We start from the raw sequence: 139,987 nt of genomic DNA on the forward strand, positions 1-139,987 counted from the left end.
TAAACTGAGGCCTTATCATCGCACCCTAGGTACTCTGGAATGAATGAGGCGCAGTCAGGAACACAGAACTTGGCTGGAGGCTGGGGCTGCTGTGGTCCTGAGCCAGGGGAATGCCTGCTACCCGCCACAGGTCCCAGGTGTTTGGGAAAGTCTTCCTCAACCGTCCTCGAGACGTCCGACCGACCGGCTCTCCCGGGGTGGTCCAAGCCCAGCACTGCGCCGCCCCTTCCAGCCCTACGGATCCCGCACTCTCTCGGGGTCCTCCGCGGGACAGACCTTCGCAGCTCGGGGAGACCCCCTCCTCTACGGCCCGACCTCGTCCTCGGGGGGTGGGGGGGGAGCTCTGCTGGCGGGGAGGGGCGGCTTGCCACCGCGCTGCCACCGATCCTCCCCCCCCCCGCCCCCCTCCCCCGACGGCCGCTCCCGCCACTCGCGCCCCGCCCGCCCGCCCGCCCGCCCCGCGGCCCCGCCCGCGCTGCCCCCGCCCCCGCAGCGCTCGCTCGGCCTCCGCCGCCCAAACTTTTCTCCGGGCGCGTCTCCAGCGGCGGCCGCCCCCGCGCATGGGCGCCGCGCCGCAGGGGGCCTGACCCCCGCCGCTGGCACCGCGCGCCCCCCCCCCCCCAGCCCCGCGCCATGGCGGCCCGCGCGCCCCCCGCCGCACCTGCGGCCGAGGAGCCTGGCAGCCCCGGCGGCCCCCCGCGCAGGAAGAAGTCCCGCTCCGGCCTCCGCCGCGCCTTCAGCTGGCTGCGGGGCAAACGGCGCAAGAAGAAGGCGGCCGGGGCCGAGGGCGCCGAGTCGGCCGCCCCCCGGGCCAAGAAGGCGGACGACAAGGCCAAGCGGGCCAAGGGCAAAGGCAGGGGTAAGGTGGCTGGGCACCTGGGTTGAGCGCTCCGAGGAGGGTGTGGCAGGGTGGGTCCCCTGGGGGGGGGGGTCGGCAGTATGGGGAAGGGTTGTCTCCTAGGCAGTGGTGTTGGAGGAAGTGGAGAGCCTAGGGCACCCCAAGAGAGGACCTGCGCCGCTCCAGGGACACAGGCTATCCAACTTTGAGGGGTCGAGACCCCCATCTGGGGCAGGGATTCCCTGGCTGAAGCAGGAAGTGCTGGGCTGGCTGGCCCTCCTGGTGGAGAGAACTTCCCCCTCGCTCTCCCAGGTTCTGCCCTCTGCTGAGTCAGGGGGTCAGAGACTTGACTCTGGCCTGGGGCCAATGGGAGAGGCAGGTGGCCTTGGGTCTTGGGGTGGCGGTCTCTTTGGGTCTTTAAGGTCAACCTACTCAAACGGGAGTTTTTGCCCTCCGGGTAGATCCTGGTTCCCAGTTCCACAAAAGACTCAGCTTGAAGTCCCTTGCCTTAGGTTGTTCCCGGTGTTAGCGTTTCTCACCCCCACCCCCTCCTTACCTGGGCCAAACCACAAACATCCACCTCCTGGGGTGGTGAGATCACCTTCCAGAACCTAGGGCCTCTCCTCATCACTTACTCCTTTCCCTAGTCCAGGTAGGGACCTGCTGGTGTTGAGAAAGGGGGAAACTGAGGTACACGTTAAATGGAGAGGCTGTGCCTGGGCTGGGTGAGTGAAATCCAGCAGCTGTTTCCTAGTCTGTGGAGTTTTGAGTCCATGGCTCTTCCTGGAACCTAAGGGATGGGCAGCCTGAGAAACGGGGAAGGACCTGACCTGTCCGTCCCTGTTAGGGTCACTGTACTTTTGGCCACTTGTCTGGTTTCTCTCATGCTTCTGTCTCCAGTTTGGTAGGGAGTGTGAGTCTCTGCTGGGGGCAGCTGCGCCTGGAAGTCTGTCTCTCCTGTTCTGCCCAGTGACTGTGATGATGGTGAGGAAATGGCAGAGGTCAGGGCCCGACCCATCTAGCTGTGTTTTCCTTTGCAGTGTCCTTTAACCACCTCTGGAGAGTTGGAAGGAACTTGAGGGGTCAGGAAGAGGGTGGAAAACCTTGTGCGATTGCATCCGCCCTGATCTTCCTTTTGGATAAGGGCCCTGCTTCCCTGCAGTCTAGCCACAAATAGAAGTTAGGGTGCTGGGACTGAGATGAATGGGCCAAACCCTGAGGGAAGGTTTGGATGAGGGGTGTTTCCAAGTGTTCTGCAGCCCCTACCTGGAGGAGAGTCTGTCCCAGGCTTCCCCACGGGGATGGAGGGTGAAGTCGCTCCAACCTCCCGTAAGAGGGCTTGGGTCAGAACTGCAGCAGTATGGGCTGTGGTCAGGTTGTCAGGCGGGATAGTGACCTAGTGGTATACCCCAAGGGGCGTGCATTCTCTTCTTCCAGGCGACCAGCCTGGAGGCAGAGGGCTGCAGTGACTGAGTTGTGGGTTAGTACTCCAGCCTCCTGAGGTCATCAGTGCAGTGGCCTAGCCTCCTCCTGCCTTGTGTTTGGTATTGAGTAGCACTGGGCTTTTTCTGGGCAGCAGGTCGGCCTCACCGAGTCCACGTGCGTGGGTGACACCCTCTGCTCTGAGCTGTTGTCTTCCCAGGTCTGGAGGTGGCTCCGGGTCCTTCTGAGGGCAGTCCTGTTCCTTTTCGCTCCAGCCTTCGATTGTTCCCATTGTTTCCTTGTCACCTGCCTGGCCCAGCTTCTTTTCTGTTTATTAAGAGAAATAAATCCGATCTCTCTAATCTCCACTGGCCAGGAAGCCAAGGCTGGAGGCTTAACTCTTTCAGGGGACATGATCATCAGGATGGAGCTTGGGGAAGGAGGGATACGCTAGGCTAGGGGCATTTCTGGAAGGACAGAAGGCCTCTGTGGGGAGCTCCTTAGGTCCATCACATTCTCAGAGCCAGAGATCTGAGAGACACAGGTCCCTCCCTGCTCCCCTCACTGCTATGTGGGAGACACAGCTTGCAGTGGGACCCAAGCTTCACATCTTCCCCCAGGACTCTTGTGCTTCCCCTTTCAGACTTAGAAAAGGAGAAATCTGACGTTGATGGATGACTCTGAATGTGTCAGGAGACCTAGATCCATTTCCTCACTAGATCCCATTTGCAGAGCCCTGCATGATGGCAACACACTTAGAACCCCAGCACTGGAGCTGCTGAGGCAGGAGAATAAATCTGAGGTCAGCCCAGGCTACATATCAACACTTGTCTGGGGGAGGGGGGGTCCCATTTGCAGATGGAAAAAACCCCAAAGGCTTAGTGACAGTGAATGATTAATTTGACCAGACTGAGATTTAAATTGAAAATTGGATGTCTCTCAAACTAACATGGTTCTCCATAAGACACAGGGTGAGGCTTGGAGATCTCAGGCAGCTCACTCTACAGATAGGAGTCAGCCCAGAGAGAGGTAAGGGAACTTGATAGTGTGGGGACAGTATCGGAGTCAGGCAAATGAGTTTAATTCTGATACAGCTCCTAAGTAAGACCCATGGCACTGGACAAGCAGCTTCTCTGTGGGAAAGGGAAGGAACCTTTCCCTGGATGCAGCCTTGATGGTCCAAGGTTCTGACAAGAGATGACATAACACAGGAAGGAGAAGTCAGTGTGGAAGGCAAGGGGCGCTAGATTCCGTTCAAAAGTTTAGTCAAGAGGAACGTGGCAGGGGTGGGTTGGGAGGCCAACAAGAACAAGCCTCTTGAGTGACGAGACACAGGCTGCCCGTTCACCCTTCCGTGCCTGCCCTTCCTTATCTGTAAAACCAGGGTGTTCAAGAATCCAGTTAGATAACAGACTTGAAAACTCTTTAAACTGTGGAGTATGGTCCAGTGGTGGCAGGCTTCCGATGTGGGATGCTGAGGACTCGGGTATTAGTTTAGTTCATTTTAGCCCATGTTTTACATCTCAGACACACACGTTGATTATTACTGATGCGAAGTCACAGGAGATGGAGGCTTACCTTGTCTCACAGGAGGAGGCAGACATAAGAGGAAGTTGAAAAAGCAAAAGCAAACAGGAATCCATATTTTCCAGAAAGATCACCTGAACAAGTGTGTCCGGATGGAGTGTTCTGGGATTGCTGCCAGGATAGGTCCAGTGGCTAACAGGGAAGGCTTTCTGGAGGTATCGAGCAGGAAGGAGGGCCAGTTTGAAGGGGGAAGAGAATTAACAGGAAGGCTGGGCTGCTCAAACTCTGGCCAGGCTGTTCTCTGTTTGGAGGTAAGCAGTTTTCACTAGTACAGGTGAAAAAATCCTTAGCGCGGAAGCAGCATATTGCCCAAGGTCAGTTGGTCTCATGCATTTGAAAGAGTCTTTAGTACACAGTCCGGCATTGCTCAAAGTGATGGGAATACCTGAAGCCAAGACTGACAGCTTGGGGGCTGGAAAGGTGGCTCAGTGGTTAAGAGCATTGGCTGCTCTTCCTGAGGTCCTGAGTTCAATTCCCAGCACCCACATGGTGTTTCACAACCATCTGTAATGAGATCTGGTGCCCAGAAAGATGGAGAACTCATATATATATATAGAATAAATAAGTAGCTTTCTTCTTCTTCTTCTTCTTCTTCTTTTCTTTTTTTTTTTTTTAAGAAACTGGCAGCTTGGGGCTAGGGACATAGTCCAGTTGGTATAGTGTTCAACTGGCTTTGAGCTCTGTATCCATAGTACAGAATGAACTGGGTGTGGTGGTACACACCTATAAGCCTAGGACTTGGGAGGTGGCAGCGGGAGGTGTCAGGAGTTCAAGGTCATTTCAGCTACATAGGGAGTGTAGGCCTGCCTGGGATACTTGAGACCCTCCCCTGTTGGTGGAAATAATAGATGATGTCCGTCACAGCACTGCGTGCCAATCTTCTGGAGAGAGTCTGGCAGAGAGCTTTCAACAGGGCTAGCTTTGGGGAAGGGGGGAGGGTCCAAGGGCGGCCCTCCTGTTTGCTTTGGGCGGGATAGAATTCAGGAACTCCTTCCTACGGTCAGGCCCAGCAGAGGTCACCCTAGGAACTCCTTCCCTTCCATTTGGCGTCCTTGGTGTAGGGCTGTAGAGCATCTGGGGTGGCGTTTTTGTTTGTTTTTAAAGTAAATCCTTCACTCTAGTGGAGTCACTCTATATTAAATCCTTAAATTTTTAATTTTTTTTGTTTTGTTTTGGTGGTGCAAACCTTTGATCCCAGCACTCGGGAGGCAGAGGCAGGTGGATCTCTGAGTTTGAGGCCAGCCTGGGCTACCTGCACAGAGAAAACCCTGCCTCGAAAAACAAACAACTAGGGCTGGAGAGATGGCTCAGGACCGGGTTCAGTTCCCAGCACCCACAAGGCAGCTCCCTGTCTGTAACTCCAGTTCCAGAGGACCTGACACCCTCATCCAGACATAGATATAGTCAAAACACTGATGCACATAAACAAACAATTCTTGAAAATTTTACTTTTTAGATTTATTTATTTTATGTGTATGAATATTTTGCCGCATGTATGTATGTATGTGCATGTTGTGTGTGCCTGGTGCCCACAGAGGTCAGGAGAGTGTGTTAGGATGTTGGTTGGATTCCTGGAACTGGAGTTACCAACAATCGTGACCCACCATGTGGGTGCTAGGAATTGAACTGGAGACCTCTGTAAGAGCTACAAATACTCTAAACTACTGGGTCATCTCTCTCACCCTCCCTTCTTTTTTTTTTTGAGACAGAATTTTACTATATCGTCCTGAATGGCTGGGAACTCATTATGTAGACCAGACTGGTCTCAAACTCAGATCTGCCAGCCTCCACCTCCCTTGTGCTGGGGTTAAAGGCGTATACATACCACCATGCCTGGCTTGAGTCTGGGTCTGGAGCTCTGCTATACTGAATGACCCTAACTAAGCTACCTTCAACCTGTCTAGGTGTGCTCTGGCTTAACACATAGGAAGTCCAGTGGTTTCTGACTCTGAGTCTCTGGATTTGAGAGTGGGTTGTGTAGGGCAGGAACCGTGTCCAGGAAAGGGGACCCAGTAGCCTGGCAATGCCACCTCTCTATGCTGGACCATGTGTTCATTTATTTTATATGTATGGGTGTTTTGCCTGCATGTACGTCTGTGCAGAACTTAATGCACTGCCTATGTAGCAGGAAGATGTGTCAGATCACCTGGGACTGGAGTAAGAGATGGTTGTGAGCCACCATATGGGTGCTGGGGATGGAACCTGGGTCCTCTGGAAGAGCAGCCAGTGCTCTTAACTGCTGAGCCATCTCTCCAGCCCCAAAGCTAATTTTTTTTTTTTTTTTTTTGAGACAGGGTCTCACTGTGTCACTCTGGCTATCCTGGAACTTGCCATGTAGATTAGGTTGGCCTTGAACTCACAGAGACCTGCCTGCCTTTACCTTTCAATAGCTGGGATTAAAGGCACATGTTATCATGCTCAACAGCTAATAGTCTATATCATTCTGTTTTGTTTGTTTGCTTTGTTTTTTGAGACAGGGTTTCTCTGTGTAGCCCTGGCTGTTCTGGAACTCATCTGGCCTTGAACTCAGAGATTCGCCTGCCTCTGCCTCCTGAGTTCTGGAATTAAAGACATGTACCATAATGGCCTAGCTGTTGATAATCATTCTAAAAGTGATGACCCAAAGTCTCCTTGGGCACATTTTGCTTGAGACTGGATCTGTTTGCCTTTCAGTAGCTTCTCGTGCATCTTCAGATGTTGTCATTTTATGTGCATTTCCTCTGCCTGGGATGTGTTGGCTCTCATTTTTCTATCCAGCAAGTTCCTAGTCCTCCTTTAAGATGCCACCGCCCTCATCTCTGATACTCTTGGGGACCGTTATTGCCCCTTAGCCTTTAAAGGACCCTGCTTAAGAGGTTAAAGGTTAGGAGAATTTGTTTTTGTGATTCCCTTCCCTTTGGGTGGGTGTCTACGCAGGTTTTTAGCTTGGGGCCTAGGCCATGGTTGTGGAGGCAGGGTTCCCTCCGCTACAGTGAGACGTGTGGCTGTGTCCATCTTCTAGTCCGTGTGCTGGGATGGGTGTTGCCTGCCTTGGGCCTGGACAGCCAAGGGAGACAGCTAATTTTGCAAATGCTCAGTACCTACTGTGTGCCAGGCACTGCGCTGGGGACGGACAAGCGGTGAAGTCTCACTTCTCTTGAACCTCCGGATCTGTGAGCGCTAGCTGGGAAGGATGAGTCCTTGAACAAATAATGAGGGGCCAGAGCTAGGTGTGGGGGCTCAGGACTACGGCAATCCGGCAAGCCCAGCACTGGGTTGGTAGAGGCAGGAGGATCAGGAATTTAAAGTCAGCTACACTACAAGTTGGGGGCCAGCCTAAAACTAAAGCAAAACAATAAAGAAAAGGCACCGAAGAGATCCTTTGGGGAGATCAGGGACAGCTTCCCTGGGATGAGATGTGTAGTAGAACTGAGGGGTGAGAGGAAGCTGGGGTGAAGGCATTTGTGGCACTGGGGCCAGGTGGTCACTGGCTGGCTCTCTGGGGTTCTGTGGGGGAACCTGGATCACCACACCTTACTATCCAGGTACCCTGAGGACAGGAGCTGGGTTGAATGACTCTTGCCTTGGTCCTGCCCAGCACAGGGCCTGGCACCAAGTGACTTTGGGTCATAGATGACCCGAGATGGTCAAGGATCTCCTAAGGAACCTCCATGGTACTTAACAGATAGGCCCAGAGGAAGGGGTGACTTGCTCCAGGACCTGCCTCCTTGGGGAGGCTGACCTGAACTGGCTGGGTCTTAGTGTGGGTCTGGAGCCCACCCCAGCCGTGGCAGGGGTGGGGTGGGTGGTGGCAGGCTGACTTTGGCTTCCCCCACTCCTTTGTTCAGACTTCAAAGAGAAAAGCCCTTCCCAGAGAGGTGCCTCTACCAGGGTGGGAAGAGCAGCAGGAAGGAAGCCAGGAGGAGCTCGGGGCACCTCCCCTTCCCTCTCCCTCAGACACCTTCAGGCCTTGTTCCACTTCTCTTGCCTCATGCATCCAGCCATCTGCTTGAACCTCCCTCGGGCCTGGGAAGAACCTGCAGTCTATGGGCTCTCCCCAACTGCCACCCGTCCCCCCAAGTCCTGGAAGTGCATTGGCCACAGGGTCTGCTGAACTGGGGGGTAGCCTGACACTGTGACCAGGAAAACCCACCCCGGATGATGTCAGCAGGGGGCAGAGCAGGACACCCTCCCTCCCACACTCCTGGAAATCCCCTCTCCCTCTCCTGAACCCTCCAAGTCCTCTCAGCTGCTCCTGGCCTGTCACATGCCGGAGAACCGGAATGAGAGGAGGCATTGTATAGTGTTTGGCCTGAGCATGATGGGGTGGGAGCGTGGGTCCACAGCCCCCAGGGCCACCTCCAGCTGCTGGGCTGGATGCAGAAGGAAGGAGGTGAAGGCAGCTGCCTTGGGCAGGAGGGATGAAATCTTCCACCTTGCCCAGTGTCCCAGCCCTCTCTGTCCTTGTGCGCCACTGTTCTCAGGGCTGGTTCTGCAAAAGACTGTTGCTCCACTCACAGCTGGCTGCACAACTGCTGTAGGGACAGCTTGGCCTGCACCGGCCTTGAACCTGAATCTTGTGGCAGAGTGTATGATATCTACTGGGTTCCTGGGGCGGGAGGAGATAACCATGTCAGGCCTCCTGTCTGCTTGGCATGGTCTCTCCTGCAAGTCTCTAGCCAGGTGAAGCCTTCACCACCATTCTGCAAGTGGGGGTGGTGTCACAAGGTACCCAACGTTAATCATACAGTTCCTGGGGTCTTGGTCCACATGCTTGCCATACTGGTCCCTCCTAACCCCAGCTCACCCTGCCTCTCCCATATTTGGCAGCCAGGGGTGCCAAATCCTCTTCCCCAGGATCCCGCAGCAGGTACTGTCTTTGAAACAAAAAGCACTGATGTGCCATTACCACTACCCCATCACTACCACCACCAGACAGACACGAGAGCTTCACTGTTGCTTCTATACAGAGTAAGCAGGCCTTGCCATCTCCATCTTCAGTGGACTCAGCATCACATAGGGCACACCTACCGTGTGCAGAGCTTGGTTTGCTAAGGGTGACACACACAGTTCCTACCCTTGTGGATATTTTTGTGGTTGGTAAAACAGATACCTAAATAATTTGATGTCTTAAAGTAAGTGCTGGGGTAGGGTGCTGGGAAGCCCTCAGGTGTGGTCGGTGTATCTCAGGGCAGCACCTGGGAAATACAGAAAGTTGGGCCAGAGAGAAGGGCACATGGAGGAGCAGAGGGTCAAGCAAGGCTTTGAAGATGAAGAGGAGACTTGCAGGCAAAGAGAGGAGTCGGCAGATGTGAAGTCTGGAGTGTACACTAGAGAGGGGAAGTCCTTTTGTGTAGTTAGAGCTCTGGGAAGGAAGACATAGCTGGAGAGAAGGCTCCTATGATAGGCAGGGACAGTGTCCGCAGTGCCTCTGGTGGCTCCGGCACCCTCCATTCCAGATATCCTCCCGGGCTCCTTGCTTACCTGTCCACACTCAATTCATGCCAAAAGACGGATGTGCGCTTACTTTGTTAGTGTCCTCTGCTCCCACACATCACCTGTCCCCGCTATGTACTTAGTGTCCTCATCTGTGAATGGAGTTGAGGCGGTAGATCTGTAAGGCCCCTCCCATCTTTCTCCCCTATATTTTTTTTAACGTGTTCATTTATTTATATATGTATTTCTTGTGTGTGCATGCCATAGCATGTGTATGGAGGTCAGAGACAACTAATGGGGGTCGTGTCCTCCCATGTGAGCCTGGGAAACAGGTGCTTTGACCTGCCAGCCCCCTAGTCCTCTCCTAGCTTTGGTACAGGATTCTGTTCTCTCTGCAGAGTGGTGAGGTTGGTGTATACTGCTTGGTACACAGAGCATGCCATTTTCTACACATGAGTAAAAGGCCAGCTCTTCAGGGACTTCACTGTTGTTAACCTCAGGGTCTTAGTAAGAGGAGGGCCTCAGGGAAGGCTGGGATCAGCTTTGACCCTTCCATTTTGCAAGAAGGGAGCCAAGTGTCCTGGAATCCCTGGGCATTCCAGCAGTGTGGTATAGTAGAAAGGCTTGCTCAGCTGGCAGAAAGAGAAGCCATACCATACAGAACCTAGAACCAAGGGCTCTGAACTCCTAGCCCAGTTTGGGAGGTGAGGTAAAGTGATGGTGACCGAGAGTTGCTGTAGGGCAATGTGGTATAGGGTATGTGGTGCATTGTTCAAGGGCAGCTGTGAGGACACAGAGGTAAGGAAGACCCTTCGGTAGCCTAGGAGACTTTGAGAAGTGGTAAGGCTTAGTGTGGGTTTTGAAAAAAGAGACTTCTGTGAGGGGTACACAGCCCTGCAGTGTGATACATAGGTGGCTTCAGATGTTTATACCTACATGCACACACAGACAGCAGATAAAATTGCAGTCATACTGATACACAAAGCATAGTCTTATTGACAAACATTATGCACATGTACACACAAACAGATGGTTACAAACTCAAATACAAACAAATCAGTGAGATTCAGCTACCCTGAGCAATACAATCACAACGCTAAGCAGACATACAAAAGTACACATTCAGACATGAAAACAGACTCGGTTACAGGGACACACGTGCACCATACATGATTATAATAGTCAGAGACAACCCTAATGTTTAGGGTAGAGGATATAGCTTCACTTACACAAATACATAGCTATGTTAATTAATGCCTGCAGTTACACATAGCTGTCCAGATACTCATCCTTCAAGGTCAAAGACAGATACACAGAAAGGCATGGAAAGCTGTAGGTACGGGTGAGTTTGGATGTGGCTCCTAGCTCTATAGCTTAATGAATGCTCTTGGAATATGGGTCAATCAGCTGACTTCAAGGAACCCTAGTTTCCCCGTCGGTAAAATGGATACGACAAAAGTACCTACCTTGTGGAATTATTTTGAGATGAAGTGAAACACCGCATGAAAGCAGGTAGCACAGTGCTTCGCACACATTGAGCACGAAGTAAAAAGATGCTACTATTATTTTCAACACCCCAAGTACAGAGATACAGTTAGTTCGATACATGTGCAGGAACACAAACACGTGACACTCACGGGGTGGTGGCCGGTGGTGGGCCCAGCAGTAGTAGGGGTCCGGCCCCCGTTTGCCTGGAGGCCAGCCCCTAGTTCTTCCAGTTCTACTGCAGTCCTCCCCAAGAGGCAGGCCGCGCTGGGCTGGGAGATCCCGCGACCCGCCTACCCAACCTGGACAGTCACAGCCCTTTCCCGAGCGCTCAGGGCGGGGCGGCTCAGCAGGTCTCCCAGGTCCTTTGGAGGGGTGGAGCGGAAGGGCTGCGCGCCAGGCCCCGCCTCCCCTCTGGCCCCGCCCTCGGCGTGACCATTGGCCGCAGCACTAGGGGGCGTGGCCGGGCTGGGGCTGGGGGCGCCTGCGGTGGCCGCCCGCGCGTCTCGCTGCCTCCCTCCCGGGGCTGCGGGCCCGGCGGCCGGGCTGGCTGGGCCGCGCTTGGGTGCCTACGCCAGCTCCCGCACTCGCCATGGGCAACTCACACCACAAGAGGAAGGCCCCCAGCGGCCCCCGGACCCGCAGCTTCTGGCGCTTCGGGCGATCGGCGAAGCGGCCCGCAGGTAGGGGTGGGGGCGGGGCAGGCGGGGAGGAGGGTCCCTGCAGTCGCCGCCGCCGCCGTGCTGTCCCCTCCCGGGCCTGGTGGGCGTGAGAGTGGGGGGCCGGGAATCCGCTCAGATCCCACCCCTCACATGCGCACGGACACACACGTACCCACTCATGCCCACGGGCGGGCACGCTTACATTTTTACATTTTGCACACAACACCCATTCTCATGTATGTCGTTGCAGTGACCAAAACCGCATACACAGTCACACCCACACACTGGCACTCGGATACAGATCCTGAGGCACAGGTACATATACCTGTGCACACGGTTTACATGGCCACATGAGCTACACCCACGCTCAGGTTGACACACAGGCACATACACATGAGTCATGTAGGTACAGTTGTCCAGTGTCTTAAGCACCCAGCTGTATACACAGGTTCACGGGCAGATCCTAAGACGCTGTGTACAACACACATGGACGTGCACACACAACACACACTTGTTCTTCAAACCTTTACCCCCAACAGTCCGAAAGTTTGCAGGAGGGAGGGGAGACAAGGCCGGGAGGGAGAAGCAGGAAACTAGGGCTGAAGGCTAGGGACCTCCTCCATCTGGCGCGATCGGGAGTCCAACTGGTTCTCTGAACCCACCCCCACCGCGCCACTGCATCCTCTCTCCAGCCCCCCGCAGTTACCGAGGTCGCCGCCCCATCTCCCCCCCTTTCAATGCAGCCACCGGGCTGGAACGCTGTTGCAGCCCTTCCCAGCGTGCTGCGGGATCCCTCCGCGGGTCACATTCCAGTCTCCGAGGGTGGGGGCTAGGGAATGAGGAAGGCCTCCAGTCCCAAGGCTGAGAGGTGGCATTCCTGGTCTTCCCTTGTCAGAGCGACAGTTCTGGATATCCCAGGGAGTCCCAGGGGTTCTGGAGGGGGTGCCCGGGTTTTCTCACCTTGTAAATGCAGAGACTGGGGAGGGGCAAGGTGATGGATTTAAAATCACACCCCCTCAAAAAAGGAGGTCTTCAACAGAGGCAGGTGTTCTAAGTATGGAACCTGCTGGTCTGGGGTAAAGTGGGATGGGGGCCCCTTGTAGTGGGAAAATACACCTCTGTTCCCAGGATGGCCCACATTCCTAGAGGACAGCATGAAGTCTGATGATCTCATTCTTCCATCAGCTCTCCAGTGAGGGTGATGGGAAGCCTAGATGGGGAGAAGAGGGGGGTCTGTTCTCACTGTGACTGCCAGAGGCGCTGGTGACCTTGGTCAGATTCTTTTGGTTTCCTGGACCTCCTTGACTCCTACACTGTTCCTGTCTGAAAGGAGGGAACCTCAGCATTGGTGACCTGGGACCCTTACAGTTCTGGCTGGCCATTTCCAGAATGAAGAGATTGGGGTCTAGAGAAAAGGGCCTTCCTTGTTCAAGGTCATTTGCATTTGATGGTTTTGAGTTATTGTAATGATAATCAGACAGTAGGAAAGGGTTAATATTGTTCAGGTGGACTCTGACAATTTCTCAGAAGGTGGGTGTTGATGAGAAATTCCAGTAGTTTCCCTGCTCTGTCAACTGTGAAGTTCCTGGCTGTGGCTCTCCCTCCCTCGCTCTAGAAGCCACACTGAGCCAGCCTGGCTGGACTTGGGCAGGGCTCATCATTTGCTTTCTGATGGTTGGTCTGATGTGCTTGTTTCCTGAGAACCAAGTGTTGGCACAAACGTGTGGCTGAAGGGAAGCCTAAGAAGGCAGTGGTAGAGCTGGTCGTGAGCGAGTGCCTGAATGAAGGGTGGAGTGTTCACGGCCTTCTGTTTGTCTCTATAAGATAGGGTCTCACCTTGCTGAGGCTGGCCTCATCCTCGTACCACAGCCTCCAAATTCTGGGATTATAGATAGGCACGAGCCGCTCGGCCTGGCCTAGACATCCTGCTTCTCTCTTGTGCTCTACTGACCTGCCGCAGCTCCACAGCTAATGGGCTCCAAGGTGTTGCTAAGAAGCCAGAAGCATTGTCAAGGCAACCCAAGTGCCAGGGCTGGGAACCATCCCAGGCTGTACATCACATCTGTTGTGCTGGGGTCAGCCGGAGAAGGCGAAGGCAATGTTCCGAACTCAGGCTTTGGAGTAGCTACAGGCTTGAGATTAGCTCTGGATTGTTGATGAAGCTAGAGGGCACAGCTGGGCCTTTTTGGCACCTGTGAAGTATGGCCTGGCGAAGAATTGGGCCTGGGCATGGAGGTTAGGGAGAAGTAGCTGAGGCTACTTCTTTGTGCCTGGGCGAAGAGGTTCCATTGTTAAGTTTCAGTGCCTTTTGTTGTTTTTTTGAGATAAGGTCTCACTATGTAGTCCTGGCTGTCCTGGAACTCACTCTGTAGCCCAAGCTGGCCTCAACACACAGAGATCCATCTGCCTCTGCCTCCCAAGTGCTGGGATTAAAAGCATGGGTCACTAGACCCAGCTAAGTTTTAGTCCCTTTATCCTGAAGATTCAGGATCTGTCTCTCAGTCCCATGGGCCCAGGTGTAGGGCTGGAGTTTGAAGGCTTGCACATTTTATTTGTCTGTGAAAAGGGGATTGAGGAAGTGCAAGGTGGCCAGAGAGGACTGAAGAATCCAGGTCATCAGGAACCAGTGAAGGTGTTTGAGAGACTGGAGGAGCCCACAAAACTGGTGTGTTAGGAAGATGGCCCCAGGGCCAAGGCAGGTGCAGGTAAGGCAGGTTAGGTGGGGGTGGGGTTGTGAGCTGGAACCTATTGCAATCATCCAGGGGAGAGGTGATGAGGTGAGGGCTGGGGCAGGGTGGGGGCTGTGGGAGTGGAGGGGAGGAGGCAGCAGAATTGGGATTAGTCGGACGTCGGGAGTCAGGCCTAGAGAGGACTGCTTGGCTCTGGGTTGGTATCACAAGTGTTACTGTAGAGAAAAGTAAGGCCAGTGCTAGCTCTCTTCATTGACTCCTTTCTCTCGAAACAGTTAACAAGAGAGAAACTTCTTCGCTCCACTTTCCATATGGGTAAGGTGGAGCTCAGACAAGTGAAATCACCTGCACGGTGCTACAGAATGAGGAGATAGCGAGGACATGATTCAAACCCGAGTCTGTCAGTTCATGGGTGGATGAGTTTCACATTATAACTGTGTGGTCCTCAGGCCTGAGACAGAAAACCTGAGCCTGGGAGATTTGGACGATACGGAGCGCACAAGCATAGGAAGCGCTGTGGGAGAGGGGCAGGAGTTAGGTATTAGAGGCCCCTAGGGCTTAGAGAGTGAACAGGGAGAAAGGGAAGCCCAGATCTAAGGAAGGTGACTTGATCAAATGCCCTTGGAGGGTGGGAAAGGACCTGGGTGGGTAAGGCAAAGCCTCCCCTGGGCTGAAAAGACATTGCATCCTGCTTCTTAGGTGTCCTCCCAGGCCAGCAGCGTGCCTGGTCCTGGGCAGGTTGGGGATGAGTACTGCAAACTGGGAGTGCAGGAGAGCCGCTGCCTTACCTCCCTCTCTTCCAGTTTCTGCACGGTCCTGTCAGGCACACCAGGCCTGCTGGGGTTACCGACCAAGGGAAGGCGCCGGTGGGTCAGACTGTCTGGACTTCCTGTGTCCTCTCCTTGCTTCTCGAGCTGGAGAGCCTCAGGTCTTCCAAGTTCCCAGACTGGGAGGAGACAGAGGCCACTCCCTCTGTCCCCCTTCCTCTTTTGGGGGAGACTTGTGACCACCTATCTGATATCTGAACAGCCTGTGGAAGCGCTGGGCTTTCAGATAAGGGAGTTACCAGCCCTCATTTATCTGAGGTGTCTGTGATAAGCTGAATCACGTTCCTTTTTTTATGATTTATTATTTTTATTTTACGTGCACTGGTGTTTTGCTTGCATGTATGTCCCTGTGAGGGTGTTAGATCCCCTGGAGCTGGAGTTCCAGACAGTTCGAGCCACCATGGGGGTGCTGGGAATTGAACCTGGGTCATCTAGGAGAGCAATCAGAGCTCTTAACTGCTGAGCCATCTCTCCAGCCCCTGGACCACCTTTATATTCCATGTGTGATCCTAAATGGGGGACCACTGCCCCCCTTGTAGGGGCAGAGTTATACATGCAAAAGGGTCTTTTAGAGATTACCTCTCCCACACTACAATTAGAGAAACTGAGTCCTACAAATAGTGATTAAGCTGCAGTTCAAGGGCCAGCCAGAGTGCAGGCTAGTTCTGACACCCAGGGTTAGAGTCTGCCTGTTCTTAGGTCTGGACTGCCAGATAGGGCGAGGTCACTGGGGAGAGATAGGAGCTGATGTTAAGTATGCTTTATCAGACTTTATCTTAATGGTCATTAACTCCACTTGAGATTGGAGGAGAGCTCCAGAAGTGGGCAGGGGCAGGAAATGGGCAGGGGCAGGAAGTGGGCAGGAGCAGTGAGCAGCTGGTTGCATGGGAAGAACCTGGTTTCGCAGCTGGTCAGAGCTGGTTCACAGCGTGACTCTCCTGTCTTTACTGGCCGTGTAACCTTGGGCATGTCACTGACGCTTGAGGTGTGCCTCAGTCGAAAGAGAACTTAGAGTCTCCTCAGCTGGTCTTCAGGAATACTGGTTGCTACAGTGTTGTGAGTGGAAAGGCCTTTTCTGTACGGCCCACACCCTGGATGGGCCGAGGCCAGCTCTGATTCAATACTGTGTGTTTATGCTGGGTTGCGGAGCTTTCTCTTTTCAGACAGGGTTTCACATAGCCCAGGCTAGCCTCAAATCCTGAGTGCAGGTATTACAGACATAGGCCACTGTGCTCCATTTTATGCAGTCCTGGGAATCAAGCCTGGGGCTTCCTGTAAGCACTCTACCAATGGAGTTACATCTCCACTCCGATCAACTAGTTTTTAAAAACTTTTTATGGGCAGTGTTGGATATCAGACCCAGAGCCTCTCATGCGCGCTGGGCAAGTACTCTACCACTGAGCCCTAGCTCCAGTGGAGCTGGCGCTCTCTCAAATTATTAATCTACTCATCTTATATGTAGGGGTGTCGTGACTGCCTGTAGGTGTGGAGTGCTTGTAGGTCTGTTCACTAGATGTGTGCTGGCCCCCAGAAGATCAAGGGAACTGGAGTTACAGATGGGTGTGAGCCTCTGTGTGGGTGCTGGGAATTGAACCCCAGTTCTCTGGAAGAGCAGTCAGTGCTCTTAACCGCTGAGCCTCTCTGCAGACCCCTCTTTGAGACAGACTGTCTCAAACACATGGTAGTCCTCCTGTTTGTCTCAAGTGCTGAGATTATAGGCCTCATTAGCACAGCAGCTGGTGGGTGACTTTCTTTAGTGTCCCCAGGCACTCTGAGATGAGGTGGACATCAGCCCTACTTTGGAGAAGAGCAGACAGAGGCGGAGAGACCTGATTTACTTGTCTAAAGCCCGGAAGCCAGTTTTTCTGACTCTCAGGCTTTCCCCCACTGGCTCACGCTGACTGCTTCTGTGGCATCCATAAAATGGGGATAATCATGCTTCGAGGGAGGAAAGAAAGGGCTTGGGAATTGAGAATTCCCTGGCCGAAAGGGGTTATTATGTCATTGTTGGGGCAAATGCTGCCCTGGACACTCATTATGACATTTGTTACATTATTGCAGCTAATCCCTCCCTTCACTACTACCTGTCCCCCAGGGCACCCTGTGGGACGGGATCCTCCCCTTCTGCTCCAGGCACTTCCTGCCCCCCCAATATTTACATTAGAACCGGCCTGGCTTGTCAGCTCTGCCCCTGCTGAGGTGCGGCTGGACACTGGGAGAAGGGAAGTAGATTTCTCATCTTCAGAGGTGAGGTACACCTTTTTTGGCCAGGGAGGGGCTGAGGCTCTGGCTGTTCTTTACCCATTAACAGACTTGGGACTGCCATGGCATTTGGTGCAATTTAAATGTGGGATCCGCAACTTCCTGGTTGGGTGACCTTCAGCAGGTGAAGTCTCTTCCCCTGGAGTCTCCTTGTGCCCTTTGTGAAAAGGCAGACTTCACCGTGCTGGCTGGTGGAGAGTGCGAACATCAAGCTTCCTCCACCCGACCAGCGACTGCCGCTTTTGCGTTAGAGGTGTGTCTGGAAGAAGCCTTCCTCTCTCCCCCTCCTAGCTTGTCCACCTGAATATAGAGAGGGGTTGAGACCAGGCGCCTCTAAACATCCTGAATCCTGGCCGGAGAGGTGGCCAAGGGCAGAAAAGAGGAGAGTGGACTGTTGGCCGGAGGGTGCCAGCTCCTGAGCAAGGCCACCTGGCCAGCTGTGCCCTCCTCCCTCATTCTTCTGCCCTGAGTCAGGCCTGTGGGTGCGCCACCCCCGCCCCTTGTTCTGGAATGGGGCAGGTTGAGGCCTCACCCTATAGAGGATGTTGCCAAGAGACTATGTGCACATGCGCACAAGTGAGTGTGGCTCTGGAGGGAGACAGGCGCTTGTCCCTATCCCCAGGCTCAGGAAAGCCCCTGGGTAGTTAGTACACACACCTGCCTTCCTGTACATGCAGCCACTTGGCAGGCCCTGTGTGGGTCTGCAGTCCTGCCAGGAGGTGAGGAGGTGTAGGCTGGGGGAGCCTGTTTAAGCCTTGCTGGTGTAGTCCTGGATGTATCCATCTGTGGAGGTGGCCACAGTGGGACATTCTCAGGGCACATGGCAGGCCACGGGCTGTGTCTGAGTTCAAGAGCTTGCCGTGTACTTCCTGGAGTGCCACGCTTGATGGGACATCTTCTTAGATCCAGATCCGAAGGTGGCCTCCCTTAGGCAGGTAGGGGTGGTGGCAGCTGTGTTCGAGCCTTTTACCTCAAGGTCTCTGCCCTCGGCTGCACCTCTGGCCTGTGAAATAAGCCAGAACTGGGACTCTTGAAGTGTGGCCTTGGAAAGCCCCTCCCCCCTCCTGTTATCAGCTCTTTGTGAGGCTGTTCCTCCCTTTCAGAGACTCAGGTTGCAGAGCCCCTCTCCAAGCCAGCCACTGGTTCCTAGATCTCTGCCTGGGGTGGCTCAGAGCAGGCTCTGGGTAGGGGGAGGTGTTGGGGGCACCAGATATGTTACCAGGTGTTAGCACCTTGGCTTTGGCTGGGCATTTTTTTTTCAGCTGTGACCTTGAATGCCAGCTGTGGGTCCAGGACCTCTGGGCTAAAGTCATCCTACCCCCAATTTAGTAGGAGCCCAGCCCCTTTGTCCCTGCATGGTGGAAGATGCAGGAAGTCTCCTAGCTCCCAAGCCTCCTGGGTCCTTGACTAGTTAGTTACTAGGAGAGTCCCTGTCTCCAGGACTGTGTGATCCACAGGCTTTGCCTTCCACCAATACCTGGTAGGCAGTAGTCACCATCCAGATGTCTAGATCTCACTCTCCTGTCTGTGTGGGATATAGGAGTGGCTGATGGGTCATGCCTATGAGGCAGAGGGCAAGGGCAACATATGCTTTAAAAACCTCCAGTTTGCTCGGTGGCGGTAGCACACGCCTTTAATCCCAGCACTCTGGGAGGCAGAGGCAGAGGCAGGGGGATCTCTGTGAGTTTGGAGCCAACTTGGTCTACAGAGTGAGTTCCAGGACAGCCAGGGCTACACAGAGAAAACCCTGTCTTAAAAAACCAAAACAACAGCAAAAAACACACAAACACGAAACCCCTCCAGTTTATAGCGATGATGGAGTCCCACCCAACCCCCCCCCCCCAAGCAGGGAGATAAAAGGTTTGTAGCTGACACGGTAAATAGAACATGACTTGGATTCAGACTGTCCTCGGTGAAAAAGCCCCTGCCACTTACTCAGTGGAGGCCAGAGTGGGCAGCTGTGTGTGTAGCATTTACCCCCACTGCCTCATTCCTCATCTGTAAAATGGGACGAAAGTGCCCACTCTGGGCAAAAGGTGTGGCTCAGTTGGTGGAGTGTGTACCTAGCTTAGCATGCAGGAGTCTCTGGGTTTGCTTTCCAGCAGCCCAGACACTGGGTGTGGTGCAAGTCTGTAATCCCAGCACTCTCGGGAGGCGGAGGCAGGGGAGTCAGAGACGTGTGTCAGTGAGTGGGCGGAGTGCTTGTTGCCAAGCCCAGCCACCTGTGTTCAGTTCCTGGGGTCCACGTGGTGAAAGGATAGAACCCACCCTGACTGTTTGGACCTCCAAAGGCGTGTAGTGGTGTGTGCACTCCAAATTATGTAATAATTAAAATTAGTTCAAGGTCATCCTTGGCTGTCTAACAAGTTTGAGGCCAGTCTGAGCTACAAAGACCCTGTCTCAAAAGAAAAAAAAAAGTGCCTATTTCTACTAAGTGTGATGGTACATACCTGCAGTCCTACTACTTGAGAGGCTGATGCAGGAGGATTGCCACAAGTTTGAGGCCAACCCAAGCTAACATGTATCAGGTCAGCCAGGTCTACTTTGTTCAAAAACAGAACAATAAAAACCACCTACTTTGTTGGGCGGTGGTGATGCGCACCTTTAATCCCAGCACTTGGGAGGTAGAGGCAGGAGCATCTCTGTGAGTTCGAGGCCAGTCTGGTCTACAGAGTGAGATCCGGGGCAGTCAGAGCTGTTTCACGGAGAAACAAAACTAAAGCAAAACCCTCACTTCTTGAGATTGTTGTGTAGATGTTTGTTGCTGCGTGCCCTGCCCCATAATGCCCCCCCCCCACTTTTTTTTTTCTTTCTTTTTTTTTGGTTTTTGAGACAGGGTTTCTCTGTGTATGTAGCCCAGGCTGTCCTGGAACTCTATAGACCAGGCTGGCCTCTGCCTCCCAAGTGGTGGGACTGAAGACGTGTACCACCGTTGTCTGGCTAAATGTTTATCTTCTAGAATGAGGTTCTGGTCAGTGTTTGATTAGTCTCTGAGAGGCCAGAGCTCAGTGGAGAAGGAGGTGCTGAGTGGTCTTGGAACTTTGGAGCCACTGAACTCTTAGCTCCTGAGGGAGGGTTGCAGTAAGGGACAGGTCGATTCACGCTTGGGTTGCAGCAGAACAGTTCACAGACCCTTTAGCCTCAGCTACTGTGGACTTTCTGGAGGATCTCATAGTGACTGTCACTGCCCACCTGAAACCTTCATTGATGTCCCAGGGTAAGGGCTAGAGGTCACCTGACCTGGGTCCTGCCAGGCCTCCCCCAGCTCACTGTATTTATTCCAGCTGTGCTTTACCTCCGGGCTTCTGCATTAGGCAGTGCCTGTCCTGGCCAGCGCCTCATGGCTCAGGGCTCTGCTCTTGTGCCCTTTCTTTTTCTTTCTTTACATTCGTTTAAATTCTCTTTTCATTTTTTATGTAACTGGATGTTTTGCTTGTGTGTATGTATGTGCATATGTGTGTCTGGTGTTCAGAGGCCAGGAGACAGTCAGATCCCTTGGAACTGGAGTTCCAGATGGTTGTGAGCCACCCTGTGGGTGCTGGGAATGAAACCTTGGCTGCAGCAGCCAGTGCTCTTAAAGTGCTCGGCCACCTCTTCAGCTCCTTTTGTTTTTTGCTTTTGAGACAGGGTTTCATTTTGTAGACCAGGCAGTCTAAAACTTGTGACTTTTTTTTTTTTTTTTCAAGACAGGGTTTCTCTGTAGCTTTGGAGCCTGTCCTGGAACTCTCTCTGTAGACCAGGCTGGCCTTGAACTCACAGAGATCCACCTGCCTCTGCCTCCCTAGAGCTGGGATTAAAGGCATGCGCCTCCGCTGCCTGGTGTGACCATATTCTGAAGAAACAGGTATGCATTGCTACACATGGCTTGCTTCTTTAACTTTTTTTTTCTTTTTTTGAGATAGGATTTTCTCTGTGTAGTTTTGCCTCTCCTTCCCAAGAGCTGGGATTAAAGGCGTGCGCCACCACCGCCCTTCTTCATCAGTTTTTATGTATGTATATGTATCGGCTCTTCATGTGTTGGTGCCTGAGGAGTCTAGAAGAGGGTGTCCAGTCCTGGAGGGAGTTACAAGCAGCCTGTTAGGAGCTACCCAATATGAGCTCTGGAAACCAACTCCTCAGGAGTAGCAGGCACTTGGAATCACTGAACCATCTTTTCAGACCTCCCCTCCCCTTTTTTTTGGAGATAAGTTCTTGCCATGTAGCCCAGACTAGCCTTGAATTTTCCACCCTCCTGGCTTAGCCTCCTGAGTGCTGGGATTACAGGTATGTGCCACCAAGCCATGCCAGATATTGACCTTGCTTTTATGAAAGGTCACCGCTTGTGTGGTAGATTTGAATCTGCACCCGAACCTGACGTTCTTCCTAACTCCTCTACTCTCTCCCCTCCCCTAGCCCTTCCCTCCTCTCCCCTCCCCTGCACCTCTGGCTTTTTTTCTAAACTCCACCTCCGGGTTGCTTCTGGACTAATTCTTTATTCCAGTGCCTGGTGAGCACTTCTAGGATGGCATCTGGGAAGACCCTAGCTGAAGGAACAGGTGTGTGCTCTGCAGTTCCTCAGCCTCTCTAATCACATGCCGAAGTGGGAAGAAAGTTCTTCAGCGAGTGTGTGAGCGGAGTGGCTGTTGCCATCAGTCACTCTGCTTCTCGGGGCATCTCACTGGCCTCACATTATGTGTTGTATTCTGAAGCCACCTCTGTCCCTGCCATCCTCACAGGCAGCTCTGGGCTCCTGTCTGGTTTTCCATGGGCTGATCTCTTTCCTCAGAAAATTACCATATCAGCCAGGATGGCAGGGTTTTGGGCATGAGCACCATGCCGAGTGAGTCTGGTCTGGTGGCTCTTCCACCTACCATCTGGCAGCTGGGGCCCTTCCCTTAGTTCTGGCACCCACATGTTTGGACAAGAACTTGGGGGCAGAGTCAGTGACCCCCAGCTAGAATTGTGTGTTTTCTCTCTACTGCCTTCAGTCATACTCAGGAGCAAAGCACCCAGTCTCTGGGCCTCAGTTTCCCTGTGTCCTGCTTGGGTTAGCGGTTGGGCGGGTTCTGTGGCAGAGGTAGGAGGAGAACCTGGAGCAGCCCCTCCCCCTGCTGCTCCAACTGTGCTCAGCTGCGCTGTGCAGCTGGCTGGGAGCTGGCTTTGCATCCCTGCGTCTCCCGAGTCCCCTTGGGGCTGGGCTGGAGTGGAAGTGCAGTCTGGTGCTCTGGGGACCATCTGCTGCAGACATGGTAGTGTTCCTGGGCCGGCACCTCCCAGTCCTTCTTGAGGTGTTTAAGAAGGGTGAGTGGGTGTGGCTGTGGGGGTAGGGTAGGGAAGGGGTGACAGCTCCCTTTGCCAGACCCTGAGGTTAGTGGGGACCAAGGCTAGGAGGAACGGTGCGCTCAGGGTGCTGGTTACCAGGCTGGCCGCAGTCTGAGGTGCGGCCATGCTTTTGTCCAGCGGCTTTGTGACTGCCTTTGTCTGAGTGCTGCTTGGGATCCGGGAGGATGGACCAGGTGCCTCTGACCTTGGAGTCTGCTGCCCTAGGGCCAGACTGCCTTCCTGCTGGGATGCCCACTCCTTACTGGGTATAGCTCAATATCCCAGTTTAGAGAGAGGGCAGCCCCCTCGGGAGTCATCTGGGGTGGGGAGGGTGTTTGGGAGCAACAAGGAAAGCGTGCCCTGGGAACCAGACTTGGAGGAGGGCCTGGGAGCCTGGCTTTCAGACCTGGCTCCTGTCTGGAGGAGCTCTAGTGTTTTGTGTCTTTGGAGGGAAGGGTGCCTTCTGGGGATGCAGACTTGCGAGTCACACTCCACTTGAGCCTCTTTCTCCACTTGTAAAACCATGGGATTTTCGGGGAGGGCGGGACACCCAAGACCTCCTGGGGGCACCTCTTAGCTCTGCCTTGGTAGGTAGGATTCCTGTGGCTTCTGGGGGCAGGCAGGTCCTCTGGTGCTGATGAACACTGACTGGGATGGCAGGTGTCCGAGCATTCCCGGGGTGGGGCCCCGTTAAAGGGCTTGTTTTGTTTCTGCCCCTCTTCAGGGTACTGCCAGGGTCACATGACCCTCCGAGCGCTTTTGCTTATGTTGTGGGTTTCATTTAAAGATGGGCTGGGACTGCAAAGTGCTGACGCAGCCCCCATCCTCAGGATTAGATGACTAGCCCCTCTGTGGGCAGGGCCTGTAACAGGAGCCTTTGTAATGGAGCCCTGGCTCCTCTGTACCTGGGGCCAGGCCAGGGCCTCCAGGAGAGGCCATACCTGGCCTGTTCCCCCAAGAGAGGCTGAGTTCCCAGTGGGAGTTGAGGGGCCTGTTTCCTCTTCTCCCCTCCCCTGCCCATCCTTCCAGAGGGCAGCCATATGGGTAAGTAGGTGTCCCTGGCCTATCCTTCCCTCAGGGTTTTCTGGGAACCTGATTATGACTGACAGCTCCCTGGTTTTCCATGGCATCTTCTCCTTGGACTTGGGCCAAGGGGCAGTTTGAAGAAGGTGGTTTGTTTTCCTTTAAAGTGAAGCTTCAGGTCTCAGAGACAAATGTATTTGCTGTGGGCTCTGTGTGTATTAGGGGTGTCTGTGTGGAACCCTGAGTGACCCATGGATGCAGTTTTGTGTATACTTAGATGCTGTTTGTGTGTATGCAGAATGGTGTCATGTGGGTCTGTGGAAGCTGGTGTAGGTACATTCATGCGTTTATGCTTGGATACTGTTTGTATGTATACATCGATGAAGCCTGTGAATGTTGTGTGGATGTAGTTTGCCTGTGTGTTCTGAGTGTTGACTTTGTGTGGTCCCATTTATTATGTGATGTGATTACTCCGATAAATGCACTCTAGGGTGTAGTTAGTGTGTGTACATGGGGTCTGTGTGTCGTAGGGGTAGACATTGAATGTATGTGTGCTACGTGCCTGTGTTACCACACTTAAGAATCTCCAGGACCCATATGTCTTTGGGCCTCACTTCCTCTTCTCATCCCGTCAGGCTCTGCCAAAGCTGAGAGTGATAATCGCCAGAGTGCTGGGCCCAGCCAGGGGCCAGGATCTGTAGTAGATGAGCACCAGGACAATGTCTTCTTCCCCAGCGGGAGACCACCTCACCTGGAGGAGCTGCACACACAGGCCCAGGAGGGGCTCCGCTCCTTACAGCACCAAGGTAACTCTCCCTGCCCTGTCCAGTGCTGCTCTCAGCTCCTGGGGGTCAGGGGCCTAGGCCAACACACCGTTCTGGTATCTTCTAGAAAGACAGAAACTGAGCAAGGGTGGCTGGGACCATGGAGACACCCAGAGCATCCAGGTGAGCCCTGTGCCCAGCTCTGCCCTGCTCTTCCCTTCTGGCTTAGCTTCTGGCATGCATGGCTTTGGGCCTCTCTGGACTGGTTTCTTCTGTATGTTGAAGAGCATAAATTAAATGACCTCTGACAGCTAGTCCAGGCTTGCTCCATCTGGTACCTGCTCAGTGCTGGGTGATGCTGGGAAAATCTGTGAGTGAAAGTTCTAGTGAGAGGCCTAAGGCAGCCTGTCCAAGCTGATCTTATCCCAACAGTCCTCCCGGACGGGGCCGGATGAAGACACAATTTCCTTCTGCAGTCAAAAGTCCTACATGACCGAGAGCTCCACGGCGGAGGATGCCCTCTCCGTCCGCTCAGAGATGATCCAACGCAGAGGTGTGTTGTCACTTGCTGGGATTCCTAGGCAGGGGAAAGAGGCAATGGGCATAGCATGTCCTAGAACCTTCGGCTTCCCTTTTGGTCCGGACCCAGGCTTAGTGATTCAGCCAATTTAGAAGACTACCTTTTATCCTTGGAGGGTCGTGGTGGACACTGACCCAAAACAAGATAGTTAAGGGTTGGGAAACCCGGATTTGTGGAAGATAAACGCTTCACTCCTCTGAGAGTCTGACTGAAGTTCTGTGGAAGATAACGGATTGGCTTGGTATGATATAGCTCAGTTGGTATTGTGCTTACTCTTGTATGCAGGAAGTTGTGATCAGTCCCTGGTATTATATAAAATAGAGAGTGGTAGTGCACACCTGTAATTCCAGCATGTGGGAAGTAGAAGTATGAGGGTCAGACATTCAAGGTCATCTCAGCCATGTAGTGAGTCAGAGGCTGGCCTGGACTGTATGAGACCCCCACCTCAAAGCAAAAGCCGAAGGACTGGCTAGGGACTGCCTCAGAGGACATGTGTAAGGCTCTGGCCTCAATCTCTAGTAGCACCCCTTCTCCAGAAAATCAGGATATTAAGAGCATTTACCTTATTGGAATGAATATCAAGCTTTTAATACGATGACATAATATGTTCACTAAGTAATAAGAACTGTTCGCCAAACGGAAAGATCATTGTTGAATTAGTAAGGGGATTTCCAGAAGTCTTAAAGAAACCTAGCCTTGCCAGAATGTTCCTAGTACTTTATTAGTACAGAGCATTGCTTTGTGGAGTGTCCTGCTCTAATGATTTTCTCCCCCTGGACTGGCCCTTAGGCTCCACCTTCAGACCCCATGACTCATTTCCCAAATCTGGAAAGTCAGGGCGGCGACGGAGGGAGCGGAGGAGCACGGTGCTGGGGCTGCCTCAGCATGTGCAGAAGGAACTTGGTGAGCTTTGTTAGGTGGACAGTGGTGGTGGACGGAGAGCCTGGCCAGCCCTCTGCTGACTCCATCTCCTTGTCCATTTCAGGCCTGCGGAACAGTCGCGAGGCCCCAGGAACCCCACAGCCTCCTGGTCCGCGGGATGCTGTCCGTATTCCCACAGTGGATGGTCGCCCCCCGGGCCTGGCCTTAGGGACGGGGGTCCGGGTGTCCCTGCAGGCTCTGGAGGCAGAAGCAGAGGCTGGCACTGATACAGAGGCCATGCTCCAGCGCCACATCGACCGTGTTTACCATGATGACACACTTGTCGGTCGCTCCACGGGAGCCCGGCCACCACCATTGACGCGGCCTGTGTCTCTCGCGGTGCCCGGACTGACAGGAGGGGCAGGGCCTCCGGAGCCCCTGAGTCCAGCCATGTCTATCTCGCCGCAAGCCACCTACTTGTCGAAACTGATCCCACATGCGGTGCTGCCCCCCACCGTGGATGTGGTGGCCCTGGGCCGCAGCAGCCTGCGCACTCTGAGCCGCTGCAGCCTGCTGTCCGCTAGTCCGGCTTCTGTGCGCTCACTGGGCCGCTTCTCCTCAGCCTCAAGTCCCCGGCCCCGCAGCCGCCATGCTTCCTCGTCCAGTGACACCTGGAGCCATTCTCAATCCTCCGAGACCATTGTGTCCGATGGGTCCACTCTCTCCTCCAAGGGGGGCTCCGAGGGCCGGCCAGAGGGCTCTGTAGCTAGCAGTAACGTGGCAGCCCCTCCTCCAGGGGGCAGCGGGAGGGGGTCCCCTAGTGGGGGTAGCACTGCTGAGGTCTCGGACACGGCCAGCATCCGCAGCAGTGGGCAGCTGTCTGGCAGGAGTGTGTCCCTGCGGAAGATGAAACGGCCTCCCCCGCCTCCCCGCCGGACCTACTCCCTCCATCAGCGGGGCTCAGCAGCACCCGATGGGCCCTTAGGGCTGCCGCCCAAACCCGAGCGGAAGCAGCAGCCACAGCTGCCCCGGCCACCCCCCACAGGTGGGTCTGCAGGGGTGGGGGCCGTGCCTTGTCCCCCCAGCTCAGCAGGCGGCTGGGGCTCTGGCTCGTCTCCAGGTGGCTCCAGGCGCCCCCCACGTTCCCCAGAACGGACACTTTCACCTTCCAGTGGATACTCAAGCCAGAGCGGTACCCCAACTCTCCCTCACAAGGGTCTGGCAGGTGCCCCTGCTTCCCCAGGCAGGGCTCAGCCCCCTAAACCAGATCGAGTGACATCCCTTCGATCTCCTGGGGCCTCTGTGTCCTCTTCCCTCACATCCCTGTGTTCCTCTTCCTCAGACCCTACTCCCTCTGATCGCTCTGGTCCACAGATGTCCACCCCCTTGGGTGACAGGTTTGTCATACCTCCTCATCCTAAGGTGCCTGCTCCTTTCTCTCCACCACCTTCCAAGACCAAGAGCTCTAGCCAGGCTGCCCCTGCTCTGGCTGCCCCTGCTGTGGCTCCTGCGCCAGTTTCTACGATAGACACCAGTCCTGCATCTCCTTCCATGCCTCAGACAAGCCTGACTCCACCCCAGGAGTCTCCCATTGCCTCCAAAGACCAGTCACCCCCACCGTCCCCACCCCCATCTTACCACCCACCCCCCGCCGCCTAGTAAGAAGCCCGAAGTGGTTGAGGAGGTCCCACCTGCTCCAGAGACTGCTGAAGAGTCCCCCCCAGATTCCAGCTGGCCACCACCACCACCACCTACATCTGAGGAACAGGACCTGTCCATGGCTGACTTTCCCCCACCTGAGGAGGTCTTCTTCTCTGCAGGCCTGGAGCCTGGCCCTCTGGATCCCTGCAGCAACCTGGCTGCCACCGCTTCCGCTGCTAGCTCATCCCAAACCTCACCCCAGCATATCCAAACCCCTCCACCAGCTCCACCAGCTCCACCAGCTCCACCTCCAGCTAGTTCTGTTTCAGAGCCTCTGGCCAAGCTCCCTCAGAAAGACTCTGTGGGCAAGAACAGTGGGGCTCCCAGGGAGGATGCTGGCGCACCTCTGGTCACACCCTCACTCCTGCAGATGGTACGGCTTCGATCTGTGGGTGCTTCCACAGGGGTTCCAAATTCATCTCCAGGGCCATCGGCCCCCCAGAAACCACTACGAAGAGCCCTGTCAGGGCGGGCCAGCCCAGTGCCTGCCCCCTCCTCTGGGCTCCATGCTGCCGTCCGACTCAAGGCCTCCAGTTTGGCTGCCACTGAGAACCCTGGAAGTGCTCTGCCCATTGGACCACCAGAGGCAGAACCACGGTCTCCACAATCTCCTGCCTCCAAGGCCAGCTTCATCTTTTCCAAGGGCACCAAAAAACTGCAGCTCGAGCGGACTGTGTCCCCTGAGGCCCAGGCTGACCTCCAGCGGAATCTGGTGGCTGAACTTCGGAGCATTTCAGAGCAGCGGCCATCCCAGGCCCAGAAGAAGCCTTCCAAGGCTCCCCCACCCGTGGCCCGCAAGCCCTCTGTAGGAGTCCCTCCTCCCTCCCCCAGTTTTCCTAGGGCTGAATCTCTTACTGCTCCATCCACCAACGGGCTCCCTCACGCTGAGGACAGGACTAACGGGGAGCTGGCAGAGAATGGAGGTGTGCAACTGGCTGGTACGGAGAAGATGGGCCCCCCTGGTTCAGGTACTGTAGGCACTGGTGCAGAATCAGTTCTCTGGGGGTCCATAGGGGAATGTTCTCGGATCAGGTTTTGAGATATGTGGGATAGGTGGACTTCATCTTCAAACTAGTGATAGGAATCAGAGGGAGGAGGGGTAGACGGGACACAGACACTGGCAGCTGACGTGAGTGTAGTCCAGTTTTGTCCCATCATTTCCCATCTCTGTTATGTTGTAAAACGGGGCAGAGACACCCATGTTACAGTCTGTTGAAGGTGTCTCTCCCAGTTCAGTGAAGTGAGGGCATACAGAAAGGTTGGGTGAGCACATCTTAGGTTTATTGTCGGAGCCAAGCTGAGAGGCTTGCTCAATGTCCCCTTCCTCACAGATCCATAGAGGAGACTGGTCTGACCATCATCAACGGGCACTGCTGACCCATCCCAGGAATACAATCTCTCAGGGACCTGAGCAGCTCCAAGGAAGAGAGGACATGGCACACAGCCTAAGAAAGGATGCCTGCAGCCTTAATCTCCACAGCCTTCCATGTTTATGCAAGCCTGATGTTGCCCATCCTCCAAGTTCCCCTTCCCTCATGCCTTTTCCTGAAAGGATTCCCCTCCATAAGCCCTGCAGCCTTGGCCTTAGCCTCCTCTTGAAGAAGGTAGCTGGTGGGAGTGGGTGGCTGTGCCTCCACCTCCATCCCAAGGCCACAGAGGTGGGAGCAGAACATGTGTTTATTTTGTTTCATGTTGGGAATCATGTGTATTGTAGTCCAGAATCAAAGCACTTTGCAAAGTGGCTGCATGTCCATCTTCTCGGGCTCATGAAACCACATTCGAAGAGCCTGTTTACACGGTGGCAGCATCAGTCTCTTGGTAGCCAGCCCCCAGCTGGGACCAGTCTGTCCATTCTGCCAGTCCAGTCCACTCCTTTCCTAAGTTCTTGGAGATGGGCAAGTCATCCCCACAGGCTTCCCAGGCTGGCAGCAGGAGTGGGGCTGTGGAATTCCAAAGCACAAAAGGTACAGAGGGGGCTAGCCTTTCTGTGCCTCAACCTACCACCAACCACTCTCCTGCCTCCCAGTTCTGACAGGTGCTCCTCCTCATAGGGGACTCATGGACGAGGGGAGGAAGAACCAGAGGTCTGTGGGCACTGTGCACTAAGAAACCAAAAACCAGACCAGAGTAGGAAGCCATCTGGGATCTTGGCATGCTGGGCACCTGTCCTGTGACACTTGATTGGGTTTGGGTGGATGGGCACAGCTTCAGAGCCAGGAGCTCATGGGATGTGTCCATTTCATCTTGGCAGGAGAGCCTGGCAGGGACTTCCTTGGCCAGTGGCCCAGGCCTGGCCCTCATTCTTTCTCTGACCTGTCTCTACTCTTTGGTGCATGTCCTTTCTGCAGCTGCCTTTCAGCCAGGAGGAGGCAGCAGAGGCTGAGTGGCAAGGATGGGAAGCCAAAGGGGTACCTTGGGCCAGATTCTTCCCTAGTCCAAGAGGGGACACCCAGTGATCCCAAGTGGGCAGGCTGGTGGCTGTCCCCAGATAGCAGCCTCTGCTACTAATCTCTCTTCCTGGAATTCAATGACTTATTTTCAGCCTGTCCCTATCAGCTCCAATGGCTGTGCCTCCTTTCGGGCCACCTCCTGAGTCTTTTTCAGTGGGGGCTTGAGCCTGGCAAGGTCTTGCCTTTAGCATCTCCACCACCAAGAAGAGAGTGACCCACTGCCCCTTGCTGCTGACTTTCCTGTCGAAAACTGGGGACTGGAGGAGAGTCCAGGCTCCTCAGCCCTGCTGCTAGGATGCTTGTCACGGTCTTTCCCTTGCCCAGTGTGTGATGGAGGCTGCTGCTGGGGGGATGGCACTGTCCCATGGGGTGTGGGGGGAGGACAATCAATCAGTAAGCACTGTTCTGCCCCAGGATCCAGGCCCTGGGAATCTGGGAGCTGCTGGGGGTGGGGAAGCAGCGCTTTTCCCCCTCCAGTGTTACTGGAGCTCTTGTCCTGACTTGGGATCTCTGCTTGTTTCTGCACTGGGTCCGTCAGAGTACAAAGAAGAAAGGAGAATCTTAAGAGGGGCAACCTTTCTTTGTCCTCTGGGGTAAATAAGCTTGACCTTGTGCAAACGGAGAGACCAAAAGCCTCTGATTTTTAATTTGCATAAAGATGTTAGAAGAGAGAAATATATATATATATATATTTCCTTAACTTTTTGAGTCTTTGATATATCTATATAAACAGCCCTCCCCATTCCCCTGAAGCTTGAGTGGGACACATGACAAAGCTGTGTTTCATTAAAAGGTATTAATTAAATGATTGAAACTTGGCTGTGACTACTCTTTTCCAGACATTACAACAGGGGATGCTGGGTAATATATGTAACGAGGTTTGAGGAACACATACCTCACAGCAGCATGAACCTAGTTGCGGGCTAATGAACCACAGAAGACCTGGCTGTGCTAGGACAGGGCAGTGTGCTCCGGGCTTGCTGTCAGAAGAGGTGGTGTCTGCCTGCTGTGAGCACTGGCCCAGGAGTGGACCTCCCGCTTAGTAATGACAGAGGGAAACTCAGGGTGTCCGTCATCGATCCCTGTCTGCCCCATCGCATTATAGGGCTGAAGCCAGCGGTCCCAGGTTAGGTGACAGAGCTGCTGCTGTACGCTCATGCCATCTCCAACATGGTGTGGTGCAGACGAATCCACCCAGACACCGTGTTCAGACACTTTATTTGAATTTGACAGTGGCGGTTAGTGACCTGATTGAGATGCCTTATGAAGTACCCCACGTTGTGTCAGTCCATTCCTGTCCTGCTGCTGACACACATCTGGTTTTGGGAGTGTCCCAACCTAGCCAGATCAAGGGAAGCCCCAGGAGAGCTGGGGCAGACCCTGCCACTGGTGCCAAGCCTCAGGGTAGGCGGGCCTTGGGGTGCTGCCAGCCCTGGGAAGCTTGATAGACCTCTAGGCTCTGTTTCCCTTCTTTTCAAATCCCACAATTTCCTGTGGGGAGAAACTGTAATTAGCCCAGACCAGGCACTAGATCCCGGCTAGAGGTACAGCTGTGGGGACAACCCTCGGAAACTTGGGAACCAGTGTTTTTCCAATTTCAAGGACAGTGGAATAAACTTTTTCTACTGGTTCTATTGAAACCAGATTTCTCAAGTCAGCTGCCAAGGGAGGAGGCGCAGCTCTGCTGCTGGGCAGCCGTCCTTACCCCACGCTGACGGCCAGTTCCCTTGCAGCCAGGTGGGATGATCCCAGCCGGTAGGAAGGTGAGCTGTCCCTTACCAAGTCTTCTGTCTATCAACAGTTCCAGACCTGCAGCTCAGTGTCCTGAGATGGGGACGGGTGATGATGCAATAAGCTGAGACCGCAGATGGCATGGTGCGAGGAGGAGGCTGAGCCGGCTAGCTAATGTTCCCCCCTTTGAGTGATTTACAGGAGATGGACCCCAGCTTGGTCATCAAGTTGGTTTGTTTCCATTGTGCAATGCACTCCTCAGAAATCTTAAAATCGGCCTGGACAAGACAGATAGAAAACAAAGTTACGGTAGCGGGACACAAACTTCTCACATTATTAGCATGAACTGGCCCAACTTTTTCATTTTGGTTTTTGAGACAGGGTCTCCTTGAGTAGTCCTGGCTGTCCTGGAACTATGTAGTTCAGGCTGGCCTCAAAACTCACAGTGATCCTCCTGCCTTTGCTCCTGAGTGCTGGGATTGAAGGTGCACCACCACCTGGGCCCCTGATCCAGTGTTTCTGAGTACAGCTCCCCAAAGGCTTCCATGTTCTGATCTTTTGGTAAGCACATTCATTTCTATGAATAAATATAAAGACTTCTAGACTGCTAATATCACAGCACTGTGTGTGTGTGTGTGTGTGTGTGTGTGTGTGTGTGTGTGTGTGTGTGTGTGTGTGTGTGTGTGTGTGTATGATGACAAAGGTGTCAGGGATCAAACCTAGGGTCTTGTTTGATACGCTGAGTGAGTGCTCTGCCACTCAGCACACCCACGCTGGTCATAGCAGCTGATAGGCCATGATACGCTATACACATGATCCCTCTGGATACTTAATATGAGGAAACACTCAGGGATAAAAAGCAGACTAACCTGAATGCCCCTCTGTCCAGCAAAAGATCAGAAAGAAGCAATCAAGGCCTATTTAAGTAGCTTTGACAGGACTGGAAATACATGTCCACATTTTTTTTTTTTTGTCTTGAGAAGAGTCTTACTGTATAGCCCTTGCTGGTCTGGACCTTTTTAATTAATTAATTAGCTCCCCCCCACTTCCCCCAGACAGGGTTTCCTCTGTAACAGCCCTGGCTGTCCTGGAACTTGATTTGTAGACCAGGCTGGCCTTGAATTCAGAGATCCATCTGCCTCTGCCTCCTGAGTGCTGGGATTAAAGGCGTGCACCACCACTGCCCAGCTTTGGACCTACTTTGTTAAACAGATTGGCATGAATTTGGGGCAGTCCTCCTACCTCTGCCTCTTAAGTATTTGATTACATACAGGCACCAAAACACCCAGCAGGACTAGGGATATTCTCTTCATTCTGGCCTTCTATTTAAGACAGCATCTATAAAGTTTGTTCCACAAAGAGAGCTAATTTGTTACACTGGTGTAGTCCAGGCACTTAGAACAGTGCCTGACACATATTCTGGACTTGATATTACTGAAAAAAAAAAAAAAAAATGAGCTAGTGAGCGAGCGAGCGAGTCCAGGACAGCTGGAGCAGGCCGTATTCAGCTTAGTGGATGCTCTAACTGCTCCTGGGTAGGAGGGGATCTACTTCTTCCTTTTACTCATTTATTTGCTGTGGTATGGAGGGTCACAGCCTGAGGTAAAATGGGGATGACCTCCCATCTGCTGCCTTCTCAGACTATGATCAAATGGACAAGGAAGTGTCTGAAAGTCCCTCACTTGCTTCATGTCACTACTTGGCATATGCAGAGTCCTTCTGAGACTCTCAGCCCCTCATATTCAGAGCTGAATGAAGATGAAGGGACTCAGTGCAGGAAGTGTCAGCTGGGAAAGAGGCAACTGCTGACTCAGGAACAGCACACTGGGGCAGCCTGGGCAAGGGAGGACAGTAGCATCTCACCTGCAGCTTCTCAAAGACTTTCTTCTTGGGCTTGAGCTCCTCGTCTGGCTGACCCTTCTCATAGCCCTTCACAAATACTCGCTCACCAGGAGCCGAGCCTGCAGGAGGGTCCAGAGGTTCAACCTGGCGGCTCAGCCCTTCTCTGGAAAGACAGGACAAAAGGCAAGATGATGGACTTCCCAACAGCTGTGGGTGTTAAAGTGACCCGGGTCCTTAGTGCCATAACCCAGGAGGTCCTGGTCACTTTTCCCTCTCTGAACACTTAACTCAGGACTATATTCAGTATCTCTTTTTCTGGAAAGAGGAACACCTGGGTCTCCAGCAGTGATTCTGTACCCAATCACAACAGGTTGGTATCCTGGCCCCACCTCTTATTAGTAGTGTGACACCCGCATTTCTGTTTATCTGGAGAGTCTCATGTAGCCCAGGCTGTTCCTGAACTGATTCTCCAGCAGCCACTTCCCCAGTGCTGGGTCATGGGTGTGGGTTACCACACTCACTTCTATGAGGTGCTGGAGATCAAACCCCGAGCTTCAAGCCAGCTAGGCAAGAACTCGAACTGAGCTGTATCCAACCTCCAGCCTTCCTTTTGGTGAGACAGGATCTCACTGTGTAGCCGTGCTGGTCAGGAACTTGAGAAGTAAACCAGGCTTAGAGACCCTTCCCTGCAAGTGCCAGGATTAAAGGTAGGTGCCACTGTGTCCAGCATCCATCCATTTTTATTTTATATTTTTTGTATCCCCCCGCCCCCCGGAGCTGAGGACCAAACCCAGGGCCTTGAGCTTGCGCGCTTGCCTCAAGCGCTCTACCACTGAGCTAAATCCCCAACCCCTTTATTTTATTTTTTAATTAAAAAAATTTTTTTTTCCAAGGCAGAGTTTCACTGTGTAGCTCTGGAACTCACTATGTAGACCAGGATGGCCTTGAACTCTTGGTGATCTGCCTGTCTCCGCCTCCCAAGTGCTGGAATTAAAGGCATGTGCCACTATGCCCTCCAATCTGGTTTTCTCTCAACAATTTATCTTTCATGCAAGGTGTTTAATTCACAGTACTTGAACAGCCATCCTTTCATGCCTTATCTTTTGGCATCAATGTGGAAGGGGGCATTTTCTTAGGGCTTATACATGGTGTATGGGAGGGTGTCATCCTGTGCAATTCCTCACTTGCCCTCCCCAGGCCCTGGCCCACAAACCCTCACTCACATGGAAGCACACAGCAGCATGCCCTGGGAGTCGACTCCTCTCATCTTCTGGGGTTTCAGATTGCACAGCACCACCACCAGCCTGTCCTGGAGTTCTTCCTTGGGCACAAACTGTACGAGGCCGCTCACCACAGTCCTGGGTTCAGCTTCCCCCACATCAATCTTCTCCACATACAGGCTATCTGCATCTGGGTGCTGCCAGCAAGAAATTCTTGTCAGAGGGCCAGAGAGATGGCTCAGTGGGTAAAGGTGCTTGCCTCCAATCCTGATCGCCTGAGTTAGATCCCCAGGTACCACATGGTAGAAGGAGAGAAATGAGTCCTCAAACCTCCACACATGTGGCAGGCATATTCTCCTCAACCCCCAGTACACAAATAAATTAGTGGGAGATGGTCACAGTGGAGGTCATCACAAAGGGACATCTGCTCTTTCCAAAGCTCCCCTGCATTTGTCTTTTTCTTTTTTTCATTTTTGGGACAAGGTCTCACTATGTAGCCAAGGCTGGCCTTTAACTTGCAGTGATCCTCCTGCCTCAGCTTCCCAAATCCTAGGATTACAGGCATGTGCTATCATGCCTGGCTTTGAGAACATGCCTTGAAGGAACATTTACTCCTCAAGGGACTAGATTTGAGAAAATGAACCTAATGGCTAGTGGAAAAATCTCTTAACGGAGATTAGGTAGCCTGGACTGTTTAGTGAGTGCCATTATGACCCAAGTACTACACCAAGGGTCCCAGGTGTCTAGGAGCTGGGAGTGGATGAATGGTGGCCTCACCATCTGAGGTGGGAGCACCAACAACCATATCAAGTAGTCTATCCAGGGGTTGGGAGGCTTAGGGCCAGAGTGTCAAGCAAATCAACGCCAGGGGAAAAAGGCCTAGAACAATGGTTCCCAGCCAATGATTGATCACATGACCTACAAAAAAGGAAGTCCGCTTCCCCCCAGCCACCTTCTAAGGGGCAAATGGCCAACCTAAGTAAGACCAGAAGCTAGTCCAGGCAAGCTGGTACGTTCTAGGTGAGTACATCGGGCCATTTGATGGCTAAGTTCTCTGACCACTGTTCCTCTCTCCTGGTTCCTGGCTGTGTTGTATAAGGTTCAGAGACTGCCTGCAATTGGACACCTGGGCTCTGACATGCAATATGACCCCATGGGTGCTGCCTCCCCTCCCTAGGTTTCCTCCAGATGGAAACACACCGACCCAACCCTTCTCTGCCTCTTTGGGATGTAGGTGAAAACGAGTACCTTCTCCACACTGATGATTTTGCCTACACGGATATCCAGCCGGGAGGGGATGATCTCCTCTGGTTCTGAATTCTTGGCAGGGCCTTTGGCAGTGGGCTCTGGAAATGAGAAGAACTCCGTGGGGTCGGGACTCTCCTCCTCTCCCACCCCAATGGCAGGCCAGGTCTGCCTGCCCCAGATGAGGATACTGAAACCAGGCAGGATTTAGGAGAGAATCACTGAGCCCATCCACTGAGTTACACTTTAACACAGGCCCTGCAGCCTTGGAGAAGGGACACAAGATTTTCCTCCTCAGCTTTTCTCTATTACTAAGATGGAGGGCAAGGCCTGCACTAGTCTGGCCACCTTTGGGTATTTCTACTCATAAATTCCATGCAGAATTTGCTCAGTCTCTTCTGGATGGGTCGCACAAAGGTATCTACAGCAGCACCTCAGCATCATGGGTAACTGGATGACCAACTCACGAGACAGAAGCAGAGAGATGGGAGCAAGGAGGCTGTTAAAATGCGTGTTTTCAAGAAGCCTGAGCAGCTGTCAACAGACTGCCACTGCGAACACCACCTAGGGACAAGCTCACTAAGGCAGGTTTAGCAAACTTATACTAGAAGGTTTGAAGTGGTCTCAATCCCAGGCTTCTTCCCAGCTGGCCTTACTCTGCTTTGAAGGCTCTGGGTAGGCAGCACTGGCCAGCTTCTTCAGGGCTGGGGTATTGAACTTTTCTCGAATGGGGTCCAGCAACTTGTTCAGGGCAACTTCAACAGAATTCTTTAGGTCTCCAGGGTGTACAACCTACAGAAGTAAACAAGGCCCAGTGAGATGAGAGGTGACATGGCAGACAGAAGAATGTTCCCTGCAGTCTGGAGCCTTACAACACTCAGGAAACCAGGTAGAACAGAGAGTGAGTGCTCTCAAAGCCAGGTGGCTGCTTGTCTCAGACAGGTCTTACTATGTAGCCCAGGTTACCCTCAAACCCACAGTCTTCCTGCCCTCAGCCTAGCATCTAGACCTTTGGACTTTGAATTCTGTTCTAGTTTAAGGCTTTTATAGGCTGAATATGCTCATTATTCTTTTTTTTTTTTGTTTTTTCCAGACAGGGTTTCTCTGGGTAGCCTTGGTTCTCCTGGAACTCACTCTGTAGCCCAGGCTGGCCTTGAACTCTCAGAGATCCACCTGCCTCTGTCTCCCAAGTGCTGGGATTAAAGGCCTGCAGCACAACCACCTGGCACTCATTATTCTAATTCTGCTAGTCTTTCCATTTATACTTTGAGCCATAAACCAAATGTTACCTACAGGAAAATGTTCACACAGGTAACCCTAGGCCTAAAGACTGAGTTAGACATATAAGGATTAAAGCTCTGGTTAACGGTGTAATTGGACACTTAACCCCTTTTAAGTTTTGATGATGATGACTTTCACTACTTTTTCTTTTTTTTTTGAGGTGCTGGGGGTTGAACCCAGTGTCTTATACATGCTGGGCAAGCTGTCTACCACTGAGCCACATCCTCAGCCCAGTCTTGGTTTACTTAAACAATAAACAAACAAGCAATAAAAATGAGGATGCTAGCGGGGGTATATCTGAGTCAGACTGAGGACTGAGGTACACAATATGGTGGCAATGGTGAGTGGTGCTGCCACATGGAGGTACAACTGAGCAGTCCTCACCTGCAGGGCAGATCCGTGATGCTCCCAGGTCTAAGCATCAGTATGACAACACAAGAAAAATCCACATATGACCTCACATGAAATGCTACAGCCTGCACACAGGCTCATTGCCCGGTGTGGCCGAGACACACACCTTTAATCCCAACACTCAGGAGGCAGAGGCAGGTGGCCAACTTGGTCTACAAAGTGAGTCCCAGGACAGTGTTGGGATTAAAGGCATGTGCTACCACCTCCTGGCTGAAATTCAGTATTTTGTCTGTATCCTGGAGTTACCTTTTGTACCTAAGTATAGTCTGGAAGTACTTAGCTATTCTGAAGGGACATCCTTAGGTATGATTGCTGTAATACATTAGTGACAACATTTCTGTTTCTGATGCTACTTCTTCATTTCCTTGGGAATAGTTAACTTTGAGTGAAAGCTTTAGGCCTGCAGCTATCCAGATGTCAATTAAAATTCAGTTTGCTGGTTGCAGTATCCACACCGTAAGTGCTCCACAGCCACATGTCACCAGTGAGTGGCTTCTGTCTCAGGCAGTGAAAATCAAAACTACATAGCCGCACCAGACTTGAAATTCCACCATGGCAAGTACTGTGGGAATATGTGGCTGCAGAATTTTCCAGAAGCATTCCTTCTAATTCTGCTCAGCATTCCCACAAAGAACTGCTTGCAGGGATGTGGGTTCTGTGGCCTGCCTCAGACAATAGAGAAGGGTTTCACAGTAATGTCTGCAACACATCCCCAAACGGGCCACACAAGCTTCCAGACCTCAGAGATCAGAGTCCCCTCCAGCTGCCACTCAGACCCGCTTACATCTAGCATTGCCTCCAAGTGGTTCCCCAGCTGCTGCCCCCCACCTCTAAGGGAAGGGGACGCAAAGTCAAGTGAGTCAGCCCACTTTACCAACTCCCGAGGCTGGGGGAGTTTCTCTTAGTTGGGGCATGTTGGTACCCACTCTTAACCCCAGCACTGGGGAGGCAGAAGCAGGTGGATCTCTATGAGTTCCAGGATAGTCAGGGCTACATAGAACATATTTTAAAAATCCAATATAACACTTTTCTCAAAAAAACCAAAAACCAAAACCAAAAACAACAACAACAACAGCAAAAAAAAACCCCTCAAACCAAACCAAATCCCATATATGCATGTCAGCCTTTTTCATCTTTAAGTTACACGTCTGTGTGTGCCTGTACACACATATACTACTGTAGCCTTTGGAAGCAGAAGAGGGCAGCAGAGTCTCTGGAGCTAGAGTCCCAGGTGGTTGTGAGCTGCCTGATGTGGGTCCTCTGCAAGAGCAGAAAGTGCTCTTAACCACTGAGGTCTTCAACCCTCCTCCCACCCAAGTCTTGCATTGACTCTGGAGTGACATGAAAACCTAGTCCCTCCCCCGGGGAAGCTCTTCTTATAGCTGATGACAGAATATATACTTGCTTTCTGGCTAAGCATGCCTACTTCTTCTTTTTTAAATTATGTGTATAAATGTGTCTGGTGTGGGTATGTGCCCACCGTGCAGGCGTGGAGAAAGGTTCTTTACTGCAATGCATCTGGCCCCTTGGAGAATGATGAAAATCAGCATTTTAAGTATCTGCTATTCGCCCATCTACTTCATAAACTACTTGAATCCAAATCCAAGTCACTAATAAAACAGCCTTGGAGGGCATCAAGGCAGAGCTGTGTGGCTCGTCCAGGAGGGAGAGACTGTTAGACTCAGTGCACATTCATTCTCCTCTAGTGTTACCTCAGCGGCAAAGTCCTTCTCCAGCTCCAGGTAAACGGTGTAGGTCTTGTTTCCACCCCACTTCTCATCTCTCAGGATCACAAACTCTACAACAGACACCCACAAGTCAGTAACCGCAGGCACAGTAGTCCTCCACCAAATATGCATGACCATTTGTAGTTTGCTATTTGTGTGTGTGTGTGTGTGTGTGTGTGTGTGTGTGTGTGTGTGTGTGTGCGCGTGTGCACACACATATATTTAAAGCATTTTACTTTTACCAACTAAGTTATCTCACCAGCCCCGGCATTGACTTTTTCAGTTTTTGCTGCTGGGATTAAATCTAGGATATGAGGCATGTTAGACATGCTCTGTACAATGCGCCTTCCTATTCTTTAATTGGATAAGCAGCCACAACTGTGTATTCAACAAACATCATGGCTTAGAATTCTTTTTTATTCAGCTGGGTGGTGGTGGCACATGCCTTTAATCCTAGCACTGGGGAGGCAGAGGCAGGCAGATCTCTGTGAGTTTGAGGCCAGCCTGGTCTACAGAGTGAGTTCCAGGACAGCTAGGGCTACACAGAGAAACCTGGTCTCCAAAGACAAACAAAACAACAAAGAATTCTTTTGTATTCCAGTTCAAACTGTCTGTCTGCACTCTCATTTCCGACACCCCTCTGCAGCCTGACGATCTCTCAGATCTTGCCTGATAACAGACACACACAGACACTGCCTGGTAATAGACACACAGATAACTGAGGGACAGCCCAGCCTCACAATGCACAGCATATATATGAAATCAGGGCAGAGATTCAGGGCAGCCAGTCCCTGCAGGAAGATTCTGTGACAATTTTAAGAATAGTCCCAGCAGGAACTTGGATCTTCCAGCATGGCCCCTGAGAAACAAGCAGGGAGACTCTTACCAGACTTGAGGGGAAAGAGGACATGCTTGATGAAGGACAGAACCCCGTTGTTCTCCACGTTGCCTGGCTCACAGAAGGCCTTCTTCAGCTTTTTCTTCACGTCCTCCTTCCGATCAAGGAGGTCGATTTTGGACTCCTGGAAGTCATGAGGGAAGAGACCTCTTGTGGTTGAAAATGAGAACACACTCAACTAACTTTAACATACATTATATAATTTAAAAACAAAGTTTATTTTAATGAAGTCAAATCTATCCATTTTTTCCCATGATGGATTACACACTCTTTTGTCTTCTTTTGAGCTAAGGTCTCTGTAACTCAAGCTAGCCTCAAACTTGCTATGTAGCTAAGGATGTTCTTGAACTGAACTTTCTGCCTTTATATCCCTAGTGCTAGAAGCATAGATATGTACTACGAGGCCTGCTTTATGTAGTGTTCAAACCCAGAGCTGCATTTATGCTAGGTGAGGACTCTATCAACTAAGCTATATCCCAAGCCCTAACTATTTATTTATCCATTGATTTAAAAAAAACATGTGTATGTATGTATGCCTGAGTATATGTACCACATGCATGCAGGAGCCTACAGGGTCAGAAGAGGATGTTGGATGCCCTGGAATTGGAGTCACAAGTGGTTGTGAGCCACCTAGTGTGGGTGCTGGAAACTGAACCTCGGTCATCTTCAAGAACAGTGAGTGTGCACCGGGCGGTGGTGGCACATGCCTTTAATTCCAGCACTTGGGAGGTGGAGGCAGGCAGATCTCTGTGAGTTCGAGGCTAGTCTGGGCTACAGAGTGAAAGGCTCCACAGCTTCACAAAGAAACTGTCTCAAAAAAGAAAAAAAGAAAAAAAAGAACATCAAGTATTGGAGCTGGAGCGATGGCTCAGCAGTTAAGAGCACTGGCTGCTCTTCCAGAGGACCAGAGTTCGAGTCCCAGCAACCACATCATGGCTCACAGCCATCTATGGTGGGATCTGATGTCCTCTTCTGGCATAAAGATATACATACATGCAGATAGAGCACTCATACACATAAAATAAATAAATAAGTCTTAAAAAAACAAAAACAAAACAAAACAGTGAGTGCTCTTAACCACTGAGTCATCTCTCTAGTCCTATAAACATTCCTTACTCCTTTTTTTTTGAGACAGGGTTTCTGAGTAGCCCTGGCTGTCCTGGCTCCCAAGGGCTGGGATTAAAGGTGGTGTGCCACTACAGCCAGGCCCATAGACATTCTTTTTTTTTTCCCCCTGAGACAGGGTTTCTCTGTGTAACTGTTCTAGCTGTCCTGGAACTCCCTCTGTAGACCAAGTTGGCCTCAAAGTCAGAGGTCTGCCTGCCTCTGCCTCCCAAGTGCTATAATTAAAGGCGTGTGCCACCATGCTCGGCTATTAAAATTAAAAATTTTAAATGGAGATTTTAGTTATGTGAGGTGGCATATCACTCATTAACAGTTTGAAGCTAGGGCTGGTGAGATGGCTCGGCAGGTAAAGGTGTCTGCCACCAAGGTTGACTTGTACTTTCCATCCTCCTGCCTCAGCCTCCAGGGTGCTACCATTACAAGTAGATGGCCGACGGGCTGGAGGGATAGCTCAGCCGTTAAAGGCTAGGCTCACAAGTAGATGGCCGAAGGAAGACATGTAATCCCATCATTCTGGTCATCAGCAGCAGTTAACCAGACAGACCCTGTCAGGACCGCTCTGGCTGGTATTTATTGGATGACATACTGTGCCTCATAGCACAGACATTCACACTCTACTTAGCTAGGGGACTGCTCGTTGGAGTCTTCAATCTATCTTTTGCTGGAGTTTTCTAGATTCAAGAAATGGTTGTGGGGGGGCTGGCAAGATGGCTCAGTGGGTGAAAGTGCGTGTTTATCGAGCCTGATGACTGGGGTTCCATCCCTGGTCCCCACATGGTAGAAGGAACCAACTTCCCCAAGTAGTCCTCTGACCTAGATACCAGGGCCATTGCAGGTGTGGACCCACACATATACACACAAACAAACAAATCAATGTGTAAACAAATGAAAGTGGTTGTGGCCTGGGGATGTAGCTGTGGAACATTGCTTGTACAACATGAGATAGGCCTTAGGTTCAAGCCTCAACACTAAATAAAATCGAAGGGCAGTGGTGGCACACACCTTTAACTCCAGCACTCAGGAGGCAGAGGCAGGTGGATCTCCAGAGCTAGTTCCAGGTCTGCTAGGCTAGAGAAACCCTGTCTTGAACCCCATGCCCCTCCCACAAACAAACAAACAAACAAACCAAAAACACAAAGAGAAAGGAGAAGCATAATCTTTGGGCTGGTGATGTGTCTGTCTCATTGGGTAAAGGCACATGGACCCCCCCCCCCCCCAATAGATAAATAAATGTAAAGAAGCGGTTAGTAATTTACCTCTTCTGACGAGCTCATTTTGCTCCCAGTCAATCCTGGGACCATGGGATTCATCAGATGGACCCGTTTTGAGTAGCCAAGTGCAGGGAGGTACTGGAATGAAAACACGGCAATAGCAGATATAAATATAAATTCCTCCTCAGCGCTCTGTTCTCATTGGGTCTGACCAGCAACTTCAGGGCACTATGTACTACAGTCTTCCTTGTCTTTTTAATGAACATATACAGTTTTCCTTTCTTTTCCTTTCTCTTTTTTTTGAGATAGGGTTTCTTTGGTAGCTTTGGTGCCTGTCCTGGATCTCGCTCTGTAGACCAGGCTGGCCTCAAACTCACAGAGATCCTCCTGGCTCTGCCTCCCGAGTGCTGGGATTAAAGGCGTGCGCCACCACTGCCTGGCAGAACATATATAGTTTTCAACAGTCATCATTATGTTAGCAGACTTTTAAATATATATATTTAAATATATATTACTTATATATATATATTAAATATATATATATATTCTTTTTGTTTTACGTGCATGGGTGTTTTGCCTGCACGTACGATTGTGCATCCCATGCATGCCTGGTACAGAAGAGGGCACTAGATCACCTGGAACTGCAGTTCCAGACGGTTGTGAGCCACCAGGTGGCTGCTGAGAGTGCACTCCACCCACTACACATTCTTCCCCTGAAGCATTTTTCTGTAACCAGGTGCTAAGAAAAAGACTCAGCAGACAAGAAAGCAACAGTGACCGGAGTTCAGGCTGTGTAATATGTGGTCTTCATTGTTAACTAGACTTTAGGATCAACAGAGATCTACACATAAGACAGAAACTGGGTTGGAATGTGGTACATAGACATATATGCAGACAAAACACCCATTTACATAAAATAAAAAAATTAAGCAGGATACAAAGAAAATTACAGAAGCCAGGCTTGGCAGTACACACTTGTAATCCTAGCACTTGGGAGGGAAGAAGCAGGAGGATCAGAGTTCAAAGTCATCCTTGGCTACATGGGAAACTAAATGCCAGCCTGGGCTATGCATCATCATACCTAGCTTACAACTATTAGCTTCCAAAGTCATTAAAAAACACACTAGAGAGATGGGCTAGAGAGATGGTTCAGTGGTCAAGAGCACTTGGATCTGGGCTTGGTTCCTAGCACCCACATGGTAGCTCACAACCATCCCACAGGCATGCACATGGTGCACATACATACACGCAGACAGGACAATGAGACACATTAAAAAATAAAAATAAAACACTATGAGTATAGCTAGCCAGGGCTACATAGTGAGATCCTGTCTCAATGATAAAAATACAAGGGCTGGGTTTAAGGCTCAGTTGGTTACACTAGATGCTGGGTTTGATCCCTAGGACCCCATGAATTGGGCATGGGGGAACACACCCATAATCCCAGCATTTGGGAGGTAGAAGCAATAAGACTAGGTGCTCAAGGTCATCCTTGACTACACAGCAAGTCAGAAGCCAGACTAGGCTGTAAGAGGTCCTGTATCACCAACCTGCTATACCAGCTATAGTGACGTATACCTTTAATCCTAGCACCCTGGAGGTGCAGGCAGAGGCAGAAGGATCTCTATGATGGTAAGGCCAACCTGGTCTACATAGGGAGTTCCAGCTAACTCCCTATCTAAAGTACATAGTAACACCCTGCCTCAACTCCTTCCCTGACCCAAAAAACCAAAACTGTGCTACCCTTCCCAAGAACACACTGTACGAGTTTCCCAACCATTAATAAATCTGAAAACTATTTTAGTATAGGGTGTGTGTGTGCGCGCGCGCGCGCGCACGCGCCGTGCGAGCACACATACATGTACATGCAAGTATGAGGGTGCACTCACCTGTGTGGATACATATAAAGGCCAGAGGTTGACACTGGGATGTCTTCTTCAATTGCTTTCCCACTATATTTTTGTTTTTGTTTTTCAAGACAGGGTTTCCTCTGTGTAACAGCCTTGGCTGCTCTGGAACTCACGCTGGTTGGCCTTGAACTCACAGAGATCCACCTGCCTCTGCCTCCCGAGTGCTGGGATTAAAGGTGTGGGCCACCACGCCCGGCTCCACTCTATTTTATTACAGGTTTCTCACTGACCCTGAAGCTTCTTGTTTTGACTCGGCTGGCTGGCTGGTGAGGCCCAGGACCCAGGGCCTTTGCCTTTCCCAGACTGTGACTATAGACACATGTCACAACAGCAGGCATCTAAACCATCTCTTCATCCTTCACTACATTTTTATCTAATTCTTTGCCACTGGATATGTTTATTTCTAAATATTTCCTTTAAATTAATAATGTGGTAAGTTCTCTCATACACAACTCAAGGTTTGTTTGTTTGTTCTTATTTCCTGAGGTCAGGTTTCCAGGAGCAGACTTTATTAGGTCAAAGGATAGGAACGTTTTAGAGTTGTCAAAGTATTCTCAGAATTTATATTTCTGCTTGAGTTGTTTTCTTTACACCTTGCCAAGATCAGGTTTTGAGAAGCTTTGAAAAATTACCAACTACAGAGGCAAGCAAGATTGCTGTGGGATGTTCTGTATGGCAAATGTGTTGCTGATTGGTCAATAAATAAAACACTGATTGGCCATTGGAAGTATAGGCGGGACAAGGAGGAGAATAAAGCTGGGAAGTGGAAGGCTGAGTCAGAGACACTGCCAGCCGCCCGATGAGAAACAGCATGTGAAGATGCCGGTAAGCCACGAGCCATGTGGCAAGGTATAGATTAATGGAAATGGATTAATTTAAGCTGTAAGAACAGTTAGCAAGAAGCCTGCCACGGCCATACAGTTTGTAACCAATATAAAACTCTGTGTTTACTTGGTCGGGTTTGAGCGGCTGTGGGACTGGCAGGTGAGAGAGATTTGTCCTGACTGTGGGCCAGGCAGGAAAACTCTAGCTACATAAGATGGCTCAGTGGTTAACAGCACTGGATGCTTTTCTAGAAGACCTGGGTCCAGTTCCCAGCACTCACATGGTGGCCTATGGTATCTGACATCCTCTTCTGGCTTCTGCTGCATAGACATGTATGCAGACGAAATACCCATAAACATTAAGAAAACAACAACAACCCCCCCCAAAAAAAACCCAAACTAAAACCACAACAACTTCTTCATTGTATTCAAGCTCTTTCCAAGAAAAGAACTGTGTTTGTGCTGATTTCCCTCCGAACCTTGGTAAACGTCATCTCTGAGATCCGTGGTTTCTCTAAAACTCAGGGTAGCGCAAACCCAATGCTCTAGGAGAGAATGACACTCCTGACTGGTAGCAGCAGGAAGGAACAAAACCAGCAAGTCCAGAAATCCAGCAAGTCCTGGGGCAGCTTTCTGGGAGTAGGTACCAAGACAGTGTGGGCTGCTGAGGCAGACAGACCTAGCTCATTCACACCAGTGCTGTCCTGGACACTGCTTTCTGGTCCACAGAACAAGGATAGCCATCAGCCAGTGTATGTCTGGTGTGTGACTGTGTGACTGTGCCTCATAACTGAGTCAGCTTCAGCTGTGTATCTCAGAGGCATGGGAGAGAGAAGTGGCTACTCACCTTCTCTGCAAAGGTAAAAATCTTCCTCTGGTCAATACCACCAAACTGGGCATCTACTTTTAAGTACTCTTCATCCAAAGCCTGTGGAAAGAAACATGAACATAAACACCCGCTGTATTTGTCCCCTATGGGCCTGACACAGAGAAGTTCGAATCACATGATTTTCTTTACAGGGTAGAGCCAGGAGGGAATAAATAACACAGAGCCTCCCTGGTGGCTCAGAAACAGCTGCTGAGTACCTGTGTGAACATTAGTGCAGATGCACAGGCCCTGCTCTCCGGATGCTCCTAGTCTATCTAATGCAGTGGGGAGGGAGTGATGCCAAAGGTCCCCCACTGAATAAGGCAGCCTATGTCACATCAAAGAACTGGCATAAAGCAGTGACTCCTGTCTGCTTGCCATGACATCTACTTGGGAGGTAGAAGCAAGAGGTTATCCTGAGGTCATGAGTTCAAGACCAGCCTGAACAATATAGTAAGATGCTGTTTGGGGAAAAAAAGGGTGTGAGAGTCAGTGGTAAGAGCAACTGCTTAACTTGTCTGTGGTCCTGGGTTCAGGCCCTAGCTCCAAACCTCCAACAAAACAAAAGGCTTATGATAACTTAGATAATCAGAGGTAAAACAGGTTCTTCACTCATGAGGCCCAATGCTCTCTCACAGCTTGTAGGAGTTGAGTCTCTCCTTTCACCCTGTGGGTCTTAGGAGCTCCAAGTCAGGACATCAGGCCGGCTAGCAAGTGCCTTAACTTTCTGGGCAATCTCACTGGCCCAGTGTTCAGATCCTTTCTATGGCTTTGCTTTTGAGTAAAGTTTCCTTGATACTCTTTAGGCATGGGGAGGGTAATCCTGAACTGGGTATAGTGGTTCATGACTATAAGAGGCTGAGACACAGAAATTGCTATGCGTTTTAGATCAGTTTATGCTATAAAGTGAACTGTAGGTCAATTGTCCCACTCTTTCCCAATACCAACCAAAAACAAAACAAAAAAACCCCAAACCCCCAAAAGAGCAAACCAGGACTACTAACTGTACACTGACTATCACTCATTAGTTGTCAGGCCTGGTGCCAGCCTTGGGCATTCAGGGATGAATCAGACCCACATCCTCCCTGCAAGCAGCTCAATGACCCCCTTGGGGAGAGACACACATCATTTCAGCACAGTGTGTACAGGCTAACTACACGCTCATGGTAGGAACAGGGCCAATACCAAGGAAGAAGCGATTCCTGTGGGGAAGTCTTCCTAGAATGAAACTGTGGGTTGGACTTGGTTTAAGAATATCTAGAGCTGGGCATGGTGGCACAGGCCTTTAATCCTAGCACTCAGGTGAATATGATAAGATAAAAAGGCCAATTATTAAATCTACTTCTAAAAAGGAACTACTTGTTTTAAATAGGATAAGTAATGAAAATTTTTGTCTGAATTTGTCAAATGTTACTGGACTGGACATTGTTATATATTAATGGAGTTTTTATCTGAATCTGTCAAATGTTAATGGACTAGACATCATTAATGTAATTCTTGACTGTATATATTATATATACTTATTGGATATAGTTTTTCTTGTATTAGTTACAAGCTTTTTTTAAAATTTTAGACAAAAAAAGGGGAAATGTGGTGGTATTATGTTCCCCGAAATATTGTGCATGCTAATTAACTTATCTGGGGTCAGAGTACAGAACAGCCACAGTATTAAACATAGAGGATAGGCAGTGGTAGTACATGTCTTTAATCCTAGCATTCCAGAGGCAGAGATCTACCTGGATCTCTTGTGTGTTCAAGGATACAGCCAAACATGGTGACACATGCCTTTAATCCCAGAAAGTGAGCCTTTAATCCCAGGGAGTGATGGCAGAAAGCAGAAAGGTATATAAGGCATGAAGACCAGAAACTAGAAGCATTTGGCTGGATAAGCCTTTAGGCTTTGAGCAGCAGTTCAGCTGAGACACATTTGGATGAGGACTCAGAAGCTTCCAGTCTGAGGAAACAGGATCAGCTGAGGAACTGGCGAGGTGAGGTAGCTGTGGCTTGTTCTGCTTCTCTGACCTTCCAGCATTCAACCAAAATAACTGGCCCCAAGTTTGATTTTATTAATAAGACTTTCTAAGATTCCGCTACACTCAGGAGGCAGGGGCAAGTGGATCTCTGTGAGTTTGAAGTCAATGTGGACTACAGATCCAGCGCCAGGGCTGTTGCACAGAGAAACCTTGTCTCGAAAAACACAAAACAAAACAAAATACACCAAAACTGGAGGGTGGTTCTCAACCTGTGGGTTGAAACCCCTGGGGTTGTCGACCAACCCCTTCACAGGGGTCGCCTGAGACCATTGGATATTTACATTATGAATCATAACAGCAGTACACTTACAGTTATGAAGTAGTAATGAAAGTAATTTTCTGGTCGGGGGTCATCACAACACAAGGAACTTTATTAAAGGATCTCAGCATTAGGAACGCTGAGAACCACTGACAGAGAAGCTTTCTACTACAAGAGGAAACAGAGTGTGAGAAGTGTTTGGGAAAATAGTGAATGGTCCAGTCTTTGAAAGCAAACTTCAAGAGATGTAGGGCATGGTGAGTGCAGAGGTTAGACAAGGAGGTGAGGGCAAGGTATGGTGCCTTGTGACTTAATCTCAGGACTGGAGAGGCAGAGCAGATCCATCCAGGTCTACATAGTGAGTTCTAAGCCAGCTTGAGCTACAAAGACTTTATCTCAAAATTAAAATAGCTGGTCAGGTGGGGCACACCTTTAGTCCTAGCACCAGGGAAGAAGGGATAGGTGGATCTCTGTGAGTTCAAGCCCCCCCCCCCCCCCCCCCCCCCCGCTTCACATAGTGAGTTCCAGACCAGCCGAAGGTACAAAGAGAGAACCTGTCTCAAAAATAGTAATAATAGTAAAAAGAAAAGTAGGTAAGACCATGAATGCCATACTAGGGTACCTTGGTAATGTCCTGCCAGTGAACAGTTTTAAGGAGAAATGTGACCAACACTGAAGAAGGACACCAGTTGCAGACAGGACATGGACCAGAGTCCTATGCAGGCTGGAGACAGACAGCATCACTAGCAGGCCGTTGTATGGCTCTGAAAAACACCCATGATCCAAAGCAGTGGAGATGTGGAGCAAGAACAAGTTTAAGAGCTGATATGTGTGTGTAAGTGTGTGTGCATACATGAATGTGGAGGCCAGAGATGGGTGGGGGGGGGGTGTCTTCCTCCATTGCTCCCCACCTGAGACTGCAGCTCTTGTTGAACTTGGAGCTCACTAACTTGGCTAGTCTTGCTAGTTAGTAACGGACCGGCCTGATTAGAAGCTAAGGTCAGAATAAGTTCACTCCTGCTTGATCATGTCTTGTCCCATTTTCTGAAATTTGACATTCCATACCCTCATACCCTGACCTCCACCCTGAGAAGATAAAATGTCCTGCTAGGTTCCTACCTAACCCAAACCCTTGGAAACACCCTAGCCTTGTAGTTTTGGAGCTATAAAACCCCTATTCTCTCAAACACAGCTTTAGGGAGATAGTCCTGTGTGACAGAAAATAAAGCTTGCTTAATTTGACCAAACGTTTTGGGTTGGTGACCTTTACTGTCATCCAGTAGGATTAATAGTTAGCTTGTCTGGGGATTCCCTGTCTCTGCTTCCCAAGTGCTGGGATTATAGGCAGGTTCCCACACTTGCCTGACTTTTTTTTCCTTCTTTTTCGAGACAGGGTTTTTCTGTGTAGCCCTGGCTATCCTGGAACTTGCTCTGTAGACCAGGCTGGCTTTGAGCTCACCACTGCCTGGCCTTTTTTTTTTTTTTTAATGTGGGTGCTGGGGGTCTGAAGCAGCAAGCACCTTACCCACTGAATCATCTCCACAGACCTGAGTTTAAGAGTTTTAAAAAGCAAAATTGGTAAAATTTAGTTCACAATTAGTTGGGATTAGGAGAGAGAAAGAAAGAGAGAGGACATAGAGGAAGGTTGCGTAAGGAACTGCCTAGAACAGCACTATCTAACAGAACTTTCTGTAATGACGAGTACGTTCTGTATCTGTGCTGTCTGAACTAGTAGCTACTAGTAATAACCACACATGGTTACCATGGACTAGAAATCTAAACCATTTGACTGAAGAAGTAAAAAAAAGGTTGGGCATGGTGGTGCACACCTATAATCTTAGCACTCTGAAGTCAGAGCTAGGAAACTTCCTGCAAATTTTTAGCCAGGCAGAAGTACATACATAGTGTGACCAAAACTGAGGCTGGAGACATGGCTCAGAGGTTAAGAACATTCATTGGCTGTTCTTCCAGACGACCTGAGTTCAATTCCCAGCAATCACATGGTGGCTCACAACCATCTCTAATGGGATCTGATTACCTCTTCTGGTGTGTATGAAGACAGGTCACTCACACACATAAAATAAATAAGAAAAAAGAAAAAAAAGAACCAAAACCAACACTTCTCAGCAATTAGGAGAGTAGATGGAGCTTAAATTAAAACAAAAAACCAGAACATTGGGTGGAATAATTTCCTCATGTAGCCCAGACAGGCCTCATCATTGAACTCATGATCCTTCTGCCTTTACTTTTTCAGTGCTCAGATCATGTGGTACTGGGGATCAAACTCATAGTCTTGTGCACTCTAGGCAAGCACTCAATCAACTGAGCTTCATACTTTAAAATTGTGCTGGGTGGTCATGGCGCATGCCTTTAATCCCAGCACTGGGAGGCAGAGGCAGGCGTATCTCTCTGAGTTTGAGGCCAGCCTGGGCTACAGAGTGAGTTCCAGGACAGCCAGAGCTACAGAGAGAAACCCTGTCTCAAAACACACACACACACACACACACACACACACACACACACACACACACACACACACACACACACACCCAAAGATCAAAACCAGAAAGGAAATGGGAGATAGGGACTACAATAAAGAAGTATCCAGGATGGAGAAGAGCCAGGAAAGAAGGTATAGTGCAACCTGAAGAGTGAGTACAGGGTACAGCCAGTGCCCCGAGAGGCTTGTGTCCACTCCTTAGAAACAGTGCAGAGGGCTGGAGCCATGGCTCAGTGGTTAAGAGCACTGGCTGCTCTTCCAGAGGACCCGGGTTCAATTCCCAGCACACACACACACAATGGCAGCTCACAACTGTCTCTAACTCCAGTTCTAGGGGATCTGACACCATCACACAGATATACACGTAGGCAAAACAGCAATACACATTTAAAAAAAATCCTCACAAAGGAAAGCAAGAACGAGTGCAGAAAGGTAACGGGTGCCCCGCCCTCGTGTGCACCTGCAGTCCAGGGTACAGCAGGCCGCTCAGTAAAGGGTGCTCCACCTGCTTCACGACCTCAGCCCCGGCTTTCTTGGCATCATGTTGTGTGACCATGGAGGACAGTCGGTACACATCCAGCGTGTACTCTCTGAAGGAGAAAGGCAGAAGAGATGTCGATAAGGCTGGGCCCAGGCCTGTGTCCCAGGACAGGCCTGACGTTAGGACATTCTAAAGACAGCACTGCCTCGGCTTCTACAACATGACATCCATTCATGCATCCAAACTGTTACTTTTTCTTTCTCCTTTTTTTAATTAAGAGATTTTCTATTTATTTTACATATCAACCCCAGATTCCCCTGTCCTCCCTCCTCCCACCCCCCAGCCTGTTACTTTAAATTTCTAGTTTTCCTTTGGTTCTGGAAAATGTTCTGCTATTACCTTGTGACATACTGTATCATTGCCATCCCCTTTTCTCTTCTGGAATCCCTTAATCAATAAATACTACAATTTTCCAATCTTTCTTCTCTACCTTTAAAAAAAAGTTTTAAAGCTGGGCAGTGGCAGTGCACGCCTTTAATCCCAGAACTTGGGAGGCAGAGCCAAGTGAATCTTTGTAAGTTCCAGGCCAGCCTGGTCTACAAAGTGAGTTCCAGGACAAGCTCCAAAAGCTACACAGAGAAACCCTGTCTTGAAAACCCAAAAAGAAGTTTTAAGTATATGGTATATGTAAGGGCTGGAGAAGTGGCTCAGTGGTTAAGAGCACTTGTTCTTGCAAAGGACATGGGTTTGGTTCCCAGCACCCACACGGTAGCTCACAACCATACATAAGTCCAGTTCCAGGGGCACTGACGTCCTCTTCTGACTTCTGTGGGCACAGGCATACAAGGGGTGTGAATATATGCATACAGACAAAACACTCATATACATAAAATAAATAAATCTAAAAAAGAACAGAGTAATAACACAAAGAACAGCACCTATCATGCAAAATTGAAGAAAACCTCTGCAGTTCCCAGTGCCCTCGCCTAATTCTACCACTTCTGTCCTCTTTAGAGGAACCTTATCTTGAGCCTATTGCTGCTTCTCAGCTTTGCATTTGTGCCTGGAAGCAGTGTCCTGTAAACATGTGTCTACACTGGTATACACAGGCACATTTCCCTCTATGTGGCCTGATTCCCAGGATCAGAGGGGATCTGCATCTCAAATTGCAGTGGATAATGCCAAATCATTTCCCAAAGTGATTTTTGTCAATTAAAAATTTTTCTTTTGTTTACTTTTATTTTATGTGCATTGGTGTTTTGCCTGCATGTATGTCTGTGTGAGGGTGTTAGATCCCCTGGAACTGGAGTTATGGACAGTTATGAGCTGTCATGTGGGTGCTGGGAATTGAACCCAGGTCCTCGGAAAAGTAGCCAGTGCTCTTAACTGCTGAGCCATCTCTTCAGCCAGATTTTTGTAAATTTTATTATCTGTTTTGGCTCTTAAAATTTTTTCCCACTTATTGACTACACTGTGATTTTTCACTATGATTTTAATCTCCATTTTTTTTCCATACGATTACTAGTCACTTGAGAATTCTAAGAAAAACTCAATTGAATCTTTTTTTTTTAACTGGATGAGGTTAATTAAAATAATTGACTGTAATTTTTATTTATTTTTTGAGGCAGGATTTTTCAATAGGTATCCCTGGTTGGCCTAGAACTATGTAGATCAGACTAATCTTGAACTCATGGAGATTTGCTTGTGTCTGCTTCCTAAGTGCTGGGATTAAAGGCATATACCACTATGCCTCCCTGATTCTGTAATTCTTTTTTTCCCCCAAGATAGGGTTTCACTGTGTAGTTTTGGAGCTGTCCTGGATCTCGCTCTGTAGACCACAGATCTGCCTAGCTCTGCCTCCCGAGCACTGGGATTAAAGGCGTGTGCCACCACCATCCAGTGGTTATATAATTTTTGAAATATTGGATATTAATCTTTGGCCAATTGTATATGTCATAGGGATTTTGGCCATTTGTGGGTTGCATTTGTGTGTGTGTTTGAAACCAAGAATGTATGTGTGCAAAGTATTCACTTTACCACAGAATTACACTCCAGCTTGTGGCTTGCTATTTTTTTCATTTGACTTTTGATGTAGTGGAAGAGGCCTTAATTTGCTGTGGGGGGCTGCTGGGAATTCCACACAGGACTTCATGAACAGCAAGTATACGCTCCACCACCATTCTTTGAATCTCAGAGTTTTGATTATTTATTTCATAGTTTATACCTTTCATTTTATTTATTTATTTATTTATTTTTGAGGCTGGGTCTCACTAAGTAGCTCTGGCTGACTTGGAACTTGCTCTGTAGACCAGGCTGATCTTAAACTCACAGAGGTCTACCTGCGTCTGCTTCCTGAGCACTGAGATTACAGGTGTGCACCAACGCCAGCCTTAGAAAGCCTCCACTTTTCAGTCTTTCCCTGTGGTTTGTGTTTGGTGTACTTTGTCTCACTGCACCTACTCTGAGATTCTAACTCTCCCAGGGTCAAGCAGTCATCTGTGCTCCACTTCTAAGACACTATTCCACACATCCTAAGAGCATATGCTTTAACATCTTTCAAATTGACCCTCACAAGCAATGGTGTGTCCATGACTTAGCAGTTATTTTAAGGTATAGACACCCCTTGGTATCTCAGGATGCCCCACCTCTAACGAGAGCCACAAATGCCCAAATCTGTCCCTGACATAAGATGGTATAGCATCTCCATGCAACATCACAATAAAAACTGTTGGAAGAAGCTAGGTGGTAGTGGCACATGCCTTTAATCCCAGCACTCAGGAGGCAGAGGCAGGTGGACCTCTTTGAGTTTGAGGCCAGCCTGGTCTACGGAGTGAGTTCTAGAAAAGGATCCAAACCTACAGAGAAACCCTGTCTCAAACAAACAAACAAACAAACAAACAAACAAACACTGTTGGAAGAAGCATGACAACCTCCTCTCACATTTCTTTCATCATTATTTGCTGAGGCCGAAAGAGAAAGGAGGCTGGATGTTTCCCATCCCTTCCCACAGGCTATGGGCTCCAAGGCTGAGGCTTGGTTAGGGTTAGGTTTACATTTATATCTGTAGCAAACAGGGTAGAACCTAGGCGTTTCCAAGCCGGTACATTTTTGATGGGTGAATTAAACCAACAAAAGGCATAAACTGTTTAATGGTTCTTAACAGGTAGTATCAAGTAGCTTCCAACCCCAATGTAAAGAGTGCCTGGACTCCCAGCCCTGTAATTATCGAGGAACGCCAGGTCTCCAAGGAGCCATTGAGTGCTTACTTGCTGAGCTGGTAGTCAGTGCCTTTGATAAACCGGAGCTTCTCCAAGGGTACACCAATGCTCTCCAGCATTGCCTTGATCACATTCTCATAGAAACTGGTTCGAAGTTCTAGAAGTTCCCAGGGAGCTTTCATGTTGTCCAGGTAAGCATGAAGGTCCGCGAACAGAATCGTTACCTTGACAGAAACATTAAGAGGCCACCAAAATGTAAATCTGCCACAGCACCTTCCATCCACTTCCCGTCCCCAGCCTTGTTAAGTATCTCTTTTGGTCATTTACCAATTACAACTGCTTGGTTCATAGCATGGGTTCTTACCTCACATCCTGCCTTCAAGAAGTCAGCAATCTTGGACATGGGCACAAAGTAAGCCACATGTGGCTTCCCTGTGGTGGCCGTGCCCCAGTAAATTTTAAGTTCCCGCTCCTTCAGTATCTCCTTCAGCTTCTCTTCCCCCAGAACCTCCTGTTGCGGAAGCAGAAGAGCTGGTTTAATGCTGATCCCCACCTTCCTCATCCTCTATCTGGCAAACAAAGCCTGTGTCACTGGTTCAGGGTTCAGGCTCAGAGCCTGCAGGCAATGTCACTGGAGTCAAAACATGTTCTCAGTGCTGACTGTCAACCTAAGCCATTCCTGTGGCTGCTGTGCCTCTTCCAGGAAATGACGTTGACGCTAGGGTATGAAGGCACAAATCTCTCCCTCTTTCCCCTCCCGACCCTCAGGTGCCTCTTACCTCCTTCCTTCTGTAATCACCCCAAGAAGCATTGTGCTTTTCTTTTAAGTTTCATGTATATGGGTGTTTTGCCTGCAGGTATGTCTGTGCACCACGCGTGTGCAATGACCCAGAAGGCCTGCAGGGTGTCAGATCCCCTGGGACTAGAATTACAGATGGTTGTAAGCCTCCATCTAGGAGCTAGGAATCAGGCTGGCAGTGGTGACACACTTTTAATCCCAGCACTTGGGAGGCAGAGACAGGCAGATCTCTGTGAGTTTGAGGCCAGCCTGGTCTACAGAGTGAGTTCTAGTATAGCTAGAGCTACACAGATAAACCCTGTCTTGAAAAGCAAAACCAAACAAGAAAAGGAGCCAGGAACCAAAGCCAAACCCAGGTTCTCAGGAAGAGCAGCCAGTGTTTTTAACTGCTGAATCATTCATCAGACCCTGGAGCCACTGTCTTAATTTAGCCATCTCTTCCGCTCTCATTTGCTTAAGTATCATTTCAGTGAGCTCCATCGTCCTGCCTCTGCCTCCCGTGTGCCACACCCCCTGCACTCCACACTCGTTTGAGGTTCACAGATGACACTGAGGCAGCTAACTGCAATGGACACTGTTTAGTCCTCCTCCTCCTGGAAACACGTGCTTCCTCTGGCTTCCTTGTTCTCCAGTTTCCCACCTCTCTTTCTGCTCAGATGTCTTTGATACTGCTCTTTCAATCATTAGATAGCAGCAATTCTCTGATCCTACATTCTCTTTTGTTTTGAGTCAAGGTATCATGTAACCTAGGCTAGCCTCAAACTTCTGATCCTCCTGCCTCTGCCTCCTGAGTGCAGAGATTCCAGGTGTGTGCTGCCATGCCATACCTAGTCAGGCATCAAACCTAGGCCTTTGTGTATGCTACGGTGAGTGAAACTGTTTTTGTGTAACCTGGAAACTATGTTGAAAACATGTCATATTGTTTTAAACTGAGAATTTGTTTTGACAAAATGAATATAACATGTTTTGACTTAAAGGATGTTGCTGTAAAAGGAGAAAAATATTTACAAACAATGTGAACATAAAGTTCTGACTGTTAATAGAAAAATAGTATGTTAAAATGGTGAGCCTGATAAAGCCATGCGCTGACACACCCAAAGAGTTTAAGAACTGAAAATAGGGGCTGGAGAGACGGCTCAGTGGTTCTGAGTACTGGCTGCTCTTCCAGAGGTCCTGCGTTCTGTTCCCACATAGAGGCTCACAACTGTCAGTAACTGTAGTCCCATGAGAGCCAATGTCCTCTTCTGGCGTGCAGACGTACATGCAGATAAAACACTCACCCACATACATACATATATAAATAAATAAATCTTAACAACAACAACAACAAAAATCCTGAAACCAGACAGTGGACCCCCAGATTATACCACCATGTTCCCAAGACACCTATGCTGATCACCGTAGGCAAGGTAGCTTTGAGACTGGCCACTGTGACTCTGTGACTCTGTCTCCAGGGACCACTGAGTTTCTGGCATTATTGATGACTTCACACCTGCCCGACTGTCAGCCTAGCTGATGGCTGACGCTGTAAAGGACCTTATGGAACTTTCAACAGTGCCATCCTCCCAGCTTGCCACAGCTGAAGGACTCAGATCAAGCTTGCTCCTAATGTACCCTCACAGGAGCTCCAGTAGAAGCCTCAGCATTTCCTGCCCTACTGTCCTTGAGGGTGACAGGTCTGTGTGCATGAAACTATTGTAATCTTTGTAACAGCATGGCATTGTAAGGAAATGTTTATGTGAATACATCAAGCATATCTGAAAGGCAAATCTCATGTGGACATCCCAATTACTGAGTGCCTCACAGCCCACCGGCCCTGCTTGTCACACTAGGCAAGCACTTTAAAAAAAAAAAATTATATATATATATATATATATATATATATATATATATATATATATATATAATTTATTTATTATGTATTCAGTGTTCTGTCTGCATGTGTGCCTGCATACCAGATCTCATTATCGATGGTTGTGAGCCACCATGTAGGTGCTGGGAATTGAACTCAGGACCTCTGGAAGAGCAGCCAGTGCTCTTAACTTCTGAGCCATCTCTCCAGCCCACTAGGCAAACACTTTATCAACACAGCTACACATCTTGTCTAGTTCCTAATTTCACATTCCACCTAAATTACTCCCTTTGGTTGCTTCAAAGCATTACAGTATAATCACTGTATGGCTTCTGTAAGTTTTAAACATAGTTGGAGATATGGCTCAGGTAGTAGAGTGTTTGCCTGATGTGAAGAAAACACTGGGTTTGATCCTCAGCACTGAATAAAACCAGGTGGGATGGTAAGGCACACATCTGTAATGCCTGAAGGCCATCCTGGATTATATAAGAAACTATCTCAAAATCCAAAAGTTAGAAAAACAAAGATTTAGTACAATTATTAATTCAATCATTCCTAGTATTTGGGAAATGGTAAATGAGCATCAGCTTCATTGTTTTCAATGATTTATTTTGTTTTTTTTTTTGTTTTTTTTTGTTTTTTTTTGGTTTTTCGAGACAGGGTTTCTCTGTGTAGCTTTGCGCCTTTCCTGGAACTCACTTTGTAGACCAGGCTGGCCTCGAACTCACAGAGATCCACCTGCCTCTGCCTCCCGAGTGCTGGGATTAAAGGCGTGCGCCACCACCGCCCGGCCGTTTTCAATGATTTATGACTTTAAGTTATATGTATGTATAGATGTCTGTTGGTGTGTACAAGTGCCTTTGAAGCCCATTCAGCTTCCTTGGGGCTGGAGTTACAGGCAGTTATAAGCTACCTGATGTGAGTGCTGGGAACTGAACTTAGGTCCTATGCAAGAGCAGTACACGCTCTTAATTGCTGAGCTGCCTGTTTAGCACCCCAAAGTAAGTTTCAAGTGAAGCCAGGTACCTTGAACTACGTAGAGACCATGTGGTAATATCTGTTTCTGAAAATACCTCCTGCTTTCAAAGGACTTTCCCCAGACCTAGCTGCAGAGTTAATATGCCTTGAGACCACTGAAGGCTGTGCATTAAGTCTGCTATCCTATTGTGTACTCAATCTGCTGTCCTACTGTGTACTCAGTCTATGCAACCTGCCTTTAAGAGAGCAATGCAACCAACCTTGCTTGCCTTTAATTCCCCATGCAGTCAGCTTTTACAACCCGTGCTAAATGCAGAGCTGTTTTACTCTTAAGTTATATACTTTCTGGGGGCTGGAGAGATGGCTCAACAGTTAAGGGCACTGGCTGCTCTTCCAGAGGTCCTGAGTTCAATTCCCAGCAACCACATGGTGGCTCACAACCATCTGTAATGAGATCTGGTGCCCTCTTCTGGCCTGCAGGCGTACACGCAGGCAGAACATTGTATACATAATTGATAAATAAATCTTAAAAAAAAAAAAAGTTATATACTTTCCCATGTCCTGACTCAGAATGTGTGTGTGTGTGTGTGTGTGTGTGTGTGTGTGTGTGTGTGTGTGCATGTATGTGTGTGTGCCATTTACTGAAATCAGCCACCACCTGGGTGAGGTTCTGAGTGCTGTTCTGCGTCAATGAAATAACTTCTTCCTCTGTAGAACTCTGCTAAAGATCTCTGTAGAAAAGTGTCCCTCATTCCCTTCCTATGCCATATTTCTGCATTGGTCAGTGAATTCAGAGCAAACCCTTTGTTAGAGACAAGCAACAGGAACCAGACAACAGATACACACAACCAGACAACAGACAAGCCACAGACCACAAATTACAGACAGATAGAAGACACAGGGAGAGAAATAGAGAGTTCAAATTTTGGCTTTTCTTTTGTTCTAAACTATTCTAAGAGGAAGTATCATTCTTTAATTCCTCAATTCTACCATTGATGTAAGCTCTGTCTCAAAAAAAAAAAAAAAAAAAAAAGACCAACAAGTTGTGAGTAAAATAATTCCAATGTCCACCAGTTAATGAATGGATAAATACAATGTGGTATGTGCATAGAGTGGAGTATTAGCCTCAGAAAAGGAGTGAGGAAGGCAGACTGTGTGTGTGGGTCTACTCTGAAGGTAGATCAGACCCAATTACTGTTAACCTGGCTCAAGTGAGAGGAGACAAGGGGCTCCCAGGTCCCAGATGTCCGACCTGAGCCTTGATAGCTGGGAGTAGGTATCATTTCCTTTTCTCTCCTTTCCTTTCCTTTTTTTTTTGGTTTTTCGAGACAGGGTTTCTCTGTGTAGTTTTGAGCCTTTCCTGGAACTTACTTTGTAGACCAGGCTGGCCTCGAACTCACAGAGATCCACCTGCCTCTTCCTCCCGAGTGCTGGGATTAAAGGCGTGTGCCACCACCGCCCGGCCAAGAAAGGAGATTTTTTTTTTTAAAGATTTATTTATTTATTGTGTATACAGAAGCGGTGCCAGATCTCATTACAGATGGTTGTGAGCCACCATGTGGGTGCTGAGAATTGAACTCAGGACCTCTGGAAGAGCAGTCGGTGCTCTTAACCTCTGAGCCATCTCTCCAGCCCTTCCTTTTCTTTTTAAAGACTTACTCTATTTTTAATTATGTGTATCTGTGTATGGGTGTCTGTATATGAGTACAGGTGCCTATAGAAGCCAGAGGCATCAGATCCCTTGGAACTGGAGTTTTAGGTGGTTGCAGGACACCTGGTGTAGGTGTTGGGAATTGAACTTGGGTTCTCTGCAAGAATGGCAAGTGTTCTTAACCATGGAACCATCTCTCCAGCCCCCCATTTTCTTTTTCAAATAAGATTTACTTTGTCTCAAAAGCCAAAGCACAATAAATAAAGAGCAGAGGCATCTGCTTCTTGTCTCCGTGTCCATGTTTCGGTTTCTGTAAATGTCTGGGCACTGTTTGCTCTCACTCTCTGCCTTCAGGGTTTCTTTGGCTCTGGGTTTCTATTTCCCCCTCCTAACTCTCTCCTACATACCAGAGCCCTTTCCCACAAGGGAAGCAGTTTCCTGGAAGAGACCAAAGGTCAGAATAAGCCAGTGAGATGAGGAAAGGGACATGGGAGACCTGGGGAGCGGAGAGAATGTGGAAGGGAAGAAGAGGGTGGGAGAGGCTGTGTTGGGAAAGGAGGGGAGCTAGAGCAGAGAATGAGTGGCAGGCAAGTGAGAAGGCTTGAAGGAAAAGGGGGAGGATGGGAAAGGGGAGGAGCTAGGGGCAGAAAAACAGGAGGCAAAAAGGTAAGGGGCTGAAAAAGAAAATACGAGGAATGAAAATCCACTAGGAACAAAAACACAGATGTGTCTGTACAACACTAGTCTGTGAACGAAGCAGATACCAATGGGCACGTGTTATATTATTCTAGTCATTGGAACTGCCCAGGAGAGGTATATACTTAGAGACAGAAAGTCGATATTACTTCCTTAGGGCTGGGGGGCAGGGGTGGGTAATGGTAGTGATAGCTAATGGTACAAGTTTTTCTTTTTCTTTGAGACAGGGTCTCACGGAGCCCAAGCTGACCTGAAATTCCTGATCTTGCTTCCACCTCCTAAGTGCTGGGATTACAGGCATGTGCCACCACGCTCAGGCTGGTTCACATCTTCTGGGGGAAATAAAAGTGTTCTCGAACCCCGACCTTGTGTGTATAGAAAAATTGACTAAATTGTACCCTTTAAAGGGGTGAATGTTCTTAGAGACAGCATCTCCGAATGCAGCCCCAGCTAGCTATGTAAACTAGGCTGGCCTCCAGGTTGAAGTGATCCCCCTGTCTCTGCCTCTCAGGTGCTGAAATTACAGGTAGCATGTACCACCACACCCAGGAACAGTGCATTACAGCTTAAAAAAAAAAATAAAGGTCAGAAAGACGCTTTGGTGGTGCAACTGCCCTTAGCGTAAGTCTAATCCAGTCTTTATCTGGCTTGTAAAAGAATTTACAGGGCCCTCATGACTTGGCTCCCACCTGCCTCTCCTAAACGAACAAGTCAAACAACAGTGATAAGTGCTGTGGAGGAACATGAGAGGCAAGGGTCTTAAGAGCAAGGATGGAGACAGTTCTGCGGGCAAGGGTCTGTCTGAACGGCGCGTTGCTTGCTTCACTCCAGATAAATCAGTCTTCTTGGAGCAAGGGAATGTGAGGGCCCCGAAGACTGAGTCCAGACCCTCAGAGTTGCTCTACCAAGTGAGCTGCACCCCCAGCCTTCTCTCTGAAGCACAATTTTCTTGCTCCCCTTGGGTCTTCCCTCTGCCTGAAATTGCTTCTCGGGATTTTTCTGGTTAGCCCCTACACTTGTAGCTGCTGACAACAAAAGCAGCACCTAGGCAGGGCAGGGAAGATGCACATGTTGGGCGCAGTGTGGAGGACACTTCCTCAGAGTAAGCCTTCTCTATTTCTTAAGGGTGTATGTATCCATGGAGGCTAGAAGAGGATGTCAGATCCTCTGAAGCTTCAGGCCGTGTTGAGCTGCCTGACACAGGTGCTGGGAACCAAACCCGGGTCCTCTGCAAGAGCTTTTAACCTCTGAGCCATCTCTTCAGCCCACCCTCCCGCATTTCTATTCAGAACTCCAGTCTCAGGAACTTTCAGTACCGGCTTTACCTTTAGTGTTTTGAGTTCTGAGTCGTTCTAAATTTCTAGTTCTCTCCACAAGAGCCCTGGGAGGATACGGCCCTGACTCCCTAGAGACTAGCACTGTGCCGGCAGGCTTATCATAGGACGGGTGGAATGGGGTTCTTAGCTCCAGAATGGCTACAGCACAAGATAGGTGCACACAAAAGGTGAGTCCGCTGTGGTTTCTTCTGCACCCTGGGAATGGGCTGCCTGACTAACTTACTGATCGGCTGACTGGTAGAGATGGCCTTAGAACCGCCCGGGCGCGGAGACCGAGGCCCTACACACTTAGGACCCAGGGTTGGGCTCGGGATCACTGGACTTAAGAGTGCCCAGGACCCAACGGCGCATTCTAACCCCAAGGCCCGACCTGCAGGTTCCGGGTGATAAGGTGCAGCTTCTCTTCAGGGCTAGGAGCATCCCCCATGGCTCCGCTTTCTCCGCTTCCCGCGCTCAGCCGGCACCCGCGCCCTTTCCTCGTTCGCCGCCGTCGCCGCGTGCCGGGAACTGTCACGCTAGTCCCTTCAGGTTGCATCAGCTGAGCTCGTAGCTCCGCTTGCTAGGCCTAGATTCTCTTCCGCCCTGGAGTAGCACGCAGTCAGGAGCAGCAGAGTGTCGAACGGATCGATGAAACAGGAAGGGGCGGAGCCATCAGGCAGGGTAGGCGGGGCGGAAGGCGGGGTTGGGCAGGCTGCCCGGGGACGCAACCCTCTCAGGGGCGGGGCGGTTTCCTGCCAATCACTGTGTGCTTGCCCTCCCCCCTGGTGTTGGCCTTGCTGCCTCGGGGTGGGGGAGGTCGAGAAGGGGGCGATAAAATGGCGCAGGGGGCGGAGTGAGGTGCAGCCGTTCGCCCAGGCTTTGGCCCGGCTTCCGGAGGTGAAAAGCGGGAGGGACGTAAGGGTCGGCTTTCGTCGTCGGGGCGGAGGGCCGGGGTCGCCTGTTGCTTCTCCACGGGGCCGCGAACATCGTCTGCCCCCGCGAGGAGTAGGGAGGCCCTCGTCTCGCTGAGGGAAGGGCTGGTTCTCGCTCCTGAGGTGATGGCGGGCGGGGAGGTGGTCCCTGTCCCCCACCTCCACATCCGTGGGCGAGTGACGCCCCCCGTCCCGATGAGGGAGATTGCTGTCAGGTCCTCGGGCCGCGAGCCAGGTCGCCGGCCGGCCCTGCCAGTGGGGGAAGGGCCCGGCTGGCCCGGTGCTCGCGCCGCGGTGGGTGTTGCTAGGGAGAGCCGAGGGTGGCGGGCTCCCCGCGGCGCGTCGGGGCGGGAGCGGACGACCCCACTCCCGGCGACCGCGGGCCGCCGCCCGCTGAGGTGTGGCTGTGGGCGTCTGTCCCCGGAGGTTGGGTGCACCGCCCGCCCGAGGCGCCGGGGACCTGGGTCGCCCCCGGGGGGGAGGGGCGCGGGGAAAACCCGCGCTTCTCCCGCCCTCCGCGGGGAGGCGAGTACTCGCTCGCACAAGTGGGAGGAGGGAAGTGCAAAGGCCCTGGGCGCGGGGGGCAGCGTCCCTCCAGGGGAGGCCAGGCGGGATCCTTGGAAAGGCATCCCTGGGCCACCCTTGCTCTGTGTCATCCAGGGCCGGCCTTAGGGAACGCTCCAGACATCTCAGGATGAGCCCGGAAGAGGGCCACCAAGAGAGGACGCAGTTCACTGGCTGCTCTCATTTCTGTGTTTTTTTTTTTTTTTTTTTTCCGTGGTTGTTAGGGGCCCCAAGCTTTAACAGACCATTTTTATAAAAAGAAACCTGTTGCTTCAGTTCAGAAAAATCCTGCTGCCTGGGCCGATGTGGGACTCTTGGCACCCTACTCCCGGGAGTTGTTAACCTAAAGCAGAGATTTCCAAAGGAGTTGTCTTGCCATTTTTACAGTGTTTGCAGTTACCACAGAGGGAGTTGCACAATTCTTTCTGATAATTTCAGTTCACTTTGTTTTTGTTTTTTTAATTGGGTCCATTTTAGTGATAAAGCTTTCCTGTGTGTGTGCTGTGTGCTTCACATGCATTGTGTTTCGGAGAGATTGGAACTTGAAGGGCCAGTGAGAAGTCCCCTCCTTTGCAAAATGATCCTTGCTTTTGGCCCTGCATATCAGACCCAGTTTGGTGATGGTTTTGGTTTTAGAACCTTGAAAGAGGATGTGTAGTATATACCTCTGGCACTGGAGTTTTACTGTCCTAAATAGAATGAGGCTTTGTGCTCTAAGGCAATAGGTTTTTTGAGGTAAGATAAAAATAGGTAGGGAACCAGTTTCTGAGGTTGCAACCAGGAGGTTAGAGAACAGAGAGGGGGTGGTACACTAAAGTGTGAAGAAGGGGGTGGACAGGTGAGAGACGTGGAAGGACAGAATAGGGTCACACAGAGATGTGGAGCAGAAGAATTGAGAGAATTTGGAAATAGGAAAATATTCTTCCCTTAAAAATAGAGAAGCCTCCATATTTAAAGGATTTACCAGGCAAGTGCCAAGTGCCGGTGATGGTAGCATGGGAGAGAAGTAATTGTGGGACCTAGAGACAGGGTCTCCCTATGTACCTCTGGCTAGCCTGGAACTCAGAGATCCGCCTGCCTCTGTCTTCCAAATGCTGAGATTAAGGGTGTGTACCACCATGCCTTGCCAGAACTTCAGTTTTATTGAAGGGTTTCCTCCCTTGAAGATTCAAATTGACCTTATCTCAAACACTGCCCCTCCCCACAGTTCTTGTGTGTAGCCCTTACTGGTTTGGAATTGGAAATGGAGCCTCAGGTAGCCTTGAACTCGCCCTCCTAAGTGATAGGAATACAGACATTGGGCTCATTTATATTGATGTTCAGAGACTTCAAATGAATGAGGTCTTTGAATTTTTGCCCAGTGCCTCTAATACAAAGATACTTGGGGGCTATTAATTTGAAGACTTTACCTGATACTTCAGTTATCCATCCAGTCTGGTTTAGTGACAACATGGTTAAATGCTTCACTAAGTAGATTATACTGAATACTTTCTGAAATAGATCTGGGGGAAGTTTCTTACCAGTTTAGCCTTTTTCCTACCATTCCTGTGCTTCAGATTCTTCATTTGAGATGCAGATTGTGGGCTGAAATAATAACCGTAGCCACCACTTCTTAATTGTATCTGTAGTGTACTAAGTGCCTTATGTTCATCGTCTTCCTTGATTCTTGTTAAAAACCTTGTGAGACTGATATACTGTGAAGTTTCCTATTTTGTAGGGGGAAAATATTTGAGACTTGGGGAGTATTTGGTGTATTTTTTACACTGGCTTTATAACTTAATTTTTGTTGTGTTTTTGTTTTTGTTTTTTGTTTTTTTCCTTTTGCGACAGGGTCTCTGTTGCCCTGGCTGGCCCAGAACTGTAGACCAGGCTGACATTGAACTCACAGAGATCCACCACACCCACCTATAATTTTAAGGCCAGCCTGGTCTACATAGTGAGTACCAAGCCAACCAGGGATACCACATAGTAAGACCTTGTCTCACGTAAAAAGATCAAAATCAAAATTTTTTTTTTGGTTGTTCAAGACAGGGTTTCTCTGTACAGCTGGCTGTCTTGGAACTTGGTCTGTAGACCAGGCTGGCCTTGAACTCAGAGATCTGCCTGCCTCTGTCTCCCGAGTGCTGGGATTAAAGGCATGAACCACCACCACCTGGCTCCAATTTTTTTTTTAATTGATTTCTATAGTGTATGGTGTGTGAGTTTCTGTGCATGTGCATGGTGTGGGAGTAGAGGTCCAAAAAACCTAGTCAGTTCTTTTCTTCCATCTTTACCTGGGTACTGGAGATTGAGTTCAGATTGCCAGGCCTGGGGGCAAGTACCTTTACTCACTGAGCTAGCTAGGTATTCCCTAAAAATATTTTTTAAATTACATATTCCAAACATATAAAAACTTAAGCAAGGTAGCATAGTAATGTTTATACTTACTGTCCAAGTTTATTTTCCATCTCCATATTTGTTGGATTTTTTTGTTACTGATTAAAAAACAAATAAAACTCTTGGTATAGTTCCCATAGTTCTAGGACTTGGGAGGCAGAGGAAGAAAGGAGAATCAGGAATTCAGGTCATCCTTTGCTACATCCTTGGCAAGTTTCAGGATAGCCTGGGCTACATGAAACCTTGTCTCAAAAACAAAACAAAACAAAAAGTAACAAAGTCTGATCCATGTCTCCTTGCCATTCTTGTTTCCATGCTACGACCAGAAGTTCTTGCTCTCCTGAATTTGGTGGTTTTTATTGTTGTGAATATTTTTATAATTTCATGATATGTGTATATATTCATAGAAACTTTTCTTTAACAGATCATTGCAGTGGGGGGAAAAGGTAGGAAATCTTTAGAAGACATATCAGCCTGTTGCAGTTTTAGACCTGATTGAGATGCTGCTTGGTTTGCTTTTCCTTAAGCCTGAAAAATATGAATAAGATAATTAGAAATTTGAACAAGAGTTTAAAGTTTTTATTAATTTATGTGTATAGATTTTTACCTGTATATATGTCTGTGCATCATGTATGTCTGGTGCCTGCAGAGATCAGAAGAGGATATAGGATCCCTTGGAACCAGAGTTACAGACAGTTGTGGGTGCTGGGAATGGTACTCAGGTCCCCTAGAAAAGCAGTCAGTGCTTTTAACCATTGAGCCACTTCTCCAGTTCCTGAGCAGGATATTTTAGGATACAGAATTCTTATTTATAAATAAAATGATGTAATACCTGAGCTTTGTTTCAAAATAATCCAGTAAAGGAGAGAAATGAATGGAGTGAGAGATCAGCAATGGGTTGGTAGTTTGGGTGGTGAGTGGTGACTATGGAGGTCCATTATGTTACAAGTTTTTGTTGTTGTGTTTTGTTTTGTTTTGAGACAGGGTCTCTATGTATCTCTGGCTGTCCTGGAATTCTCCATGTAGACCAGGCTGGCCTCAAATTCAAAGAGATCCTATCTCTGCTTCCCAAGTGCTGGGATTAAAGGCATGCACTACCATGCCAGGCCTACTTACTTGTTTTACATTATAATAAAAAGAATTTTCGAAGTTCAGGAGAGTTTACAGAGAGAATGATTTGTGTGAGTTAAAATTTATTCCTGTCTCTCTGTTTGTATGTATATAATATTGTTTGGATGCTTTTGCCTTTTGGGACACTATGAGATAAGCTCAAAAGAGTCACTTTTGAGTCTTTGGATGATGGGCGACACCTGGGAGATCAAGGGCAGCTTCTGATGCATTTTAAGGTAGATCCACCTGTCTTTGCCTCTCAAATTTTGGGATCAAAGGTGTGAGCCACCACTGCCCAAGGCACAAGGTTTCTTAAACTTAAAAAACAATACTTTCACTTTTCTAAAAATAAGCACTGTTACTGCTGTCAAAAAAGATGATTTTAATCAATAAAATAGCTTAGTCAGTGGGCCAAAAATTTATTTTCTTTTTTTGATACAGGATATGTTTTGAGGCTGTAGCTTTGGCTTGCTCACTATGTAGATCAGGCTGACCTTGAACTCAGAGTTTGCCTGCTTCTCTGCTAGGATTAAAGGCTTGCACCACCATGCTTGGCCCATCACTCTGAGATAACTAGGTTCTTTCTAGTTATAAAATGCTGTATTTTCTCCCCTTTTCTCTTTAGTGCTTTATTGTCTATACCATTTTATATTATCTCATATTAGAACTTAATTTTTGGTGTTCTTGCTAATAAGATTATATGTTGCCAGGCATGATGGTGCATATACCTTTAATCCCAGCACTTAGGATGCAGAGGCATGTGGATCTCTGAGTCTGAGGTCAGCCTGGTCTACACATTGAGTTCCAGAAGAGCCAGGACTACACAGAGAAACCCTGTCTTGAAAAACAAACCAAAAAACCAAACCAAAAAACCAAGCAAAATTAATGTTCTGGGAGGTTAGGAATCATATATTTATTTCTTAAAAATCGTAGAGACATACTATGTAGTTCAGAAAATTATTGCTGAAGGGATACATGAATTAAAGCTGAAAGTGAAGGTCTGATATAGAGAGGGCAGTAAAGTGAAGGAAATTTCACAATGTAAAAAGCTAGAAAGGAAGCCAGTGTAGAGGTAATTCCTTTAATCCTAGCACTTGGGAGGTGGAGGGAGGAGGATCAGTTCAAGGCCATCATCCTCCACTACATAGTGATTTGGATGCCAGCCTGACCTATCTGAGGCTCTCAGAAAACAAGCACTTGCCTAGTATGAGCAAAGCTTTCTTCTGGATCCCCAGTATCACTTAAAGTAAGTGTGGTGGTGTGTGCCTCTAATCTCAGCCCCCTTATGTATGCTAAGTAAGCACTAAACTATTCAGCCATATCCCTTACCCCCACACTAGGTTTCAATTATACAAGTAAACATTCAAGTAGAAAAAGAATAGAACAATGTTGATGCTTGACCCTGTGGTTGGTAATAATCAATAATTTTTGTGTTTATATCTTTGTTGACTTTTTGTTGTTTTGGTTTTTTGTTTTGTTTTGTTTTTTGTTTTTGCTTTTTCAAGACAGGGTTTCTTTGTTTAATGGTCCTGACTGTCCTGGGACTTGCTCTGTAGACTAGGCTGGCCTCGAACTCACAGAGGTCCACTTGCCTCTACCTCCCGAGTTCTGGAACCACCACCACCAACTTTTCTTTGTATTTTATATATATTAAAAATGAGGAAGAGAGTTGGTTGGCTTTTGGTATAGTTATAATTTTTAGAATTTGGTAGTGTCTTTGACATGGCCTAGTCCTCCTTCTCCAACCCTTTTCCATTTTACAGGAAACAAATCCAGATGGCTAAGTGACTTAATGGATAGGGCTTGTTAGTGACAGAGCCAGGTCTTAGGACTCCCAGGCCTTATTTACCCCACTAAAGCAGACAGTAGTCTTAGGAAAGTGCCAGTTGTTGGGAGGAACTAAACCAGTTCTTAGTTGCATAATTTTTTCTTCTAAAGATTTTTCTTTGGTGTTCTTCACTGAAAATAATCCAGCTTGCTGGTATTTAAAAAAAAAAAAATCAAGATCAAAATTAATAGATGGAACACCTTGAAGCATAATGCAGTTGACTTTGTAATTAGCAGAGTTGAAAGTGATGAGAAGATCCTTTAATTTTCTTTGTGCCTGCAGGAAGGTGGGAGTCAATCACTTTGACAAGTCTCCTGAAAGGAACAGCCAGCAGGAGCTGACACCTCTTTCCATTTGATCTCGTGGCAAAGGCAGAGATTGCTCCAGCAGCTCCGCACAGTATGGAAGACATTTTAATTTTTGTTTTTTGAAACAGGGTCTCACTGTATAGCTCTGGCTGACCTGTAACATTCACCTGCTTTTACCTCCTGAGTGCTGGGATTAAAGGCATGTACTACTATACCCAGCAACATTTGTCTACCTCCCTCTCTCCTAATTTTTTTTTTTAAATTTAATTTCATTTAAAAAAATAATACATATTTCAGTTGGTCACAGGCCTGGAATTCCAGCTTCTGTGGAGGCTGAGGCAGGAGGATTGTGCTACAGAGCAAGTTAGGTACAGTCTGGGCCTCTTAATAAGACACTATCTGCAATTAAAAAGTAAAAAATAGTCTGGAGATGTAATTCGGTGTGGAGAACTGGAATTGCATGCATGAGGCTCCAGGTTCAGTCACCAGAACAGCAAAGTAATATGTGTTTGCTTTTTTTAAGAGTGTAAACTCTGGGCCGGGCGGTGGTGGCGCACGCCTTTAATCCCAGCACTTGGGAGGCAGAGCCAGGCGGATCTCTGTGAGTTCGAGGCCAGCCTGGACTACCAAGTGAGTTCCAGGAAAGGCGCAAAGCTACACAGAGAAACCCTGTCTCGAAAACCCAAAAAAAAAAAAAAAAGAGTGTAAACTCTGTGTCTAAACATTTTAAAGAAACATTTAAAACATTTTGCTTGTATATTATAGTCATCCATGGCAGTACATATAAAGCTACGTTAATGTGCTTTTAAATAGTTGAAAGTTTTTGACACGAATGTCTCATGATGTTATTAAACATTTCTCTTAGAAGTAGACATTTTAGGTTGCCTCATGAATAATACTGCTTTGGAGATCCTTGTGTGTTTTTGTGTATATTTGTAGTAGGTAGTTCTATATGATAAATTTCTAGAAGTGAGATTGCTAGATCAGATGATATTGCCAAGTTACTCTTCACAAAATAGTATATTAACTTATGCTCCTAGCTAGTAGTGAGTGCTTGTCTTTACAGCCTCACCAACTCTGATTATTATTCATCTTAATTTTTGTCATTATGTTCAGAAAAAAATGTATCTTATTCAAACATTTATTTCCATAATGCTGGTAAGGATAATATCTTAATTATTTCTCAAGTTACAAATCACAGTGCAGGCACAGGATTTGGGATACTAGGATGCTTCTCTCTATTTATATAGTAGATTGGAGTTGGTTTAAGGTATTTCTTGTTCTTCAGCAAAACTTCCTCATATTTTTCCAGATATGACGTGCTCACTATTGCCCTCTGAACAGTCTTCTGGTACCTCTCTTTTGCCTAAAGACAATGCCTCATTTTCTTGGGGTTCCTCGGATGAAGATGAATTGGATGACTCCTTGTTGGAGTTTTCTGATGGGGAAGAAGATGATGGCCACTTCAGTTTCACAGAGGAAGAGATTGAGATGCTCTTGAAGGATGATGATGAGTATGGACAGAGAAAGTGTCAAATTCTACCTGTTACTCCTCAAGAAAATTCTTTGTACAGCTTGGGACCAGCAGCTGAGACCCCTGGCTTCTTCAAACTACCTCAACTAAGTACATCAGTTGGTCATGGACCAACTCCTAGTAAATCATTAAACAGACACTTTGTACTTGAAAAGAATCTTATAAAAGTAACTGTTGTTGCACCATTTAATCCAACAGTTTGTGATCCTGTGCTTGATAAGGACAAGATCGATTCCTCCAAAGAAAAACCTGCCTCCCTTGGGGAACAGCCGAGAGAAGATGATCTTCATCCTAGTGAGAATAAACGTTGCACTGAAGTGGAAGGGGTCAGTCCCAGTAACTCTGCTTGGGATGGGCCCCTGCTTTCTTCTCCTTCAAACAATAACACCGAACAAACTGCCTCTGATAAAAATATACCTGAAAGTAAGAAACCTACTCCTGTGTTCTCTCAGATCTCCAACCATTCAGAGGTACCTAACAGGGGATCGTCCTGGAAAAATAGTGGATCACATAAATCAGGTTGTGAAGTGAGGACTCCAGTTGTGTCCAGTTCATCAAACAGAGTAAGTACATTTTTTTCAAGACACAGTAGAAATGAAATTATTTTCATTCAGAAAGAGTTCCTATGTACTTAACTATGCAGTAGGGTATATGACTAGCCTGTACTAGCTTCAATCCCTAATCCCAAAAAAAGGAATGAAGTTTGCTGGGGGCAGTAGTGGTGCATGCTTTTAATCTCAGCACTCGGGAGGCAGAGGCAGGCAGATGTCTGTGAGTTCAAGGCCAGCCTGGTCTACAGAGTGAGTTCCAGGACAGCCAGGACTATTTCACAGAGAAACCCTGTCTTGAAAAACAAAACAACAAAGAAATTATATTCTCAGCTATATGATACAGCTGAAGTTTATAAAAATTACTTATAACTAGTAATTATCTTTCCTACTGTATTCCTTCTTTCTGCTGTGGAAAACGACAACAAATCAGCATGCTTTTGACAAGGATTCTGGGGAGGTGAAAGGCGAGAGAAGACTAGGCAAAGTCATTCCTGTTCTCCAAACCAGAACCAGGTAATGTAACATATAACCATTCTAGTTTCTGGTGGTTCTCTTTTCTTTCTTTCTTCCCTTCCCAATATCTTAAAGTGTGTGTGTGTTGGGGGGGGGGGGGGGGGCAGGAAATCCTGCAGGAAGAATAAGCAAACTTGAAATTCCTAAGCTACCTATTTGTGTTACCTTGAGCAACTCAAATAATCTCTCACTTCAGTTTCTGTGTCAGTAAAATGAAGCTAATGATGCCTTCTCTACAGCCTCACAAGGTTATTTTGAAAGTAAAAAAGACATATTAGTAAAACACTATATAAGTACAAAATGTCTTCCATGTATGAGGAGGCCTGATCACATATTTGATAAGAAGTCAGAATATTAACCAAAAAAGGTTAAAATTACTTAGAAAATCATTTAGTCTTACTTCTCTTTTCTTGCATACAATTGGGGACAAATATTAGTTAGGGATGCAGATTTGAGGCATCTTTTTAGTTTACTTTTTTGTTGCCAGGAGATGGCAGTATCTGTACATGGGCATTTTCAATCGAATGTACTGGAAAAGCTACTTTATAGGTTGAATCCAATTGCTTTACTTACAATAAAATTGTGAAAAGGTTTTATTTATTTTTATTATGTATTTATGGCATATTTATTCTGCTTTCAACATTTTAAAAATGACAAATAAGATTATTTGCCACTAAATTTTTGTTTTGTCGGTTCTATCTTATGTCTTTTTTCACATAATTGAGGAAGGTCTGTCAGTTTTTTCCTTTTTTTTTTTTTTGAGATTTTATCTTTATTTTTTGTATATACTGTTTTACCTATGTAGGTTTGTATACCATATGTATACAGTGCCCACAGAAGCCAGAAGAGGGTGTCAGATCCTCTGGAACTGGAGTTACAGTTGTGAGCTGCTATGTGGGTAGTAACAGGAATTGAACCACAGGTCCTCTAGAAGAGCAGCCAGCATTGTTGACTGCTGAGCCATCTCTCCAGCCCCACTTTGTGAATTTCTTAAGAGTGAAATTAAACCAAGACACACAAATCAGTCTACTTGGAATACTAGTAAACTTACATTGTCAATATTTTCATCCACTGACTCCATACAGAGCTATCAATATGAGTGAGGACCAGAAATTGCTCTTGCCAAGATCATAATTGCCTTAATCTCGTCCAACTTTTTCTATGTGGCTCAGTGAAGTTGCCTAAACTTGAATTACTCAATAAATGCTTGCTCTTTATGAGCTACTTTATTTTTACCTTCTGATATTCTATGTTATCAGGAATTACATTTCTTTTCTTCCTTTACTTCTAAATTCTATACTTGATTTTGGTTTGTACTAACATTGCCTTCTCTGTCACTGGATCTTTTTTTTTTTTTGGTTTTTTGAGACAGGGTTTCTCTGTGTAGTTTTGGTGCCTGTGCTAGATCTTGCTCTGTAGATCAGGCTGGCTTCGAACTTACAGAGATTCTCCTGCCTCTGCCTCCCAAGTGCTGGGATTAAAGGCGTGCGCCGCCACTGCCTGGCTTGTCATTGGATCTTAAGAGAGAATTTGCCTCTGAAAGTTCGTTGTTTTAACTTCCATCAATATGTGACTTTTCTCCAAAGCACTGTATTCATGGTTCTAATGGACTATTTTTCCTCTTTGTTTGCTTTCTTCAAGGATGTTTTCACAATCAGATCTAGAAAAACAGAAGGACATTTATCTCAACAAAGTCATTGCTCATATAGAAGACCCAGAGGACTCTAACCAAGGTAACATGGTGACCAAAGAGTGGCTTATGAAACATGGATTGAGGTTCCATGGTAATGAGCTTACACTGGGGGGTTGTTTTGAATTCTCTTAAATTGAAGAAGAAGAAAACTTCCTTATCCTTCAAAGGCTTTTTTAAGCAGATAATTGTGGAAAGTGGTTTGGCTAACAAGTATTAGAGAAGGGACTCAGGCCATTGATTTTCTCTCCTATAGTTAAGGACTATAACCCGGATCTTAATTTTTTTTTTTTTTTAAACTGAAGATTGTCATTATTATTACTTTTTTTTTTTTTTTTTTTTTTGGTTTTTCGAGACAGGGTTTCTCTGTGTACCTTTGTGCCTTTTCCTGGAACTCACTTGGTAGTCCAGGCTGGCCTCGAACTCACAGAGATCCGCCTGGCTCTGCCTCCCGAGTGCTGGGATTAAAGGCATGCACCACCAACGCCCAGCTGATTGTCATTATTTTTATTTTGTCTATTAAATAGAAGTAAATTAAGTGATGTTCCTTACTAATCATTGTTTTGGGACGTTTAAAATGTGGAATAATTTTCCTTGTTGCCTTTTACTTTTAAATGCAAAATGTAAGCATTTCAAGCTTCGTCCTGTGTCTTGGTTTCTCAATACAAGCTCTTGAAGTTCTACACTATGTTCTAGATCCTTCAAGCTAAATCTCCACGTACTTCATTAGAAGTTGTTGTAAACCAAAGTGGAGAAATTCTTTCTCCACCTCTCAGGATACTGTACTGTTTTATTCAGTTTGACCTAGTGGCTGATGGTAAATTCCTAAAGAGAAAGGAGCAGAGTTGAAGGCATAGGATGTTAGGAGGTTTTATACTGATAAAAGAATTCTTCCGCTGAGTGGCAGTGGCGCAGGCACATGCCTTTAATCCCAGCACTTGGGAGGCAGAGCCAGGGGGATCTCTGTCAGTTCAAGGCCAGCCTGGTCTACAGAGTGAGATCCAGGATAGCCCTGTCTTTAAAAAATAATAATAATAATAATTCTTCCCATAAAGGTCACTCTGTCTTTTGAAATGCTTAGGTCTTTCTTTGTTCAGCAGACTTATGTGGAATACTTCTACAAGTGTTAAGTTTGAAAATTAGGAAGAGTAGCTGTGGGTCTTGCTTGGCCTCCTGGGAATTCCTTAGTCTAGAGAAAAATCATTACACTAAAATAATAATTAGTTTTCTAAAGAAATACACTTAAAAGTCATGTAGAAATGAGGAGGGACCTCTTCAGTTTGGTTTGGGGAGAATGGACATGATTGAGAAAGATGACCTATTCCATAGAAAAGGCATGAGCTATTGGACTCCAGATCTGTTCTGGGGAAGGTTTTTGGGACATTGTTCTGCAGAGAAGAGTCTCTCTTTCTCTTGAAAAGTCCTGGGTTAGTTTCTGTTTTTAAGGCTAAAGATGAAAGATAAAATGCTGACACCCATCCGGAGAAATTCTTAAAAATAAGTCCCTTTCTTTTTTTACTCAAGGTTTTATAAGGCAGTTAGATATCACTGGTGTTCATTTCTTAGCCCTCTGCTTGTGAAATCTTTTTGCTTGGACTGTTAGGTCTGTTGGAAGTAAAGATATTTTTCCCACCCATATCATTGGAGGGCAGGCTTTAAAGAGATTTGTGCATCTTCAAGCTTGCTAAAAACAAAAAACCCTAGTTGTTATTTTTCTCCTTATGAGATGACTTTTATAGGCTAGGAGTTGGTATTGCTATCTAGTTATATTTTCCTTTTTCATTGAGGTGTTCAATGAAAATTTCCCGTGCAAAGCAAGGTGCAATTGCTTGCACTTCAGCGTCTCTCCATCTGCTTTCTCATTCAGCAATTTCTCTCTCAAAATTACTACAGTTTATATCCTATTTTTAAAGAATAGCTAGAAGCACAGTGGGAAAGCAACAGACTTTAGTGGTTGAAAAAAATAAAAGTGTAGAGTTAACTTCTAGGTTTATTTTTTTAATTATATTTTATTTCTAATGCGTGTGTGGAGAACAACTTGTAGGAGTCTATTTTCTCCACCATGTTGGCACAAATACTGAACTTAGGTCTTAGGTGTAGCAGTAAGTGCCTGATGAGCCATCCCACTGGCACAACTTCTAGGTTATATCCTGGCACTACTGTTGGCTAAATGGGACCTTGAGCCACTCAAAACTTGTTTGCAAAGTGAGAATAATGTAGTTTAGCTTGTGTGAAACATAATTACCTATGCAAATATAATGTATAAGGACAGTATTTAGCTCAAGCTAATACAATTTCAGCTAATAGAATTTATTTTAAATACAATTATTGACAAAATTTGGGGCTGGTGTAATGGCTTAGTGGTTAAAAACACTTCCTGCTTTTGCAGAGGTCCCAGATTTGTTTCCCAGAGCCCACATGACAGTGCAAACTGTAATGTATAGAAAAAAACAAAACAAAACTCTCTAACTCCAGTTCCAGGGAATCTGATGCCCTTTTCTGGCCCCTGCTAGGATTGAGCTCGTATTTGGTACACATACATGTGTTCAGGTAAACTCTCATACACATACAATAAAACTAAAAAGTCTTTAAAAAAGAAAGTTCATCCTTTTTTGTTTGTTTGTTTGTTTGTTTTGTTTTTGTTACTTTGGTTTTTCAAGACAGAGTTTCTCTGTATAGTTTTGGAGCCTGTCCTGGGACTTGCTTTGTAGACCATGCTGGCCTCGAACTCACAGAGATCCTCCTGCCTCTGTCTCCAAGTGCTGGGATTAAAGGCATGCACCACCACTGCCCAGATTTTTTTTTTTTTTCCAGAGGTAGATCTTTCTATGTAGTCCTGGCTGTCCTATAACTTGATATGTAGACCAGGTTGGCCTCAAACTCAGATCCTCCTGCCTCTACCTCCTAACTGCTGGGATTAAAGGTATGTGCCACATGCCTGGGTCATGATAGAGTTTTTTTTTTTGTTTTTTTTTTTTGGTTTTTCGAGACAGGGTTTCTCTGTGTAGCTTTGCGCCTTTCCTGGTACTCGCTTTGGAGACCAGGCTGGCCTCAAACTCACAGAGATCCGCCTGCCTCTGCCTCCCGAGTGCTGGGATTAAAGGCGTGCGCCACCACCGCCCGGCCATGATAGAGTTTTTATAGGTAAGATTGTGTGATATATTTTAAGTCTCAACAAATGACATAAAACAAAAATCTTGTAAAATAAAATGAAAGAGCTTTGACAAAAATATTGATAAATGAAGCTGAGTTGCTGGTAGACTGAGTCATTCAGGAGAACTGAAGAATGCCACTCAAGGATGCAATGAAGCCTTGAAAGAGCAGGGGGACAGCCTCAAGGGATTGAACCCCAGCAACCTTTCAAGGCTTCACCCACATCCTTGAGTGTCTCTCTTTCCTCAGTCATCCTGCATGACTCAGTTTACCAGCATTTGGTGCCCAGGACTGGAGGTAAGTACTCTCATGTTTAAGTGAGGACTCCAGGATTTTGGCAGGGACATGGGGAATTCCCTATCTCAGGAGCAGCAATATGTGCAGTTGTTAAAATGTTTACTACAAGGAAGTGGAGGGAAAGTGAAAGAAAAAGAGATTACTGAGCTTTTTGTATTAATTAAATGACATTGTTACTGGTTTCAGGCAACTCCTCATGTTGAGCTTTGAGGCAAGCTCATCAGAGAGTGGAGTTTTATACCGTTAAAGACTTGGTCTTTATGTAATGTAATTCCCAATGCTCTGGAGCTGCTGCAGAATGAAGAGTCAGAAAAGGCTGGGTCAGATGTAGAAAATGCAAGTAGGAAGGAGGACATTCTGGCTAGCAGCTGTCAGTCATCGGAGGAGAATGTTTCTCCAGAGGAAGATGACAGTGAGGAGAGCCAGGATGAAGGAGAATCTCCTCCTTCTCCTCCTCCTTCAGACAAGACAGACTCACACAAAGGGGAAGTTGAAGAATTGACTGCACAATTGCAAAAATTACAGATACAAATAGAATAGCTCCAGAGACAAAATAATAAAGGAAGAAAAAAGGTTCCTCCCAGTAGAAAAAAAGGGGAAATGTTTAATAAAAGACTTTCGGCCGGGCGGCGGTGGCGCACGCCTTTAATCCCAGCACTCGGGAGGCAGAGGCAGGCGGATCTCTGTGAGTTCGAGGCCAGCCTGGTATACAGAGCGAGATCCAGGAAAGGCGTAAAGCTACACAGAGAAACCCTGTCTCGAAAAACCAAAAAAAAAAAAAAAAAGACTTTCTTATGAAGGCGTTGAGGAATGGTTGCCTAAGGTCATAAAGATACCACTTCAGGTGTTTCCAGTTACTATGCAGCAAGTGCCCACAAATAATCAATATTCTCAGGGTTATATTGAGATTGATTGGAGATCTGCAAAAATGACAGATTTGAGGCAGTTTAAGGAAGCAGTGGCATATGGAATGCATTCACCCTGTGTAAGGCAGATTATAAATAAATAACCGGGCTACTCAGAATAGAATTACTCTGAAAGAGTCAAAGGAATTAATGGCAGCTGGACTCCAAGCTTTCTGGCTGCTAGCTGCCTGTCAGCCCTTTCTGACCAGGGCCCACCAGAGGCAACATCTGAATTCCAAGGAATGGTGGGCGGGGCTCCAGTGCTAGAGCATGCTGCAGCTGGCCCAGAACTTAGAATTTTCTGGTTGTTTGCTTGGTTTTTGTTTAAAAGTTTTTTGTTTTCCCCTCATAGTGGGAATAACTAAATATTAAAGGTACCTTTATGGGAAATGTTTTTTTTTTCTCTTATATTGAGAATAACTCAATGTCAGTGGTCCCTTCATGGGAGAAAAAATTCAAACAAACCCAACTTCTACTACAGAAACAAACACAGCCATGACATAAAGTGCTAAGCCAATGCTGTTTAAATTTCCTGGAGTATTGGTTAATCATTATATGGAGGATGTTCTCTTCTCCTGATCATCTAATTAATGCTTAAATGAATGCTTAATTTTCATAGTAAGTAAACTGAAAGAGCAAAATGCATAATTTTGAACTATATCATTGGATATGCTCTTATCTGTTTATCACTACTGAGGATTGGCTATGCTCTTTAAGTTGTTTTCTGGAAACTCTTGGTTAAATTCTATAAAAGTGTACACCTGAAACAGAGCAGGTTATTAGCTTATTAAGTAATGTGACTGCTAAGGTGGAAACTCATAGAAATAATCTCTTACTGATAAAGAACCTACAAAAATTATTTTTCCACTAAATAAAATACAGGTAAATTGTTCTACACTATTAATAATTGGCAGGTCACATTAGCATGTTATTTGATATCTATAAAAACTCTTTTTTAAGATTTTATAAAAACAATGGGTATTGCTAAAGTTATATCTTAACATCCTATAGAGATTGCTTTTAATGCTTTTATAGATGGCTCTTGCAAAGGACTAAGAGCATCCCAAATGTTTCCTTTTTTTTTTTTTTTTTTTTTTTTTTTTTTTTTTTTTTTTTTTTGGTTTTTCGAGACAGGGTTTCTCTGTGTAGCTTTGCGCCTTTTCCTGGAACTCACTTGGTAGCCCAGGCTGGCCTTGAACTCACAGAGATCCGCCTGGCTCTGCCTCCCGAGTGCTGGGATTAAAGGCGTGCGCCACCACCGCCCGGCTTAAATGTTTCCTTTTTTGTTGTTGTTGTTTTTGTTTTTTCAAGACAGAGTTTCTCTGTGTAGTTTTGGTGCCTATCCTGGATCTCGCTCTGTAGACCAGGGTGGCCTCCTTCAGCTCAGTTTCCTTGCTTTAATAATAATAATAATAATAATAATAATAATAATAATAATAATAGCAGCCGGGCGGTGGTGGCGCACGCCTTTAATCCCAGCACTAGGGAGGCAGAGCCAGGCGGATCTCTGTGAGTTCGAGGCCAGCCTGGGCTGCAGAGTGAGTTCCAGGAAAGGCGCAAAGCTACACAGAGAAACCCTGTCTCGAAAAACCAAAAAAAAAAATAAAATAAAATAAAATAAGATCCAATCTTATTGAAACATGACAGTAATACTGAACTGCTGGTCTCTAGAAAACACTAGCAGGAAAAACCTGCCTAGGAGGAAAGCCAGGAGCAGCGGTAGCTGTTACTGGTAAAAAGGCAGCATCTTCTTAGTCCTAATGAACCCTCTGCTTATTATTATATCTTCTTTTTAGACTAAGGAGACAACAGCAAGTTTCCAAGATCTTTTAGATTAGAATGGATTTTTGTATGATGATAAATTCCTAAGGTTGTAAAGGTATATTCAGGTTAACAAAAAAATAACTTAAAGATGTATGTCTAAAACTGTAAAATCCTCTTATAAAAGTTGCTTTCTATAAACTGTTAAAGAAAATTAGGATATACACGTTAATGGTCAGTTACCTTAAATGACCAATTTTTTTTTAATGTGCTCAGAACTAACTTTGTAGTTATGCTAAATATAAATTTTTAAGGACAAGCTTTGGCCTTCTGTATATGTTTTCAAGGTTAAGCCTAAAGCAAGTAACTACAAACAAGTCAAGTTTGTTAAAAATCAGGTATGCTTAATAGATGGTCCTCAAACTCCTCAGAGATCTGCTAAATATGGCATTTAAAATGTTTAATAAAAGGCTTCCTATGCCATTTGGATTATACTTCCTACTCTAAACTGTAACTTCATCTGAAGCATATTTATTCACTGTTACGTAAAGTCTATTTTTAGAGCAATCCAAGTTTCTCATACCAGAGCCCCTGATCTAATCTATGTGTTTCTTGAAGGAATCCATCACCTGTACAACCTCAGTCTTTATCATGTACTGTTTGCAGTACTTGGTAATCTAAGACTTCCTGGTTTGCCAAGAGGCGTCTTGTGACTAAGATCATGCAAAGGCGTAAATCAAAAAAACACCTCTATAAATCACAGAATACAATCACTATTTTTCACAATGACTTCTTCAAAGCCTAAGTACATATAAAAACAATTGCTTTGTTCTGATGTTAAACCAGATACAATGACGCTACTAAATTTTTCACTACACTGAGTTATGAGTACATAGGAGTATATAAGGTATCCCCTCCCCCCTTTTTTAAACTTTGTATATATTGGAAACATTCTGTATGAGATTTTAAAAACTTGACTTTTAGAAAATTCTTCTTTGACATCTAATAATTTTTTCCTGTCTAGTTATTCTAAAAATTTCTTGTGTCTCTGACATTTTTATCTTTTCAATAATCCAGTTATGGTATTATGTTTGTTGCTGTTGTTATTGCTTTTAAATTGTATTTATTACTGTTGTATGGTTGTGTATGATACATGGGTGTATATACCATGGCTTGAATGTGTTGGGCAAATGGCAGCTTTTTGGAGTCAGTTCTCTCCTCCCACCTTTGTGCAGGTTCAAGTAAACTGGATTTATATATAAATATATAAGTCTTTATATAAATAACAAGTAAGTGCCTTTACCCACCAAGCCATTCACCAGCTCTTCATTTTTCCCCCTCTGTGTGTGTGTGTGTGTGTGTGTGTGTGTGTGTGTGTGTATGCTCACACACATATGCACTTGAGCATACACACGTATGTGGAGGCCTGGGATTGATAATCTGATGTCTTCCTTTTCATTTTGCACCCTACTTTTTGAGACAGGCTCTTTCACTGAACATGGAGCTGACTGCCATTTTAGCTAGACTGGCTGTCCAGCAAACCCTTGGGATTCCCTTTTGTATCTTGCCACTTCTGGAGTTACAGACATTTACTGTGTTGCTCTGCTCTTTTTTTTTTTTTGGTTTTTCGAGACAGGGTTTCTCTGTGTAGCTTTGCGCCTTTCCTGGAACTCGCTTTGGAGACCAGGCTGGCCTCGAACTCACAGAGATCCGCCTGGCTCTGCCTCCCGAGTGCTGGGATTAAAGGCGTGCGCCACCACCGCCCGGCTGCTCTGCTCTTTTTACATGGGTGTTGGGGATCCAAATTCAGGTCCTTATGTTGCATAAGTGAACTGTCTCCCTAGCCCCGTACTAAGTTTTTGTGTCGCTTTCCCTATACAATATTCACAGTGTACATATGCACAGTCTTAAGTTTTTGGGAGATTCTTTGAGATGGAGTTTCATATATGCCAGGCTAGCCTCTTACAACTGTGTAGCCAAGGATGAGCTTGAACTTTTTAGACAAGAGTTTATTGTTTGTCTCTGGCTGGCCTGGAACTTGATATATAAGAACAGGCTAGCCTTGAACTCACAGACAGCTTCCTGCCTCTGTTTCCTGAGTACTAAGATAAAGGAATTTCTTAACCACCTGCCTTTACCCTCTGAGTGCTGGAATTAGAGGTACACACCATGCAAGGTTTATAAGTGCTAGGGTTGGAGTTCAGTGCTTTGTGCTTGGTCAGCTGTCTTCCAATTGAGCTACACTCCAATGTCTTTGTTACTTTTTTATTGCTATGAAGAGACACCATGACCAACATAACTCTTAGAAAAGAAAGCTTTTAATGGGGGGCTGCTTACAGTTTCAGAAGGTTGGTCCACGATCATTATGGTGGGAAGCAGACAGGCATGACACTGGAGCAGTAGCTGAGAGCTTTACGTCCTTGTCTACAGACAACAGGCAGAGAGAGAGAGAGACACTGGGCATAGGGAAGGCTTTTGAAAACTAAAAGCATACCTGCAGTGACACACCTCTTGCAAGGCCACACCTCCTTATCTTACCCTAAACAGTTCCACTAACTGGGGACCAAACATTCAAACCTAAGACTCTAGGGGTATTCTCATTCAAACCACCACACCCAGCCACTCAAGTTTTTAGATTTTTTTAATCCATATTTCAGATGAGGAAAGCACTGATACAGTCTTCATCCTTCCTTATTTTGTTTTGTTTATTTGTTTCTTTTTGAGATGGGGCTTCACAGTGCATCCTAGACTGTCCTTGAACTCACAGCAATCTTTTCAACCTCTCAATCCATCAATTCTGCCACCTAGAAACATCAAAATTAATGTTTTGATGTTGTTTTTTCTGTAAAGTAGAGCCTAAAGAGGGAATATCTTAATTTGTAAATTGCTTTTTTTGTGTGTGTGAGGGTGGTTTGGGTTTTGAGTTTTGGTTTTTTTGTGTAGTCCTGGAACTCACTCTGTAGACCAGGCTGTCCTCAAACTAAGAGATCCACCTGCCTCTGCTGCCTTAATGCTGGAATTAAAGGTGTGTGCCACCACTATCCGGCTATACACCTTAAATACACCACTATGTATTTAAGGACTCTTCCATGTTAACTAGTCTACATTTAAATGTTTTTTTGTTTTTGAGACAAGATCTTGCTGTATGTCCCACGCTGTCCTCAATCTTCCAATTTATAATCCTCCTTAGTGCTGGGATTACTTGGATACATCACTATGCCTTATTTACACATTAATATTTTTAGTCAAGGGCCAGTTATATAGCTCAGAGAGTAAGGGTGCTTGCTGCATTAGCCTGGTGTTGTGAGTTAAATCCCCAGAATCATGTCAAAGTGGAAGGAGAGAACTAACTCCACAAAAGCCTAACCTCCACAGATGTGCCATGAGTCATGCACCTATACATATCATCATACACACATCCAGTAATTTAAAAACAAGGGTCTTGCCAGGCAACGGTGCTACACACCCTTAATCCCAGCACTCAGGAGACAGAGGCAGGTAGATCTCTCAATTTGAGGCCAGACTGGTCTACAGAGTGAGTACCAGGACAGCCAGGACTACATACAGAAATCCTGTCTTGAAAAACCAAAACAAATAAAATAAACAAGGGTCTTAGAGATGGCTCAATGGTTGAGCATACTTAACTGCTTTTGCAGAAGACCAGGTTTAGTTCCCAGCACCCACATGGCAGCTTACAATCTTTTGTTACTCCAGTTCAGGGGTCCAGTGCCCTCTGCTGGCCTTTGCTAGCACCAGGCATGCATCTAGTGTACATACATGTTGGCCCGTGGTTCTCAACCTCCTACTGCTGCGACCCTTAGTACAGTTCCTTATAGAGCAATAACAAATGTTTTAACTTCTCCTGGAAAACACCTATAATCCCAGTACTTAGGAAGATTAGAAACCCGAGACCAACCTCAGTTAAAGTGAGTTTGGGACCAGTGCAGCGGCTCAATGAGGAAAGGCTGTGTCAGCCAAACTGGATGACTTGAGTTTGGTTTTCAGAATCCACATGGTGGAAGAAGAAAGCTGGACTTTGTGTTTGAGTACTCACCCCTCCCCCTTAAATACATAAATACAAAGTTTTTTTTTAAAAAAAAATAGTGTTTGAGGGCAGCCTGTATTACATAAAATCCTGTCTCAAAATACCCAGTAAATTCTGTATTAATTACAAAGTATTCTGTCTCAGAGTATTAGATTGTATACATTTTCATTAGTAATGTTGTAGTGAACATTTTGGTCAATAAATGTTTTTGTACAACTCTTATTTCTATAGGATGAATGCCTAGAAGTGGAATTACTAGGTAAAGTATATAAACATTTAAAAAACTCTTGTTATATGTTACCAGTTGTCCTGATCAAACACTGAAGTTAATTTTTATTGTCATTGAGAGATAAATTTAATGTTTTATTTTAATTACTAAGGTTAAATTTTTATGTTCATTGATTATTTATTTTTGTTTTTTGAGACAAGGTTTCTCTGTGTAGTCCTGGCTGTCCTGGAACTCAAAGAGATCTGCCTGGTTCTCCCTCTTGAGTGTTAGGATTAAAGGCGGGCACCACCACTGCCTGACTTAACTATTACTTAAGATCATCTAATATCTAGTCCATATTCCAATTTTCACAAGTGTTCCAAATGTAACTTGAGGCAGAATCTGATGAAAGTTCAAATCTTTATTGTCTCAGTCTCTTTTAATGTAAGTCACTTCTTTCAGAGGTAGCGCCACATTCTAAATTTTTTCTTGATTGTTTCTTTCTTTTTTTTTTTTTTTTAATGAGTTTAGTGTTTTGCCTGCATGTATGTCTGTGTCAGGTACCTTGAAACTGGAGTTACAGACAGTTGTGAGCTGCCATGTGGCTGCTAGAAATTGAACATGGTTCCTCTGGAAGAGCAGTCAGTGCTCCTAACCACTGAGCCATCTCTCCAGCTCCCTGATTGTTCTTTTTTGTTGTTGTTGTTGTTTTTTTTAATTGAAGATTTATTATGTATACAGTATTCTGCCTGCATGTGTCCCTGCAGGCCAGAAGAGGGCACCAGATCTCATTACAAGTGGTTGTGAGCCACCATGTGGTTGCTGGGAATTGAACTCAGGACCACTAGAAGAGCAGTCAGTGGAGCCATCTCTCCAGCCCCCCTGATTGTTTCTTTAGTGCCATTTAGTTTGATTTTCATTTCCTGTATTTCTGTAAATTAGATTCAGATTAAGCATTCTGGGCACAGCTAGTTTAGAGGGCTGTTAGGAGCGTTTGTGTTCTGTAAACCTTGGAGGCGTATGTGACTCACTGACAGGCCGTTAAACTAATGTTGTTACCAAGTTTGTAAGATGTGAATGGACATAACTTTCCATTGTAAGGTACATTTTTACCATCTAATTACTGTAATTTATGGGGTGATGCCTTTGTACCATATGAATATCATATTCCCCAGCAACTAACTTTACCTAGTGGTTTGTGCATTCATTGATGCTCTTCATCTGAAATAATCTGTTAGACTAGGATGTAGAAAGTGCCCCCTCCACCTCTATATTATCTTTATTTTTTTTAAGAATATTTTAAATTTATTGATGGTTTTATACATGTATGCAATCATATCCACCTACAACTCCCTCCTTAGTGCCTTGCGTGTTAAATACTTCTTCTCCAAGTGAGCTATATTCCAGCCTTAATGGATTTTTAAAGTTATAATTATAGTTCTTATTTTTTAAAAAAAATTAATTATATGTATAATTGCTTTGCTTGTGTGTATGTTTGTACATTGTATGTGTGCCTGGTACACTTGGAAGCCAGAAGAGGATGTTGGATGCCTTGGAACTGGAGTTACAGATGGTTGTGAGCTACCATATGGTTGCTGGGAATTGAACCCAGGTCCTCTACATGAGCAGCAATTGCTCTTAACTGCAGAGTCATCTTGCCAGCCTCAGCTCCTATTCTTTTTGATGTTCAGTTTATCTCAATAATTGGACCGTTAGGATTTCCTTCAAGCTGGCTTATAGTCTCATACCACCATTAACTTTTGTTTTTTAATTACTGTTTTAAAGCATGAAATTTACTATGTTAGCCCACTATATTAACCCACTTAGAAGTGTCATCTGACTTGTTTAGTCATGTGAGTCTTCATTTCCTTTTTTTTTTTTTTTTTTTAAGATTTTATTTAATTTTTTGTATATGAGTACTCTAGGTACACTTTTATGCCAGAAGAGGGCATCAGATCCCACTATGTATGATTTCGAGCTACCATGTGGTTGCTGGGAATTGAACTCAGAACTGGAAGAGCAGCCAGTGCTCTTAACCTCTGAGCCATCTCTCCAGCCCCTCTCTAGAACTTTTTCATAATCCAAATCCCGAAACTCTGTACCTGTCAATAAACAACTCCCCTTCCCTTCATACCCCAGTCTCTGGTCACTGTCATTCTGTTTTCTGTTAGGAATTTGACTACTTTAGATGCTTCATACTGATGAAAACACAGACTTTGTTTTCTTAGGAGTGGCTTTTTTCACTTAATATAGCCGAGACTCATTCATATTATGACATGTGACAGACAAGACACCCTTTTTAAACCTGTTCTGTTGTGTACATGTACAACTAGTTGGCCTGGTTGATGTGAATAGTGCTGCTGTGAACATGGGGCCTGTAAGTATCTCCTTTTGAGAATTTGTGATTAATTGTTTTCGTAGTCTGTTTGTTTGTTTGTTTGTTTGTTTAAAGATGGGTTCTCCATGGGTGGTGGTGGTGTAGACCTTTAATCCGAGCACTTGGAGGCAGAGAGAGGTAGGCAGATCTCTGAGTTTGAGCCCAGCCTGATCTACAGAGCAAGTTCCAGGACAGCCAGGGCTATACAAAGAAGCCTTGTTTGGGTGGGGGGTGGGGGCACAGGGGAAGGAGATGGGGGTCTCACTCTGTAATCAAGACTGGCTTGAAACTCACTATTTAGTCTAGGCCAACCTCAAATTTGTGGTTATCCTCCTGAATGATGGATTACAAATATAAGCCACCGTGCTTAGCTCTTGTGATACATATCTAAAGGTAGATCATGTGGTAGTTTTATTTTTAGATATTTTGAAGAATCTCCATACCATTTATTTAATTTTTGTTGTTGTTTCTGGCTTTTAATTTTATGAATTCTTTATATTTTTGTGTGCTAAGAAATCTTTGCCTGACTCAAATATGTTTTACAGCTTTAGCTGTTAGAGTCAGATCTGTTATCTGTCTGATACTCTGTACATAGTACAAGATATAAGCCAAAGTTGTTTCTTGTTGCTTTTTCCTTTTTTTTCATGTTTGAAGATGACATTTATTATATTATATATTTATATATTTATTTATATATAAATTTATATATAATATTTATTATATATTATAATATATTATATATATTATATTATTATAATATTATATATTATAGTGTCTGTGTGCCTCAGCGTGAATACAAAGGTCAGAGGACACTTGCAGGAGTCAGTTCTTCCCTCACCATGTGTGTATCTGAGATTGAACTCAGGTGTCAGCCCTGTGGGAAAGCACCCTAACTCCGAGCCCTCTTGTCAGCTTGTCCCGCTCCGTTTTTATTTTTATTATTATTATTCGTTTTTTAAAGATTTATTTATTTATTATGTATATAGTGTTCTGTCTGCTTGCAGGCCAGAAGAGGGCACCAGATCTTATTACAGATGGTTGTGAGCCACCATGTGGTTGCTGGGAATTGAACTCAGGACCTCTGGAAGAGCAGTCGGTGCTCTTAACCTCTGAGCCATCTCTCCAGCCCTATTTTTATTATTTTTATAGATGGAATTTTAGTTGTTTCTTTACTGTTTATTGTGAGGACTACTCATTTTTTACTGATTTACCTTTTGCACCTTTGTTGAAAAACAGTTAATCAAAATCTACAGAGGAAAAAAAAATCTAGTATGTTCCATTAGTTTTATTTTGTAGTTATTTTGGCTATTATATTTTCTTTGTATTGATGCATAAATTTTAGTTTTAATTTTTATTTTATTATGTGTAGGAGTGTTTTGCCTGAATATATGTCTGTACACCATGTGTGGGTAGTATCCTAGGAGCCAGAAGAGGGCATTGGATACGCTGAGACTGAAATTACAGATGGTTGTGAGCTGCCATTGGAGTACTGGGAATTGAGCCACTGAGCCATCATTCCAGCCCCCAGATGCATAAATTTTAGAATCAGCTTATCAATTTATTTAAAACACCTCCTGGGATTTTATTAAAATTGCATTGGATTTATAGACATTGGGTAAAATTTAGCAAGAATGAATATCTTGAGTATTTTGATCCTTATTCAAATCTTTAATTTCTTTCAGCAGTATTTTGTAACCCTCAATGTCTTCAAGCTTTTATGTAGCCCAGACTGATCTTGAACTTTTTTGTTTGTTTTGGAGACAGGGTTTCTTTGTGTATCCCTGGCTGTCCTGGAACTCACTCTGTAGACCAGGCTGGCCTTGAACTCACAGAGATCCACCTGCCTTTGCCTCCTGGGTGCTGGAATTAAAGTTGTGCACCACCAGCTGGCCTTGAACTTCCTGTTCTCCTGCTTTAGCCTTCTAAGTGTTGGTATTACAGGCTTGAGCCTCCATGGATAGCTGTTTTATAGCTTTTGATGTATACTCTTGAAAGCTGTTTTATAGCTTTTGATGTACACTCTTGTACATCTTTGGAATCCCTGAGTATTTTATATGGTGATGCTTTTGTCAAAGATACATTTTAGAATTGCGGTATCTGGCTAGGAATGGTAGTACACAAGTGTCATCCCAGCATTCAGAAGTTTGAGACCAGCCTGAATTACATAAGATCCTGTCTCAGAAACACCCCCTACATATAATACACACAAATAAATCTGTTCTGTGGTAGTATAAAAAAAATTCAGTTGATTCTTATATATTAATCAAAACACACTTGCTAGGTTTTTAGATAGATTACAACAAGGAGCTGTGTGTGGTAGCACACACTTAATCCCAGCACTTGGGAGGCAGCAGCAGGTGGATCGCTGTAAAATGAGGCTAGCCTGGTCTACACAATGAGTTCCCAGATAGCCAAGGAGATGTAAAAAAGACCCTGTCTCAAAAATAATAATAATAATAGGGAACTGGAAAGATAGCTCAGCAGTTAAGAGCACTGACTGCTCTTCCTGTAGACCTGGGTTCAATTCCAAGTACCCACATGGCAGCTCACAACTGCTGTAACTCCAGTTTCAGTGGATCCAACACCCTCATACAGACATGTGCAAGCAAAACATCAATGCACATAAAATAAAAAATAATAAAAGAAAATTTTTTTTTCTCGAGTGTCTGTATATGTGTGTGTGTGTACCTGTGCAGACCGAAGGAAGACTGCTTATTTCTTTATCATACTCTGCCTTACTTCCTTGATCTTGCTTTGGTCTCTCACCAAAATTCAAGCCCCCAGGTTAGGTTAGGCTGGCTAAACAAGCTCTCAAGATCCTAGACCCATCTCTCCCTGCCTCCAGCTCTGGGGTTGAGGTATGTGTAGCCATACATAACATACCTTTTGTTTGTTTATTTGTTTTTGTTTTCAAGACAGGGTTTCTCTGTGTAGCCCTGGCTGTCCTGAATTGCTGTATGTAGACTTAGGCTGGTCTTGAATTCAGAGATCTGCCTGCCTCTGCCTCCCAGGTGCTGGTGTTGAAGGCCTGCACTACCACGCCTGATTCCAGCTTAACTGCTGGGAATTCAAATTCAGATCTTTTTTCCACCCTTCAGTAGGTGGGGTTTTTTGTTTTTGAATTGTTTTGTGAGATAGGGTCTTACTATGTAGCTCAGGCTATTCCGGAGCTATGCAGAACAGGCTTACAGAGATCTGTCGCCTGCCTTTGTATGCCTCTGCAGTGCATGTGTTACCACGCCTAGGCTATTAGCTGTCATCTGGTCTATACAGATGGCTTCGTTGTTATCAAATATACTTTTACTTAGCTCTTTTGTTTGTTTGCTTGGGTTTTTTAGTCTCTTTGTGACCCCCTGGCTGTCCTGGTACTCACTCTGTAGACCAGGCTGGCCTTGAACTCAAAGATCCACCTTCCCCTGCCTTCCAAGTGCTGGGATTAAAGATGTGCAACAACATACTTGGCTTGTTTTTATTTTTGTTTTGGTTTGGTTTTTTTGAGACAGAATCTCCTATAACCCAGGCTGACCTTGAACTCATCATGTATTTGGAGATGACCTGAACTGCTGATCCTCCTCTGCCTCTATCTATGAACATCTATGACATATTTGTTCATTTATTTAATGTATTTTTAAATTTTTCTCAACAGTATGTTTTGGCTATTATTATTATAGGTCTTGTATAAATTTTGTTAAGTATCATTCATAAGTATTTAATACTTGTTTGTGCTGTGTTAAATGATATTTAAATTTTTTAATATCTAGTTAGTCATTGCTAGAATATAGAAATACTGATTTTTTTTATATTTTGACTATATTGGATGGATTATGCTGAATTTTTCTGTTACTTTTCTGAGCTTTTTTATAGATATTTTAGAATTTGCTGTTATATGATAATATCTGTAAATAAAGACAGTTGATTTCTTTCCAATTTATAAGCCTTTTATTTCTCTTGTCTTACTGTACTGCCTGTGGCCTCGAGCACATTAACTATGATATAGATTTATCATAGATGATATAGGTTTTATCATAAATGCTATTATTGGTTAGGGAAATTCCTTCTGATTATAAGTAATAATTTTTATCATGAACAACATTTAAATGCATTTTCTGCATTTACTTACAGTATTTACAAATATCCTTATAGTATTTTTCTTTTATTTTGTATTATGTTATCTCACACTGATTGATAGACTGAGTTTTGTGGTCCTAGAAACTGAATCCAAGGGCTTGCACATGCTAGGCAAAACCCCTAGCCTCTGTACTGTTAGGCCAGCTTGCATACATTTTCTTAATCTTAAATCACCTTTACTCAGTGTGCTAATTCTTTTGTTAAAGGATTGTTAAAATTATGTGTGTGAGAGAGAGACAGACAGACAGACAGACAGATGTTAAGTGAATGTTTGTTTAACATGCCATGCTTGTGGAGGTCAGAGGGCAACTTTGTGGAGTCAGTGCTCTTCCACTTCTCTGGGTTCTGGAGCTTGAACTCATGTCATCAGACTTACACAGCAAGCCACTTCATCTGCTCACCCGTCCTGTCATCTCCTTTTAAAAGGATTTTTAGCTGGGTGGTGGTGGCGCATCTCTTTAATCCCAGCACTCAGGAGGCAAAAGCAGGCAGATCTCTGTGAGTTCTAGGATAGCCAGGGCTGCATAGAGAAACCCTGTCTTGGGCTGGGGGTGGGGGGGAGATTTTTTTTATTTACAAGTATTGTCTTTAGTTTTCTTGATCATGGTAATGCTAACTTTATTTCATTTTATTTATTTTCAAGACAGGGTTCTCACTGTGTAGCTCTGGCTGTCCTAGAACTATGCAGACCAGGCTGGCCTCAAACTCACAGAGGTCCGCTTCCCTCTGCCTCCCAAGTGCTGGGTGTGTGCCACTATGCTGGCTCCCTAACTTTATTTTAACTTATGTCTTAAAGGAACTTGTCCATCTCATCTGAGTAATTAATTTATTGAAGAAAAATTATTGGTAATATTCCCTATTATTACTCTAACTGCCCTATGGTATATAGAGTTACTCCACCTCAGTCCCAGTGCAGGTAATCTGTGTGGGTGGCTGGGTTTTATTTTTCTTGTTTTGCTTTCTTGAACAGTGTATCTAGGGGTTTATCAAACTTACTGATTTGTCCCCCCTACAAATAAAGTTTTATTTTCACACTTTAAAAAGATTGTTTTGGCCGGGCGGTGGTGGCACATGCCTTTAATCCCAGCACTTGGGAGGCAGAGGCAAGCAGATCTCTGTGAGTTTGAGGACAGCCTGGGCTACAGAGTGAGTTCCAGGACAGGCTCCAAAGCTACACAGAGAAACCCTGTATCGAAAAACCGGAAAAAAAAAAAAAAAAAGTTTTTTTTTTTTTTTTTTTTTTTTTTAATGTGTGTGTGTGTGTGTGTGTGCGCGCGCGCGCGCGCGGGCTGAGGATTGAATTCCAGGGCCTCCCATGTACTAAACACTCACTGTATCATCAAGCCATAACTGCAGTCCCTGAAAGTACTTTGCAATTTTCTTTGATTTTGGTCAATTAAATGACAAAAGTAGTCTTGTGTTTCTTTAATTTTTTATTATTTATGTTTTGTGCATGTTTGCACTAATAGGTCTCAGCACTGAGCCAGAGACAGCAGGATCCCAGAGCCTCACTGACCAACGAGTTTGGCCAATTGGTGAGCTCCAGGTTCAGTGAGAGATTTTAATTCAAAAAAGAAGTAGTGGGGGCTGGAGAGATGGCTCAGTGGTTAAAAACACTGGCTGCTCTCCCAGAGGTCCTGAGTTCAATTCCCAGCAACTACATGGTGGTTCACAACCATCTGTAATGAGATCTGGTTCCCTCTTCTAGCATGCAGGGACACATGCAGACAGAACACTGTATATGTAATAAATACATAAATCTTAAAAAAAAAATATCATGAAGGAAGTCACCCAGCATTATCTTCTGGCCTCTGTGGATACACAGAGGTACACAAAAGAATTCTGGGGTTCAGGGAGAAGAGAGTAGATTTTTTTTTTTTTTTTTTGAGCTGAGGACCTGGAGCTCACCAATTAGCCAAACTGGTTGGCCAGTGAGGCTCTGGGATCCTGCTGTCTCTGTCCCAGGGCCTTACGCTTGCTAGGCAAGTGCTCTACCACTGAGCTAAATCCCCAACCCCAAGAGTAGATTCTTAATTATATAGCTAGATTTCATAATAAAAAAGAACCAGAATCAAGTTCCTTGCCCTTAAGGACTCCGTCAGATAGGTCATTGTTTCCTGTTCAGATTTCCTTTATCTGTCATGATCCAAGAGTGCTTCTGCTGCTCTGTTAGCTGTCAGAATTGACTATATTCTCTTCTAGAGCCTGGCTGTGTATTATATGTATCCACTTCCTCCCCTGTCACTACTAAACCTCACATTCCTAAGGACAGTTTCAAATTGATTCTGTTAATAAACTGTTGGTGCTGGGGTATGTTCTAGTTATTAGCCAGATGGTAGATTTTGCTCTTTAGTTTTATATTGAAATAGGTAGAATGTCATACAGTACAAAATATGGAGAAGTACAAAACTTGTCAGAATTGAGTAGCAGGAACTCATATCTGATCACTTTTGATACAACAATTCACTTTCCAGCTTTTTAAAGATTTATGTGTGTATGAGTGTTTTATCTAAATGTATGTATGTGCACCGTGTATGTGCCTGGTGATAGCAGGTGCCAAAAGAGGGCATTGAATCCTCTGGAGCCAAAGTTACTGGCAGCCACCATGTGGGTGCCAGGAATGGAACCCAGGTCTTTTGCAAGAACAGCCAGTGCATTTGCAGCCCCAGTTTTTAAATTATTAAGGCCACTTATTAGATGGAATTTTCCCCAATACCAGCTTCGTATTTATTAGTTAAGGTGTACATTAGTGATTGAATTACTGAAGTGTAAGGGTTTTTTCCCTCCAGTTTTTATTGTTCAATGAATTTCATTTAGCCACAGAACAAAGGACAATCTTCACCACCTTTTAGCCACAACTTAAAAATAAAATCATGATACTGACTGTTGGTCCAAGAAAGCCCATCTGTTAGAGACTATGAAGAGAAGAGAACATTTAAATGTTCCAGTTCTTGTTAGCATCTCTAAATTTGGAGGAAGAGGTTGAAGTTATTAACTGAAAGAAGGTTTTTGGATTATTAGCCTCACCTGGGTTTGAATCCTGGCTTACCAATCAATATATTAGATGATGGCTCAGTGTCTTCTCTACACTTCAGTTTTCTTGTGAATAAAACTAATCATATCATTTGTCTCTTAGTGATTGTTAGAATTCAGTGATACATGTAAAACATTTAGTGGGGAACCTGGTACATATGTACTTGGTAAATGTTAGCTATCGTAATCTCCAGATTACTAGGCCTTATTAACAATAAAGATTACTCTTAGGAACAAGTTCTTTCATTCCTTCTTTATTTATTTGGTGTTTTGAGGCAGGGTTTCTCAGTGTAGCTCTGACTGTCCTGGGACTCGCTTTGTAGACCAGGTTGGCCTCAAACTCAAGAGATCTGCCTGCCTTTGCCTTCTAAGTGCTGGGATTAAAAGCATGTGCCACTACACCCATCTTGGCAATATATTTTTCTCTAATTTTTTTATTACACTTATTGTGTTTATGCGTATATGTGTTGTGTGCATACATGTGTCTAAAATAGGCAAGCTGGAGACTAATCCAAATCTCCGTGTCTTTTTGGGTGGAAGAGGTTGGGGTAACTGGATTGATTTTCTTACACCAAGGCCAGTGAGAACAAAGGCATCACTGTGGACAGGATACATGAATGGAATTCTCTGCACAGCTCCGGGGATTGACCTGAGTAGCGTGGCAAGGGGATGAAATGACAAACACAGGCACACAGAAAGGCTGGGCTCAGAAGTGTGAGTCACAGAAAAGTGGACTGAGAAGCAACTCAGCATGTTCACTATATACAGTTGACTAGGGAGGCCAGGCTATTGGATACAGCTGAACCAGGAGGAGCAGTCTTCAGGCCATAAACATGGGGGGAAGGGAGCTATAGTAGACATTTTCTGCACACACTGTCAACATTGGCACTTGGAACAGAGGACTGCTTTGCCATCCCTCTGAGCCTCACCCCAGAAGATTTTTGCCAATCCTATTGCTCTGAGGCTTTGGTTCTTGACATGGTCATGCCCATGCCAACAATTCACATTCACTCAGGACTTTACATGCTCCCTACAATGGAGTATTTGAAGAATCCCAAAAAGGACATCCCTAAAACAAAATGATTTCTCCTGGTACTAAAAAGCTAGATTTGGTGTAGGGGGACCCTGCCTCGATAAATTAAAAAAGAAAAGTATAAAGAAAGGGCAGACAATAGCCTTTCTTTTAAAATCTACTTAGTAAGGCTGGGCATGATGGTGCTTGCCTTTAATCCCTGTACTTGGGAGGCAGAGGCAGGCAGATTTCGAGTTCAAGGCCAGCCTGGTGTATGTAATGTGTTCCATGCTAGCCAGGGCTATGTAGTGAAAAGGCTCTTTCAAACAGAAAAGCTACTGAGTGATAGCCACTGCCATATTTATGAGACAAGTATCTCTGTGTGTGCGCGTGGTGCGTGTGTATGTGCATTCTTCAGTAGTCGTCCACCTTGGTTTTTTTGTTGCGAGGTCTCTCATTGGCCTGGAGCTTGTGAATTAAACTAGGCTGTCTGGCCAGTGAACCCTAGTAATGTTCCTGCTTCTACCTCCCCAGCACTGGGATTACTAGTGGGTATGACAACTACACCTGACTTTTTTTTTTTTTTTTTTTTTAAGAAAATAGTTGTGTTCAACAGTCCTGATTTAAGTAAGATTGACTTACAAAATGAATAAGTTTTTACATTTTGTGTTCATGTGTCACCACAATACATGTGTGAGAATCAGAGGACAACTTGGCTAGAGTGGGTCTTTGCTATCCTGGAACTCACTTCGTAGACCAGGCTGGCCTCGAACTCAGAGGTTCACCTGTCTCTGCTGCCTGAGTGCTAGGATTAAAGGTGTGCGCGCCACCCCTGCCTGAGATATCTTTTTTTTTTTTAATTTATTTATTATGTATACAGAAGAGGGTGCCAGATCTCATTACAAGTGGTTGTGAGCCACCATGTGGTTGCTGGGAATTGAACTCAGGACCTCTGGAAGAGCAGTCAATGCTCTTAACCTCTGAGTCATCTCTCCAGCCTGAGATATCTTTTTTTTTGCGGGGCATGGGGGAGGCTGGATTTTGGTTTTTGGTTTTTGGAGACGGTTTCTTTGTGTAGCCTTGGCTGTCCTGGATCTCACTCTGTGGACTAGGCTGGTCTCGAACTCACAGAGGTCCACCTGCCTCTGCCTCCCAAGTGCTGGGATTAAAGGCATGCTCTACCACCGCCCGGCTGGGTTCTGTCTTTTAGCTGTTTTAAAAGGACCAAACTCAGGTTGGCATGCATATTGTCAAGTGTCCTGACCTGCCAAGCCATCTTGTCACCCACTTTGAAAAAGCTTTGTTCTGTTATAGTGCAAGTGTCAGAATGGATGGGAAATAAATTTAGCAGGCATTCATTGTCTCGATTAGCATTGTATGCCTATTCTGATAGCCATGAATGTCCCCAAAGTGCTGCCATTCTGCATCATGGTTTCTCCCAATGCTGCCAATCAGCTCTGACCCCAAATTCGAAGTCTAAAATAAAGGTGCCAAGGGACACCAGCCTGCCATGTTCATGGTACAAACTATGACAAAACCCATCTTCATGAGGTTAAACATGTGGAATAGGATTGCCTGTAGGACCCATGGCCACTGGCATCTTACATTGCTTCAGTTGCTCAGCTTTCCACAATATAGTATATTAAAAAACATAATCCACCAGCCTGGTCTACAGAGTGAGTTCCAGAACAGCCAAGGCTACACAGAGAAACCCTGTCACAAAGAACAAACAAAAACCATAATCCAGGGGTTGGGGAGTTAGCTCAGTGGTAGAGCGCTTGCTAGGCCCTGGGTTCGGTCCTCAGCTCCAGAAAAAAACAAAACAAAAACCATAATCCAATCCAGTATAATATGGTAACATATGCCTTTGATTCCAGCACTCTGGAGGCAGAGGCCGACAGATCTTTGTTTGAGGCCAGTTTGGTCTATATAAGGAGCTCTAGTTTAGCGGGGAACTACACAGCCCTGTCTCAAACAAATAACAAGAAAAGCAGTAATCTTGTCTCAGTAAATAGTGTGTCATTGTTTTTCCTTTCTAAAGATAATTGGATATAATTAGTAATGTTCAACTCTTCACAAAGATGGAGAATATTCCCCCCCACAACCTATTGAAGTTGAGTTTTCTATTTAGATTTATATAACTGGTTATAGGAATGTGTTTAAAAACTAGGAAAAGAATCTCATTACTGTCTCAGAAATGAACAGGATTCACCTTCGTTTCAGTTGTGTTTATTACCTTGTTCTAGGAAATGGTTAAAAATGCAGAAGCAATTGTGTATGCATATATGTGTATACATATTTTTTAAGAATTTGATTTTTTTTCATACAGTATATTTTGATCATATATTTTCCCTTCCCCAACTCCCTACCCACCTAACGTCTTGTTCTTTCTCTCTTTCAAAAAAAATAAACTCCCCAAAACAACAAACAAAAAACTAATATTATAAAAAATAACAAACAAAAACTGAAAGCACACAAAAAAATCACGGAATTCCTGGGCATGGAGCCCATCCTGGAATGTGATTGATGCACTTAGAGAATTGTCTATATTTTTATTACTATGTCAATTATAGTTCCCTGTATCGAAAAATGCTGTCTTTTAATTAGGGAAAGGTGTGTGTGTGTGTGTGTGTGTGTGTGTGTGTGTGTGTGTGTATTATATATACATAATAACAGATAAAGGCTATTAACATTTTAAGGTGATTTAAAAAAAAAATAAAGAGGTTCTTAGATAAACAGTATCAGCAGCACTAAGAATATGTTAGAAACCCCAGACCTACACACCCAGAAACTCTGGGGTGTTAGCCACCAGCAGTATGTTATGTAATCTCCATCTGATTATATACATATTAAATTTGAGAACTACTGGTCTAGGGAAATTGTTTCCTAACTAGGGTTTAATTTTTATTTCTGTTTTTGTACAGTTTAAACTCAAGTTTAAGGTTTTGTTTTGTTTTTTAAGATTTATTTTTATTTTATGTACATGGGTATTTTGCCTGCGGATATCATCTGTACCACATGCATGCCTGGTGCCTTTGGAAATCATAAGAGGGTGTTGGATCCTCTGGAACTGGAGTGACAAATAGCTGTTAGCCATGTGTGTACTGGGAACCGAATCCAGGTCCTCTGCAAGAGCAGCAAGTGCTGAGCAGTCTCTCCAGCCCCAAGTTTCAGGGTAGTGGTGTTTCTGTTACTGGTTTTCTTCTTTCTTTTTCATTTTTGTTTGTTTGTTTGTTTCTGAGGTGTGGCCTCTGTAGCCCAGGGTAGCCTTGAACCCCTGCAGTCCTCCTGTCTTAGCCCCCAAGTGTTAAGACCATAAGCATTTCAAGGCTGGAGAAGTGGCCGAGTGGCTACTCGTGTTGCAGGATACAGACCCAAAGACCACTCAGCATGACCAAAATCTGACTTGAAGTTCTGCATTAGACCAGCTGGAGACTGTCTGGAGAGAAGCACTTCTTTCAGAGCATCCCTGCATGTATTTTATGGGGAGCTTTTAAAGGCAAAGACCCAGAAAAACTGCATCCTGGATGGGAGTTGCAGAAGGAAGTAAAGAAGCAGGCAGTTTAAACAGAAGCCAAACCATACCATTAGCTGGGGCATTTCAGCCCTGAGTTTCTAGAACAGGGTTGGGTCCTTTCCCATGGGACCTTTCACAGTGACGGATGGGGGATAAAGAAGGGGCAGAGTTTCAGGTGAAACAAAAGATGGGTACAGCCGAGACAAGATACAGGAACCTTTGTCCTGTCACAACCAGGACTTAATTGTTCTCACAGAGGCCCTGGGTATTGTTTCCAGTACTCACCTGGTAGATAGCAACCATTCATAACTCCAGTTTCAGGGAAGCCAGTGCTGCCTTCTGACCTCCATGCACACCAGGCATACATGCCTCTCACACACATATGCACATAAATATAAACCTAAAACTTTCATTTTTTTTCAGACTGGGTTTCTTTATGGAGTACTGGCTGACCTGGAACTTGCTCTGTAGATCAGACTGGCCTCGAACTCACACAGATCTGACTGCCTCTGCTTCCCAAATGCTGAGATTAAAGCTGTGTGTCACCACCACCCAGCATAAAACATTTTTTAAAAAAGCATTTCACATAGTGGAGGAGCATGGTGTCACAGAAGAACAAGTTGAATTCTGGGTGATTAAACAGTTAAAACAAATTTACTTCAAATTATATTAAGAACATTTATCTCCATATGATTTTTAATAAAATCTTATTTTAAAAGGACTTGCAAATAAAAAACCCACACACTGAAATTTCAGTGAACTTCTATATACTTACGTGGTAGTTTGAATGAGAAGGCCACCATAAGCTCATAGGTTTGAATGGTCCCTCTACCAGTTACTGGTTTTAGAAGAATTGGAAGGTGTGGCCTTGTTGGATGGAGTGTGTCACTAAGGATGGGTTTTGAGTTTCCAAAAGCCCACACCAGGCCTAGTCTCTCTTTCTGCCGGCTGCCTGCAAATTATGATGTAAAGCTACCAGCTACTACTCTAGCACCATACCTGTCTATTTCCTGCCATGATGATCATGGACTAACTCTCTAAAACTAAACAAGCCTTCAGTTAAATGCTTTCTTTCATAGGAGTTGCCTTGGTCATGGTGTCTCTTCACAGCAACAGAACACTATCTAAGACAAGTTAGAATAGCTGTTTTGAACATACATGATTCCCCCCCCACCCCCCAAGACAGAGACTCTGTGTAACAGCCCTGGCTGATCTGGAACTTGATCTGTAAACCAGACTGGCCATGAACTCACAGAGATCCCATGCCTGCCTCTGCCTCCCAAGGGCTGAGGTTAAAGTGTGTACCACCATGCCTGGCATATATGATTTTTTAATAAGATAACATGAAGTATGTAGTATATTGTCAGGTTCTCAAGGATTGTGGAAAATTGTCTTTAACTGTTTTTCTTGTTAGCAAAGAGTGCTTGTCTCCATCTGTTCTAAACTTAGTTTTTCTTCAGTGTGTTTTACTGTTCTTTGTCTTTGAGCCTTCGTAATAGCTACTTTTCTTAAACAAGCCTCCTGTAACCTGTTAGCTCACTGACGTCTATGCATCCTTCCGATCCCTGACTAGTTTTCCTGGTCCTCACACCCCAGTCTGAGCAGCCACTTGCATATATCCTTCCCACATGATGTGAGGGCAGAGACAGACATGTCTTGTTCACTGCCACATTCTTAGGTACCTGTGAAGTGTTAAAGAAATGATCATTGCCATTTCTGTTTCCCCGTCACTGTCCAAAAGCAGTGCCTCTGTCTGGCCTAGAGTTTCTGTGCTGGCTGCTTGTGATAATCCCAGCAGGTATTAGAAGGTCAAGTGCCTGTTTTTTTTTTCCTTAAAACATGTGCTTTGTTGATCGAGGCAAACATAGTACACTCAACTGCTTACTAAGCACTCATCCCTCTATCACAGGTACCATGGGAGAGCTAGATGCTCTGATGGACCAAGTTCATATGCAGAACCCAGACTGGCAGCATCCTTCAGATCTTACTACACGGTAAGTGACTCTTCTTCCTTCTGAAGGTGGAAAGGCTTTGGTTGCAAGGGAAATAGGATTTCCAGGTCTTTATTTCCAGAAAAAGAAACATGGCCTTAGAATGAACTACGAATTGGACCAGAATTCAGGTTTTAATACTCGATGCACAGTGTTTAACTAGCTCTATGATTATGATTGGTTCACTTCAATTTTGTGGTTATCAGTAAATTTTCTGGTTCTAAAAATCTGGTTTCTGTTTTATTTATTGTTGTGCACATGTGATGTGCATGCGTGGTACATGTGCAGTGGAGCCAGTTCTCTCCATCCACCTTTATGTGAGTTCAGGGGTTAAACTCAGGTTGTCAGGTTTTTTTGGTTGTTGTTGTTTTGGTTTTTCGAGACAGGGTTTCTCTGTGTAGCTTTGCGCCTTTCCTGGAACTCGCTTGGTAGCCCAGGCTCTGCCTCCTGAGTGCTGGGATTAAAGGCGTGCGCCACCACCGCTTGGCAGGTTGTCAGGTTTTTGCAGAAAGTGCTTTTGCCCACTGAGCCATGTTGTTGGCCCCTGAATCAAGAATTACTTCCTCCCCCTCCTCTTCCTCTTCTTCCTCCTCCTTCAGCATTACAAGGTCTTACTGTTCAGGCCAGCCTCAGGCTCCCAAGTCTTATTCATAATATAGTCATGCACTGCCATACTCAGCTTCAGTATCTGGGGTGCTAGGCTGGGCAGGGTAGCACACACCTTTAATCCCAGCACATGGGATGCAGAGGCCAGTGGATCTCTTGAGTTTGAGGCCAGTGTGGTCTACAGAGCAAGTTACATAGCAAGTTCTAGGCCAGCCAGGGTTGCAGACTGAGAGTCTGTCTCCAAACAAACAGAAACAATCTAGAGCGTGTGTTTGTCTGTTCTGAGATGGGGTCTCCTTATGTAGCCAGGCTAGGATCAAAACCATGATGCTTCTACTTCCTGGATGGCAAGATTATAGGCATGTACTATCATAGGTAAACTAAACTAAAATCTGGGTTCTTGAGCTGGCAAGATTGCTCAGTGAGTACAGGCAATTGATGCCAAGGCTATCAGCTTGTGTTCATCCCCAGAACCCACATGGTAGAAGGAGAGAACCAACTCCTGCAAATTGTCCTCTGGTTTTCACACATGAGCTGTGACACATGGGCACCTACACACACACACACACACACACACACACACACACACACACACACACACACACACAGACACACACACACATAAATAAAAAAATCTGTATTTGGGGTTGGGGATTTAGCTCAGTGGTAGAGCGCTTGCCTAGCAAGTGCAAGGCCCTGGGTTCGGTCCTCAGCTCTGAAAAAAAAAAAATCTGTATTTGGGGCTGGAGAGATGGCTCAGAGGTTAAGAGCACTGACTGCTCTTCCAGAGGTCCTGAGTTCAATTCCCAGCAACCACAAGGTGGCTCACAACCATCTGTAATGAGATCTGGTGCCTTCTTCTGACCTGTAGTCATACATGCTGTATACTAAATAAATAAATCTTGAAAAAAAAAATCTATGTTCTTGATGCAGTGTAGTTTTAACTTTAATTCAGTGACTCAGAAACCTTAGGGTTGTATATGCCTTTAATCCCAAAGGTAGGCAGATCTCTGTGAGTTCAAGGCCACCCCAGTCTACATCGTTCCAGGCTAGCCAGGTCTACATAGTAAGACCCTGTCTTTAAAAACAAAAACAAAAACACAAAAGCCTTGGTGTTACTATAACATTTTTCTCTCACACTCCATATTATGGCATCAGGAAATCATATAGCTTCTACATATACCCAAAGCTGACCATATCTCATTATTTTTCCTGGATTATTGCAAGTATCCTACATCAGTCATTGCCTGCTTACTGTTCTTACATCAGAAGCCAGAGAAATTCTCCTAAAGCACAATGCTAGCTCCCTTCTTTCTTACTCTTTGCCATTGGCTTCCAACCATCACTAGCCGTCACTCCTCTAAGAATGTCTGTGTGCTTTGCTGGACTCACCAACCTTATCTACTACTGTTACTGCCTACTCTTCTAGTTACGTTGGCTTCCGTCAGAACCACAGCACTTAAGCACTCTGCAGGCAGAAGCAGGATAATTGCTATAAATTCTAAGCTATCTTGGGGTACATAGCAAATTCCAGGATGCATAGCAAGATTCTCTAAATAAATAAATAAACAAGTAAATAAAGTGAAATAAAACCCAAAAACATAAGCAGTTCTCAGATGGTGTAGGGATGGAAATGTAGCTCATTTGTAAGCTCTACTGCACACACACACACACACACACACACACACACACACACACCCTCAAAAAAGAGGGGGCAGTGTAACATAGTTGTTACTAAATACATTTTGGAGTCAGATAAATGAATTGTAATCTAAACTTACCATATGATACTCACAAGATGACTTATCTTCTCTGGGAATTCTCTTTTTATCTAATTTGAACTGCTGTGGCCTAAGCAACCTTGATCTGTGTTAACAGTGCAGTCCTATTGGAGGTGTGGGTCTGATGAGTCAATGAAAGACAGCCTGCTCGAAACACTTCTAGAGGGAGAAAAAAAATTCTCCTTGAACTATTTTTGGTTTTTTGAGACAGGGCCTTCTGTTGCTCACACTGGTCATGTAGCTGAGGATGCCTTGACTCAGAGTGTAGGGATTACAGGTGTACACTGCCATGCCAGGTTCTTAAACCTGACACATTGGTTTTCCTTAGAACATGGGATATGTGGCACTTAGAAAACAATACCGTAGGAATGAGGTGACCTTGAGAGTTGGAAGGAAACAGCATTTATGATATGGTTTTCATAGAATGAAAATAGTATAAAATTTTTAAATTTTAACATCAAAATATTGTATTAGTCCTACATGGTGGCAAATACTCTCAGCACTCAGGAGGCAGAATTAGGTATATATCTGTGAGTTTGAGGTTAGCCTGATCTACATAGTTCCAGGAAAGTTAGGGCTATATAGAGAGACCCTGTCTCATAGACAAACAACTACATATATAATCTGACTTCTAGGAGTAAAAATGTCTTCAAAAATAGTTATGAAAACAGCCGGACATGGTAGCACATGCCTTTAATCCCAGCACCTGTGAGGCAGAGGCAGGCGGATCTCTGTGAGTTCAAGGCCAGCCTGGTCTACAAATCAAGTTCCAGGACAGCCAGGGCTGCTATACAGAGAAACCCTATCTCGAAAAACAAGCTAAAACAAACAAAATATTTTGTAGCTGTTTTGTGTACAAGTGGCCATTCCAGCTGAAAATCCCTGTTGTTTTTATTCTCTTTCAATAGAAACTATGCCCGGTTCCGACAGAAGCCGCTCCAGAGATACAGTCTGAGTCAGTGGGTTGACAGAAACAAGCGGAGCCACCACCGTTTCCAGCGTCTCCCAGACTTCTCGTACAGTCCATATGTCTCATCCCATCAACAGTGACAGTCCCTGCCCAGGACCCAGTCCACTGCAGCGTCTTATCTCCTTTGCTATTTTTGTTTGTATATTTTGAGTTTTATATTTCACAAAATTTTTATTTAAAGTATTTGTCACCTTTTGGAAATGCACATTACTGTCTTAAATTTTTTTTTGAGGATCCTTCTGATTTATGTGTCTGTCTATACATGTTTCAAGCAATATTAAGTAGTATTTTTCTGTTTTCTTTCTTTCTTATAAATGTAAAATGAAGGTAGCTCCCTTTTGAAGGCCTGTATTACTTCAGAACATCCAGGCTTAAGTAACATACCAGCTCTTAGCTCTTAGATGATTATCTCAAGGAAATCATCTTCCAATCTTCTGTAAGGAAGGGATTTGTTCTGCAGGCTACAAGCCAGTGTTACTGTTGATGACTCGTGAATGGGCAGAAGTCACTTTTAACAACTCCTCTCAAAATTTGAGTGTCTTGAGTACCTGTCAGTATTTTAAGGTTGGCGATTCAGGACATTTAAAATAAGATGGAGTAAGAGAAAAGTCCTGTTGAAAGGATAAGTTAAAAATGTAAATCCTCTCCTTTCTGTACTGATTAGCTGCCTTTATTTTCTAAAATTATTGCCTTTTTTTCATTTTCTGTTAACTATATCTTGCTCACAGTGTTTGTAAACCTTACACATCGTAACTGACAGAAGACAGCTGACTAACCCTTGTTGAATACTCTGTGGTCTTGTGACTGCTTGGTTTCTCTTGTCCCTTCAAGGATTTTTTTTTCTCTTTTTTCTCACTCCTAGTGACCACTCTGCTCCTAGAGTTTTACAGAGGTGTTCTTATGTCCTGGTAGACTCAGACACGCCTTTCAGAATGCTCTCTGTTTACTGGAGAACTCCACCAGAATCTTGCCTTGATGACGGGCCAGTGCCATTGAGATGTCTGGGAATCTTCAGTTTCATGTGCAGAACCCCAAGTTTGTGTGTTGTGTTAATCAAGGAGCCTCCTTGCTGTGGAAGCCTTTGGAGAGGCCCTCTTTCCTCTCTGGTTGATTATGGGTCCCTCTACACTCTGGATGGTAGCGTTTGGCATTTGGTCATTCCCCATCGTCACAGTAGTACTCAAGGACATCCAGGGAAATTGGGGTGGAGCCCGTCTGTCACGTTACCTGCTCTAGAGTGAGGTTCCAGGTTCTGACCAAAGCTGATAGGCTTGTGTGTCTGTCTTAGTGGATGTCTCCCAGCAGCTCTAGACATCATTTGAGGAGGTTACAGCATGGTGTTCACGCCGCTGTCTTTCACTCGGTCTGCGAAGGTTATTCCTAGTTGTGGTTTTCTTTCATCAGTCCCATTTTCTTATGTGGATAGCCCATCCTAAATACTGGACTCCACTTTAGAAAAGTGGGTTTTTTTGTCGGGGGAAGAGGGGTTTCGAGATAATGTTTCTCTGTGTAGCCCTGGCTGTCCTAGAACTTGCTCTGTAGACCAGGCTGACCTCACTCAGAGATCCACCTGCCTCTGGCTCCCAAGTGCTGGGATTAAAGGTGTGTGCCACCACCATTTGACTGAAAAAGTGACTTTGATTTTTTTTTCCCCCAAGTCTTCAGTGGGTTTGGATGAATGTTCCTGTTTGTTGGTTTTATGTAGTCAAGGGTTTCTTTTTTTACTTACTCTTTTTTTGTTTGTTCGTTTGTTTGTTTGTCTTTGTTTTGTTGTTTTTGAGACAGGGTCTCCTATATAGCCTAGGTTGCCCTTCCATGCACTATTTAGCCCAAGATGGTCTTGAACTTCTGATCTTCCTGCCCCACTTCTCAAGTACTGGAATTACAGGTGTGTATCACTATGCCCAGCAAGAATTTTTTTTTTCAATCCCCAAGACAGGGTTTCTCTGTGTAGTCCTGGCTGTCCTGGAACTCACTCTGTAGACTAGGCTGACCTCAAACTCGGAGATCTGCCTGCCTCTTCCTTGAGTACTGGGATTGAAGGTGTGTGCCACCATGGCCAGCTTTTGACTTTTTTTTTCCCAGCAAGGATTTTCTATTCCTTGGTTCTTTGGTTTAGATCCGTGACTAGACCTTCAAAGGCAGGAATTGGAGTTCTTCTCTCAGTTGGCATAATTATCATTTACTTCCTTGATCATTTGTCCAAGGTGCTGTAAGTTAGCCTGATAGAGGGAGATATGCCAAATAATCGCCTTTGGGACCAAAACAAAGTTAAAATGTAATCTAGCTGGAGTAGTTAGTGTGCTGAGTAGTCAGTCCCCACAGGTAACCCAGGGAGTAAAGGACAGTGTTTGCTTAGGCAGAAATCTGAGATGCTCTTGCTCTCCTGGTTCCGGGGGGTTAAAGACTGAATGTATAATGGGAGCATTGCCTTTGCCAAATCAGATGAGTGACAGGTTAACTAGAAAATGTGACAATCACATTTCCTCTAGCTCAGATAATTCTGTTTTTCCAAAGTGTTAGCAGCCTAATTAAATCTGTTGGACTGGGGGAGGAGAGAGCTGTTCTCTGGTGTTAACATGGTATTCTTTAAGGAGAAAAACAAAGCCAAAGAAAACTCGTTATCTGGCATGTTAGCCTTAAAGGTGGTAATGGGCAGAATCCAGAGTTTTAATCTCTTCAGAGCTGCATATCTCTTATATTATATTTGGTACTGGTCTCTAAGTCTTGTGTTGTAGATTAAATTCTTGCTGTATTTTTAAATTTGAGTGAGGGTTATGTGCATTTAACTCTACCTAACTTTTATCATCCGTGATGACATTGTTATCACAGGGGTCTTGACAAAGCAAAATAAAAATTTGCTATTTAAATAGTTTACTTGTAAGTAAGGAGCCTGAAATAACCAATAGTTTTGCATCTAATATGGGCTCTGATTGACTTGCATTGTTGTCAGGATCAATTATGAAACTGAAGTTTGGTGCCTCCTTTTTTTTTTTTTTTTTAATCATGTTTTTCCCCTTGTAGCAGTTGTGTTTAATGTCATTAAAAAGAAATAAAAGTTCTTGTCAGTGGCATATGTACTGTGGCCGTCTGTTTCGGGCTTCGGAGGAGGGTTCTTTGCCTTCCTCTGCGTAGGTCGTTCAGTAGGATATGGGAGGGTGGCAGCATTTAGTAGAACATGATTCTGGGAAGGAGGTGCTTGCTCCCTGCTCTTTGGAGGGTAAATTACAGTGTTGAGGAAGGCGTTCCAGCAGTTAAGAAATGTTGAGATTGATTGGGATTTGCAGCTACATATGGTGCATGTCAGGAGCCTGACATGGGAGAGCCTGAAATATCACTGTGCTGCTGATTTTGCAGAGGGGGAGACCATGCAGCACCATTAGGCACGCAGTTCCTTGCATTCCTTCTCATGGCTCCCTGTTGGCCACTGTGTCTGTTTCTCTCGAGCTAGCACTAAGGAGGAAACCATGCTATTCCAGGGTATTCTCCCTTTGAAGATAGGAGAAGCCAGAATCAGTCATTTGAAATTGGTGGTTCTTAACCCAACTTCTCTAGAAATTTTTGCTCCAAGAAACTGGTGTGAAGATTGGATGGATGTGGGTAAATAATGGAGAAATAACAGTTTGTAGATTCCGTTTATGAACCTGATCTTCTTAGATTTACCCCTAGGAGCAAGGATACAGGAGCAGCAATGATGGATTGTCACCTACATTAGCCAGTGCTCTTCAAATCTTGCTCCTGCTGGGAAAATGGCAACAGACTTGGACAGGCTCCCTGACTTGCTGTTCTGTGTGTGTGTGTGTGTGTGTGTGTGTGTTTAAACATTTTTTAGTGATTTATCGTTCTTATTTTATGTGCATTGGTGTTTTGCCTGCTTGTATGTATGTCTGTGTGAGGGTGTCAGATCCCCTGGAACTGGGGTTACAGACAGCTGTGAGCTGCTTTTTGGGTGCTGGGAATTGAACTTGGGTCCTCTGTAAGAGCAACCAGTGCTCTTTACCACTCAGCCATCTCACCAGCCCCACTGGGGGTGTTTTTGAGATAGGATCTCAATATTAAATGCAGACTGCCTCCCATCTCCTGAAAGGAAGGAGATGATTACAGGCAAGTGCCACCATGCTAAATTCTATCTCAATTTGGTGTGTGTGTGTGTGTGTGTGTGGCTATTTGATATGCTTGTCTCAGTGTGTAATTTCTTGACTTGCATATACTCACTGTTCCTGTCAAGTGTAGAGGATCTTTTGGCCATTATTTCCCATTCATTAGTGTCAGTTTCTACCCTAGGCATCAAAAGTTTCAGAGACCAGGATAAATTAATTCTCTGAACTGATTGTATCTCATAACTCCCATTCATCTTGTTACAGAGAAGTGGGTAGAAAAAGAAGAAAATGGATCTTCTCTACAGGGAGCGAGCAAGCTCATTCTCTAAGGAGGGCATCTTGAGCTTTTATAGGATAAGAAACCAATGTCCTGTTTTGTAGGAGAAAAAAATTATTCCCCCAACAATCGCAGAGTTTGGGGTGTGTGTGTGTGTGCACACGCACGTGCGCAGGGCACCTGTCGAGTAAATGTTTGCATTTGTCACAGAGAGAGTCAGCTGGTCAGGGTTGGAATTCGTAATGAACAAGCGCGCCGGCCTTGTCATTCCAACCCATTTACTCCCCACAACAGCCGGAGCACGTAGATGGAAAGTCTGGCCTTCCCCAGTACCCAGTCAGAGACAGGAGGGTAACATTTAAAGGGGCCTAAGTGACAATCCTGAAATGTGTCCCCAGGCTATTATCTGTATACAGAGATCTCCTTAACTTAGTTTCAGGCTGTATTTTCAGGTTTGGTATTTTTTTCAACCATGGGCTGGTCCTGGGGGCAGTCAGAGTATCTTGTTTATAGAAGCAATTTGCTCGTGGAGGCTACTTCTTAAAAGAAAAATCAGTAAGGAAAAAATAAAGAAAAATCTGAAAGATCATCCTCGATAGCCTGGTGAGGTGTTACGCATGTCTGGAAAGGGCTGGATTAGATTTTAGAGGACACCTGTATTGAAAAGCTAGGGGTTAGAAGACAGGAGAAAGGACCCCTGCTTCAGATACCCAGCAGTCTTCCTCCTCCCTTAGCTCCTTGGCCTCCACTGTGTTTCTAGAACAGCCTTTAGCCAGTACCCTGGGTGGGTGGGCTCTGGAAATCCTCTATGGTATTGGTAGAAAGGAAGCCTGCTGCACCCTCAGAGAAGTGACTGCCCAAGGTCAGGGGCTCCTGCCTTTCTGTCCAGCTTCTTCCCACAGGCCTGCTGTGGTCTTGGTCACAGAGCTTTCCCAAATTGCAAGAACTCTTTGGAGTCACCTGAAAGGAATGGAGGAACCACTTCTCAAATAATAGCTGTAGAGTTTGACTGCAGGTGACACTTGATTCAGGAAGAGTGCAGCCCTTATTTCAGGAGAAGGAAGACAGAGCCGAAGCTAAAGGAGCAGTTGGCTGCCTTCAGATCCTTTATGGCGAACCACAGGCATGGGTGAACAGCGAGCCTTGCCCCCCAGCTGACAGGCTCTCCAAACCCCACCAACTACCTCTACCTAATGCTTCTCAGTTGGAAGTACATGGGCAGAGAGCCCAGGCAGTACCTCTCTGAGGTTTGGCTTGGAGATTTGTCTGTTCCAAGGCTTCTGAGACCTTCTTTTTCCTTTGCTTTCAGAACCTGAACAGCCTACTCTAAGCACATCTGACATTCTCTCCCCTGGCTCTGGACAGGAATGTTCGAGGTGCCCCATTTACTGGTTCGCTCATTGGCTAATGGCATCATTACTCTGCCTGCCTTTCAGCCTGCTGTTGGGATCTTAATGATGTTCCTTTAACAGCCCAGAGGAGCACGGAGTGAATACTGAATGATTTCTGCAGAAAGCAGCCTTGGTAACTCTTCAGTCCTTCCTTACCCACCCCAGATGAGAGCCACAGTCCTCTGGCAGGAATAAGCGCACAGCACTATCCAGAGAGGAAAACCCTTTGTTTGAAGAAACTGAGCAGGCGCCTGCATACCTATGTGGTGAGGCAGCCCCAGCTGAGCTTAGAGAGGAGCCTCAGAAAGAGGATGGTAGAGCTGCTATTTTCTTCTCCTACACGTGCACCCCCATCTGTTCGAGAATTCCCTTCCAACTCCAGCTTGGCTGGCAGGCATGTCCCTAAGAAGCTGCAGGCCAAAATGGAAGAGAACTGACTCCCTCCTCCACACATCCTGACTTGCTGCCAATTGCCAGAAAAAGAGGGCAACGCTTAGGCATTTACCAGAGGACAAGGGTGTGCCTTTTCATTTGTCTTTATTTTACATTTAAAAAGTGGTTATTGCTCTAACTGGATCGAGGTAAGGACCTCTCTTAAGGAGCCTTGGCCTTGCAGCCCCATTCAGCAGGGATGGAAGTCACAAGACAATGAGTGGAGCCTCATGCCCTCCCAGGAGGAAGCCCTTAGTATTGCTGACATCTGCCCTTATCTGTCTCTCCTCTCCTGTGCTGCCACACTCGGTACAAGCAGAACGGTGGCTGACCCAGCCTTGAGAGCTGTTAGAGACCCGAATGAAGGGGCAGTCGTTGGGTGATGGCTTTTAGCTCTCTGGCTTGGGCACCAGTGCTCATCATTCAGTACAACAGGTACTCACCAAGCACCTACTGTGTGCTGGGAACAGCTCCCACACTACCTTGGCCACCAGTGGAAGATGGAGAGTCCACTTTTCCCATTTGGCAGCCATGGTGCATCAGTCCCAGAGAAGTCTGCTTGCCTCATCAAGCACCTTTTTTTTTTAAACCAGAAGGGGCAGAGGAGAGAGAGAGAGAGAGAGAGAGAGAGAGAGAGAGAGAGAGAGAGAGAGAGAGAGAGAGAGAGAACTAGCTGTCACTTCACACTTCAAGCTCCAGGGAAGGACATGAGAACCCTGGATAGCTTCCATAGGACCCTGAATGAGATGGCAAGATCCAAAGACCCAGAGGCCAGGAGTGACGGCGAAGCTGCTCTCTGGTGAATGGCTTTCCAGCAGGGCGCTCAGCAGCCCCTAGGGAGTAGGATATGGACGCGCCCTTTTCAGCTGTCCAAGCCGACGCTGCTGTAATGCCCAGGTACTTCCTTTAAAAGTGGGCAGTACCTTCCAGTACCTTCAAACTCCATACTGATGATCTCACCACAAAGAAGGCCGCAGACGAAAGCCGTCGGCTCCGGCCTGGGCGGAAGCCTCCACCCTCTGGAGTGCAGCCCTCTGATGTGTTTTCCGAGTCCGGACAGTAACCTCAAACACATTCGCAAAGGTGTGCCTCACACCGCACATGTCCTTTTTGGCCGGATCTAGAATGGGCTTGATGGCGTCAGGACCCTGAAAGGCAGGCAGCCCCACAGCTTCCCTGGTGCCTCGGTTGAAGGGCCACAGCTCGAGCCAGGAGCCAGTCTTGCTTTCTCCCAGAGCTTTGTGCATTATCTCAAAGAGGAAGCCAGTCCAGAAGAAGCGAGGAGGTGGGAGGCCGGCAGTGTCTCATGCAGCGTTGCCTTCCCAGAGTGCAGCCCGGCCTTCTAGCTTTGTGGCTTATTTGATTTTGTGTGTGTGTGTGTGTGTGTGTGTGTGTGTGTGTGTGTGTGTGTGTGTGTGTGTATGCGTAGAATTTGGGTTTATAGTTCAGCCTCCATCAGACTAAGATGGGGAAAAGGAACTATGGCTAGCTGGGCCCCCACCGCTTTAGTCAGCTTTCACCCTGGGCCCAGGAAGGGCTCAGGGACCAGCAGAGAATGAAACCCTTCCCCTGCAGACGGGCCCGCCACACTTTGATGATGTTCAGTGAGGCCTCGTTTGGAAACTGGGAAGGGAACAAAAGAGAAGTGGCCGGAGCTGGTTGAACAGACTTCTTGCAAGATGGGAAACAGGGCCGAGGAGGGAAGGAATAGTGGGGCTGCAGCCTAAACACCAGGCTCTTGTCCCTCACAGGAAGAAAGGAATAGCCCTGCCTGGAAGTCTCATTTCTCTGCCCTTTCACACACAGCCTTTGGTCAAGCCGAGTGGCCAAGACATGAGTCCTGTGCCAAGAACCCTGGCACCCAGTCTACCCGCAGCAAAGACATCCCTCTGGCTGGTTCTCACATTCTGCAGTTGTGTCTCTGGGTGCAGACTGAGACACTGACATTGTTGAGGTGCTCCTGGAGTTAGGGGTTAATAAGAGACTTCAGGACAAGACATCAGAAAGAGAGAAGCCAAGAGAGAAGACAGTAAAGCCCGATGATCGGAGAAGATGGATGGGGAAGGAGACGCAGAGAGGGCCAGATGTTTGTTGGACAGTCATCGTCAGAACAGTGAGGTCCTCTCACATTCTCTACTGTCTTCGGAGCTGCTCAGGGCAAGCACTGAAAGGTTTCATATCTGTTTTCATAAAAGAGGAAATGAAGGTACAGACGTAAAATGCCGCCCCAGGCACATCACCCCTATACTGGCGGTCCCGCCCACACCAGCCAGGAGCTCTGCTGTTCCCATTGGCTGTCTTTAGAAAACAGAACAAAACAACAAAACACCACTGGCCCTTGGCACCCTGCAAAAGGCGAGGATCCAAAATCAATTTATAGTGTCTCCTGTGTCACACAGGCAGCAGCCAAGCTTGGCTTTGCTCAGCTGCTGCCCTGCCAGGCCCTGAGCTGACCCCTTCTGCAGTCCAGGGACTACAGCCGTTTGAGGCACAGGGCCACCCACCAAGTCCAGGGCTTACCCTCACCTTGCTGCGGAGGAGCCCCCCGCCCTGGTGCTCTGGTGTGCTGGTTTCCGATGCACTCTTGGTTTTCTCCTTGTTGTTATTGGGCTCATTGTCCTTGATGATGTCATACTGGCGGCAGAAGAGAGCTATAACACCTGGGAAGACAGGCGGGAGCAGTCAGAGGCCCGGATCTGACTTCTTACCTCGCCTGCCTCATCCGCTCCAGTGATTGCTGCCATCTCCAGATGGCCTCTGCGCTCGCTGCTGCAGCCTCCCTCCAGCCTCTGGCTCCTTTTTCCACCTACCAGGCCAGGAGGCTTTCCCTGCTGCCGGGCTGGCCCTCCCACAGCATGGATCTGATCATAGGTCTCCCTGTTACCCTGTCTTTAAGCCTCTGACGGCTCCCACAGAAACGATAACGGCGTTTGCTGAGCCCATGCCTCGCCCTGTACTGTGTGCACTGATGTATTCAATCTCACTTGATCCTTACAACGCCTACCTATTATTATTAGTCCCAGGGCACAAGGGAGCACGCTGTGAGGGTGTCAGTAACTCAAGGTCACACCGTGGTGCGGCAGGGAGGTGATGCGCAGAGCTGGCTTGCTGTCTACTAGCAACCTAGTACTCGGATAGTATTCACACTGCTCCCTCCAGTTGGAGAAGTGTTCCCCACTCGGCCTCTGAGTTTTCTTGATCTACCTTGGATAGTTCTCAACTTCCCATCATAGCAGATGAAGCCCCCAGCAGCTACTGCTTCCCTCTCCAACATCCTAATCGACTTCCACCACCATTAAGTTTGGGTTAATTTTCTGTTTATAGCGTTGTGATTATGTAAACACTGTCTGTGCCAAGCCTAATAATGTCCCCTATTCAAAGCTTCTCTTTTGTCTGACCCTCGTCTTCCTGCCTTTCTCAAGTACCTGTTTTTCTCTGTGCATAAGAAACATTTTTCCCCAAAATTTTCCTTCCACAGTCTGCCCTCAACCACCACAATAATCAGGCTTGAGTATGGTGTTCAAATCTCTCCAAAGACTCTAGCCCTCAGCCTCTCTCCCCTTTATTCCCAGCATTCCACCTTCTTTCACAGGCCGCAGCTACCACGAGTCAGTCTGAGTTTCACCTGTTCCTTGACCCTCATCCCGAGAACGACCTTCCTCTGTCGGCCGCCTGGTTGCCTTCACAGCTCAGTTCCCATGCTCTCTCTGCTCTGGGTCTTTTGTCCTGTGTTCTCAGTGTTGGAGATCGAACCTAAGACCTCATGGATGATGGACAAGCACTCTGCCACTGAGTCACACCTCCATCGGGTTTGTTTTTTTTTTAATTAAAATGTTTTTAATTTTCTACTTCCAGCTCCAGAATTGACCTCATTTCCTCTGTTCTCACATTAGTGCTATTTTGTTCATTGTTTTTATTATTTTTAATTATGTGTCTGTGTGCATGTGGGCACAGATGTGACCACAGAGGCCAGAAGTGTGGGCTCTCCCTGGAACTGGAGTTGCTGGTGGTTTCGAGTCACCTGATACTGATGCTGGGAACTAAACTGGGGTCTTCAGGAAGATCAGTAGTTAAGTGCTCTTAACCTCCGAGCCATCTCTCTAGCCCTGTCCCCCACACTAGAACTCCTATAGCACTCATTATATTCAATTATAGTTAAGCCCAATCTTGTCCCAGCCCAAGTTCCTTGCAAGCACAAGGCTCTTCTACAGTCTAGGATGGGGTGGTTGGTTGTATTGAACGTAAAGATGAATGATGTGGATTTTATCCTCAGGGAACTTGGAGACTAGGGAGAGAAGAGTAGCCTGCTCAGATTACATAAGGACTAAAGAGGGGCAACATGCTGTGGGCCCACAAAGGCAGGCAGGCTGTTCCTGTGGGCAGATGGGGGATTGGCCTTGCAGCTCAGCTGCCTCTGGAAGAATAGGTAGACAAGTCTGAGGTCAAGCAATGGCTTCCTCTGAGCTTCCTGAGCTTGAAGACCCCAGAGGTCCAGCATCCCAGAAGAGAAGGAAGCTGTGAGTGTGGCCAAAGGGTACACTGACTGTGGACACGGCCACCCTAGGAGGCTGGACCACTTCTGCGAGGAAGAAGGCATGCCACAGCATACAAGACAGCAGAAATGTGCCGTGTTTGGGGTGGAGGGGACTGGGGGGGGGGGTCAGACTTAGCTCTCAGAGCGGCCATAGGCAGGACTTGAGAATTTCACCACCACCCCTAGACATCTCCAAGCCCCTTACCCTTGGTGATGGTTGGTTGGGGTCCTCAGCTCCTCACGGGTCAGTGAAGGAGGACGGGAAGCCTGACTCACCTGCCCACATGAAGAGGACCACAACGATGATCAACACCTCGCCTGTTCTCAGCTGCTGGTTCCTCCCCATCTCCTTCATGGTCACCTCATCTGCAAGGAGAGATGAGCTAGTCCTGAGTGCCTTTCCTCCCTGGCCATTGCTCCAGGGCCAAGGCCACAATAAGAAGTGCCTCCCAAGACACCCAACATAAAGAATTCCCGGGGGCTGGAGAGATGGCTCAGTGGTTAAGAGCACCGACTGCTCTTCCAGAGGTCCTGAGTTCAATTCCCAGCAACCACATGGTGGCTCACAACCACCTGTAATGAGATTTGGTGCCCTCTTTTGGCCTGCAGGGACACATGCAGACAGAGCACTGTATATATAATAAATAAATCTTAAAAAAAAAAAAAAAAGAATTCCAGGAACATCGTGAAGGCTGCCTGGGGTGGCAGCATTTGGACTCGATCCAAAGGAGGAAGTTTACATGCCAGTCTCCTCCTGGGGCACTCCAGCAAACCTCCATCTTTTGAGCTGGTTTGCCTCCCTCCTGCTCTGCCCAACCGCTCTGGCCTAACTGCCCTCACCCTGCCCTCACCCTGGGACTCTAGCATGCCCCTGGCTTGCCTTTATTCTTAGAGGCCATCTTCTCGGCCTCACGTGGGGTCTTGAAGAGCAGAGGCTCACTAGCTGGGCTCTGGCCCTGAATGGAGATGGCCTGCACATGCACAATGTACTCTGTGTCCTCTTCCAGATCCCAGAGGGCGCACGAGCGGGTGGTGGTGTTCACCTCCTGAATGAAGCGAAGCATCCGCACGTCCTTCTTCTAAAAGGGGGAGGGCTTGGTATGTCAGTGTGCAGGCACCAACCCCACTTCTGCCCACCTCCCGCAGTGACAAGTCCTTTTCATGTCCATCATCATCCCATCGCCTTGGGCATCGTTATCTCCACGGTACAGCTAAGGAAACAGGCTCAGAGGGGTCAGGATGTTGCCCCAGGCCACACATCTACCGAGGATGCCAGTGTGTCTGAAACTCCTCTGTGTCTGAGGTCAGACCCATGCTCTGAATTGCCATGTCTCAGGCAAGATGGGAACCCTTCTCCACTGACTACGGACCTTCTGTGACCCCCATTCTAAGCTAAATGTACAACGTGTCACCCACATCTCTTGCCCTGTGCTTCTCTTCCTCTGCTGTTTCTCTACCGCCACCCTCCATCCCAGACACTCTCTTCTTTTTTCTTTTTCTTTTCAGTTTTAATTTAAAGACAGGGTCTTGCTGTATTGTCTGGCTGGCCTTGAACTTGCAATCCTTCTACCCTGCCTCCTGCGAAGCGTTCAGGGATTACAGACATGCAACGTCAGAGGCATCCAGTTTCCTGTCACCATCTTGATATGCCCTCTCCTCCCAAGCACCCTCCAGGGTTACCTGCTGAGAGATGGCAAACCCGATGATAACCTCATCCTCCAGGACATCCCAGCTGACCACCGCAGAGTTGGCCTTGAGGTGCCTGACGGTGACATTCACAGGGGCCGAGGGACTGTCTGCAGGGCAGGGAGGCACCTGAGCCTGAGCATGCCCTACTCTGAGGCCCAGTCCCACCGTAAATGAGAAAGGGGAAGCTGGGGGAGGCTATGTGGAGAGGGAAAAGAGAATCCAAGGCTTCGGCTGGGCCACATGGCTCTCGGTTCCTCGGTGGTTGAGAGGCCCCAGGCTCCTTGTGACCGGTAGGGAAGCTCCTGCTTGCTATAGACTGGCCAAACTAGGGTGCTTAGGTAAAACTGATGGGCCTGGACCTGAACCAGGGTGAGATCTAGTGGATGGGTGGTTAGGAATGGAGGTGGGGGAGAGCTGAGCGGAGTTGCAGAAGCTGGCCAGTCACACGAGAAGCAGTCACAAGGACTCCTAAGTCCTTTGCTCTTTCTAGAGCCCCACAGTGTCAAGTGAGTGACCTTGAGGGAAGGAGACAGACCCCAAGATGAAGAGCCAAGGAAGGGCTGAGCCCTGGCATGAGAGTGGGGGAGCAACCCAGAATTATGGTGAGCTGGGCAGAGTGCTCCTAAGGGAAAGGGTCTGTGTGAACCTCTTCACATTCCGTGGCCCTCAAGCGGCAGGGACGGAGAAAGTTAGAGATTAAAGATGGTCGGCACAGGGCGCCTCGGTGGAGAGACACCAAGATAGGGCAAGACCTTCTGGAAATTCCAGACAGTGAGTGGGAAAGTAACGGAGGAGCAGGGCAGGAAGGACCTTCCGGGAGAGGAGAGTCACACAGGGCTATGTCTCTCAAGAGGGCAGGTGTTGTGATCAGAAGCCCTGGGCCTGAGCAGTAACCTCATACCCCTCCGATGAGTGGACTCAAGGCCCCAGGATTATGCCAGACGTGCAGATGGAAAGGGACATAAGGACACAGACAGGTGGCTGCGGTCACAGAACCAGAGAGCAGACAAGTGGAGCGTTAGAGACAGACACGGACCCAGAAGCGGGGCAAGGAAAGAGATGGAGAGAGAGAGTGAGGCGGCAGCGGCAGCAGCAGCAGCAGCAGCAGCCAGGAGGGGACAGATCGGGGTGATGTGGGGAGGGAGGGCCCCATGGGGTGAGCCAGACACCGACTGCAGCAGGCTTAGGCCCCCTACACACACCCTGCAACCCCAGCTTCCAGTTCTCTTCATCATCGTCGCTGCTGCACAGAGAGGTGCGGCTGCCTGTGTGTCTCTGAGAGAGAGGTCTTTGGGGATACAGAGGGAGGCCCAAGGTGGGGCACTAGTGTCTTCAGCCGCTCCCAGGGCCAGAGAAGGTGACTTGAGGCAAGGACCCAGGGTTAGGGGATGGCCTGAAGGGATCAGGAGACCCAAGACCCTAAAAACCCAGGGAAGAGGTCTAGTGGCTGAAAGACGGGGTCTAGGGGTCAAGAAGGTTCAGAGGCGCTAAGGTCGGGCTAGTAGAGTAGGCAGCAGATGACACGGGAGGTCTCAGGGAGCGGGAAGGGAACCGAGGACTCCCCGGTGGCAGCGTGGGAGGGGAGGCTGCCTGCCCCCCCCCCCTCCGCCCGTCCCCCGCCCCGGGGGCCCCCTTACCCGCCTGCACCAGCGCGAAGCAGACGCAGCTCAGCCACAGGCGGAGCGCGGCGCGGGGCGGCCAGGCGCACGGCGGCCCGGGGGGCATGGCGGCTCCTGCGTCCGGCTCCCGCTCGCACTCCGGCCCGCGGCCCTCCCGGCCCGGCCGCCCCGCGCCGCCCCGCGCCGCCTGCATATCGGCTCCGCGGACAGCGACTCCCGCGCGGCGGCAGCGGCGGCGGCGGCGGCGGCGGCGGCGGCCGCGTCCACGTCGGGCGCCCGGGGGGCGGGGCGCCCCCGCTGCGGGGAGAGGGCGGGGGCGGGGTGAGGACCGAGGGCGCCCCCACTCCTGTCCCCGATCCCCGCTCCGCCGGCGCCCGGAAAGCCAGGGGCTTCGGGCGTCCGCCGCTCCCGCTCTCTGGCGGGTGCAGGAGCCGCCAGCACCGCACCGCGGTCAGTGCCAGCCCCAGTCCTGACCCGGCCCGGCCCTTCCCCAGGGGAGAGGGAGGACAAGTGCTTGGGAGATGCCCATCTGTGCCCCACCTCTCACTCCGGCCCACACTCCAGGCACCCATCACACACTCACACACACACACACACACACACACACACACACACACACACAAGCTGTGGGGGTTAAGTAGGGTCCGGACAGTACACTCTGGGGAGGAGCTCGGTGTGTCCATCGAGGCTGAGGATGGCCTCCTTCGACTCTCTTGGAGGTCTAGCTGAGACCCCAGGTCAGTCTTTTCTTTTTCTTATGCTATTTTTAATCCCCTCGAGAGCACCGTGAACATCTGCTAGGCGCAGACACTCTGCGGGCCTTGCTTGAGTGTGGAACTCCGTTCTCACTGCAGCCCCTTGAGGTCGACTCCGCTGTGGGCATTTCATGTAGACGGACACTGCAGTGAGGCCCCTCCACAGTATGATTTGAACCCAGGGTCCTCTGATTCCCAAAACTGGACTTGACTCCACAGACTCCCTACCCAGAGTGGCTTCAACACCCCAGTGTCTAGAATCTCTCTCTATAAACCTGCTCACATTCTAGATCATTAAAAGAACAATCTGGAATCATATTTCTTCAAAAACAGAGAGGCGGAGGCTGCGGTTTCGCGAGGCTTGGGGGACCATGGTGCCCATTCTCAGCATTGATTTGGCTAATGGCGCTAAAGTGCTGGGGGCTGGAAGCTGCGGCACAAAGCTTCAGCTCATTAACGCACTCTGGGAACTCTTTCTTCTCTACCTTGGGAACAACCATGTGCCATCCTGTCCTCACACACCCTTCTGTTGCTCCTTTGATGGTCTTCGAGGTAGAGAGGAGCCTTCGCCCACGTTCACGATCCTTTCCCTAAGGAGAATGACTACAGGACCGACACAAAGCCCTGAACCTCAGCCGGTGACATTCTTTAACTCGAGTCCCAGTCAGAGAAGCAAGACTGAGGAGTGAGGCTAGACCAGAGAGAGTCCTTTGGCCTTCTGACAGAAAGGGCCATGCTTGTCACAACACCCCCCCCCCATCTGAAAGTTCACCCTTGGGTGGGGGGTGGGGGGGACACTCCTTTGTCATAGGTTCTCCGGAGATCTCTTCCCAAAGAGGGTGAACAGAGATCTTCAAGGTCTTCGGCCCAGGCTTTAGATGAAGAAACTGAGGCCCAAAGATAGAGGCCCCAGGACTTGGTGCAAACCCACCATGAGTCAAAAGGAGTCACAGAACACTCCTCTGCTAATGCCCTTCCCCAAGGACTCTTCTCCCTGCCCCCTCCCAAGTTTCTACCTAGATCCCTGGAAAGGACGAGGTGGGAGGGGGCTCAGGGGGTTCTCTTGAGCTTTCCAATCACACCACCCAACCCTCTGTACCCCCAGGACTGCCATGATGGGCAGGCTGATACCCCACCACCACCACCACCATCTGTTTCCTTGGCTACATACCCTGTCCTGGGGATGAGCCTCAGCCGGGGCCTTGCGGGAATCTGGACCTGCCTGGGAGGGTAGCCCAGCCAGGGATCTTCCCCCCTTCTTTTTCTCTTTCTCTTATGGCAGCTGCTGCCTGCCCCGCCCTACCAGCCCCACCCCACCAGCTGCAGCTTAACCCCCAGGGACCTCCTTGCCTTCCCCAGACTACCAGGGGCCTGCAGGAGCAACCGGAGTCTCCTCCGTTAGCCATTACAGGAGCAGCAGGAAAGAGAAGGGTCAGGTAGAGGTCACAGGATCCAGTTTTATCCTGGCTGAGGGAGAAGGAGGGAGAGGGTCCAGGTGGGATCTAGCCTACCGTCCAGGGATGGGGAGAGGGGGGAGCCTCCACGCCACCTGCTGGCCGTTCTTGGGAAAGCCCCAGGCTGATGTAGGGCGTTAGGAGGGGCGAAGGGGCAGTGTTCACTGTCTGGGAGCCAGGAGCAAAGGCCGCTGGGCGCCGGTGGAGCGGGCATGCCAGACCTGAAGAATTTGAAGAGTTGTGGCCATTGGGTGTAGCCTTCCAGGATTCTTGATGTGCTTGGGCGTTATCTCAGTTCTGGAGGAAGTGCTGGCTTGGAACCTAGCACCCAGTAGGAGTAGCTTAAGGGCAGTGAGACCTGAAGGGACGTGGAGGCATCCGAGCGAGTCTGGGAAGGGGTTTGTCAGCACTACTTGCTTTATATACACCACCCAGTGCTCCCTGCCTTAACACAGCGCTAAGTGTACTAATACAGTAGGCATTCAGTAATGCTTGTTGACTGTCCAGAACAAATCCATCCTTTGAACGCTTACTTACTGAGCACCTACTATGTACTTGGTTCCAAGCAGCATTCAGGAAGAACACACAAACATATGGACTGGAGTTGGGGAAGGGAATGGTCTGGAGAGGAGAAATGTGCCCTCCCTCGATGCATTCCTGTTTCTCTACTTGCACAACTCTCTGAAGACACAGACACTTAAGGACTCACCAGCCTTCGGACCCTCTTAGGCACCAAGAGCTGTCCGGAGTCTCAGAGCTTATCTCAGCCATTGGTTGTCATCTAGAATAGGAAGACTTTTGTCCAGTCTTGGAACAGACATGGCTCGTGTCTAATGTGCTCTTTAGACACAGCCCCAAGTCACAGGGAGACCCAGGAGAAGGCAGGAGATTGCTTTGGGGTACAATAAGGGAGAACTCCGCTCTTGCCCTGTGTTATCTGGAGTTTTAGGCTAGGGTGTAGCTTTAGCCTCAGTTCTAGATCAAGATCCTGAGACTGAGAGAACTGAGGGGCTTGTCTGGAACCACGCAGACAATGAAGTGTGGAGCTGTGTCTAAAGTTCATGGCTTCAAGTTCAGGGCCTGATCTGGCGTGCTTGTCTCCCCCCCCCCCTCCATCTCTAAGGACCTTTCAGGATAGGGCTCCAGGGCATTTTTCTACAGAGGACACAGGATTGATGCTCACAGGGAAAGTGGCAAAACTCAGGGACCCACTGTTCACCAACTTTTTCCAGGTTCCAAAGTCCTCATAATGCTGACAGTTGAGAATGTCACACCAATGTTAGAGATGAAGAAATTGACCTTCAACAAGAGAAAATGGTTTGCTGTGGGTTGTCCAGCCAAGAGACACGGCCTGTCTTATCTAATCCCAGATGTCCATGGCTCATGTTTTCTAAGGTCCTATGCCAAGCCACGCCTGCTGGGTCTGGGTACTGAGGACACAGTACCAGATTGGCTCTGGTCCTTGAGCAGCTCCCATGATCAGGGACGAGGAAGATGATGTTCTCAGAACACTGAGAAGCTGGGGTTTCAGATGGAGGGTACCAGATCTTTAGGGGCAGAAGACAGGATTCACTGGAAAGGAAGCAAGGAGGGCTTCCAGGAGGAAGCAATCAATCTTGCACTCAATGAGCACTGAGAGCTAGCTGGGAGCTAGAGGGGTAAGGAGAGAAGCGGGAGGGGAGAAAGCTTGAGCGCACAGTGTGTGGGTGTGTGTAGGGGAGGCAGGGGAACCTGCACACCTCCTGAGGGGCCGGGCAGTTACCAACCCTGGACTGAAACACCAGGAGCAGGAAGAACAAGACTAGATGTGAAAGACTGTCCTGAGCAGCTTGTAAGAGAAGACAGGGCCACGGGAGCTTCATTCATTCAACTTACTGAGAACCTACCGGGTCCTGGGGACACATTGTACACAAGGCGAGCTCTCCATGGGTCTCACATGCCAGTGAGACAAACATAAGCAAGTGTTACTGGGGACAGGAGAGATGGCTCAGCAGTTGAGAGTACTGGCAGCTCTCCCGGAGGACCCGGGTTCTGTTCCCAGCAACCACACAGCAGCTCACAACCTTCTGTAACTCTAGTTCCAGGAGATCCAATACCCTCTCTCTGGCCTCCTCGGGCACAAGGCATGCACATGGTGCACAGATATACAGGCAGACAAAACACCTATACACACCACAGACATACACACACCAGCACATACACCAGCACACAGGGACACACACACACAGACACACACACAGGCACAGACACACACAGGCACACAGACACATGAAGACAGACAGACACACACACAAACACACAGACATACACACAGGCACATATAGGCACAGACACACACCCACACAGAGACACCCGTACAGGCACACACAGAGGCACACGCACACACATAGGCACGCGCACGCACACACACACATCTTCTGAGGCTGGGCATATAGCTCTGTTGATAGAGTGTCTGCCTAGCACGCAAGAAGCCTGGGCTCAGTCCTCAGCACGAACTGAGGACAGTCACTAGGTGTGATTGTCAACACCTGCAATCTCGGCACTAGGGAGGTAGAGGCACCAGGTTCAGGAGTTTAAGATCATGCTTGGCTACACAGGGAGTTCAAGGCAAGGCTGGGTGCATGAGGCTGAGTAGGAAAGGTTAGGCAGTGTGGCCTGAGGGGTGGTATCTGAGCTAAGAACTGGAGAAGTTCAGGATGCAGCTAAATCATATCATAATAGTGTTCCAGCCTTGGGAGCAGCAATTGCCAAGGCCCTGGGGCAGGAGTATGCCTGGCATGTTCAGGAAACTAAAGAAGCTGCAAGAGTCTTGCTGGCAATGTGGGAAGAAATGAGGGGAGCTGGGGCCCCAGGGTGTGCGAGAAGGTTCCTTTGGTTCGCTAGCAATGGGAAGCTTCTCAAATTAGAGCTGGGTTGTGATGGATTTACATTTTAAAAGGATCATGTTGCCTGCTGATGGCAGACCTTAGAAAACAGGGTTGGGACCAGGCGACCTGTGAAGAGGCGAGGGGAGCCAGAAATGATGGTCTAGATCTGATTGACAGAGACACATGGAGAAGTAGCTGAGACCTTTTTCTTTTTTGTAGGAGGAGTCAGTGGATGGGACTCAGAGGCAGCATGAGGAGAGAGCTGGGTGGGGCTCCGCTGTCCCAGTCCAGATCCAGAAACTAGAAATCCCTGACTGGGTGATGCTGGGCCAGTAACTCCACCTCTCTGAGCCTCTGGTGAGGTCTCTTGAAAAGGAGAGTGCTAGTACACACATCACAGAATGAGGAGCTGATGGTGGGCTTGGGGAGAGGGAGCGGGGAGAGGAGAAGGAAGAAGATCCTTGTAACTAAGTTAAGGAGCCCCCCCCCCATCTCTTCAGTTCTTCATTCTGGTCCATTTCACAGAGCTCTGGGTGGTTGACCATCTTACCCAAGGCTCACAAAGCCAGCTCTAGCCTGCTCTGTGCCTCAAACCTCAGCTCTGACTTTGCCTCTGAAGACAGTTTGTCGGCTACACACCACGGTCACCCACATCTCTCAAGAGTGTGGGACCAGAGGCCCTATCATTGAGGGGGTGTGGAGGGCTGAAGTGGAGGTTCAGGGCTAAAATCTCGTTCCCAACAGGGATGAGGAGGACAGTACCCTTAGACTCACTCCTGAGCTCAGCCTCTATCTGGATGGGTCACCCCAACACCTGTTTTCACAGACCAAGTAGGGTCACACAGAGTGAAGCTTTGAGGCTCCAGGAACCCCCACCTCTCACACAGCCTATTCTGAGGGCCACCTCCAGAAGGGGGAGAAGGCATTGCAGAGCCAGGACATGGCCAGCAGAGGGTGCCCACTCCGGCCGTCGTGAATCCACATTTTCCTAAACAGGAAAACCCAAGAGAACAAGAGCTCCGGATGAAGCCCATGGTCACCACCCAGGATGGCAGCTCTCCGGGAACCCAAAGGCTCAGCTGCCAGCAGCAGGAACGGCTTTGTGAATAAGTCACCAAGCCTCGGTGACCACATCCATAACCCATCCATGGCCTCAGGTAGTTCTATGAGGATTCAGTGGAATTAAAGGCTGGCTGTGTGGAAGCTATAGAAGTCTGCACGGTAGTGGCTGTTGTGGCCCATAGATCATAATGTTATCATTGTTTACTTATTTTGTTCTTTTGAGACAGGGCTATATGTAGCACAAGCTGTCCCTGAATTCCAGATCCTCCTGCCTCCCTCTACCCCTCATACGCTGAGATTACAGGCACGTGCTCCATCTCCACATGTTATTGTTGTTATTTGTGCTGCTGGGAATTGAACTCAGTTTCTTGTACCTGCAGAACACCGGTCAGGTGCTCTGTCACTGAGCTGGAACCTAGTCCTGGTTATGTCATCCGGGTGTCCAGTCTGCAGAAGCTGTGAAGATGTAGCCAGCGAGGCAGGGACTTAGGCATTGTCTTGGATTTCCTGAGGGAATAGTAACCAGGAGCTGATTAGTGACCCCAGGTAGCTTCACAGAAGGTCTTGTGCTTGCTGTTCCGTTTCTGACTAGGCAGAACTCCATAGAAGGCAAGCCTCTATGACGTTCTCACCTCCCCCTTCATTCCAGGAACAGCCAAAGGCCACAGAAGTGTCTGTTGGCCGGGGAGCAAAAAGCTCATTATTGCTGGTGTTTTTTTTTTTTTGTTTTTTTTTTTTGGTTTCTCGAGACAGGGTTTCTCTGTGTAGCTTTGCGCCTTTCCTGGAACTCGCTTTGGAGACCAGGCTGGCCTCGAACTCACAGAGATCTGCCTGCCTCTGCCTCCTGAGTGCTGGGATTAAAGGCGTGCGCCACCACCGCCTGGCTATTGCTGGTGTTTTGATTGGGAAGTCACCTCTCTTGTCCTGCCTCTGACTATAACATCTCCCCCCACCCCCACCCCACACCCCCACCCTGTCTTTGGGTGTGCGTGCGTGTGTGTGTGTGTGTGTGTGTGTGTGTGTGTGTGTGTGTGTGTGTGTGTGTATCAAGATGAGTGCTCCTGGCTCTGACGTTGAGGGGTCTGCTAATGAGGGAAAGAACCCCAGCAGTCCTAAGCTTAAACTGTGATGCAGTCTGTCGCTGTGTGACCACAGGCAAGTTGGTCTGCCTCTCTGAGTCTGTTTCCTTATCTGGTTCCTCCCCCGTGGTGTTGTGAGGACTACAGGAGATGCCACATGCAGTCCCCAACACGTGGTCAGTAAATGTGTTGCAGTGGGTGGTGTAAAGCGGAATCCCTCCTTCCCAAGACTGCTCTGCACCAGGGTGGGCTGGGGCTGCTGTGGGAGTGGGTCACATCCGGCAGGATGATCTCCCATCCCATTGGTGGGTGAGCATGCCAAGGCCTGGGTCACTGTGCGTGTGTCTGCATATGCAAGAGTATTCACGTATTTATGGAGGATCATGCATTCCCAGCCCTGGGTGTGCACGCTGTGCAAAGGCATGCATGCTGTGCAAAGGCATGCACGTGCATGGACATGCGCTAGAGGCTGCCCCATCCTAAGGATTCCCAGGGCACGTGTGGACTTGCAGGTACTGGTATCTGTGGTATCCCCACACTGCTGCGGGAGGCCCTCTGTTCACCGTTACTATGGAAACAGGAGGCAATCCCAGGCCTGCCTCCAGAGAGCTTGAGGTGCTAGGATTGAGAGCTGGCTGGGTTTTCCCAGATAGACAGATTGGGGGATGCCTGAGTCGGGGGTTTGGAGCTCTGGGTGCCTCTGGGAGTCTCTGGGAGACCCTCATTCCTCTAATGCAACCTGGCTGTCTGGCTCCCAGAGGCAGAGCTAGCGCTCACCTCGGATCTGATGCTGACTTTAATTAAGGAAGTCTCAGTCAGAGAACTTGACCTGTTTGTGCCTCAGTTTCCACTTCTCTAAAGTTGGAGAAACTAGCAGGTGGCTGCAGAAGCAAGCCTGGCAGAGGATGTTCACTGTCCTCTCTCTGGGACACCACCCTCTAGCCTTCGTGGTCATCCCTAGGCCTGAAGTGTCACCCAGCAGCTCCTTCATGTGCATCTCCACCCCACAGTGTCCCGCAGGTGCCTCACAGCTCTAGAAAGGGGGTGTTCCACAGAGAGCTGAGGCCCTGGGAGGTACCGATGCTCAGTGTCAAAGGCAGCGGGGGATTTCAAACAGGTTCCTGGGTTGTGAGAAGCTGGCCAGGAAGATGGGCCAGGAAGGTGGTCAGGAAGGTGGCCACCCGGAGCATTGATACTGGAAATAGCATTCTGCTTGGCCAGGCCCCAAGGTAGAGCTGTTGGTTCGGAGGCAGTCTCTAGTCCAGAAGGGGCTTTCTCTTCAAAATCTTGACTGTTAAAGAAAAAAAAAAAAAAAAAGCCAGGCAGTGGTGGTGCACACCTTTAATCCCAGCACTAGGGAGGCAGAGCCAAGCGGATCTCTGTGAGTTTGAGGCCAGCCTGGTCTACAGAGTGAGTTCCAAGAAAGGCGCAAAGCTACACAGAGAAACCCTGTCTCGGAAAAAAAAAAAGCTTGATGCGCTGACCTCCCCACCCCACCCCAGTGGTGGGGGTTGAAGCTAGGATCTCAGGCACATTCGTCAAACATGCCACCACTGAATTACATCCCCCAGCCATACTCTTAATTGTTTTTAGTCAAGGTCTCATGTGTCTCAGCTTGGGCTAGAACTCCTTGCGTAGCTAAGGATTCTCTCTCGCCTGCACCTCTGGAGTGCTGGGATGCCAGGCAGGCATCACCATACCGTGCAGACTGGATTGTTGTGCAAGCCTGATGATAAATCCCTGGAACCCATGTAAAGGTAGAGAGGAAGCGCCAGGCCCACAAAGTTGTCCTCCAGCCTCCACATGTACACTGGCCCATGTGCATCTCTACACACACATCACACCTATCACACACATACAAACCACATAAATTTTAAAACTCAGAAAACAAACCAACAAAACAATAACAACAACCTTAGCCAGGCGTGATGGTGCACACCTTTAATTCCGGCACTTGGGAGGCAGAGGCAGGCGCGTCTCTGAGTTCGAGGCCAGCCTGGTATCCATAATGAATTCCAGGACAGCCAGAACTACACAGTGAGACCCTGTCTCAGAATAATACCAGCACTTGATTCATTAGATCTTAACTGAGATCTGCCATGTTCTGCATACAGGTTTTAAGTCACCCCTACAGAAATGTGTATTTTCTGTAGAAAAGCTGGACATGGTGGCACATGCTTATAATCCCAGAATTTAAGAGACTGAGGCAGGGGGATTACAATGAGTTCAGTCTGGGCTACATAGTGAGAACCTGTCTCAAGGAAAAGAAAAAGGATTAGAGGAAACAGCTTCCTGTCTCCACCCCACTTTCCATAAGTGACGATGGCTTTGCTGTGGCCATAAGAAGACTGGGGAGCTAGCCTGAGACACAGCAGACGGACTCAAAGAATGAGAAGATGGAGTGCCCAGGCCATGAACTGCCTCAGAATGATCCCAGGGTTTTAGCTGTCTGAAGCTGTGACTGGGGGACAGCGGGCCCAGCTGAGTGACCTCAAGCAAAGGACTGTCACACTGTGGCTTCCAGCTGAGAGTAGCTCCCCCCCCCCCCCCCGGCAGCGGAGGGAAGAGCAATTATCCTATTGGACAAGAGTTGGCTGGGATGATGGGTCCCCAGCTGCCAGAGTCACTCCAGCCACCCCCATCTAGATCCAGTCCCATGTGCAGAGATTAGGGTTGGGAGAGGGCCAGGAACTCCTTCAGTCTGGGTGGGGGGGCTAGTCACGAGGTACAGAGGTGCTGAACTGGCAAGGAGTTAAAAGGGCTGGTGGGAGGGTGTGGGTGTGTGAGCCTCAGATGTCCCTTTCCACTGGAAGACAGCCGGAGCCATGGGAGGTTATTCAGCAGTGCGGTCTCTAATCAGATTTAGAGAAACTGATCCCAGCAGGGGGAGCTGTGAGAAGGCCAGAGCAGGGCTCTGAGGCGGCCCTGGCCAGAAGCGAGGGGAGAGGCAAGCGGAGACCCTGCCCGCTCTTGTAGAATGAGCTGGACTTGGGGAGGCAGCAGACACAAGAGCAGCCAGAGAGAGGGTCCTGAATGTGCTGGGGTCTCGGGCTTGCTTGCTGGGGGTGGAGGAGGACCCAGAGACCTGCAAGCTGGAGGTGGGAGACCATGAGCTGGTTGCTGGCTGGCTTGAGTCGGGGTGTCTGTGGGCTTCTGGGAGCCAGTCCAGGAAGCAGCTGGAAACGTTGGTTTCACAGAGGAGGAACCAGAAGGTCAGAGGGCTATTTTTGCCAGCTTTCTGCCTCTAGGAAAAGGGCCAATGCAGGATTTGAATGCAGGTCTGAAGAGGAGACGCTTTCATCTGGGGCCCTGACACTGGCTTCAGCTGCCTTGGCCCAGGAACTCTGTTCTTCTTGGGGGGTCAAGGCACCCATCTCTCTACTGCTGAGCCCAACAACTACAGGACGCTGCCGTAGGATGTCTAGATCCAAACCTCTGCTCTGTAGAGGGCCTCTGGATCAGCCAGTCCTAGCCTCTTGTTACCTTGGTACTCTGTGCAGGTACCTAGGTGCTTGTGCCGTGTGTGGAGTACCTAGGCACTGTGTGCGGCTGCTCCACACCCTCACAGCCATCCTTCCCGGGCTCACACGGACACTGTCTCCCTCCACAGAGGAGTGAAGCAAATCACTAACTGTTTGAGGCCCAGGATTCAGTTCGCTCTGTGGGCAGCTGGGCTGCAGTGTGACCTGGGCCAACTGAGTCCCACATGGCCAGTGAAGCTTCCCCAGAGAGACCCCAGCTCCGGCATCCCCACCCCTACCCTTCTGGCCCTGATTTCAGGCCTGCAGCCCCAGAACCTTGGACTTCCCGGCCCTCCCCAGCCATTCCTTCTTCATGGCCAGCTCCCTGGGGAACTGCCAGGCCTGCCCCACCCCCTCCCGGGCTGTGCTCCTGGCACTCTACCATCCTGGGCTCTGGTCCGGGGGTGGTCCCTGGCATCAAGGGAAGCTGGCAGAGACTGGGATTAACGAGGTTGAGACCCAGGGCATTCGGGAGGCCCCCGGACCCCACTTCACAGCTCACTGTGCTCCAAGCTGGGTGGGCAGGGCTTTCTGGAAAGGAGTGGCTTGAGGTTTTAATCACTTTATCAATGTTTGTTTGTGTAACTCAGCCCTGAGATGCGTTCCCCTCCATCTGTCCCCACCATCTGCTTTCATCAGGATTTTCCAAACTGTTGGGGACCCAAGAGACATGGAATGGGGGTTGGGTCGGTCTTCTGAGTGGGCTAGAGTAGGGCCAGACCTGCCCACTTCACTGAGAGGCCTCCAGAGTGGGGTGGCAGCTCCTGAGTCACGCAGAGCTGGGTTCAAGTGTGATGTATTGCTGATGTACCTCAGGGTGGAGACTTCAACTCCCTGAGCCTCGGTCTCCACCTCTGTTTAAAAAAAAAAATGGTGTCAATATCAGAGATCCTCAGGACCATGGATCATGAGATGGAGTGTTCTAGGCAGGGCACTCTGCACACAGTAGGTACGCAGGAGATAAGTGATGTCCTGGCAGCATGGTAGACTAGGATAGTCATCCTGGTTTCTGAAGCTCCCATCTCACTTCTCTGCTCTGGAGACGTTCTTATTCTCTCGTGGACTACCTGTTGCTCTGTCCCACCTCTCCTGGCCCTACCTCAGGGTGCTCCTCCTTTCTCCCTCCCTCTCTCCCTCCCTCCCTCCCGGACACCTCCTTCTGAGTGAGAGGGGATGGGACATCAGCAGCAAGAACCTGAGCATGCACACATCAGGCCTTCAATTAAGGCAAACCCAAGGCTCCAGGGACACTTTGTCATGTCACCTGCCCAAAGAAGGGAGGGACCCAGGCTTCCCAAGCAGCAACCCCTCTGCTGCCTTTTCTGAACTATACTGCAGGACGCTTGTCTTGGACCCAGGGTCTTTTAGAGTGTGGGGAGCCCCTAGGCCTCCTCTTTGGCTCAAGAGCCTGTCCAGTGCTGCGATCGCTCTTGGGAAGGTAGAGGTGGCTGGTACCAGTAGCCAGCAGCTCCCAGGAGGGCCCAGTCTCTGCTTTCAGAGGCGCTCATTGACATACAGAAACAGGCCAAGAAAGCAGATGCCCTGGACGAGGAGACTCAGTCCTACCCTCGGAAGCACACCCCTGTGGAGGCAGGATGCAGACAGAGGTGCTGAGGGAAGGTTCCAGAATCACCTTCCTGAAGAAGAAAAGCACGGGAGTCAACTGAACCTGTGCCCGAGCCAAGAGTCAGTCTGGAGGAAACGGGTACACGGAGACCTTCCACCCAAGAATGGAGAAGAGAAATTAAGCCATGCTGGGAGGTTCCAGCTTCAGGCAGGAAAGAGGGAAAGAAGTGGTGGGGGACAGGGGGTGGCTCTGGGCTTGGCTCCTCTCCATGTCCCAAGCATGGCCTTCTTTTCAGACCCACCAGGGAGAGGGGAGGGGGATTGTCATTGAAGGGGTCTGGGGTGGGGGCTAAGCACTTCTCCACTCTCTGTCAGCCTGCAGGTCTTCCTGAAGGAGGCAGCTGGGAACCACCCACGTTCGTCTGGCGTCTCACGCCTCCACTGGGGGTCCCAACACAAGAGCCAAGGCACACAGTGGAGCCGGTGTTCCCAAGGGCCCAGCTGTCCCTATTCCATCCGGGTCTGGCTCCCCAGCTCTGTCAGTGTACACCCCCTCTTTGCCTCCAAGCACAAGAGTGAAGTCTGGACGTCCTGAGAGGCCTGACCTAGGCATCTAGACGGGGAGCTTTGTCTGGTGTCTTGGGCAGCCAGGATGATCTGAACTACAGGCAGAGAGAGCACCCTGAGAAGAGCCGTCCAGGAAGAGACGAATGCTGTCAACTCCACCGTCTAAGGAGGTCCAGAAACCAGGCTCACTCGACCACTCTTTTCTTGACATAAAGCTCTGGTGAGCTGCTGCATGGAAGTCAGACCTGCTCTGTTGAACACAGCAAAGACTTCCGGTCTCACCTGGAATGCAATCTGAAGTGCCCATTGCTCTCCATCTGCTGCTTCCCCAAGCCTTCTTCCAATCGCTTATCTAACACACCACAGAACTGACTATGTATGTTCTATCATTGCTTCTTCTGCATGACTGCAACCCGACGGTCCGGAACAGTGTGGCGTGCAGAAGCAAGGCTTGAGAAATATTTTTGAAATGGATGAATGAGAGCTCTTGAATTCAAGTCACTCACTAGCTGGTAGACATTGGGAAAGCAATTAACCCTTCTAATTCTCAATTTCCTCATCGGCAGTGTAGAACACAGTGAGGTCCACAGCCTAGAGATGGAGAAAGGACAGAATTTAGGCTGTAGGGATTGGTACCAGGGCTGGAGGAGGGAGGGTGCAGCTCCCTTGCAGGCAGATGCTGTGACCGGGTCGGGGTCTCCAGAGAGCAGCTGTCCTGAGTGTAGACAAGAGGCCTATCCACCTCAGAAACACGCCCCACCTCCCTAGGTGGAGACGCGTTTCTGCACTCTCAGGTCACAGGCCTGCACCCGCAGAGGCTGGGGGAGGAGAGGATGCCTTGCATGGAGGGGTACTGGGAAGATTGAGGTACATTGATGGTAGGAGGTGGGATTAATTCTTGGAGAGGGTGGGGGATGACATCCGGAATAGTAGGCTGTAGAGGGGGCGTGCTCTGAGGCGGAGGTAGGCAGGGGGCGTGTCTGGCCCCTGGAAGACCTCGAGACTGGGGAATGGGCGCTCCCACCTCTCCCAAGAACCCCCAGCTCAGCTGGCTCCGGAGTTGAGGCGCGGGGGCAGTGAGGGTGCCTATCGGATTCCTCCCTCGGAGCGACAGGCGGCCCCGCGCCCAGGTAGGGGTGGGGAGTTATCGGGTGGCGCTGCCCCGGATTGTTCCCGGCTTAGGAGAGCGGTCCCTGGGCACTGATCTGCCTCTTTCCTTGGTCTCCCCGAGTCGACCTGCAGAACTGGGGGGGTCCCGATCTTCTTCCCACGGTGGGGTGCTCCCGAGAGAGGGGGCCCGGGGCAGTGAGGGCTTCCCATTCCCTCTCCCGGGCGGGGGCGGGGGCGGAGCCTAGCTGCCGGTGGGGACCCCCCCAGGGGAGGGGCTCCGGGCCAACGCTGCGGGGCGTCTCCCTCGCAGTCCCGCCCGCCCCTCCGGCCGCCTCTGCCGCCGCGCGCCGCAGCAGCGCCGCCTTCCCTGCGCAGTCGGTGTCTCGGCGTTGCTGGGTGAGTGGGGGCCGCTCCAGCCGGGGCCGGGGATGCGGGGAGGGCAGCCCCGGAGTCAGGAACCCACGTCCAGGGCTCCCCAGCCCGCTCCTCCCCGTGCCTCGCGGGATTCCTCCCACCCGTGGCGCCGCCAGCCCGGGACTGCCCCGGGGGAATCGCGCGGCGCTCTCCAGGGTCCTGACCGCCGAGTGGCCGGCTCCCGGGAGTCGCGCGCCGTCCGTCCCGGGCGCCCCCTCCAGGAGGGACCTCGCGCCCAGTGCGGGAAGGATGGAGGCGGGGGCTCAGGGCCGGAGCCGGGGGAGGCTTGGAGGAGATGCCAGGGCGGGTTTCTCGGATCGAGCTGTGAGGTTCCTCCTATTTTGGGCACCGGGGGTCTTTGCGGAGAAAAGAGACCCTTCTTCCAGCTGACAGAGGCAGTGCCCACAGTGGCCGGGAGGAAGGGGCACCTGGAGGAGCGCTCCTGCCCAGCGCATCGCTCTGCCCCCGCCCCGCTGACCCAGTTCCTTGGACCTTGAGGAGGGGAGTAAGGGACACGCTCCCCTGCTCAGCCCTGCGCATTTCCTCAGTCCCTTCCCACACACTTGTTCTGTGGCTCCTCAGCCTGGGGCAGAAAAGGCTCATCTAGAAAGGGGGGTGGGGGGGTGGGCACCAACTTACAGGAACATGCATGACACACTGCTGAGGACAGACATAGGTCCCCTCACGATCCCGGGTACATTCTTCTCTTTGTGACAGGTGCATGCCCGCTGAACACGCATGTAGAATTCACATGCAGACATGCATAGAAACGCACAGGGAGACAGCCTCGGTGCAGAACCCAGAACCCGGGACTCACATCACATGGGAGCACACACCTTCAACATTCACCCACACACATGTACACAGAGCTTCATCTACCTTCATGCACCAGGAGCCCTCTTCACCCTGTCTTACTGGTATCTTCAACCTCAGGAGCCCTTTGCACACACCCCTACATCTGTGCCTAGGACTGCCTGCCTGGCTACTCCCCTCCATAGGTCGTCCTCAGCCCCACACTTTAATCCCTGCTGAGGGGACCTTTCGAGCCAGATAAAAGGTAAGTGTTGCGGGAGGTTTGGGTGGGCTGGGTAGGGCTCTCCAAGAAAAGGAGTCCTCTGCAGGTCTGGGAAGGGCTGCAGCTCCCTCTCCCGGGCAGCACCCCGGGTATAAAAAGACAAATGAGATGGGTACCTGAAGGTCCCACGTGCCGCTGCCCATGTGAGAGGTGTCAGCATGCGAGTTGGCGTCTGATGGCATGTGTGAGACATGTGGGGTCGTGGGCTGGTGTGTCTTGATGCACAGTGTATGGGGGTTGTGCGTGGTGCCATGTGTCAGTGCGTGTGAGTTGTGGGGCAGCGGGGTTGTTGTGTGTGGTGGCATGGCGACCCATGTGTGGTATAGGATGGTAGGTGAGTGGCATAGAACCTAGCGAGAGCATTCAGTGATCTGTGTGGCATTATGCGTGTGCTGGGGACATGCACTTGCATATCATGCCTGACTTTTGTGGAGTCTGGGTACATGTGAATCATTTTGACTCACTTAACATGTATGGAGCACCTGCCTACTCAGCCATGGTTCTAAGTGCTCACAAGTATTAACTAATTTAATTCCCTCAATAACCCTATGAAGTAAGGACCATTATTAAACCTACTTTGAAGCTGAGACAGAGAGTTTAAGGAAATTGTCCCAGGCACATAGCTGGTAAGAGGGAGAGAGGGGATTTGAAGTCAGGTGATCGACTCTGGGGTCCAGATTAATGCCTCTTGTTGAGCATGTCTTCAGGAAGAGAACCTGACATTGCTGTGGTACAGGAGCAGCCTTGCGGGGTCAGCAGGTATCTGGGAAGCCATGAGAGGGCAGCAGGTACAAAGGAGGGCCAGAAGGTTTTCTGCACCCTTCCAGGGAACTCTGGGGGTCAGCTCTACCCTCTGGTGGCCTTGTGACCTGAAGCAGATCATCTCACTTTTCTGAGCTCCGTTCTGGAAAATGGAGCTAATCCCCAGATTTCCCCTTGGGAGGGTGAAAATGTGCACTTGTGAATAGGCTTAACACGGACAGCCAGAATGGTGTCAGTGAGTGTGCGCTGGCCCCTTCCTCTTCCTCCGGGTCTGCTCTCCAGACAAGCGTGCCACAGAGCAGGGTGCAGGCTGTGTGATCTGGGGCCCACCTCTCTCTTCTTGGGTCAAACGAGAATTTGGGGTGTTTTGTGTCTGAGGGCCCTTCTAGAGTGGTGTCAAGTGACCGAAAGGACAAAACTATTGCTCTCTGTCCCTTCACCTCCTTTGGGGGGCACCCAGGTGGGACTTGGCTCGTCTGCCATGGGCAAGCAGAACAGCAAGCTGCGGCCGGAGATGCTGCAGGATCTGCGGGAGAACACGGAGTTCTCGGAGCTGGAGCTGCAGGAGTGGTACAAGGGCTTCCTCAAGGACTGCCCCACTGGCATCCTCAACGTCGACGAGTTCAAGAAGATCTACGCCAACTTCTTCCCCTATGGCGACGCCTCCAAGTTCGCCGAGCACGTCTTCCGCACTTTTGACACCAACAGCGACGGCACCATCGACTTCCGGGAGTTCATCATCGCTCTGAGCGTGACCTCGCGTGGCCGCCTGGAGCAGAAGCTCATGTGGGCCTTCAGCATGTACGACCTGGACGGTAACGGCTACATCAGCCGGGAGGAAATGCTGGAGATTGTGCAGGTGGGCCGCTACAGCCACCCGCTGCAGCCGCGGGCTCCGACACCCTCTTTAACCTCTTAGCACACCTGGTCTGCAAGTAGTGGCAGGGGCTCTTCTTCCCATCCCACTCCCAAATCCTTTAGAAGGAAACGATTTTCCAAAGAAAAGCCGAAAGCTAAAACTTACTGTGGAGTTAGAGGCAGGAGGGTCAGGAGTTCAAAGCCAGCTTTGGCTGCCAAATGGGTTTGAGGCCAGCCTGGACAATAGGAAACTCTCTCTCCTCCCCTACCAACCCAACAATAACAAAGGAAAGAAAGAAAAGCTGAGGAAGTTCCCATGCATCCTTAGCCCACATTCACCAGCTAGAGTTTCCTGGCATTGCTTATCCCTGCCTGTGTGCTAGCTTTTGGGTTGTTCTCAACGTTGACCCTTTGCCCCTCAGGTAAAGGATGCATTTCCTAAGAATAAGAGATTCTCTTACATAACCCACAGCACAACTATCCAAGTCAAGGCATTTGACATAGAAACAATGTGGTTCTAATATACAGATCCTATGCCATTGTCCACTCTCTTCGGAATGTTCTCCGTAGCATTTTTTCCTGTCCTGGTCTGAGACCCTCTACTGAATTTTGTTGTCCTGTTTTGTTAATCATATTTATTTAGAGATATGGTCTCACTGTGTAGCTCTGGCTGGCCTGGAACTCACTTGGTAGTCCAGGATGGTCTCCAGCTCACAGAGATCTGCCTGCCTCTGCATCCCCAGTGCTGGGATTAAAGGCGTGCCACTATGACCGTCTTTGTTATTTTGGTTTAATTTGGAATAGTTCCTCATCTAGGTGTTTCTGATTTAGACAAGTTATATTTGGTTTGGTTTGGTTGGAGACAGGTCTCTCTATGTAGCTCAGACTGACTTTGAACTCATGATCCTCCTGCCTTAGCCCCTGAGCCACAGGGTCACAGGTGTGTGTCTCCATGTCCAGTTATGCCCATTCTTCATTCATTCATTCACTCATTCATTCATTCACTCACTCATTCATCTGTTTGCATTGTTCAGATCAAATGCAGATTTTGTGCTTGTTAGGGATCCTCATCCCCAGCCCACGAGTACTGTTTTATTGATCCTCATTTACTGAGGAGGAAACATGCTTCAGAAGAAGGCACTTGCTGGAGACCTCACAGCCTGTGGGTGGGCCGCCTGGCTCTAATGTTCACAGGCCATCTGGATACCCGACCGTCTCCTTACTAATTGACAGAAGCACCACCACAGCCAGTACTGCACGAGGTACTTAGACCCCTGAGCTGAGTGCATCATCAGGCAGGCAGAGTAACTTGCTTCATGTCTAGAAGTGGGGCTGAGCCCAGGCTGGCCACCACTCCAAGAGGCCTTCCTTTTGTGAAGGCTCTGAGCTTCTGTGCAGGAGACGAGGCTTCCAATTCTGGACTGGCTTTAGCTCTTAGGTTGCTCATCTACAAAACTGGAGCGAGGCAAGGAGGCTGGTTGCATGAGGCGATTTAGAGACTTGTCATGCATGTCTTTTCTTAGTACAAATTTAAGTATGAAATACATTAGACTTATTTCAAAAAACCCAGTCCCTCCGCATTGAAGGCGGTCAGTGCTATGATTTAATTTTATCCACCCTGCTCCTTGCCCACTTTAAACATTCGTTTTTTAGACAGGGTCTCTCTCTCTCTGTGTGTGTGTAGCCCTGGCTGGCTTTTAAACAGTTTTTTATTATATTTATTTATTTGTGTGTGGGGGTAGCATGCTCATGCCATAGCACACATGGGGAGGTCAGAGGAAAACTTTTGGGAATCGATTCTCTTCTTCCATGTGCAGATCATAGGGATCGAACTAAGGTTGTCAGCTTTGGCAGCAAGCACCTTTACCTGTTGAGTCATAGCAGAAAGCCGTCTACTGGCTGGCAAGAGCCACACTGTTCCTCTGAGTCTTTGCAACATCTTTTTTTTTTTTTTTTTTTTTTTTTTGCCAGCAATGTGTGATGATGTATGTGGGGGTGTCAAACCCCTACTTCCAAAAGCTCTCACAGAGATCAAGAGGGATGGTTGCTCTAATGAGGGCTTTGCAGGTGCTTGGTACTCAGCGAACGTTAGTGACTGTCAGTCATTCTTTCTCCATACATCTTCTGCACTGGCCACAATGGCCTTGTAAGCATCCCCAAGATGTGTCTTGAGAAGAGCTGCCACATAGCTTTGCACGAGGTCCCCTTCCTGCATCCCTGCATCCTTCCCTTCCAGCCCCCTGCTTCATGGACTGATATCTGCTCCAATTCATCCAACCCACCGGCTCCCTCTCTTGCTGAGGATGTGGATCTCAGCCTCTAGCTTGAATGGAATGGCTGCCTTGGGAAGCGATGTGTTCCCTATGCCAATAGCTTGTTGCTTCAGTGTTTGTCCCAGAAACCTGTGAACCACAAACTCCTCGTTGGAGGCAGGATGATGAGGAACTCTGGGGTTCCCTGCTGGGAGGGTCATTTAGGGATCTGATGGAGACCCACAAATTCAGAGAGATGCTCGTATTTTCCCACTTGTACACTGGCAAATCTCAGCCTGGCTGAAGCCACCACACTCAGCACAGTGGTTAAGCTAGCCCATTCCTTAAGGACCCCTGGACCTTCTTTCACCAGCTTCTGCCCTCTAGACCCGGACTTCCTCTATGACAGTCCCGAGGCTCCAGACAGCTGGTGCAGACAGAGCTCTGTGAACCCCAGGGCCTGATTAATGACAAGTAGGCTCCAGTGAAACTCTGGGTGAGCAATCCAGACTTAATCTAATTAATCTAATCTAATTAATTAATTAGAAGGATTGTCACGAGGAGAATGGCCACTCTCTAAGTCACTGTCAGTTCTGCTGTCCCAGCCCTACCCTGGCTGGTGGCACAGTGGCAGGGAAGAGGCAGTGGGCTTCTTGGGGCTCCCACTCTGGTAGGCAAGATTAAGGCACAGGCCACATTGATGAGGTCAGTGACAGGTATATAAAAGTAACATCTGGGAGTCCAGAGAACTGAAAAACCAGAGGACACATACATGAATAATGACAATCGAAGCTGCTGTTTAGTGATCACTTACACCACGCAGCCACGGTTATATTTTTCTACCTCATTTAATCCTCTAGAACAGTGGTTCTCAACCTGTGGGTTGCGACCCTTTGGGAGGGGGTGTCATTGAGTGAGTCTTTCACAGGAGTCTTCTAAGACCATCAGAAAACACTTACATTACAAAAAGATTTACATTACAATTCACAACAGCAGTAAAGTTACAGTTATGAAGTAGCAACAAGAATAACTCTTTGGTTGGGGGGGTCACCACAACACGAGGAACTGTACTAAAGCGTCGCAGCATCAGGAAGGTTGAGAACCGCTGTGCTAGACAACCTTGATGAGAGAGACACAATACTCCATTTTACAGAGGGAGACTGAGGTTCACAGAGGCCGAATTCTTATCCAAGGGTACACAGCAAGTGCAGAATGGACCAGGCTGTCACTCCAGAGCTCCTGCTGTCCACCACTCCAAACTGCCCAAGCATCCACCTAGCACATAAGAGGGAGCAAGCCCTGATCTAGTACCTTCCATCAATTCCCTTCCCAAACCTTGGTTTCTTATCTGGGAAAAAGGGAGATTTGATACCTGCTTTTCTGAGCTGATGTACAGTTTAGAAATCCTGCATGTGTACCAGGTACCGAGGCATACACATCTGGTCTCAGGAGGCAGAGGTGGGGGTGTGTCCCTGAGTTTGAGGCCAGCCTGGTCTACAGAGTGAGTTCTAGGACAGCCAGGACTATGTAGAGAAATCCTGCCTCAAAAAACAAAACAAGTCAACCAAACAAAAACAAAACAAGAAAAGAAAGAAAGAAAAAACCAAAACGAAACTCCTGCACATAGGACCTGGTACATAGTTCTTGCTTGATAAATGGTAGCTCCTATCATTCCAGCCAGAGTCTGGGAATGCTAAGGAACCTGAAAGGCCCAGGAGTGTTCAGTTGTGGCAGAATTACCCCTCCAGCGAGGCCTGGTGGTGGCAAGGCCAGCATTAGACAGCTTGCGAAGTATCTTGAATGCCAAGATTGGTACCGAGAGTGGTGGGAGGTGACGATGGCCTTGAAACAGGGAGTTCCCTGCCGTGTGCCAAGGCACTGTACTGGGAATCTTAGAAGTAGCTGGAGTCACTGTTCTTATCTGAATGGTGGGAAGTTGGCACAATCCTCTAAGGAGTTAATTACTTCCTGAGAGGTGTCCTCAAAGGGAAAGCCCAGGAGGCTCTGTGCAGCCGATGTGCCCTGACCCCAGCTGGAACAGGGACGATCTTGCAAGGAAAGCATTGTAGACTGAACCCCGAGGAAGAGTGGGAGGCAGCATCCTTAAGGAACTGGTGCACTGTGGGCCTAGAGGGAGGTCTGTGTGTGCTGGGAGCGAGGGGGCGGCCTGCTGGTTTAGGGACATAGTAGTGGAGATTTGTATTTGGGAAGGGCGGTCAGAGGCAGCCAGCGTGTGGAACAAATCTGAAGGAAAGAGGCTAGACCAGAGAAGTCAGAGACAAAGCTGGGCGGAAGCGGGTGGGGAGGGCTATGGCACCGGGAAGAAAGGAAGTTTCTAGGAGGAGGCGTCACTCCGGAAACAAGTTGGAAGTTTGAGGTGACTGGTCTTTGAGCTCCAGGGAGCAGAAACATAGCCCATCCCACAGGCCGAGCACTACATGCTCTGAACATTTAGCTCAGAAACTCCTTCGTGTTGCCTCTGGAGCACCTACCTACACGTGGCAGCTGCCACCCTCAGCCCAGCAGAGCTCAGGCTGTCCCTGGCCTGGTGGCAGGTGCTCATTTGCATTCGTTTGCATAATGTTCCCGCCCCTTCGGAGTCCCAGCTTGCCTTGACGTTCTGCGCCCCCTGCTGGCCACAGACCGCAGCGCAGCCCAGTGTCATCTCCCCAGTTCAGCGCCCCCTGCCGGTCACTGAATGAGAGCGCTAACTCAGCCCTTATCCCCAAACGTACACCCTCGCGTTCTAGGCACTTTGGTATCTGGGCTACAATATCCTCCAACATCTCTCTTGACTCTGTGCAACCCCAAATTATTGGCATCCACCTGGAGCTTGCAGGTTGCAGTGTCTTTGTTCATCTCTATCAGCAATTCCCATCTGGCCCTCCAAGGGACCCGGCCCAGCGCACTCTTCAGTTACCCCTCTTCTAGAAGGCCTTTTCCAGACTTTCCTTCCCTCCTCCATGGCCAGAGGAGCACGACCTTGCAACGTTCATAGACAGAGATCGGGATGGGGGCTTAAGCCAGCTCTTCTCACTCCCTGATGCTCTCTCCCCTCCCGACCCTGACCCCCCCCCCCCCCATAGGCCATTTACAAGATGGTTTCGTCCGTGATGAAGATGCCTGAGGACGAATCGACCCCGGAAAAGAGGACTGAGAAAATCTTCCGCCAAATGGACACAAACAATGACGGTGAGTGTCGGGGATGGGCGGCTTCCCTTCTTCCCTCTCCCGCACCACCTGCCTGGCTCCGTGGCCGCCTTCTCCTCCTCACCAACAGCTCTCTCTTTCGCCCCGCAGGCAAGCTGTCATTGGAGGAGTTCATCCGCGGGGCCAAGAGCGACCCATCCATCGTGCGCCTGCTGCAGTGCGACCCCAGCAGCGCCTCCCAGTTCTGAGCTGGGGAGGAACCAGCTCGCTGCCTCCCTGCCTTCACCGGCCCCCCGGCCCTCCGCTTCCTCTCCCTCGT

At 48.0% G+C, this 139,987-nt stretch overlaps 5 protein-coding genes and 1 long non-coding RNA gene across 12 annotated transcripts in view; 3 read left to right on the plus strand and 3 right to left on the minus strand.

Annotated features, from left to right (window-relative positions):
• Nucleotides 1-656: 656 nt before the first annotated feature.
• On the plus strand, nucleotides 657-30,686 carry Kiaa1522 (KIAA1522 ortholog). The gene is given in 8 exon segments (XM_052718114.1): nucleotides 657-859; nucleotides 24,148-24,318; nucleotides 24,404-24,459; nucleotides 24,709-24,829; nucleotides 25,646-25,759; nucleotides 25,842-27,361; nucleotides 27,363-28,386; nucleotides 28,750-30,686. Coding segments are annotated over 5 exon segments (2,730 nt in total). The 5' UTR covers nucleotides 657-859; nucleotides 24,148-24,318; nucleotides 24,404-24,459; nucleotides 24,709-24,765; the 3' UTR covers nucleotides 28,758-30,686.
• A 383-nt stretch (nucleotides 30,687-31,069) lies between these two features.
• Nucleotides 31,070-62,619, minus strand: Yars1 (tyrosyl-tRNA synthetase 1). The gene is made up of 13 exons (XM_052718115.1): nucleotides 62,336-62,619; nucleotides 55,017-55,163; nucleotides 54,701-54,876; nucleotides 51,414-51,543; nucleotides 46,141-46,221; nucleotides 42,605-42,697; nucleotides 40,212-40,347; nucleotides 39,311-39,396; nucleotides 36,563-36,698; nucleotides 35,910-36,007; nucleotides 34,665-34,858; nucleotides 33,463-33,604; nucleotides 31,070-31,877 (listed from the first exon to the last, which is right to left on the minus strand). The coding sequence occupies exons 1-13, from the start codon at nucleotides 62,498-62,500 to the stop codon at nucleotides 31,767-31,769; spliced, it is 1,695 nt and encodes a 564-aa protein (XP_052574075.1). The 5' UTR covers nucleotides 62,501-62,619; the 3' UTR covers nucleotides 31,070-31,766.
• Nucleotides 62,620-62,731: 112 nt separating this feature from the next.
• On the plus strand, nucleotides 62,732-110,009 carry S100pbp (S100P binding protein). 6 transcript variants are annotated; one of them, XR_008213888.1, is made up of 8 exons: nucleotides 62,732-62,841; nucleotides 69,037-69,153; nucleotides 70,375-71,159; nucleotides 71,578-71,660; nucleotides 73,302-73,393; nucleotides 83,743-83,770; nucleotides 99,696-99,780; nucleotides 103,073-103,088. XR_008213888.1 is itself a non-coding variant. In XM_052718120.1 (8 exons), exons 3-8 carry the CDS (start codon nucleotides 70,377-70,379, stop codon nucleotides 103,212-103,214), a joined length of 1,059 nt encoding a protein of 352 aa, XP_052574080.1. In that variant the 5' UTR covers nucleotides 62,732-62,841; nucleotides 69,037-69,153; nucleotides 70,375-70,376; the 3' UTR covers nucleotides 103,215-110,009. The 6 variants fall into 6 exon arrangements, 5 of the variants coding, with proteins under 5 accessions (XP_052574080.1, XP_052574076.1, XP_052574078.1 ...); XM_052718120.1 differs by lacking the exon at nucleotides 83,743-83,770 and having other exon boundaries at nucleotides 70,375-70,922; nucleotides 71,049-71,159; nucleotides 103,073-110,009; XM_052718116.1 differs by lacking the exon at nucleotides 83,743-83,770 and having other exon boundaries at nucleotides 103,073-110,009.
• Fndc5 (fibronectin type III domain containing 5) lies at nucleotides 109,423-117,328 on the minus strand. The gene is made up of 6 exons (XM_052718121.1): nucleotides 117,195-117,328; nucleotides 115,549-115,664; nucleotides 114,749-114,947; nucleotides 114,145-114,234; nucleotides 111,861-111,994; nucleotides 109,423-111,514 (listed from the first exon to the last, which is right to left on the minus strand). The coding sequence occupies exons 1-6, from the start codon at nucleotides 117,280-117,282 to the stop codon at nucleotides 111,509-111,511; spliced, it is 633 nt and encodes a 210-aa protein (XP_052574081.1). The 5' UTR covers nucleotides 117,283-117,328; the 3' UTR covers nucleotides 109,423-111,508.
• Nucleotides 117,329-128,460: 11,132 nt separating this feature from the next.
• On the minus strand, nucleotides 128,461-130,913 carry LOC128096838 (uncharacterized). Its single transcript, XR_008213753.1, has 2 exons — nucleotides 130,330-130,913; nucleotides 128,461-128,768 (listed from the first exon to the last, which is right to left on the minus strand). It is a non-coding gene; the product is annotated as an uncharacterized LOC128096838 (long non-coding RNA).
• Nucleotides 130,914-131,448: 535 nt separating this feature from the next.
• Nucleotides 131,449-139,987, plus strand: part of Hpca (hippocalcin) — a 9,303-nt gene continuing 764 nt past the window's right edge. Inside the window, exons 1-4 of one of the 2 annotated variants that reach the window (XM_052716871.1) lie at nucleotides 131,449-131,553; nucleotides 133,869-134,267; nucleotides 139,605-139,710; nucleotides 139,819-139,987. The exon at nucleotides 139,819-139,987 is cut by the window's right edge and continues 764 nt beyond it. In XM_052716871.1, the coding sequence (XP_052572831.1) occupies nucleotides 133,890-134,267; nucleotides 139,605-139,710; nucleotides 139,819-139,916 (582 nt within the window). In that variant the 5' untranslated portion in view covers nucleotides 131,449-131,553; nucleotides 133,869-133,889 and the 3' untranslated portion in view covers nucleotides 139,917-139,987. Of the gene's footprint in view, nucleotides 131,554-132,511; nucleotides 132,629-133,868; nucleotides 134,268-139,604; nucleotides 139,711-139,818 lie in introns of those variants that run through there. The other variant, XM_052716872.1, reaches the window with a different exon arrangement.

Source organism: Peromyscus californicus, unplaced genomic scaffold, assembly GCF_007827085.1.
Source record: "Peromyscus californicus insignis strain IS unplaced genomic scaffold, ASM782708v3 Scaffold_5__1_contigs__length_169319896, whole genome shotgun sequence".
In the NCBI taxonomy this organism is placed as follows: domain Eukaryota; kingdom Metazoa; phylum Chordata; class Mammalia; order Rodentia; family Cricetidae; genus Peromyscus; species Peromyscus californicus.

Bases quoted from the DNA above. Each gene is read 5' to 3' on its own strand.
- Yars1 (XM_052718115.1), bottom strand. From the start codon at position 62,500: ATGCAACCTGAAGGGACTAGCGTGACAGTTCCCGGCACGCGGCGACGG. The intron at 55,164-62,335 runs GTCGGGCCTTGG...CTTCCGCAACAG, and splicing joins TTATCACCCGGAACCTGCAG to GAGGTTCTGGGGGAAGAGAA. The intron at 33,605-34,664 runs GTGAGTGAGGGT...CTGTCTTTCCAG, and splicing joins ATGCTGCTGTGTGCTTCCAT to AGAAGGGCTGAGCCGCCAGG.
- S100pbp (XM_052718116.1), top strand. From the start codon at position 70,377: ATGACGTGCTCACTATTGCCCTCTGAACAGTCTTCTGGTACCTCTCTT. The intron at 71,661-73,301 runs GTAATGTAACAT...GCTTTCTTCAAG, and splicing joins GTTCTCCAAACCAGAACCAG to GATGTTTTCACAATCAGATC. The intron at 99,781-103,072 runs GTAAGTGACTCT...CTCTTTCAATAG, and splicing joins CCTTCAGATCTTACTACACG to AAACTATGCCCGGTTCCGAC.
- Fndc5 (XM_052718121.1), bottom strand. From the start codon at position 117,282: ATGCCCCCCGGGCCGCCGTGCGCCTGGCCGCCCCGCGCCGCGCTCCGC. The intron at 115,665-117,194 runs GTAAGGGGGCCC...CCTGCCCTGCAG, and splicing joins CTTCGCGCTGGTGCAGGCGG to ACAGTCCCTCGGCCCCTGTG. The intron at 114,948-115,548 runs GTAACCCTGGAG...TCCCCCTTTTAG, and splicing joins GGTTTGCCATCTCTCAGCAG to AAGAAGGACGTGCGGATGCT.